The sequence below is a fragment of the Chenopodium album genome, chromosome 14 (genome assembly GCF_948465745.1).
Source record: "Chenopodium album chromosome 14, dcCheAlbu1.1, whole genome shotgun sequence".
Classification (NCBI taxonomy): domain Eukaryota; kingdom Viridiplantae; phylum Streptophyta; class Magnoliopsida; order Caryophyllales; family Amaranthaceae; genus Chenopodium; species Chenopodium album.
In genome coordinates this window covers 51,140,107-51,284,285 of record NC_137847.1, presented here as the reverse complement: position 1 = coordinate 51,284,285, position 144,179 = coordinate 51,140,107, and the positions used below count along the sequence as shown (strand labels likewise).

At 34.5% G+C, this 144,179-nt stretch overlaps 9 protein-coding genes, 2 long non-coding RNA genes and 1 pseudogene across 46 annotated transcripts; 4 read left to right on the top strand and 8 right to left on the bottom strand.

The window, feature by feature from the left end:
* Positions 1-8,192: 8,192 nt before the first annotated feature.
* On the bottom strand, positions 8,193-10,983 carry LOC145577476 (F-box protein CPR1-like). Of its 2 annotated transcripts, XM_081634945.1 has the most exons (4): positions 10,856-10,983; positions 9,009-10,138; positions 8,736-8,774; positions 8,193-8,569 (listed from the first exon to the last, which is right to left on the bottom strand). In XM_081634945.1, the coding sequence occupies exons 2-3, from the start codon at positions 10,097-10,099 to the stop codon at positions 8,762-8,764; spliced, it is 1,104 nt and encodes a 367-aa protein (XP_081491071.1). In that variant the 5' UTR covers positions 10,100-10,138; positions 10,856-10,983; the 3' UTR covers positions 8,193-8,569; positions 8,736-8,761. The 2 variants fall into 2 exon arrangements, with proteins under 2 accessions (XP_081491071.1, XP_081491070.1); XM_081634944.1 differs by lacking the exons at positions 8,193-8,569; positions 8,736-8,774 and having other exon boundaries at positions 8,788-10,138.
* A 2,021-nt stretch (positions 10,984-13,004) lies between these two features.
* Positions 13,005-18,243, bottom strand: LOC145578294 (uncharacterized). The gene is made up of 4 exons (XM_081635638.1): positions 17,105-18,243; positions 13,598-15,919; positions 13,413-13,478; positions 13,005-13,243 (listed from the first exon to the last, which is right to left on the bottom strand). Exons 1-3 carry the CDS (start codon positions 18,241-18,243, stop codon positions 13,430-13,432), a joined length of 3,510 nt encoding a protein of 1,169 aa, XP_081491764.1. The 3' UTR covers positions 13,005-13,243; positions 13,413-13,429.
* Positions 18,244-20,556: 2,313 nt separating this feature from the next.
* Positions 20,557-21,731, bottom strand: LOC145579503 (23 kDa jasmonate-induced protein-like; annotated as a pseudogene).
* Positions 21,732-54,244: 32,513 nt separating this feature from the next.
* On the top strand, positions 54,245-54,906 carry LOC145579502 (uncharacterized). Its single transcript, XR_014099158.1, has 3 exons — positions 54,245-54,363; positions 54,597-54,699; positions 54,783-54,906. It is a non-coding gene; the product is annotated as an uncharacterized LOC145579502 (long non-coding RNA).
* Positions 54,907-59,840: 4,934 nt separating this feature from the next.
* On the bottom strand, positions 59,841-61,265 carry LOC145578293 (23 kDa jasmonate-induced protein-like). Its single transcript, XM_081635637.1, has 2 exons — positions 60,810-61,265; positions 59,841-60,089 (listed from the first exon to the last, which is right to left on the bottom strand). Exons 1-2 carry the CDS (start codon positions 61,263-61,265, stop codon positions 59,841-59,843), a joined length of 705 nt encoding a protein of 234 aa, XP_081491763.1.
* A 4,025-nt stretch (positions 61,266-65,290) lies between these two features.
* On the bottom strand, positions 65,291-67,701 carry LOC145579501 (23 kDa jasmonate-induced protein-like). The gene is made up of 3 exons (XM_081636744.1): positions 67,559-67,701; positions 66,264-66,736; positions 65,291-65,716 (listed from the first exon to the last, which is right to left on the bottom strand). Exons 2-3 carry the CDS (start codon positions 66,717-66,719, stop codon positions 65,519-65,521), a joined length of 654 nt encoding a protein of 217 aa, XP_081492870.1. The 5' UTR covers positions 66,720-66,736; positions 67,559-67,701; the 3' UTR covers positions 65,291-65,518.
* Positions 67,702-68,732: 1,031 nt separating this feature from the next.
* LOC145578292 (F-box protein CPR1-like) lies at positions 68,733-69,869 on the bottom strand. Its single transcript, XM_081635636.1, has one exon. The coding sequence runs from the start codon at positions 69,867-69,869 to the stop codon at positions 68,733-68,735; it is 1,137 nt and encodes a 378-aa protein (XP_081491762.1).
* A 4,329-nt stretch (positions 69,870-74,198) lies between these two features.
* Positions 74,199-75,359, bottom strand: LOC145578290 (F-box protein CPR1-like). The gene has a single exon (XM_081635635.1). The coding sequence runs from the start codon at positions 75,357-75,359 to the stop codon at positions 74,199-74,201; it is 1,161 nt and encodes a 386-aa protein (XP_081491761.1).
* A 3,969-nt stretch (positions 75,360-79,328) lies between these two features.
* LOC145577475 (WD repeat-containing protein 55-like) lies at positions 79,329-87,372 on the top strand. Its single transcript, XM_081634943.1, has 16 exons — positions 79,329-79,479; positions 81,234-81,373; positions 81,461-81,493; positions 81,658-81,722; positions 81,823-81,910; positions 82,078-82,150; positions 83,005-83,111; positions 83,580-83,622; positions 83,730-83,786; positions 84,371-84,447; positions 84,681-84,729; positions 84,820-84,866; positions 84,996-85,069; positions 85,819-85,874; positions 86,300-86,435; positions 87,099-87,372. The coding sequence occupies exons 2-16, from the start codon at positions 81,279-81,281 to the stop codon at positions 87,176-87,178; spliced, it is 1,080 nt and encodes a 359-aa protein (XP_081491069.1). The 5' UTR covers positions 79,329-79,479; positions 81,234-81,278; the 3' UTR covers positions 87,179-87,372.
* Positions 87,373-88,568: 1,196 nt separating this feature from the next.
* On the bottom strand, positions 88,569-104,007 carry LOC145577473 (nuclear-pore anchor-like). Of its 2 annotated transcripts, XR_014098812.1 has the most exons (6): positions 103,496-104,007; positions 101,984-102,866; positions 93,483-95,959; positions 90,618-93,352; positions 89,001-89,074; positions 88,569-88,908 (listed from the first exon to the last, which is right to left on the bottom strand). XR_014098812.1 is itself a non-coding variant. In XM_081634942.1 (5 exons), the coding sequence occupies exons 1-4, from the start codon at positions 103,805-103,807 to the stop codon at positions 90,653-90,655; spliced, it is 6,372 nt and encodes a 2,123-aa protein (XP_081491068.1). In that variant the 5' UTR covers positions 103,808-104,007; the 3' UTR covers positions 88,997-89,074; positions 90,618-90,652. The 2 variants fall into 2 exon arrangements, 1 of the variants encoding a protein (XP_081491068.1); XM_081634942.1 differs by lacking the exon at positions 88,569-88,908 and having other exon boundaries at positions 88,997-89,074.
* A 4,531-nt stretch (positions 104,008-108,538) lies between these two features.
* Positions 108,539-117,732, top strand: LOC145577472 (uncharacterized). 5 transcript variants are annotated; one of them, XR_014098808.1, is made up of 4 exons: positions 108,539-112,374; positions 113,345-113,616; positions 114,449-114,715; positions 115,215-117,732. It is a non-coding gene; the product is annotated as an uncharacterized LOC145577472 (long non-coding RNA). The 5 variants fall into 5 exon arrangements; XR_014098810.1 differs by having other exon boundaries at positions 113,414-113,616; positions 114,449-117,732; XR_014098811.1 differs by lacking the exon at positions 114,449-114,715.
* A 2,335-nt stretch (positions 117,733-120,067) lies between these two features.
* LOC145577470 (uncharacterized) lies at positions 120,068-139,579 on the top strand. 30 transcript variants are annotated; one of them, XM_081634935.1, is made up of 8 exons: positions 120,289-120,858; positions 121,261-121,379; positions 123,061-123,162; positions 124,123-124,816; positions 125,484-125,587; positions 129,887-129,962; positions 130,072-130,167; positions 130,289-133,118. In XM_081634935.1, the coding sequence occupies exon 8, from the start codon at positions 131,174-131,176 to the stop codon at positions 132,809-132,811; it is 1,638 nt and encodes a 545-aa protein (XP_081491061.1). In that variant the 5' UTR covers positions 120,289-120,858; positions 121,261-121,379; positions 123,061-123,162; positions 124,123-124,816; positions 125,484-125,587; positions 129,887-129,962; positions 130,072-130,167; positions 130,289-131,173; the 3' UTR covers positions 132,812-133,118. The 30 variants fall into 30 exon arrangements, 27 of the variants coding, with proteins under 27 accessions (XP_081491054.1, XP_081491056.1, XP_081491046.1 ...); XM_081634924.1 differs by having other exon boundaries at positions 124,075-124,816; XM_081634933.1 differs by having other exon boundaries at positions 124,068-124,816.
* Positions 139,580-144,179: the final 4,600 nt, after the last annotated feature.

The following is a 144,179-nucleotide window of genomic DNA, read 5'->3' as shown; positions in this document are numbered from 1 at the left end:
ATTCTGTAATCACGATATGATTGTTATAATTATGAAATAAAGTCGCTCAGATATTATAGTATATGTGAGATTTTTGTAATCATGTTATGATTGTTAAAATTATGAAATAAAATCTCCGGATATTATAGTATATGCGAGATTTCTGTAATCACGTTATGATTGTTAAATTATGAAATAAAATCATCCAGATATTATAGTATATGTAAGATTTCTGTAATCACGTTATAATTGGTAATTATGAAATAAAATCATCCAAATATTATAGTATATGTGAGATTTTTGTAATCATGACATAATAGTTAAAATTTTAATATAAAATCATCCAGATATTATAGACTTAGGGCCTGTTCATATTTACTGAACTGAGCTGAACTGAACTGAACTGATTGGAGCTGAACTGAACTGAACTGATTGGAGCTGAACTGAACTGAACTGAACTAAGCTGAAATGAATATTTTATGAGAGAGGGAAATTAAGAGCTGAACTGAACTGAACTGAACTGATTGGAGCTGAAATGAACTGAACTGAACTGAACTGATTGGAGCTGAAATGAACTGAACTGAAAATAAGTAAATATGAACAGGCCCTTATAGTATATGTAAAAGAGAATCATGTATTTTCTCAAAAAAAAAAAAAAAAAAAAAAAAAAAAAAAAAAAAAAAAAAAAGAACCAAGTAAAAGAAAATTGAGAGTGAGGGATAGCTCAAGTGGTTAGAGCTCCCATCCCGATTTCAAGAGATCTTGGGATCGATTCTCATTCCCCGCCCTTGTGGCTCTCTAAACACCAATAAAAAATAAAAAATTGAAAACTAATCAAAAATTATTATTTTTAGTTTAAGATATTATGGAAGAGTTTCTATTTAGTTGGTTGTCCCTCATTCTCTTGATAAGAGCACCGACATCAAGGCCTTTTACAATCCTTTCCGTTGCTTTTTGGTGTCCTTTTCCAATCCTGATGGATGCTATTACTTGGGAAAGATAACTGTTAGGGAAAGGATATTGTAGTATCCTTTCTCTGGAAAGGAAATCTCGCCTCGGCCCAAGTGCCATGTTAATTCAACAATCACAAACAAAAGCATACAACGGCTATATTGGAAATCATCCAACGCTCAACTTGTTGACACTTGTCAACATCTTGTTTCTTTATTTTTTTTTGCTCCAAAACAGTATAACGGCTATAATTTGTAAACGGTAACTTATTTTTGAAATCCGAAAACACCAATAGTCATAAAATTTTTTCGTCTATAAAATGAGTATAAATTTGCTATATTTTCACAAAATTTCAGTTTCACTTGTACAATACTCTTAAACACAAAATTACTCTAATCTTCTTTTTTTCAAGTTTATTTTTCTCCATTTCACTTCCAATTTCTTAGAGTCTTCAATATGGATCGTAATAATTCTAATTACGGTCGTAACCCGAATTTTCCTAACAATTCAAACTTTCAATTTAACCAATCTAATCCTCCTGCTGACCCTAATCTGTTGAGTAATCCTCAAATTCAAGCTGCATTTTTTCAATAGTGTAGTAGTCAACCAAGACCAACAAATTTCAATAATATTCCACCAATACAACCAAATTTTCCTCATAATTCCCAATCCTATCAACAAGCTTTTGGTAATACCCTTTTTTTTCCCTATATCAGAACATTTTACTCAAAATATGAATCAATCTCCAGGTGGAGTTTGTAGTAGCAATGCTACTCCAATAGAGTTAAGTGGTGAACATGTTGAGGAATTAGCGGGAGCACAACATCTTGAAGAGATTGACAATGCTGAAGTCGAAATTGTTCCAGAAGTGCAACTCAATACATCTGCACAAAGGAAAAACCAAGCATGGAGTATCGCCGAAGACAAAGCTCTTGTATCAGCCTATATAAATGCAGGAGGCGATGTGGAGAGGGGAACCAAGACCAAGAGAAGCGGATTATGGGCAGAAATTCACAACCAGTACGAAAAGGCTAGAGCTGAAAATCATACTGTGAATATCATACACGTACATACATGATATGGTGCTTCCATGTAAAAATATATAATTTGTGGTTAACATTCTTTTTTAACTAATTAACATTCATCACCACAATTTTCCAAGACTGGTCTATTACATAAATTGGACATTCAAGATCAACTAATCCTTTGTACCGAATCTAAAGTCTAAAGGCATGTACCACCTTGAATCAAAGCCAAAGACGACATGTATTACTAAATAAGCATCATAATTTCTGGGCCACGTGTTTTTAAATCCATTTTAGTCTCTGACATCCCTCTCCTAAGCGTCTCATACTAAAGACAGGAGAGAGATGGTTCCATTTTTAAAGTAAAGGAATTGCTCTTACTATCATCAATTAGTTTTAATATGCAACCTCATTGGACCTTGTATCTGACTCGAATAATTCTCCTCCTCCTTTTTTAGATTGCTCAATTTAATACGGTAAACCAGCCATGGAACCTTTTTAGATACACTTTTGTTTATGGATCAATAAATAGTCATTCTTCATTAGGTGCGTGGATTAAATTAAATACCCCTCCTTTTTTTTCCAAAAATAAATAAATTAACTACAATTAATAAGACTGCTAATTATCCTTCACTGCTCTCCTTATTCAGACTGGTAAATGGCAGAGTTGTTCTAAACAGTTTAGTCCTATCCATTGCTAATTCAGCTTACTCGAAAGCCCATTGAACTTCTTCTTCTTCATCTTCTTCAGCTGTGAAATCATTCTTAATGTTGAAATCATTCTTAATGTTGAAATCAGCAACACATTGACAAGTTAAATCCAACAAACTCTTGATATCCATGTAATTTGCATCCTACATTCACACACATATATAATTAATATAGTTGTACGTGATAAATCAATCATGAATATGTGTTTAAAAAATAAAAAATAGGAACACATTCACTAAAATGTACATATATAGCAGTCTACAAAGCTCCACTGCGCCTTCTCTGTTAAGCCTAATATCGGGATCCCCTAATATCTTGTATAGCATACATGCCTATGTTTAAGCCCTAATATCTACTCTTAGATTGTATAAATACATTGTGCATAACGTAATACAACACACAGAAAATCATTCACTCTATAGTGAAATCTTAATAACTTTGTGGGATTAATAGAGTACCTGATTTAGAGAAATTCGGCCACACTCAAATGAAGAAGCAATTTAAAGTAATGAAGTAATTTCAGGTAATATACTGATTTGATGCATAATCGATACTAAGAGGAGTTAAGTGCACACTAAGGTACTCAACTTTAATAAAAGTTGCAATTAGAGTACCCTAGTTGCAAAAGTTGCAAAAAGGGTACTAAAAACTTACACCGTTAAAGTTCCGTCACTTTTCTTCATTTGGCCCAATATGTAAAACTTCCAAGTTTAGTCAGAAAGGTATTGAAACAATATATACACTTTAATGCCGCCTTTTGATTTTTACTTCCAACTCCCAAATTAATCTCTTCCCTGAGTCAATTTTCTTCAATTCACCTTTTTCATTGTTTTTTTATTCCAATTTTTCACTCTATTATCATGGTTGAAGAGAATAATCCATGGCTTGGACCACACTTGTCTCCCGCCAAAGGTATGCTACTGTAATAAATTTTTAATTTTTTTACTTCTTCTTTTTGTAATTTGTGTAATTTCATTTGTTTAATACTTGTTGTTGATAAAATATAGTTATAATTTTGTTTAGTATTGTGATTATGTTGCTATTAATTTTTTATTTTGGGGTTTAGGGTTTTGTTCTATTTTAATTTTCTTTGCAGTTTAATTTTTTTTAGTACGAATTTTTGTTTAAAGTATGAATTAATAATTCTAATTGAATTATATAATTCAACAGTGTATGTGCTTGAATTGTGATAAAATTTCAATCTTTTTAAATTTGAAGTTGATGTAGTGAATAAATTTTAATAAATGAAATGATTTTTTTTGTTTCTTATTATCACTCTTATTTGTTTTTTTATATGTTGTTACAGATTTTCAACTTAATCCATGTTTGATAGTGCACCATGGTGGATTTTGGTCAGTTGACAGTGGACTAGCCTGAACAATATGTGAGTGATTATTTCAGAAAGGGCACATACATGAAGGCTTATTCATACCTATTGGAGCCTTTGAATGGACCACAAGAGTGGCCAAATGCTGAGACATTGGTTACTACCCCCCCCCCCCCAATTGAAGAAGGTTCAACATAGGCCTCAGACAAAAAGGAAGTTACAAGTAGGTGAGGTAACAAAGTCTGGTAAACTGAAAAAGGTGGGCATTGTTATGACTTGTAGCACCTGTGGGATTCAAGGACACAACAAGAAAGGTTGCAAAAATGTCCCTAATGAAAACATAAACAACAACAATGGGCCATCTGACAACAATGAACAGATTAGTTCAAGGAGTATACCAATGCACAATAGGGGTGTGGGAGTATACACATATCCTAGTGGATATCAGAGGATAGCAACTGTAAGTGCCCACTACATTATTCATTAATTTTGCTTAACTTGTAACAAATCTGACTATTATTTAATGTTTATTTTGTGTAGCCTGCAAGACCAATACACACAGCCTGCATTCATTTTAAACCATCTTAGACCATCAGCAGTCTACTCAGACTTTGAAGGAGAGCAAAGTGTGTATTCATTTAGCCAAGAGTATCACTGGTCACAGACTGAAATGGGATCACAACACTCACAATTCATCACTACACAAGGCCTACAAGACTTAGCAATGGCTAAAAGAAATCAAAACAGGGGAAAGTAAAAGTAAGTTTACTCTCATGTAGAAAATTCTTTTTTTTTATTGCAATAGTTTAATGTAGAAACATATACGGCAATTAGTACCTTTTTTTTTTTTTTTTTGAGAAACCACGGCAATTAGTACCTTGTAGTACATATTTAATTAGTGTTTAATTATTCACATTGCTTAATTATATTAAAATGAAAAAAAAATTAAATCAAACTTTTATGAATTGAAAAATGGCAGTTAGTACCTGGGAGCAAAAGTTACAAAAATGTGCGGTGGAAGCTTTTGGAATGGAGCACTAGCAATCTTGATCTTCAAGAAGAAAGACCTTTTGATTTTATTTTATTTTATTTTTTTAAAAATTGGACAAAGCTGCCTTTTTTCTTTTTTGTTTGAAGAATGCTACCCAGTTGGACCGAGTTGGTGTTGATTTGACGGTTGGGAATTAATAAAAATTTGGTTTTGCAATTATGGCAGCTAATTTATTAATTATTTATTTATTTATTTATTTATTGGTTTTGTTAACAGCATACTTAACATAATGTGTTTAGAGTACCCTAACTGCAACTTTTGCAACTAGGGTACCTAAACTGCAACAATCATGAAAGTTTAGTACTCATGACTGCACTTAACTCATACTAAGAGCATCAAATACAAGGTTTTTCCTTCTTTCTCTTCTTCATCCATTGTTCTCACCTCACCTCACTTTACTCAAACATTTGGTAGCAAAAACCCTTAAATAAATATTACTACGTACTACGTATTATGTGATACATGGTATAGAAAAACAAAAAAAAAAAACTTGTATATATAGCTAAGTAAACTTGTGAGGTGGACGTAATCACGTCTATCACGATATTCTTAATTGTTACATTTGTGATATGGAATCATCATGATATTATAGTATGTGTGAACCAAATCATAAATTTGTGTAAAAATTATTTCCTTCCATATAATTTCAAGATTTTTATTTGCTCACATATATCCTAGTCATATCACATATCAAATCTTATGATGACATCTCAACATATTCTTTTTTTTTTAATTTTTTTTTTTTATTTCTTTTTTATTTTTATTTGACATCATATTCTTATATATAGAGGTGGCAAATTTGTGTAAAAATTTGGGCTTGGATCGGGCTGGATCCATTATCCGAGTTGGATCTAATTAAGGTTAGGGTTATTTCGTTTGTGTAACTTTGTTATTTTTTCCCCCTTTTCAAATTAGCTAGCTTAGGGTCTGTTTACATTTAATGAACTGAACTGAACTGAACTAAAGTGATTGGAGTTGAGCTGAACTGAACTGAATTGAGCTGAAATGAATATTTTATGAGATAGGGAAATTAGGAGCTGAACTGAACTGAATTGCTTGGAGCTGAACTGAACTGAACTGATTAGAGCTGAACTAAACTGAACTGAACTAAAATTAAGTAAATGTGAACAGACCCTTACTATGGGATTGACCTGGATCAATTTTAGCTGGCTACGATAGATCAATAGGTGAATTTGGTTAAGGATTAAGAGTTTCGTGGCCCTTTGCCTTGGGATTAGTCAGTTCAATTTCTCGTTGTGTATTATCAACTATTTCTTCATAAGGCGGCAAGATGATGTATGTCTTAAACTTTTACATGTATTTATTTCCTCTTTCATTAAAAAAGTAACTCAAAATGTAACTACCACGGCTGTAATATAATTGTCACTATCCTTGACCAATTTGAAAGATCATTTGATGTAATTGAAATAACAGAATTTTTGGTTCGGCGAAAGCCTGACAGAGCAATGTTGCGTGGAGGAATACGAAAATAAAGAGAGAAACAAAGAATTATTACTACTATGGAATTTTGTATACTCACTTTTAGGGGCCGTTTGGTTGGGGGTATTCAGGAAAGGGAATGGGAATCAATCACCCCGATTTCCTTTGTTGTTGTTTGTTAAGCACTTTCTTTCATTCCCTTTACCCCCTTCATTCCCCCAAATCCCTCTAACTCCATTCCCCACCCCCTAGGTATTTCCATTCCATTCCCTACCCACCTTCACACCACCACATCACCACCTTCACACCTACCAACACCACCGGAAACCAGCCCACCTTACCACCGCCGACACTACCCCGACCACCGCCCCCCTCCCCCGACCACCGTTGCCCCTCCCCCGACCCTTGCCGCCCTCCCCTACCCCACAAAATATCCCACAGCCCCCGCAAAACCCCTCCCTATCCCCGTAAAACCGCCACCCAGCCCTTCCACCACCATCGCCGACCCTTCCCTGAGCCTCGCCGCCTATCCCCTTCCCCGCAAAAGCATTCCTCCGCCACTTCCTAAACCCCTCGTCAATCTAGGGTTTTTTCGATTAGGGTTTTTTCGGGGCCGTGGAAGGTTTTGCGAGGGGCGGGGATGGTCGGAGAAGGGAGGCGAAGGGTGAGGGAGGTGCGGCGACTGGTTTGGTGGTGGTTCGGTGGTTGGAACGTTAGAGAATGAATGTTAGTGGTGGTTGTGTGGTGGTGGGATAGGTGGGTCTCATTCCCTTTGTTTTTAAAACAAACAACACCCCAAATTTTAGGTATTTTCATTCCATTCCTTCTCTTTTCCTTTGTTCATTCCATTCCGATTACCCCGTGCGAACCAAACGACCCCTTAATTTAGTATTTGTTTCCCTCCTTTTCCTGCTAGGATTGGAAATATTTCGAATCATGTTAGTTTTTTCTGGTCTTCGCAATATCAAATTTTCGGTTACAGATATTTTGGGATTTAACCAAGGATTTTGTAATCATTGAGTAATTTGAGTTTTCGATCATAAATTTAAAAATAAAAAGAATCCAGCTTATATGTCAAATTCTTTTTTATGAGCTGTTGTATTACTTTCATATACTAGATTAACTCCGTGCGATGTACGGTTTCAAAATAAGAATTGAATTACAGACTTTTAACGGAAAGAAAATAACTTTATCATTTTTCCTAACTAATTTCTAATTAAATATGAATATACAATTCCCAAAAGTGCATAATTTTTACATAAATAGACAACAAGAAAAGTTTAAGAGTATCAAGATAATTTAATTACATTCAATCACTAATAATTGATTTTTAGTCATTTAAAATGTGATTCTTTACTAATAAAGCGTAGATAATTTTATTTGTAATGAGTTACTTTTATGCATATTTGGATAACTTTTATTCATTTCAAGGTAATTTTTGATCACTTTAGACTATCTTTATAATGGATGTACTCATGTACAATAATTATTGTACATCCGATATTTTTAAAAGTTTGTGTAATTCCAAAGCCAAAATTCAGCTAGTTAGATAATTGACTTGACCTAAATCAACCTAATTCATTATGAACTTACTACTAATTAATGAGCTTCATATTTACAGCATGTTATAATCAAAGTCTAATTTTAATTTACTCTTAAGTCTTAACTCAACCCAAACCTAGAACAAAGCAGTCTAATCTTGTACACAACTCATCAGATTTCATGAGCAAATTTTTTAGTAAAAATCAAGAAATTCAATCAACGAGAAAAACATGAGCATTGGACTTAATAACCTAATTGGTTCTTAAGAATCAATAAAAAGCAAGTGTTTAGCTAGCCATCAAATATTCAAGCAAAAAAAAAAAAAAAAAGATGACATAGCACATAAGCATCACATACGAAAAGTTCAAATGTTCAATGCAGCCTAGTTTGGAAGTCTACTTATTTTAACAAAGTTCTTGATCAAAACCCAAAATGAAAAAAGATTGGAGTAGTTTTTTTTTAAGAGAGCATATCATTCATTCAATAATTCGTACTATTTCTTCAGAAAGCTTTCTTGAATATACCGTCATTTGAGCAGCAATCCTGCAGAACAGCAGAAAGCAGAATCATACATGAGGCGCAATTATAACAGAAGCAAGATTGGCAAAAGATATATTTACACCTATTCCAGTTCAGCACAGTAATTTGACACGATGGAGAGCAAAGTAAAACTTGTTTTCTTTAGAAGAAACCGAAATAAAACTCTAACCTTGGTATCTCTCTCTTTTCAAAGCTTCAACTTGAATCCCTTAGATAAAGAACCATCCATAAAATAGGTGTAAGCTAACAAAAAACATTAAAAGGCACCTTGATAAAAACAAATTATACATATATTGGACTAGCCTACAAAAAAACATAAATTCAACAGAAGAGCATATATGTGCTTACAGTCCCACACCCATATACACACAAACACTCAATAGAAACAGGATTCTAAGCAACATACATGCAAGCAAAAGAAAAAGGAGAGTAATATTTATACCGCTTTTTCTTGTGCGTCTTGCGACTACCAAGTACAAGGCTTTCCACCAACATTGTTGTTTCAGGATGTGATGGCATACCAGGGATTTTCACACTCGCAGCACTTTGTTTGTCCACATCATACCAAATAAGCTTTTGAAGGTCTTGTTCAAGGAGCACTTTAGAACCGTCCTTTGAGTAAGCAATAGGCCTTACATATTGAAAAGGTCCAATACTATCTGGCTGTGAAACTGTGAACAACTTAGACCAAGATTCCACTACACCATACTCTTTCAAGACCCACACTTCACTCCGAATGGAAGGATAATTGACTAGGAGACATAAGCACTGACCCAAGACTTCGACAGTCAAATGAACTTCACCAGCTGAAATCTTAGGAAGTAACACATCCTCACAAACTTCCGAACTTAAATCATATGCAACAATCAATTTGGACCCCTTTGAGTCAGGCTTCAAGGTTACCATCCAATGTAAACAGCCACTGACATAAACCCCCCATCCCCTTTTGTAAGAAAGGTAATATTCCCGAGGAAAGTCCTGAATCCTTCTCCAAGAGGTTGCCTTCAAACTAAAAACCTTGACTTCACTATCATAAAAGTCAGGATGCTCCGTAGAATACTGAATAACCCTAACCACCTTATAATCATCATTAACAAGGTCATAACCAAAGCCATAAATCACGTACTCATATCCATAGGGGATTTTAATCTTCGAAGCAGGCACTTCCCGGGACTTTCTGGTTACCGGATTATAGATAATTGTGCCATTTCTACCATGACTTTCCCCATTTGACAAACACAGCAGCCCATTGCAAGAACCCAAAACCTCAGTTCCAATAGATTCACATTTCAAAGGATGGTCTATCACAGTAGCCTCATTGAGTCCAGGGAAGTGTGCCGAATAAAGATAACAGTCTCTTATGATCAAGGCAAGATTAGAGGTATTTTCCAAGGAGTACTGCAGATGGAGCTTGATGAAATAAGGGTCGTCGATTAAATACTTCCATGATTTAGATACACAACGATAGCATAAAAGAGACTTGACTGGAAGTCTAGACAGTATATCCATGATCAATATCAATGGAAGATCCATAATTTTCAGTTAACTTCACCCACCAAAGCAAGAGCTTAACTGAAAAATAAGCAAATACAGCCTAAGATAATATAATGTTAAATTTCTAAACAATCAGATGGCAACTAAAACCCGAAAATGCAGAGCTTCACCCAGCAAAGCAAAAGCTTAACTGGAAGAATAAGCATATACATCAAATTGTAAAATTTCCAATCAATCTGATAACATCATACATAACCAAACATCTCAAAAACCCGAAAATGCGGAAATCCAAAAACTCGAAAACCCTAGTCAATATTGCATTGAGTAATAACATAGTAAATGCACCAAACATCTCTAAAACCCTAACACTCGAATTTCAATTCATCCCACCATTCATTCTTTCAAAACATTCAAAATTTAAACGAAAACAAAACAGTCAATAAGAATCCATAATTCTGCAAGAAAAGAGGAAATGCATAGCAATTATCTAGCAATTCAACTAAATAAACAATAAGTTTAAGCACAATTATATCTGATCATATCAAAGAAAAACAAATTATTTCTAATAATAGATTAAGTAAAGATCAAATCTTTAAGGGGGGGAAATCTTGATTAAATGGGTTGATACATCAGAAGATAAGATCTTTAATTAGTAATAAATATGGTCTAATTACTCACCACATTTCTGCTAATTAAAGGAAACAATAAAACAAAATCAAGAATTAGGTTTTTTTTTAAAAAAATCAAGATTATGGAAATAAATAATCAAAAGGGGAGAGATTATTAGATTAATACCAGATATAGTACGGAGTGGTTAATTGGTAACTTGATGAGTGAGGAAGACGGTGCAAATGTGGGCGATTCTAGCTAGGGTAAATGTGCAAATGTGACTTGACTGAGCCTTCATTTCTCATTTTAACTTCTCATAAATGGTTTGGAATGGTTGGGTTAAAGTTTGGTTCTATTTTTGTGAGTCAAGCTCGACACTCGAGTTTAATATTAGGGTCTGTTCTCATTGACTGAACTCAGCTGAACTGAACTGAACTGAATTAAGCTGAACTGAACTGAATTGAAATGAAAATTTTAAAAGAGAAGGAAATTAGGAGCTGAACTGAACTGAACTGAACTCAACTAACTGAACTGAGCTGAGTTGAACTGAACTGAAATGAACTGAACTGAATTGAATTTCAACGTAAGAGAACAGGCCCTTATACGGAGTATTACGTAGTAGTTCAAATAATATTATACTCACGTAATTTTTAAATTGTAAATTTTAGAAAATTATACGGAGTACTCTTTAGTCTTTACATATTTCCTAAATGCCTAAAATTATCAATTGAATGACGAATATAAGAGTTCCGAAGTATTCATTATCAAGTCGAGAGCTTGATTTGGGGTTATATGAAGAACTTACGAATCTGATCTTAGAATTGTAATATTTAAGTTCAAGAATGAGATTTGTGAACATCTAACCAATAAGAGCAATGTTAGAATTGAGTTCAATGCAAATGTTGGACAAAGTTTACAACTCGGTTTTAAGTCATTCTAGAGTTACCATCATTTAATTAGTACAAAGTATTAGTCATTACAATTTCTATTTTGAAGTTGGTGGAGAACTCACCTTGTGACTTTGAGGTTACACCAAGGCACCAACTACAAAATGCTTGAGAGTAGGAAAATTCCCTTACCTAGTTACCTCTCGCCTTTATTCTCAAGCGATGACTTGCGGAGCTGGGCTGACTAAATCATTTCATCTTAATTGTGCGATAATAGAACAGAAGGAAAAAAAAAAGACTATTTTAAGAAAACTAAAGTAAATCATGATCCAATTAAACCCATATATAGTTAGTCATCCAAAAAGGATCTATAAAATTATCCAATCATAACATCATATGATTTGAGACGAGAGTATTTGAGATACTTAGTTTAGAATAAAACCCAATCTAACATGCAATTGACTCAACTCACTTACAGTAATTACAAAACCAAAATTCAACTAATGAGGTAATTGAGTTGACCTAAATCAACCAAATTCATTATGGACTTGATAATACTCCCTCCGTCCCTTTATTTTTGCTCCATTGCCATTTTTTGGTGACCATAATTTGTCATTAATCTATAAAAGGTAATATAGTCATGAGTGGTCTTGTTAGATTCGTCTCATTGTATATTATATTAATTTCACATTTTTATAAATTTTACGTGCATGGAAATAAAGATATAAATGTTTTAATACATGTCTTGGAGACCGTGCATAGTCAAATGGAGCAATAAAATAGGGACAGAGGGAGCAATAAACGAATTTCATATTTACACAGTGTTACGACATAATCAATTAGAAGATGTAGTCAATTATGACATAAATCAAATTTTGATCCACTCTTAAGTCTTAACTCAACCCAAACCAAGAACGGCTCAATCTGAACTTGTCTACAATTCATCAGATACCATACAGAACTTCACCCAACTAACTCATCACAATATTTATATTATTTTTTTTTTTTAATTTTTTAATTTTTTATTTTTTACATACATACAAACCAACTCATCCGATCCCGATACCCTTTAACTTTTATAAGCTTTTTTTTATTTATGGAAAATGTTATACATAGCCTTTAGGGCTACATATAAACATTAAATTTACACTTAAAAATCGTAAAAAGTTTAGAAATCATCAAAATATAAACACTAATAACACTGATTTACGCGTGTTTTTGTCATGAATTCCTAATTTTATACAATTTTCAAGAGTATATTTAATGCTTATATATAGCCCTTAGTTCTACATATAGACATTTGTGCCTTTCATTCAAACAAACAGGTGCAGCAATTTAGCAAGGCAGCAAGAAACGATGCGAATTTGTTTAAAATCAGAAAATTAATCAACCAAAGAACGAGAAGTCACATGAGCATAAGACATAATAACCTAAATTACTCTTAAGAATCAATAAAAAGCAAGTGTTTAACTAGCCATCAAATATTCAAGCAAAACAAAAGATGACATAGCACATACACATCACAGATGAAAAGTTCAATGCAGCCTAGTTTGGAAGTCTACTTATTTAACAAAGTTCTTGTTCTAAACCTAAAAAGTAAAAAGATTGGATTAGTTTTAATTTTCAGAGAACATATTGTTCATTCCTTCCAATTCTTCAGAAAACTTTCTTGAATTGAGCAGCAATCCTGCAGAACAACAGAAAGCAGAATCATGGACAAGGGGCGATTAACTGGACATCAAGGAATGTAATATAAAAGACATAACAGAAGCAAGATTGGATAACAGTAATTTGAGACGATGAAGAGCAAAGTAAAACTTATTTTCTTTAATAGAGGACCGAAATAAAATTCTAACCTTAGTATCCCCTTTTTTCAAAGCTTCAACTTGAATCCCTTGGATAAAAATCCATCCACATTTTTCCTGAAATAAACCAACATAATCATATTTCAATGAAAAGGGATACAGGAGCATTTACATTTGATTATAAGATGGACGCATAAGTTCAGAGTTTCTAAAGCAGGGAGATGATAGAATTGTACCTCACTTTATCCTTGCCATTCTGAGATTTGCTCAGTGCTTGCTCATGCTTCTCATGGAAAATTCTAGGAGGGTTGCCAATCTGAACAAGACTTCCAGAGCACATCACTGTCTCAAAAGACTTTGGTAGACCTCGGACATTGAGGTATCTGACTTTCTTTTTCACCAAGTTGAACCAGAGAAGCTTTTCATTATCTTGTTCCAACAGAATTTCAGCCCCGTTGTTTGAATATCCCAACGGCTTCAGGTACTTAAAGTGTTTGATTATTTTTGGCTGTGAGATGGTGAAAAGTTTTGTCCATGACTCTGTTCCATATTCAGTCATTACCCAGATGTCTACACTTTGTCGAGGGTAATGACATAGCAAGCTAAGACACCCTTTTAATGATCCCAAACTCATGTGAAAATCTGTATCAACATAACTTGGCTGTGTCACCACCCTGGATTTCTCAGACCCAATATCAAAAGCTATAAGCAATTTTGAGCTGCTGAACAATTCAGGATTTTCATGTGCCACCCAGTGCAACGCGCCACTAGCAAGAACACCTGAGCATGGATGACAAATGATGTATGGAAACTGTTTAATCTTTCCCCAACACTTGGTTCTCAGGCTATAAGCTTGAATTTCAGAGTGAACACTACCACCACTCAAACTATTGTGCAGCTGCAAAATACAGACTACTTTGTAGTCATCGCTACTGGGATCATAGCCAAATCCATGAATCAACCAACACTGTGAGGTGCTAGAAGCATGGAACTGAAAGTTAGAAGAAGGTAAGCTCTCATATTTTCCAGTCCATGGATTCACTAAACCAATATCTCCATCCTTATATAAGCAGATCAATCCATTCGAAGAGCCAACAACATCAGTTGATTTCCCAACACTTGGGTGATTAATCTCAACAGCTTTATCAAACAGTTGATAATCTAAAGAAAGAAGCTTTTCCCCACTAAGAATGAGCAACGAGCTACTGTTGGAATTGCTAGACACTTCAAGCTGCATCTTAATAAACTCTGGGTCATTAATGATCTTGTACCATGTTTTGCTGACATATTGAGCCTGCAGAAGGGTCTTAACAGGGAGGTAGCAAAGGATATGAGAAACCAACTTCTTAGAAAAGGTTGCAAAGGAACAGCTGGATTGACCTAATTGTTTTGATTGCCTTGGAATCAGGTTGTTAGGATCAATAAGACTTGTAATAAAAACCTCTGAATCAAATGACTCCGGCAGGCCACTGATATTGACATGCCTGATTGTCTTTTTTTTCATGTTATACCAAACAAGCTTTTTATAGTCAAGATCTAGTAGAACTTCAGTACAATTCTTTGAATACGCCAATGGCTTGATATACTCAAAGGACTTTATAGGTTTTGGCTGAGTAATGGAAATAAGCTTGCTCCAGGTATTCATCTCATAATCCTTCATCACCCATATATCAACACCACGTCTAGGGTATTGGCAGATGATGCAAAGAGAGCTTCCTAATACCCATAAAGTCCTTTTGAAATATATGTCATCATAATTAGGTTGTGGCACTACTCTGCATTCTTCTAAACCAAGATCAAAGGACAGAATACTTTCATAAACACTATCCGTATCCTGATTTTTATTTGCAACCCAATGTAATGCTCCATTTGCAAGGACCCCTGAACAAGGATAACATAGGCTCAAAGGGAAAGATTTGATACTTTTCCAGCATTTGGCTTTCAAACTGTAAACTTGGACTTCAGAGGCAGGACAAGTATCAGCTTCAGAATCAGAAATATAATCGTCAAAATAGTCATGAAACTCATGATGCCGATTATTGTATGAGTAAAACTCCAAGATCCTAACAACCTTGTAATCATCATTAATAGAATCATAGCCAAATCCGTGGATGAAAGTGGTGAAGACATTGGAACCCTTTGTAGACTGGTGCTTCGTAATGGGTATTTTGTGACACCTTCCAGTTAATGGATTCCAGATAGCAAGCCCTTCATCTTCATTATATAAACAGAGCAAACCATTACATGACCCTAAGACATCAGTCCATCCTTTAGCGCACACTACAGGATGATTTATCTGTACTGCTCTATTTAGCAGGTGAAAATTAATCAGATATAGCTTCTCCCTTCTAAGAATGAAGTACAAGTTGTCATTTCTTTTTCCAGAATCTTTAAGATGCATTTTAGCAAACTCGGGGTCATTAATAAGATTATTCCATTCCTTGCAAACATATGTAAGCTGCAAAAGAGTCTCCGCAGGAAGACGAGAGAATATATCAAGTAGCAAAGTTAATGGTAGTGATGATAACTGACTATTGGCCTGCCCCGATTGCTCATTTCTGCAACACATCAACATAGTAATAGACATAGGTCACAAATCAATTAAATAATTGATAAAACCAAAGCTTCAGCATCATTACTGAGGTATATATAGCTAAGAAAATAAACTGAAATAAGAAAAAGAAGAAGAAAAAAAAAAGATGATGTTGAATATTTTTTTTTAACACAAGTCGATTAATCACTTTTATTTCTCCAATAAACTAGAAACAGGATTGTTCATTTGACATTAAAATGAACATGTGGTCAGGATGAGCTTCCAAAGAATAGCACTACCAAACAGAAAATAGTAGTTTTCCAAAAAAAAAAACAAAACAAAACAAAAACTAAAAAAAAACGGAAAGAAGACACTTTTCTTTTGTCTACTGAATCTATAAATGCTTAAGGAATTTAATTAACTTCCCGTCAAACATCAAGAAAACAACTTGTATAGCAAGCATGGCCTCTAATATATCAACAATGGATATGTCTACACCAATTAGCTAAGAATGATAGAAAGTATGTCCCTTGACTCATATTTCCTGTTTATTATTATGTCCCTTAACTAATATTTCCTGTTTTTTTTATTAATATCCTTAACCGATAATACACTACCATAGTGCAGCCTAATGTATCTGAAAACATTCATTCATGAAAAACAAAAACCTTTTATCAGCAATGTGTTGGCAAACTTTAAATGACGCCTAAAATAAAATAGAAAGCTGGATATAGCCCAGAGTAGACAGCTGTGAAGGGCTAACTTCAAGAAGATGAACACTTAATATGCAAAGCCACATATAATTCCCTACTTCCAACTATCCTACTATACCAACCTTTGTATCAGAGTCAGCATAAATTTTATGGGTCTGCTGTAGATTAATCAATAATAACATAATAACTTTTCAATATAAACTCCTACGACCTAAGTTATTACACAAATAGAAAGAATTCGGAACAATTGAAATTGTGGAAATTCATCTAATCTCTTACTTAATATTGCTAAATTTGAAACCAATCTCAATGACAATTAGTTATCAACAATACACCATGACTAAGTCAGTTAGTCAGCTGACAATTAAACATTTAAACATAAATATAAAATTATAAACTGCATTAAACATAAAAAGCAATTAATAAATCTCAAGCAACATATATTATTCAAACTAAACATAAAAGGCTACACAAAACATCAATGTGGCTACATATACCTCTTCAGAGGAACAAGGCTTTCCACTATCAATTGCGCCTCGATTGAATCTGGCATATCAATAACATTCACTCTCTTGGCTCTTTTAGTCCTCAAATTGTACCAAAACAAGCTAGTCATGTCTTTATCAAGCAACACACTTGAACCATCCTTCGAGCAAGCTATAGGCCTCACATACTCAAACGAACCTAAAACACTCCCTTGTTGATCAATCCAAAACAACTTTGTCCAAGAACTCTGCACTCCATACTGCTCCATAATCCAAAAATCACTCCTAATAGGAAAATGATTGCACAACAAACCCAAGCACCCACGGAAAACTTCCACATTAATATGACACTCTAACTCACCACACAATGCCTTAGGCTTCGGCACAAACCTAACCTTCTCCGAACCCAAATCGAACGCCACGATGAATTTAGAGCCATTCGATTCGGGGTTCTTGGTCACCACCCAATGTAAACACCCATTAACATAAACCCCCCATACCCTTTTGTATGAAAGATAATATTCCTTAGGAAAATCCTTAATCCTTCTCCAAGAATTATCCTTTAAGCTATAAACCTTCATTTCACTATCAAAAAAATCTGGGTTTCCACAATAGAATTGAATAACCCTAACCAATTTATAATCATCATGAACATGATCATACCCTAATCCATAAACTAAACGATCAACAAAAGGAAGGATATCATCGGGTAATTCGATAGGCGAAACGGGCAATTGCCGGTGTTCCTTTGTTGCCGGGTTGTATATAATTGTACCATCTAAACCATCTTCTTCACCATTCGACAAACAAAGCAATCCATTGCAAGAACCCACAATTTCAGTACCATAATGATCACATTTCAATGGGTGGTTGATAACAATGGCTCGATTAAGCGCAGGAAATTCAACAGAATAGAGATAACAACGTCGGAAGATGATTGAATGATTGGTGGTGTTTTTCTGGGAATTTTGGAGATGGATTTTGATGAAATATGTACTGTCGATTAGGGTTTTCCATGATTTTGATACGCAACGGAAGCGTAGAAGGGATTTGACTGGTAATCTTGAGAGAATTTTGGATATCAATGGCGTCGGAAAATCCGACATTTTTGCAATTTTGTGGATAAACCCTAAGCTCTGATTTTTTTTCATTTAAAAAGTTGAACTCTATCACTCTATGGAAATTTGCCAAATTTGGTCAAATGATCCTTTTTCCGGTTTATATAATTAGGCCGTGACAAAATCAGAAATGATAGGTCCCAATTTTTCTTTTTTTTTTTTTTTTTTTTTTTTTTTTTTTTTTTTTAAAATAAGAACATCTTTCAATATAGCTAGATGTTACAAATGGTATATTCTTCCTACCTTCTTTCATATCAATATTACAAATCGTATATTCTTCCTACCTTCTTTCATATCAGTATGATTTACCGCCGTTTTCGACAAGGAGTCCATCGAATGATTAATCTTTTTTTCGATCCCGCACAAATATTAACCCATAAAACAAATAATTGTACTATAATACACTTAAAAAAAAAAAAAAAACTAAAACTAAAAAAATGGTCGAAAATAATAGATTTTAAGAAATTGGGGGCAGGATTTATACGCTGGCATAGACACCTAGAAATATGTTTTATACTATATCACCTTTCACATAGATGTCACAAAAAAAAAAAAAAAAGATAAATTTCTATAGAATCAGACTTCTAAGGGATGGTCTATTGCAAGTTTGCAACAGCCTCATCAAGTGCAAGAAACTAAAGAACCCATATCATAAAATTAATTTATTGAGAGTGAGGGATAGCTCAAGTGGTTAGAGCTTCTCTCCCGATTTCAAGAGATTTTGGGATTGATTCTCACCTCTGCCCTTGTGGCTCTCTAAACACCAAAAATTTTTAATAAATAAATAAATAAAATTAATTTATTAACACACTCATTAACTATGATATTTATTTTTTTCCTAAAAAAAAAATAAAAAAAAATGATGTCCTCCAGCAACTTTCTCATGATGTGTTACATGAATATTACATATGTTGGAGTAAGCTAAGTTTTTTTTTTTTTTTTTTTTTTGACAGTGAGAACTAAGAAAGGAAACCACAAACAACAACTTAAAAAGACCAAAAAAGACACTCGCGAGCACGAGTCTTTCCAGCCAACCAATGCGCGGGGGACACCCATTCCCTTGGAACCTTTAGAATCTTGCAAGCCTCCATAGTAGACAGAAGAGCTCGGATATCCCGAAGTAACCAACATAAAGAAACCTCATCCCGCTGTTTTTGGGCCAAGATCAAACACAAAGATTCACAGTCGGAGTAAATAAGGATGCTACGAAAACCTCTGGAATAAGCATTGCGTAATCCCCAGAAACAAGCCTGTAACTCAGAATGTAATGCTGAAGACGAGAGAGAAGCACGGGCCCCTCCCCCACGGACTGAAGGAGAATCACAATCGCGAAAAATCCAACCAGCACCGGCCAGCCGAGTTGTCCGAAGAAGACCAAGAACCATCACAAATCATACAAATTTCAAAAGTAGAAATAGGACCCCCACAAAGAGTGGCAGCGAAACCCGAACCAGTCGGTTTAGGACCAAGACCCAAAGAAGAAGAGTGAATGCAAAAACCTAAGCTTGTCGCCCCCGCACATCCCACTGAGATGCCAGAAGCAAAATATCATCTGGAGAGACAGTCTGATGCTGAAACCGAACATTAGTACGTGATAGCCAAATAGCCCATAAAAGGGAAAAAAAACCTCACCAGGCTCGACCAGTCCTTTGCAGCCCCTAACAAAGAGACCATAGTGGAAAACCATTGGAGAAAAGGAAGGTGAAGAAGACCTTGCCTATTAAAACGTAAAGAGCAATGGACCCAAAAAGGAGCAACGAAGTCACAGTCTCGAAACAAATGGTCCACCGTCTCCTGCTCCCGTCGACAGAAGCAACAAAGTGAATCAACCGAAATGCCTCGAACAGCTAGAACCGAGGCAACCGAGAGTCCAGACTGAATAATTTTCCAGCCAAAGATCTTCCATTTAGGAAGGAGGGGGAGCGCCCAAAATTTCCCCCACCAAGAAGCAGGAATGAACCCCACGGACAAATGTCTGACAGTCTGTTCAAATAAGCTAAGTTATGTGCATAATAGTGCAATTACCAATTATTTCTCATGATGTGTTACATGAATATTACATATGTTGGGGGTTACACTTACACAGATGGAAATAATGTAGTGCTAGCTATATTTCAATGCTTTGGAGCGTCTCCAAGGTTGAAATGTGTGCAAATTAAACTTTTATCTCGAAGAATATAGTATACTGATAATAATACGTAGTGGTTTTTACATCAAAAGAAGTCATTTAATTAAATGACCAAATTAAAAGGCCTAATTTGACCCCAAAACTTCAAGTATGTATTGTAGCATAAGTAGTCATTACTTAGGTTATAATGTGATATGCCATAGTGCAACAAACACAATTTACTTAGGTTTAGGCAGAGTCATAATCGCCTCGAATACGGGTTTTGAAGTGTTGCCAATGGAGCCACTTATGTATCCCCCTTGTTCGCAGGCCTTATTCACCAATCTCCCATTACTCAGCTTGTTGTCAAGAGCTTGCCATATTCCTACCCTCTCTGCCTGATCATAGTGCCCTGCTTCGCGTATTTCAGTATACACCTATAACAAAATCTTCAACGTTACAAGAGGATTTTATTTCCATTGTAAAATCACTACCCAAATTAGTCATCAATTGGTGTAAACTATACATAATCCATTATGCAAGCCAAAAAGCAAGAAAAATAAGGCTAAAGATTTTAAGATTATGCTCTGAGTACCCGTACTTATATTTTACAAATTAACTTGTATTTGGTACGTTTTAGCTGAGCATGTGAATTGTTATTCATTAATATTACACTTGTGCCTTTTTCACAGTAAAAATAATTTCAGTTTAATAAAAATAATTTTAGGTTTGTAAACTTTTAAAAAAAAATAATAATAATTTAAGTTCAGCAAAAATAATTTAAGGTGTAGTAAATGGGCCTTAGACAAATTATGTCAATAATATGAAGTAAATACTACTACTTCCGGTCCAAATTACTCGCAACTTTGGAATATTTTATATCTCACAAATAATACCCAAAGTTGTGAGTAATTTGGACCGGAGGTAGTATATATGAATGTAACAAATATATACCTGATTGGTGGGGCCGGAAAAAGTGTTAGAAAATCCCATGAACCAGTGTTTCTCCTTGCCTTGATTGTTGTAGGCAGAGTATACAATGCCGGCTCTTGAACTCTTTTCCTGGTTATAGTATTGACCGTGCAAGAACGCACCCCATTTCCCGTTTGCAATGATCACCGGGTACGCAGACTCGCAAACACGCCCCTTCCAGTCACGAGCAACCACGAATATAATAGTGTCACCAGTCGCATTGTAAATTAAACACATACATTGTGCTCACAACATCGTCCCCAAATCGACATTGTAGCTTCTCCACGTAATTTCGAGCATCCACGGCCTTGCCCTCGGCGTTCGCCTTCTCTAGTGCAACCTTGGCTCGATCTTGCTGTGTGATCGAGTTCTTGCCTTGATATTCAGGCATCGCTCTTAGGGTTGCCACGGTAACTGGAGTTCCAAACACGTTTGAGCCCATCTTGGTTAATTTTCTACCTACAAGATGTGTTGCATGTTACAACAATATATTGAGTACATACATAAATAATAATCCTTTTTTAATGGCTCAATAGCTCTTGAGATATAAATGTAAATTGTGATATGATATTATTCTATCAATATTAGATATTATTAAAAATACTAGTATTAAGAGAATAAGAGATAGTATAAAACAAAAAGATATTATTTTGATATTATAGTGATAAAATTCTAGAGAATATCTTGTGCAAGATATTCGAAGTATGTGATAATTCAAGGATATTAAGATATTTAGGAATATTAGGGCTTGACATTCATATTCTCTATAACATAAACATTTGAAAATAGCGTAAAGAAAAATGTAATTTTTACACTTGACCAGCTAAATTGATCATTACGTCATCAACCAACTAGAATTCTATGTTAGTCAAAGACTCAAAGTGTAACACTTAGAAGAAATATTGGGGAGGGAAGACTATAGTTTTCTCATTGGATTGAGTGGTATATGACACTTACAAAACTATATTGTGGAGGAAAGGTATATGACAAATGTTTTGTCATAGATCTAGTGGGATGTGGTTTTATTAGAAAGGAACACATGGAAATTAAAAAATACTTAATCTACACTCTTTAAAAAGAGAGAAGATATGCGGAACTATTCATTAGGAACAGTAGGACAGTGTGACACCGGATATACCCTTGCTTTGTTTAGTTATTTATGGTCTTGCCATTGTATGCTGACTTTTATTGCTGTCCACTTCATCTTTGTCCTTTTTTCCTTTTCTTTTTCCCTGAAATCACTTGCCATCACTCATTTTTCCCATCTTCTTTTCTCTTTCCTTTTTTTTCCCTGTTTGATCTCCATCGAAAGTCTTTCCAAGCTTCATCTGGTGAGTTTTGATTGTAGATGAGTTAACTTGGGTTGAGCTAATATATAATAATTGGTGTAGATTTTGATTAATTTTTTGGGTTGAGCTAATATATACTTCGTTTCGTACTATTTAGATGTAGAGAAGGGTTGGAATTGTCGTGAATTTTTGGGTTTTAGCTTTTAATTAAAATTTTATTTCTGGATTTCGAGTTTTTGGGTGTTGGTTCTTACGTTGGGTTGAGATACTTCGATCTTTGAGCTATTTTGATTGTTCTATTTTGATAATTGTGTTCTTTGTTGCATGCAGCTGAATGCTTTGTCTTTGATGAAGGTGTTAGTGAGTTGAGTGTATCTATTGTGAAGGTACTTATTTTTTCACTAAATATTGGTATTGTTTACCTTTGATTGTTGGAATCGAATTGGTATTTTGTTTAGGTTTGGTTCGATCTTAGTGGTGATAGCTTATTACATTACATGAACATACAATTATGTTATGAATCTAAATTATGTTGGTCCACCGATTAGCAGTTTTGTATTTTTGATGTTAGTTTATTTGGTTGTTTTTGATTTTTTTTTCTTTTTTCTGAAATGGGTAAGTATTTTCACTATAATAAAAGTCATGATGAATTATTTTTTCAGAAACTTTTAATAATTGATGGAGATTTTTCTTTAGAGATCATACATCATGTAATTATATACATATGCCCTGTTTATATCTTCTGTAAACGTTTAATGTTATAGTTACATGTACTTTATGCCACCTTCCTGATGACACTTAATAATAAATGACTTTTGTTATTTCTTGTTTTGATTTGTACTGTATTTTCTTGAAGTAGTACTATGGATTCTAACTTCCTAATTATAGATAAACTTCATTATCAAGGAGTACAACAAGGTTTAGTCTTGTTACAAAAATGGTGATTCAAAGTTTGAAAACTAGGGCTGAGTTATTTACTTATTTGTGTCAAATGAAATGTTAATGAAATTAATGGGTATGTATGTGTTTCGGGTATTTATGACATTTTAGAGGCGAAAGTTGGTAGTATAGTATGGATGTTTGTGATTACTAATAAGCTGCCTACACTAATTTATGTTTGATTGTTCCTCGGTTTGGAGGTTTGGTTTGACATTGTGAGCTGGATTTTGTAACCTTGTGGGGTCCTTTGGGTCGTTCTTGTAGCTAACTAATGAACATGAGTTGAAGATCATTCAATGGATTTACCGCGCTTCATAATAATAGTCTTGTCCCTTTGCCATTCATAGAGACATTGAATGAGGTTTGAAAACACTAATTGCTCTGTTATCTGGTCTCCTTGTCTCTTCTTAGCTAGCTTTGTGTTATTCATACTCCCTTATATTCCAATACGGGTTGGGAGCAATGATATATCTATCTCTGAGATGCGACGAAAAGGTCCACATAGGTGACATTACATTTTTTATATATATCCCGTGTATTAATTATTGATATTTATATTGATGTTTTTCGGGTTTTCTTGAGTGATTAGGGGGCGCTTTTGTAATAGAAAATTACGAGATTGGATTAATTTCAATTCAATCACCAATATAGAGCTCTTTTGTCTGGGATGTTAATATAAAAATAAAGTTTTAGACTTGTATAATCGTAGTGAAATTAAATTTGGGGTCGAAGCAATATTTTCCTTGTCTCTGCTTAGCTAGCTTTGTGTTATTCATATTCCCTTATATTCCAATACGGGTTGGGAGCAATGATATATCTATCTCTTAGATGTGACGAAAAGGTTCACATAGGTGACATTACATTTTTTATATATATCCCGTGTATTAATTATTGATATTTATATTGATGTTTTTCGGGTTTTCTTGAGTGATTAGGGGGCGCTTTTGTAATAGAAAATTACGAGATTGGATTAATTTCAATTCAATCACCAATATAGAACTCTTTTGTCTAGGATGTTAATATAAAAATAAAGTTTTATACTTGTATAATTGTAGTGGAATTAAATTTGGGGTCGAAGCAATATTTTCCGACTTCTATTACTGTCTAACTGATTCTGTCACCAGTGGTTTTTTGCCTATGGAGTAGTTGATATTGTTAAGCTTTTCTGCTTATATGGACTACTTTTGTTATTGTCATAATGGAAACACAAGTCTCACTCTGAACACTGGAAAGTTGGATGCTAATCTCATTTGAGTTACTAAATTTACATTGATATACCAAGGCAATATATGGAAAGTGCCCTGCTTTGATGCGATCTTTCTGTCACTCATTTGTGTGTGTGTGTTTGGGGGTGGGGGTGGGGAAGGGATGAATCCGGGTGATGGGGCAAATTGCTTTTCTAGCTTTGAAGTAAAAACGCAGCACAACCAACTTGATTACATACTGTGAAATTTTTTATGTTCCATAAAGGAGTGCCTTTAATGAGATGTTGTGATGTCTCTTTTTAATAATCTTATTTTAGATGATTTAGCAAGTAGCAATTTTGAGCTAATTATTTTAGATGTTGTGATTTTTGTGAATTTTTTTGCGGTTAAATTGCTGAATGTTAGATGGCAAAGTTTGATTCTTTATGTTTGATATTGATGAGCAGGAGTAGAGAAATTTCTGTTTCTTTTCACTTTAGCTCTTTATTCAGTTTATTTATTTCTGTTGTGAGTTTTGTAACACATAAAAGCAGTCGAATATGGTCTCACATAGTACTGATGATCAACAATTCAACAACATCTGGGTGTCTTGCCTTTTATCCTATTTGTAAAATAGATAACTAAATAGATTGATAACCAGCAAGTCTTTCTTTTTTTTGTCCTGTCATTGAAGCTTTTTCTGAGCTTCATCTGGTAAGTTTTGGTTGTATATTTTTTGGGTTGAGCTTCGTATTGTTATTTTTATTTAAGTGTGAATCTTCTGGAGTTTGGAATTCTCTTGGATTTCTTTGGTTTGAACTTTTAATTTGATTTTTGAATTTTGTTTTTCTGGGTGTTGGTTGTTAAGTTGGGTTTAGCTACTTCGATCTTTTAGATATTTTGATTGCTCACTAATCTTTTTGCAGTATTTGTGTCTGATTTGTAGCTATACTATGCTATATCTCTATGCATGTACACTCTTTTGTGCTTTTTGAGTAATTTTTTTTCCCTAAATTGCATTTGTGTTTAATTTTTGCCTTTTGATTTAGACTAATACCAAACAATATTAACTGACTTTGTTTTGTTTATTAGTCAAGTTGGTAATTCTTGGTGAATGGTGGTAGTTAATTTGTATTGTTTTGTATTAGTATAATGGATGCATCTATAATGATACTATTGGTATGTTTAGGTATGAATAGACTAAACCTTAGATATTGCTTGTTGAAAATTAAGAAACTTGTAGGATTAGATAGTTTGAATAGAAGAATCTATGAAATTAGGGAATTTCATTATTCTCTTGAGCAATTAAGCATTAGTCCTACGAGTATGAATTAGAATTATTTTTTTTGGGTATGTTTATCTGAGCATACCCATTGAATTTTTGCTGTTTTTATCGTCGGTTACTTGGTTTGGTGGGTGTTTCATATGTTTTTGGGGAATCCAACTTGTCCTCCCTTTTTTTTTTTTTTAAGGAAGAAGTAAGAAGTCCTTCTTATGTTCCTGCCTTTATGTTGTTTTGTCCAATTCTAATAATTTGTGTTGTGAAATTCCTATGTTGTTGGTTTTAATTGTTATACCTTTGATCATTATTGCAGGTATGTGTTGAAAAAGATCCATCTAGCTTGCCGAACAGAAAGAACTAAAAGATCCGGTCATCAGGAGGTTTGTATAAATATCTTATTTTGATCTCTTGGATTGCTCATTTACAGCTTAGTTTTATCAAATCTCAAATTAGGACCGCTCATTTACAGCTTAGTTTTATTAAATCTCAAATTAGGACCTTGCTTCTGCAATTGTGATCTGAACCGTGTTGAAAATGTTGTTAGTTTGTGGTCTTTGGATTTCTGATTTTTTTTCCTCTTTTGCTTCTATAAAATAGTCAAAATATATATGGGGCTTTGTTTGTGATTTTGTAATTATACTTGTAGTTGGAAGCTTTGATTATGTCATTGCACTCTTTATTTCTCTAAGCCTTATCTATTACGGAGTATAATTCTTCAAGACTTTGATAATGAGTTATGTAGCTTGAAGGCAAAGGTATTACTTTAAGTAGGGTGTTCCTACCATTACTGACTTTTTGGCATCTATGCTTTGGTTTGATGTCCCATTGTTCAGCAATAAGTGAGCTATGTGATTACAAGGGCTGGAGTAATGTATGGTTGCTGTTTTTTAGGCCACTTCTCTATATGATTTATTCAAGCAAGTCCTTTGAGATCTCAATAGCATATATACTTGTAGATTTCATCATTGGCTCACAATTACTTTAAAATTTGTTTGAACAGTGAACTCCAGGTAGCATTGTCATTTTAAACTCTGCCATAGGTTATAGTCATCAAGGGGGCACTGATATAGGTGTTCATATTGTGTAGTTTCTAGCGTGGATAAGTTGTTAGCTTTAGGCTTATAGTAGATCAACAGAAGTAGGATGGTAGCTTGAGTTCCCTATGCTTTGCCTTTCTTATCCATGTGATGTGTTATCAATACTTCATCAATTTCTTTTTTAGTTGCATCACTTCTCTCTTAACAAAAAATAATTAGTGATATGCTGAATCTATCCAAAATCTGTTTATGGTTATATTTGTAAGGTACAAAATTGGGGGAGGTGCGCACAAAGCTTTGAAAGGGTTTTTTTTTTTTTTTTTTTTTTTTTTTTGTGGGAATTTTATATTAGTTACAAAAATTCTAACTAATCTGTAATAAGAAACTTTGGATTTGGAAAATTATTACCTTTCCCTTACTTCATATTTACAAAAAGATACCTTTAGTGTCTCCCTTAATATTGCTTGCTATTTGAAGCTGATGTGGTATTGGTAATGCTGCACATGGAAATCATATAAAAATGAAGTACTACTAGAAGAGTTGTTCGGTGAGAGAACAACAAGAACATTTGATCTGTATATCAATTGGAAACCAATCCATATTCAAATTGAATGACAGAATTACTAGCAAATAGATTAAATTGTTAATTGACTAATCAATTAGGACTATTTTATTGGTGACCAATGACCTCAACTATATTTGCCATATTTAATGCTAGACTAGAAGATAACTTATTGCACATTACGATTTAAATATGTAATTTGTTGGATAAATTCGGAAAAGAGAGTACATTATGATGTGTATGCTTAGTTTTATATTCCTGGTAAAAACTGTAACAGTTCAGTAGCTTTTTCTTTGCAGAAATATTTTGCGCGTATATTCAACTTTGCAACTTAGACCATTTTGTCAAGACTAAGAGTTGAGCACAGTGTCTCAGATGGAGCTATACTTGAGTTAAAAGTTGAGCACATTGTCTTATGTGAAGCTGTAATTGAGTTAGGTGTACCTGTTTTCAAGGTACTTCACTGATTGACTATTGCTATAATCTTCCTTTTAGTGCTGGATTTTTGTTGCTATTTTGTGTTGTTTCTGGTTATTTGAAGTGTTGTTGATTGTAAATGGGTGGTTTTAGACAGTATATGTTATAGGTGAGTAGAGGGTTTGAAAGTTGTGTTTAGCCATAGGAATGCGTGTTTCTTTTGTTGGGTAAAAAGCTCTGTATTTAAAAATGGAGGTCAGGGTTATGCTAGGTGTTTAAAAGGAAAGATCAAGGGTTTAGTTAGGTTTACCATAACAAGCCTAAAACATGTGGAAAGATGCTACAATAGCAATATCTCAAAATGACACACATTTCCTTTTATTATGTTACTATAAGAATGTATATTCTCTTGATATAGGCGGTTAGGTTTAAAAAAATTTTGACTTATTTGTTTTCATTGTATTATAGGATTCGTTGCGTGCGTAGTTCATTATATATAGGGATGGAAAATGCAAAGGAAATTGAAATTGCAATTGCGCATTATAAAAGTTTTTGTAGAGTTCATAAGCGTATCATGGAGGTTCTAAAACTGGGAGTTTTGGGGATGGAACAAGATATTTATCACAGGAAGGCTGCCGTTGATTTAGTGTTGAAAAATGCAGCAAATGGAGTGCAAAGTGCAATTGATCAGGCACCTATTGTGGTAGAAAGACCTTGTTAGATACCTAAATTGGGTGGAGCAGGTTACTAATGAAGGTAGATCGCAGTTTAAAAGATTAGAAGAAGATAAGAAAAAAGAAAAGGAGACACTTAATTCAGTTCTAATGAAGTATAACAAGAGGGCAATTTATAGGAGTCAATGAATTATTTTGGATATGTGGTTTGTTGTGGTAGTAGATAGCGTAGTAAATGTTCCAATTATAGTTTCTTAAAAGAAGTAATGTATTTTGTATTTTGAATGTTGTATATAGGAAGTTAGGAGTTAGTTATTTTGAAGGTGGTTGCTATTTAGATATTGGTAGGAGGTTAAATAGATTGCAACTTGTGTAAACTCCCGAATTTTGTTGTGTTTTTTGAATGATAATTATGATATCAATGAAATTGTTATGGTTTCTGAGATTTGTAGTTGGATTGAAGTTAATCTTTTGATTGGTTTGTTAATAGAAGATACAAATTCCTTTTCTCTCTTTTCTTTATTCTGTAAAGAGTGCTAAATTAGATACCGTTTAATAGATTACATTTTGTTTCGAGCTTTTAAGTTATGATACATTTGTTAGTAAAGGTAGTTAATCTTGTTTAATAGGAAGATTCTTAAAGCTGAAATGGACTGATAAGTACATCATTTCCTAAATACAGGTTAGGGACTCTTAATCAATGAGGATAACTATTAGATTTCAGTCTTTGATAGAACGGATCACTAATCATCTCCATCTTCAAAATCCGGTGTATGGTTATATAGATGGAACCAAGAATAGTGCATCTTTATCGATTAAGTCATATGACAGTTCTAAGGAATTTTTCTACATTGGCGATGAAGCTGATACAATAGAAGAGTCACGTGAAGTTGCAGCTAAAAAGAGTGTACTAGAATTGATGACATATTATAAATTTACAGTTGATGATGTTAGTTATGGAAAAGTTAAGATGCATCGCACATGTGAAAAGTTATACAGACGTAAACTTGTTGAGATGGGTTGCGCTGTTCCTTTTAAGGAAGAACTTGACGACAAACAAGTTATGGATGTAGGACTTCTTGGGAATAGCAAATCCATAACGATAGATTTTATTGAGCTACTTCAAACTATTATTCTCAAGACAGGTGCTATTGTAAGTCCTATAGAGAGTGTTTGGGACAGAGAACTAGGTTATATATCTTGGGTTGTTGTAGAATGTCGTCATCATGGTGGTAAAATAGAATGTGTTTTTGAGCAACCTTCTCCTCAATTAGATGAGGTTGAACAAAAATTAGCAAGGAGAACGATCAATTTCCTATTGTTACAATATGGTTTTGAAATTATAGATGTTATTTATGATGCAGCATTGGCTAGCAATAAGAGTTGTTCTTTGGTTCGTGATAATTTTATGCTATTAAGGAAGTGTCGAACTAAACAATCTCAACATCTGCACACTGATGTAGTAGATACAGAAAAAATTAACAGTAGCAAATATGAGATTGACAACATTGAGAAATTGGACCGCACATCTAATACTGTTTTATTTAAGCGAAGATCGGGGGTAGTGGAGATAGTTCAAGTTCTGGTGTTCCTAAAACTGGTACACGCTTGATAAGTGGTTTACAAGAGCTCGAAACTGTTGTCAAAAGACAAAAATTCAGCTGATGTAATTATTGCTGTAATCTGGGTTCAGTAGACATAGAACTCGTTTTGTTTATATAATTAGATTAAAATTAATATTAAGACTTTTATTAGGTAATGGTGTTTTTTGTACTATGTATGTAACAGATTATAGGCATGAATTGTTCTATTGTAAGAATATAATATTATTCGTCTATATGAAAACAAAAACACTTTTCAAGTGAATTTAATCCACCATGTATATTTGTTCATTTTAAATATTGATTTGCTATGCTATGATATTGTATATTTTAAACTTAGTTGTTTTTTTGTTTAAAAGAGTTTGGAATTATTATTGTTAGTTTACGCTTGACAGTGTCGCAACAAAATTTAAAATATATTTTTATTGTTAAAAGGGATCTTGACGATATATATGGAATGAAGCGTCGTTTAGAAACACCTTTGAACACTCAGATCGAGGATTGCACAAATTGGAAACAAATACTCGATAGTTCTTCACAAGTATCTACACAAGAACGTGATGCACTGTAAGTCTCTATGTTAAGCTAACTTGTGTTAAAGATTATTTCTTTCTTATATATGTAATTTATTATACACAAAAACAGTTCCAGTAAGCGCAGAAAGAGGGAGAATCGCTGGCAGAATTCTCAAGTATACAGCAAAGAGAATACTATGGGTAAGTACTTTCATTTGAATATGATAGTATTGAAAAAAATGTATACCAAGGAGCTATTACACATAACCAAAGAAAGTGTGATGATTAGGGTTGAGTGTGTGTTTCTAACTATTTTTCTATGACTGATTCTTTTAACAATATGTTTGGTATAATGTGTGCTTGTGTGGTGGAAATGGAGTAATTTTTTTCCCACACGCAGTTTAGTTTATATGCTTAAGTTGCTATGGGTAGCTAACTAGCCATTACTCATGGCTTTTTGTTATGCTTTTTTATCTATGGATAACTAATTATCATCCTTCTCAGCCCAATTTTGATACAAGGGTTATAGCAAAGTGTCAGCTTATCTTGCACTTTAATTAAAAATTGAAAATGAACTGTTGAATTGTAAGTGATTAGGAAGCATTGACATATTAAGATAGATTTATGGTGAGATATAAATACAAATCTAGAAGTCTGGGTTTGTTTAAATGTATAATATTAAGTTATTTGAAATATCGTGATAAATGATTTAAAATTTTTAAAGAGGAAAAAAATTATGTAGATCTACTTTATTTTGGAATCTTGGACATTAATTATGGTGCTGGACATTGTCAGAATTGCATGCTAATAAATCACCTAATGATAAAAGTGCTCGGATTATAAAAAATTTAAAAGCATAGGTGAATGATAAAAGAGCTCAGATTTTCATAGATCTTAAGACATAATTCAGTGTATGGTTAAAGTAATTATATATTAGCTCAACCCAAAAAAGTAACATTGACAATGAAATGAAAAGTAACTGTGGCATAACAATTTCAGAATTAAATTATGTAGTAACTGTGAAAAGTAACTGTGAAAAGTAACAAAAAAGTAACTGTGACATAACAAAAAAGTAACTGTGACAATGCAATAAAGTAAGTGTGACATAACAGAAAAGTACTTGTCACAATGCAATGAAAAGTAACATTCAACTTACCTTTTTTTAAAGTAGTCAGATATATGTTTTATACGATAGCTAATTTTTTGGCAAGGTCATTTTATTGGATATTTATAACATATACACTAACATTGTTTAGGTGCTAAATCATGGTTTTTCAATACTAATCAATTACATTGTTTAGGTTTGTAGACTTTTTCTATTCATTACTTGATTTATATCCATATTTAATATAATTTGAGTGATATTGTCGATTATATTACTCCTTGTCTCATATTTTTTAAATTTGATATAATAAAAGAACTATATATTTAATAAATTTTGTGTATGGATTACTATGAATTATAGAAATACAAACATGTTATTATTCATATTTCTTAATCTAACGCATTATACATATCTCAAATTTTAAATAGAATTCTAATATAAATTATAATTTGTATAGCGTTAATTAAACTCAAATTTCCGAAGATATTGACATTTGTTTATAGAATAATCGAAAAATAATTAAAAAAAAAGAACATGCAAAGATCTGAAATGAAATTAACCACAAACTATAGCCATGTGAGCTGTAACATAAAAAAAAGCTCTTTAACATTTTGTCCAGATTCTCTGATGAGAAAAGAAAAGCTTATAAGATATATGAATTAAATAATGCATAAGGAACATGAAATAAGGTGCATATATAACAGATACTTATGAAAAAACGCACCCATATATATTTAAAAACTGACTCAAATTCCTTTAACAAGAAGTACATCTATGAGAAGATAATAAATCTTGGAATAATTAACCCATCTAAAGCGATTTTTTATCAATTTATTCATTAGTTTGCAGAAATAATAAATGATAGAACTGTTTTCCCATATAAAAAAAAGGCAAAAAATAGTTTACGAGATGAATAGATAAATGAAATAAAAATACAATATCTTGAGCACACAATTGTTTGAGTTCAATGTATTATAGTCTAATTGTTTTGAGTTTGATAAGTATAGATGCTTCTACAGATTACAAATTCAGTTCACAACCTTCTACCCAAGGAAAAACGGAAAAAAAAGGTGCAACATTAAATAACAATGCTCTAATCTCAAACAATAAAGTAAAATCATTACAAAAGGTACAACATTGTATAGTATCAAAGATACATTTGTAGAAGAACAATCTTCTGCCGCTTTAGCTACTACATTAATTGAAAAATATAAAGTAATTATTAGTCTTACTCGAACAAAATTAGTAACTCTAAAACTTCATTCCATGATCCCTGTCTCTCGCAAAATCTGAAAAATCCACGGAATTTTATTTCGAACGCTTCAAGTTCTATATCCAAATTATAGAACATTTGCCATGCAATCCTTACACTTATTGGATAAATGAAAGGAAAAATAATGATAAAAAATTGAAACTTTAATTACAGCATCATAAACAGAGATGTTAAAAAAAAAAAAAAAACAATATTAGAATACATTCCTAGACAAAGTAAAGCCATTGATGTAGGAAGCATATAGTGGATTCTACATCAATTTATTAGTTTATTTGTTTGACATAACATAAGATAGAATTGACATAATTTTAATAACTTATAGAATTGAGACAAGTTTGATACACATAAAATTGTAATTCTTATTTTGTTATAAGAATTTGATTTATACTTAATTTAACTTAGAAATTTAATACATAGATAATTTCGAACTTGTAATTTCAAAATGTGATTAACCATTATAAATTGCGAAGACCTATTTTTGGAAGAAAAAAAAACACCCTAGCTGACGTGACATCTTCAACAACAATAATTATATTATGGTTGTTAAAAAAGAGATCACATCACACAATAATCTATGAGCTATGTTTGTAAATCGCTTTGAAAATTGTAATTTTAAAACGATTTACTTAAGTAAATACTTTTTTGTACAATAAAATATTATTTTAAAAAGTATTCACTTAAACCGCCACATGTCATACTACTGGCCAAGCTCTTATAATAGAGTGGCAGTATAGGAAATTTGGCGGAGGCTAGCGTCAACTTCACAGTCGACTTTAGCCACTAGCATCAACTTCACCGTCGAGTTTTGATTAAGAATAGTGATAAAGAAATATCTATTAGTATCTTTAACACTCTATTTAATTGGAATGTAAAATTATTGAATCTGGATTCATTTATTTGTTTTTGGCAATTAAAATAGGTTAAAAACAGAAAACTTTGATGTAATATACACAAAATACCCATGAAACGGATATTAAATGTGTAGAATGATTACTTAAAATTTATAAGAAATGGAAATTTATTAGAAGCTATAAATTGTATGAAACTCGATAGGAAAAACTCAAATAATTTTAAGTGGATAGTAAAGAGGTAATTGAAATAATGAAAACCATGCACCATTATTTCCTTTTATAAATGATTGAAACATACAACAAATATATTTTCTGTAGCAAAGAATCTTATACAGTAAATAGTATACTGCACTTGTGAAGATGTCATGTTTAAAAATCAATTCTGATTAAAGCATTTGAATGGGGTGAAATGTCAGAACATATACCATTTTATGATTAAAGCATCCCTATTCAAATGGCATAAGTATAGCTTATGATTAAAGCATTCCTATTCAAATGGCAGAAGTACCACCTTATGATTAAAGCACCCTTATTCAAATGGCAGAAGCACAGCTTATGATTAAAGTTTTCCTTTAAAAAGTTGTAATGTATATAATTCAGGTTATAATTCAGGCATGGCAAGCTATAAAGACCAATAAAAATCAAAACCAATCCATTAATTGACATTTTAAGTTTTTGTAATCTTACTTTGAGGCTGGATATCTTTTATTTTCTTAATCCATTTTTATAAAGTTACTCCTACCCGTAGCATTCATTAGTTCAATTAGTCATCAATTTGATCAATAGGGGATAGTTTCCAACCTAGAGCAACAGATAAATTGGAGTCATTCCAGATCCTCCCCGTAACTTTTAGAGAGCTGATGGGTAATTTACGTAAGAATGACCTTGGCACCTGGAAGGCAGAAGTTCTGCTGGTCTAATTCCTGATCTGTTGACGATTATATTATAGATTACTTCTTTTCAATTGGCTATTGTGGTATATTACAAGTTATAGGTAGAGGGATTTTGTTTCTCTTTCATCAAACTGCTGGAAATGGTTGTAATGAATTTAGCTTTTAAGTATTGAACATATAGGTACCTTGAATCAATGTAAGATTTCGATATACAATTTGATCTCTATAAAATGAAAGGAAACTTTAAACAATGTGAACTAACCCATTATTTCAGAAAGTAAATAAGCATTTCAATTCCTATGGCATGGGAAGATATAAGCTTTTTAAAATAAAATAATAAACCAGATTATGAGGTGATTATAAAAGAGTACTAAAGGAAAAACGAAAAAAAGAGCTAACTAATAAAGCATACACAGATTCAATATAGACCTTACATTGATAAATCAACTTTTCCAAACCACACACCGAGCACAATCTACAAAAATCTATACAAAATCCAATAAATCAGAAAAATGAAGCTTTACTCCACCATTCAATGTAATCTACAGTACTCAAAAGTGAAAAAATATTTAAAAATCTGTACCATTATTATGTATACACATTAAAATATATAAATAAAAACTAATTAAACACTTGAGATATTTTGCCTATAAATAACAGCTTCATATCCCACCCAATGTACACACCATCAACCATTATTTCAGCTTATATCATATACTTCTAATTACCTAACTTACAAAATGTCTGAAAACTCAAATCATAATACCAAAAGCTCCCACCTTCCTCTTATCAACCAAAGAACAATATCTGCTTATCTTAAAATACCATTACAAATTACACATACCTATACACTTAGCATCAAAGTTATTGCTAAAAAGGGAAATTAGCATCAAAGTTTTTGCTAATGTATCCCTATAGTAATTACTTTAATACAAATATGTAGCTTGCGGTTGAATTCACTGCATAAGAAACATATTTGTATTAGAGTTTTTTAATAATAATTTAGGTGTTTTGTCAATATAAAGTATCATATGAATATTGACAATCAAACACCTAAATAACACCCAAGTTTGGAATTAAAGCAAATGGAGTCGGTGTTTACATCAAAGAGATGCAATTAATATCTTACAAAAGATGCCGACTCCTATTGAACAACTTGGGAAAAGTATTCCAACGTGAACAAGTTGGGATTTTGAAGGATTTACATGTTGGTTGAAAATTAAATACAATTTTGTTTTAAAGTTTACCATAAGAAAAAACATCGAATTTAATGTACAAAAATCAAATTGTTATGAATATGTGAAATGAAATATGTGTTTTGATTAGAAAAATCAATGATCAATGTAGATTATACATGACCATAATGTAATTACTATTTACAATACATCAAAGACAAGAACTATCTCATGTTATTCCATTTTTGTTTTTGCTGTATTTTGATATTTAACTTTATTTACAAGAAAATTGATAGAAAACTGCTTATTATGTTTCCAATAAAATAATACTTTTGATTGAATTTCTGTAGATTTTTGATGTACACTACTGAATATCCTACATCTTTCATAAATATTTTATATACCAGATTGCAAAATGCTTGCAAAATCCTCAAAGTGTACAAAAGGTCACAGTGTGACACAAAAATAAGGTAGAAATACTGTCAAACGAGTACATGATATATCTGCTACATAGGATTTACATCAAAATTATGTTAGGAAAAAAAAAACTTTTATCACAGAGCCATCATGCAGTAAAAAAAATGAAGTAGTGAAAACCAAATGATATAATTAAGTTTAATTATGCAACATATAAAAATAACTCAAATTTTACTGTCCCCAAGGCTGGACATTACTCTCTTGCGTTTTGGAATCTCAACTTCTACCAGCTTCCAGTTGATTAAACTTGGAAGAACCCCATCCACCATCATTTTCGTCATCGTTCTTTTCCCAGCATGGCTCGACTGTCCCTGTGTCACAACTAGACCTTTTATGACTTTTACCTCAGATTTCCCTTGTCTCGCACAATATCGTTCATTTGCACTATCATTAGTCCATTTGCCCAAACTTATTTGATCAGTCTTCTTTGAAGGATTGCCAACAATTTATCCCATGTAGACTTCTTAACACCAACATTACTAGCAATATTCGAAAGCTGTTCATTGCCTTTTTCTACTCGATAATCCAGGCCATTAGAATCCTCTTTCTTCTCTCCCTTAACAACCAGTCATTACTTCTTTCGAGCTCGGCATCCTTTCTTCCAATAGAATTCTAGCCTTTAGAACTTGTACACTGATACTATTCTGAATTTGATTTGTTTTCCTTGAGCAATTCATCAGTCCAACCACTTATTCCTAACAAATTTCCAAAATCTCCTTCACGATCATTTTTCTTCCAATCAACACCATCAGTTTATTTTGTTGGTTTACCCAAGTTTACAGCAATCTTTAAAATTAAAATTACTCAAGACTTTGATGCGTCCAGTCATTTGCCTTTGATGAACTTTCAGGTTGCGGAAGATCCTTCTTTGGTCCCCAAGTTAACCAACCACCAACTTCTCCAGAGCTAGATCAAGATCTTTTTTGGAATCACTTTCCTTTCACCCTACATTTTTACCAGTTTCTTTAACTACTATACAGATGAAGGTTGTTTAGTTCTTGGCGAATCTTCTTGCTTGGATAAATCTTTCTTTCACTCATCATCTTTTGCTGATACGTAGCTCTTAAAATGCTAATTATTATACAAGTAAATCTATATAAAATCTATTTCAAAAAAAACTTTTTCATATTCTTATCTCAGCCTTAATCTTATCAATCTTGTATACACTAAGTAACATTAAACTGACCTCATTAACAAATAAATCCAAGTCCAATCTAAGCATTATACCCAAACTCACAATCCAATTTTCTGATTCGCTCTTCCTTGACCATACAAAAGCTACTAACACATAGACCTTCAAATTTTCTTTGCCTGCTCTTAAAATATCCAAATATAAGTAAATTGTATTATTAATCATCTTGCTTAAAACACCATATGTCAAACATCCTTAACAAAATTCAAGTAATGATCACAGTTTGAATCATGACATTATAATAATATTCTAGCAGATAGGAACTATGAATCTCCATGACTAAATGGTAATTGTAAATGAAAACATTACATAAAGATTAAAATCACAAAATTAATTATACAAACGTCAACTTATAAAATTATAAACTTATAATTGGTTCATCAAAGTCTTAATTTTTTTTCCTTCATCTTTTACAAAACACACATAATTGAAAATCACACATGACTTCTTTAAGCTCAAGCACACATATAAACTAAAATAAAAATAAAAATAAAAATAAAAAAAAGAGGAAGGGAAAAAGATCTTCTGCTTTAACACCTTAATCCCATGAGGGGAAAAGATATTAAAAGATAATTCTTTACACATGAGATGCTAAAAGTGTTTTCTTGGTACTACTTAGACAATTAATATTTTTAATTGGTTACATCTTCTTCTTTCCCTTCTTCCTTTTCTGTACATTGTCTACATCACCCATAGGTGCGTGCAACTCATTACCTTTTACAAAACATTCCAATCAAATATTTTAGTAAATTCTTGGCATCTATACGAAGAAACTTCAGTTGACCAACTTCTCAAACATTTTCAATCACAAACACATTAATCTATTGATAAATCATGCCATGAATGAAGGGCAATGGGAAACAAGATCAATTTGTTTGCGCCTGGTCTCTTATGTTCTCAAGACATAGAATAGGTAAATAGCTAACTATGGTGTTAATGTTAAGCAGATAACAATTTCTGGCCTCCATTGACAGATGTGCTATGTGCTATTTTGGAAATCATTGCACCATATTTAACGGCTAAACCAATAATCAAGGGGAAACATATTTAACGGCTAAACCAAAAACTCAAATCATATTGTACCATTAATAAACAGGGGAACTTCCAAACTCTCGAACTTATTAATCTATACAGAAATAAAGCAATGCATAACTAGTTAAAACCCTAATAAAGGGTTCTATGTTCTCTAAATACTAAATAAATGGATAACAAAAAAATATTAGTTACTGATTTTGTTTAGGTTAAAGCTATATAGATGATTTTGTTTCTTGGAATTTTAGATGAAACACAATATCAAACCTATGCTAAGTGTGAAACTTTGATATGATTGAGTTCAAATGTCATGTGTTTATCTCCTTTATACCGATCTGGTTTTTTCAGTTTAGAACCAACCTAGCCCAAATTGAGTATATGTAAAGCTAATCGCCCAAACGCTATCTGTTACAATTGTAACTAAAGCCATTTTAAAAATAATTTAACCTACATGATAATAAGATCCTACCATAAAGGAAAAAATGCATATAATATAACATGAATTAATGCACAAAAAAACTGGTCTTTAACATACAGTGACATAACTTCTATTTACATACAATTATCAAATGATGAATTTCCTAATTATAGATATAGCTTAAACATTTATAAGTATCAAGTATTTTATAATTTTAATAACAGAAAAATATGTGTACTACATACTTAAAATAGCCTTTTCCCCTTTTCCATTGTCTGTGCTATGAAATGGAGTGGGAACTTATTCACATCAACGTCATAACTAAACTTTTTTTTATCGTGAGATCACTTTAAAAAATTAGATCAACATACCTTTTCTTTTATGAAATCATTATATTGGTACATGATATCTTACCTTTTAACCATCATTAGCTATCTTTTCTCTTATACAGCTACATCAAAATTACTTATGAGATCAGTATATTGTTATTAATATTAACTATTAGAAATTGTCAGGTGAAATCGGAGGTTCTTCGCGTACATGTCAGCGACGTTCAACAAAGCGTAAACGTTTTTTTGAAGGTTCTTCAGCCATGAATACACAAAGGTATTCACTAGGTTAATGAGATTATGTAATGTCTTAAAGATACAACATGTTTACTTTAACTAATTATCATTTCTCGTGTAAGGTTAATCGAGAACGACGTAAAAAACCCCGTCGAGAAGGTAGATATATAATTATCGTAAATTATGATTTTAAAAATCAGTAAATTCAACATTTTTTTTCCAACAAATGAAACTTATTATATGCAAATGTTATTGTTAAATATATATTGTTTTCTCTTTACAATCCGCAGTGTTACTAGCTGCTATCATTGGGCAACCTTTACCAGAAGGTCCTCTCAAACTTGGGAATGTACACTACTGTTTGCATTGTAATGCAAAAAAGTTCAAGTATGAAACTTTACACTTTTGTTGTTGCAATGGAGAGGTTAAGATTGCAACAAATGAATTTCCTGATGAGTTATGCCGCTTATTTACGTCACAAGAAAAAGATGCTAGGCATTTCAAACAATATAGCCGGATGTACAACAACCTCTTTGCTTATAGTTCAATAGGCGGCAAGACTGAATCATCAACATATAAAGGAATATATGTGTTCAAAATGCACGGGCAAATATATCACTCTGTTCCAGATCTACTTCCTAATGATAATCAGCCTAAATTCCTTCAGCTTTATTTTTATGACGGACAACACGAGGTTGAAAATCGAGTTAAATGTTTTCCACAAGTACGAGAAGATATTGTTCGTATATTGATGAAAGTTAGTGAGAAGAATCCTTATGCAAGATTTTTTAGATCATTGAGAGAACTAAAGATAAATGAAAATACACAAATTATCTTAAACCAATCAACGGTTCTAGATCAGCGTGTCTATAATGCACCGTTGTCAGATGAAGTTGCTGTGGTGTGGCCAAATAATATCTCTTCTAACCAGATCACCACTCCACATGTTCTTGTGTATGGAAAGTCTGCAGAACCTCATCGTATATGTCATTATTATGGGTGTTATGACCCACTACAATATCCGCTGTTATTCCCCCATGGTGAATGTGGTTGGACACAAAATCTTAAGAAACAAGTTACCGTTGGGACCCGTTAACCACGTCAGGTTGCAGATCCTATAAATTCTTGTGCAGTTCATACCATACAAGATTTTTTGGATGAAGAAGCTTCACGTAAGTTCATGCTATACACATTTGTAAAGCTTTAAACCAAAAAAAAAAAGTGTGATGTGCATCTTGATTAATTGGTATTTCTTTTTCAATATGTAGGTGCTATTCAACGTAGAACAAGAGCCGATAAGTATATCTCTCCACGAGAATATTATGCTTACAAATTGCAAATTCGACCACACAATATGCTTCTAAGAGCAGGTAGATGTTTCCAACAGTTTATCGTGGACATGTATGTAAAAATAGAAAACACACGGCTCGATTTCCTTAGAAACAATCAGGATACAATAAGAGCTGATCTCTATCAAGGTATTCTTGATAGTGTAACAAGTGGACAAACAGATGCTTCGAAGATTGGACATCTTGTTATTTTGCCTCCATCGTTCATCGGTTGTCCTAGAGATCTTAGACGCCGATATTTGAATGCTATGGCATTAGTTCAGAGATATGGAAAACCAGATCTTTTCATTACCATGACATGCAATGCAAATTGGCCAGAAATAAAGGTTGAACTACAACCTGGAGAAAAAGCGCAGGATAGACCAGATATAGTAGCTCGGATATTCCGTGCTAAACTATTAGCGCTTAAGAAGCAAATTATGAAGAAAAACGTGTTGGGTGAGGTGGCAGCAATGATCTACGTTGTTGAATTTCAAAAAAGGGGTCTGCCACATGCACATTTCTTGATTATACTGAAATCTAAATTCAAGATAAGAGGGCCAACAGACTATGACAAATTTTTTTCGGCTGAAATACCCTCATTTGATAATCCTTTGCTTCGTAAGGTTGTCTTGACTCATATGATGCATGGACCATGTGGCAAGCTGAATCCGAAATGCCCTTGCATGCAAATGAATGGGAAAAAACTTGCATGCAAGAATGGGTACCCAAAAGAATATGTGGTAGAGACATCAAACAACAAAGATGGATATCCTATATATAGGAGAAGAGAAACAGGTGAAAAAGTGAAAATTAGAACTGCACAGCTAGACAATCGATGGGTGGTACCTTACAATCCGTATTTACTACTCATGTTTGACTGTCACCTAAATGTTGAGGTATGCTCAACTATCAAAGCAGTGAAGTATCTGTACAAGTACGTTTATAAGGGGAATGATCGAATCTCATACAAGATATCTGCCACAACTGATAACAAAGTTGATGAAATTGAACAATTTCAATCTGGCAGGTCAGTAATAACTATTCAATTTACATAATTTTGTTTTATCTTTGTAATTTCAAATATATCAATGAAATTGAAATATAACAATTTTGCAGGTGGGTATCCCCATGTGAAGCAGCATGGCGAATTTTTGGGTTCGATTTGTACGAAATCTATCCTCCTGTCATGCCATTGCCCGTACACTTACCGAATATGCAGTCCATTGCTGTAAGACCACATGAAAATCTTAATTCAGTTGTGAGAGATCTAAAACGTTCACGGACTCCGTTAACAGAATATTTCTCAATGAATGCAAAAACATACGGTGGCACTGGACTTTTATACAGTGAATTCCCAGAGCACTACAGATGGGATGCACGTACAAAAACATGGATTCAGAGGCAAAACAAGCTCACTGTTATTGGACGGATGGCATTTATCCTACCTGCTGAAGGTGAACGTTTTTTCCTCCGACTTTTGCTGCTCAATGTTAGAAATGCAGGGTCTTTTTTAGACCTACGGACAGTTGAAAATTATGTCTGTGCTACATTCCAAGAAACTGCTCAACGACTTGGTCTTTTAGAGGATGATGATGCTGCATCTGTATGCTTAGCCGAAGCTTCTGAAGTGCAATTACCAGATGCTTTCCGAAGGCTTTTTGCAACAGTCTTGATCTTCTGTCAACCAAGTGATCCATCTGCTTTATGGAACAAATTTTACACAGCACTGTCAGAAGATTTCAGTCACAAATATAAGGATGATACTAATAAAATCAAGCAACTAACTGTTAGTGTGCTTGAACAACATCTTGAATCAATGGGTAAATCACTCAAAACTTTTGGCCTAGATCATCTAAGCTACATTGTTGCTGATGATTTCAGAAAAACAAGAGATATAGCAGATGCTCTAGATACAACTATTCCTGAGGAATTCATAAATTCAAAAGAACGTTTGAACACAGCTCAATTTGAAGCATTCCAGTGTATAATGAAACACATACATGAAGGAAAAGGAGGTGCTATTTTTATTGATGGACCGGGTGGAACTGGGAAGACCTTTTTATACAACTGCTTATATGCAGAAGTCAGAATGATGAATAAAATTGTACTACCAACTGCAACATCCGGAATAGCAACATCAAATCTTCCTTCAGGGAGAACAGCTCACTCAAGATTCAAAATACCGGTTGACCATGAGAACTCTTTGACATGTGATGTGCCTAAACAAGGTAATTTGGCATATTTGATAAAAGAGACAGCTTTGATTATATGGGATGAGGCTTCTATGGCCAACAAGGCAAATTTACATGCTCTGGATTTTCTACTCCAAGATTTATGTGAAAATACCTTGCTATTTGGTGGCAAGCTCGTTATTCTTGGCGGAGACTTTAGACAAGTTCTACCAGTGGTGCCTCACAAGTCACAGAGACAAGCTGTTGAAGCAAGCATACTGACTTTGTACATATGGCCAGCTCTGACAAGATTTAAACTAACAGAAAATCAGAGAGCTCATGAAGACCCATCATTTAGTTCATTCTTGCTGTCTCTTGGAAATGGTGAATTACAAAAAAGTGAGAGTGACTATGTCAGACTACCCGATGGAATGATTCAACACTTGTTGATGGAAGAAGATCCCGTTTTGAAGATTATAAATGTAACATATCCAGAAGTTGAGAAGGGAACAATAACATCTGAAATCTTTGCAGATAGGGCAATTTTAACACCTATGAATGATGATGTTGATTTGGTGAATACAATCTTAATAGACCAATTTCCGGGAGAATCAGTGACTTACAAAAGTTTTGATGTAATGCTCAATGATACATGCAACATCTATACGACAGAGTTTATAAATAAACTTTGTCCAGGAGGAATGAGTCCCCATGAGCTTGTCCTTAAGAAGAATTGTCCGGTAATTTTGTTACGAAACATATTGCCTTCTCAAGGACTCTGTAATGGTACGAGATTAATCTGTAAGAATTTTCTACCCAACGTCATTGTCTGTGAGATTTCTGTTGGACAATACAAGGGTAAACCTATTTTTGTGCATCGAGCAAATTTGCGACCTCCGGCAAATAGCAGCTATCCTTTTGCTTTTGAAAGAAAGCAATTTCCAATTAAACTATGTTTTGCCATGACAATTAATAAGTCACAAGGGCAAACATTGAATCGAGTTGTATGTGGCACTATCTCGAGCTAAGAAGGCTAAAAATGTTGTGGTATATTCGACAAAACCACCTGAAGGGTATCATATAAACTCGGTTAAAAATATAGTATCTTATGATATTCTAAAGTACTCGGGGATAATTTAGCACATAACATTTAATATTTTGTTCTATGTTTTGGGTACAATATTAGCTTTTGAACTTCGTTATATAAATGGTCAGTATTAATGAAAATAAGCTACAATAAATATCATATTATTACATATTTTTTGATAATCACATTAAGCTGTTATTCATATATAGACATCATTGCCTCCAATTTTGTAAGTATCATCTTAAGTCTTTTAAAGTTATCTTTTTTCAGATTAAAATTTGACGTCTAAAATTTAAACATATGAACTTTATAATATAAGTTGTATTGATTAAAAGGTTTATGCATTTCTTTCTACAGGTTTTCCAATTCAGTAGATAAAAAATAAAGCAAAGGGTAAAGTCTCAGTTTAATAGGTACTATCTCCACTACATTTATTACTTTTTACAATAAGTATAATTAAATTCATTGTTTCACATCAATTATAAATTATTAGTCATGCTATAGTAAACAGTAAGTAATTTGGATTTCATTTTTTATATATTCGGTTTGCAAATTTAACATTTACGTGTAAAATAAGGTTAGTAACAATGTAGTTCAATAATTAATTATTATTAATATGTATATTATCATTTAATTCCTTCAAAAAAGAAATTCATTTTTACGTGTGAATAAAAAAAAATTGTTACAATCTTTTCAAAGAAAAAAAAGAAAAATGTCATTTATCTTTTATTTTTTTATTTAGTGAACCAACAATAATTACTGTGTACCTTTTTTTTAAAAAAAAAGTAAATAGAAAAAATGGCTCCTACTGAATTCTACGAAGTAAAACATTGCAACAAAATTAAAATATTAAAAAAAACAAAAACAAAAAAAACAAGAAGAGTCAATTCTCTTCAGTCACTATTGTACATAATAAAAAAAATATTACTTTATTTTTAAAAGCGAAAAAGAATAAAAAAATGAAAAGAGATAAAATTACTATTTTTTTTTTCAAGAAAAATTACTTAATGATATCTAAATTTAGACTACAACTCACGGTAAGACATCTGCAATAACCTTACATATTATTATTAAGGACTCAATAAGTAAACTTTAAAATATTACAATAGTCTTAATAACGATAAATTAAAAACCCCTCTTCAACAACAATGGTTCTGCAATGGTTGAGATGATTCAATGGTAAATATGCAATTAATATATAGGTTAAGAATTATATGGCTATCAATGGTTCTGCAATATATGGTTGAGATGATTCAATGGTAAATATGCAATTAATATATAGGTTAAGAATTATAATATTCTCAAGGATCAATGATGTCATGTCTTATCAAATCTTATATTGAAATATTCAAATCTTATACTGAAATATTCAACTGTTGATATATATGGGCTACCAAATAATATTATATACTTCCCTCAAAAAAAAGAATATTATATATATATATATATATATATATATATATATATATATATATATATATATATATATATATATATATATATTTTAAAAAAAAGGTTAGTTGTTTTATATCATCTGATGAACAAATGACCCTACTTGATTTAGATCCCCATGTTTTATTGATCCTTCTAATTAATTATTAGAAGGATAGTTTACACATTGGACAAATGTAGCATGATCAATAATTAGTAAATTGATTTGATTTGTTAGACTATTGATTGCTTTGTTTCAATTCTAAATGCATGGCGCAATTTAACCTGTTAATTAGAACTAACAAAATTAATGCCATCAAGTTACCAAATTAACGACACATGCAAACACATCTATTTCTGATTGTTTTTCTTTAGTTAAAATACATAAAAATAAATTTACACTTTAGAAATGTAATCTAATTGTAGAAGTATGTAGAGTAAAGAAAGTTGAGTAGGTAATGTACTGCCAAAAAAAACAAAAAGAAACAGTCAACAACATTAGTGGAAATACATCATACTTTGCTTGTCAAACTAGGAAAACTTAAAGTAGAGAAAGTATGGCCTCTTGTACTATTATGGAAATATTAGTGGTTAACATACTACTCTGAAATTCCATATCATTATTATCTCTTCTCAACACAAAAATAATTATCAGAATAACAAGCTAAAAAGAAACAATTATATATACGATCAATTTAATTCTGGCAAATCATCAATTTATGCAAAAATATAGATAAGTTAATAATAATGTACTTAATCCAATCTTTATATTATCCTTTTTATTTTTTAAAAAATGTAGCCACATATTATATTTTATTTGATTTTTTTTTTTAACTAGCTATAACAACAATTCTATCCAACGCCGATATTTGATCAAAATATTGTCCAATCTTTACTATTATTAAAATAAAATAAGATAAAATCTAATAAAGATATAATTCTATTAGTTTTATAAACGTTCTTTTCAAAACATTCTTTACCACAAAATAATTTGATTCTATAATTTCATACTCAATTCAATCTTTACCATTTAATAATTATTAAAATAATTTATTACTATTCATCAAGTTAAGACTTCCTTTTTTCATAGACCTATTTTGTACAATATATAAGGAAATCAGATCTTTTATCACTTACTTACACTCTTTTACTGAACAAAACCCTACTATAACAACAAGTACTCATTCAAAAATTTTCAAACAAGTCTAAGCAAAGTCTCATTGTGTTGATAAAAAATCTCAAGGTAAGAAATTTAAATACTCTTTATTTGTTCTTGTTAAATTAATTCAGATAAATAGCTATTTTCTTTATAAAATACATATACATCTAAAAAAATGTAAATATGGTTATTGTAATTTCTGTTGAAAAACAATAAAGAGAACAAAAAAACAATCTTATTTCAAGGAAATAAAAGAAAACTTAGCTTCTTTGTTTTAACAGATTTTAATATTGTTGTTGATCACAAATACAAGTTATATTGTCTAATCATAATTTTTTTTCTTGTTCAGAATGAAAACAGAACGCATGTATCTTGATGAGCTTAATCCTAGCTCCATGAATTTCACCGTCAAAGTTAAAGTCGTTGAAAAAGCAAGACAAAAGATATCTTCCAATGCTAGAGCAACAGTCTTTCAAACCTTATATCTACTTGATGAAAAGTTATTTTTTGTCTTCTTGGATTGTATTAATATACTATATGTTAGCTTTTTTGAATGCATTTAATTAAAATTTTTTTTTCTTTCTTTATGTATACCGGGTGCATTTATTTCGCTGGATCTGCTTTTACTTAAAAAAAAAAAAATTATTGCATGGATTTTATGGTTTACCGTAATATCTAATAGCCTAAAAACAAAAAACTAGGGTTTCATAGAAAAATTTACATGCAATTCTTAGTATATTAAATTTACCCGTCAACATTATTTAGATTCTACCTTGATGTTAATTACTACTGAGAAAATTCTATACTAAAAGTGCTATTTATTAAAATTTAATTAGTAATACCATTGCTCAGTAGAGATCTATCAATATTATGCTTAAAATTTGTAATATGATATGTAATTGTTATTCCTCTTCTCATGATCCTCCTGCAAATGCATTCTTTTGCTAAGATATGTGAATTATTTTATAGATGTATAGGTCCGAAACTCACAATTGTTTTCATGACCTAATTAAAGAATTACTTCTAAATGCATCATACATGTCTTCTAATTTTTTCTTACAATTTGAACATGCGCTCTTAGATTGGTTCTCTGAATATTTTGCATGAATACCTCTCTTTAATACTTGGTAGTTTAAGACAATTAATTTTGTTCTCAAATAGTTTTGTTGGAAAAGCAGTTTTCATGGCTTTATTATTGAGCAATCGTCAAGTTCATTATGGATTTGTTATTGAGAAGTTGTCAAAATCATTCTTATAGCTTTGTTATTCAAAAGTCTTTAAGTTCAATCACACTGCCCTGTACTGTTTCAAACCTATCGAAATGTAAGGAGTTTACCACTTCTTTTATAGCTTAATAGTAATAACTTAAGCAACCAAGGGAATCTCATTATTCCCCTACTTCACTCCCAGCCTTAGCTGATTGCATAACTGAAAGAGAACTCAACAACCATTGATTTACTTACTCTTTAAAATCCTGATGTTATCTTGACTATATAATCGTTGGATTGCACTATCAACCATTGCTAAGACACCAACTAAATAGAATAAGTAGATAAGAGAAAAAACAAACATAGTTACTTTTCATAGAACTTATTTTAAAAACAATAAGCCAATCCTACTTTTCATCACAAATTCCTGATTAACATTACTTCAGTAATGCATTTTAGATGAGCTGCTATGGTATAATAGACTAATATAGAATCAAAGGGAGTAGATGTTAGAAGATACCAAAATATGGGGTATGAACCATCTCATTTTAGCTCCACTACAACAAAGAGAAAGCAAAAAAAAAAAAAAAAAAAAAAAAAAAAAAAAAAAAAAGAGACAGAGAGAGAAAAAAGAATAACACATACCTCATATTCAACTTTCTAGAGATCAGAACACTTCTTTTCTGGCCTTTCTTTGAATATGAAACCTGTCCGTCAGAGCTTATACCTTTGGGAATTACAGATTATAACTAAAATGTTAAATACCCCAACCTACGCAAAGATTAAATTAAGGGAAATTCTACATGGTGGCCTCCTACTTCTCATTTTTCCACGTGGGAGACGATGTTTTTTTGGAATCTCTAAAGTGACATCTAAATTTCTTTAATTTACAATTAGTGGCCTAATTGTCATTAAATCGGCTAACCATCTCCTAAATGGCTCATTTTTTAACTAAATTACACAAAATTACTAACCTACCCCTGATTTAATGTATCCCCTCCCTTTTTTCATTAATGCCAACTACACTTCACTGTTCCTCGACATTCATCCAACAAAAATCCCAAAACCTTTCTTCTTCATTCAACATACATCAAATCACAACTGAAACTTAGTGTGTTTTAATTAGGGTGAAACAAACACAACTGATTGACGCTTTATTTTTCGAAATTATTGAGCAATTGGTAGCGATTAAGGGTTTGGTGAAGATCGAAATTTGGCAAATTTGGGGGAGCGAAATTTAGGGTTTTTGGATCGATTTGAAGCAGATTTATGACAATCGTGGACATCCTAGGAGTTGTTAAGTGCTATACAGACCTTAAGCAAGGTATGTCTTTAAATATTACGGTTTTTTTATGTTCTTTTAGACTTGCAGAAGATAGGTGCTCTGTTTTTTGTTGTGTGTGTATATGTTGATTAAAGATGATAACTTTATGCTTGTATGTGGGTGTTTGATGTTTAAATTTATGCGTCTGGTTGTTATGTTGCAGAATGGATCAAGTTATGATTAAATTTGCTCATATGGGTAATGTAATTGATGTTTTTGTTGAAGATGTGGACAAGGTCATGTGGATTGATTTAATCATATATTGAGTGTGAGGAAGGGTTTAGGAAAAACAACTATGACTTCCCTAAATTCCCTAAGTTTCACTACTGTTATAAAATGAAAGATGTTAACATTACTTCTGACAGTGATCTAATGAGTATGTTGGATATATTGAAGGATAGGGAAGAGATTACTATTTGGATTGGGTTTGGGGATAAAGCTAGTGACTGTGTTATTGCTGCTAGAAAGCTTGCTGAACACTGAAGAAAAACAACCCTGCTAGCCCACCTAAAAACTTGAATAGTCCAGAAAAGGAACAGTCTCAGATAAATGAGGGGTTAAATGATCTTGAACAAAGTTGGATTGTAGGAAATCTTGAAAGTGATGATTACATCAATGATATTAGGATAGAAGTTGAGTTAAATTACAATGCACCAACTGAAGAGGAAGATGAATATGAAGAGCAGAATCAACAAAAAGGTAAAAGAAAGATTGCATCTAAATCTAAGAAAAGTAAGAAACTACCTGTGAAGAGAAAGCTAAAAGTAGGCACTACTTCAGAAACCATAACCCCACAAGAAACTTTCTCAAATGCCCCTATTGTTCCTCAAACACAAAGTGTTGTCTTTCCAAAACCCTTTCCTAATGTCTTACACAAAATTCCAAAGACTACATCTGCTAGGAAGAAGGGTTCTCAGAACAATAACACTGTTGTTGAGGCAATGGTGGTGAGTGAGAGTGAATACAATGAAGCATTAAATAATAGGAAGGAGAGGGAAGATGAAGTGGTAGATAACAGTAATAGGGTGGAAAATCAGGTGGTAGATGACAGTAATATGGTGGAAAATCAGGTGGATGATGACAGTAATAGGGTGGAAAATCAGGTGGTAGATGATAGTAATAGGGTGGAAAATCAGGTGGATGATGATAGTAATATGGTGGAAAATCTGGTTGTAGATGATAGTAATAGGGTGGAAGTTGATGAAGATGCTGAGCTTCAAGTTGATGAAGATGCTGAGCTTCAAGATGACAGGAATGGTGATGGTGAAGATGATGAAGAAATTGGGGACATTCATGACTCATATGACCCATACATATCAGAGGAATGGCAAAGGGAACTAGGTGCAGATGAGACATATTTTAGTAGGATGTATAAAAATGGAGAATTTGTCTCTGATGTTGAGTTTGGCAGTATAGTGTTGAAGCCTTGGATGATATTTACTGATAAAGACCACTTCATGTCTGTCTTCAGCGATTATTGTATACAGTGTGGCTTCGCAGTGGTGGTTGATAGGAGCAGTCCAAGGAGGTTCACTGCTTCATGTCTTGATTTGCATTGTAGTTGGAGACTCCATTCAAGCAGGCTACCAGATGGAGTGACTTGGTCAATAAAGAGCATAACTGACTCTGAGCATACATGTAGAGGATTAGATGAAAGAAATCCCCTGGTGACTGTGAAATGGGCTGCAGAAAAGCTAATGGAAGACATAAGGGCTAATAATGACATCTCTGGAAAGACATTAAATGAGATCTTATTTAGTAGATATGGTGTGGTAATGGCAACAAGTACTCTGTATAAGATGAGAGGGGTGGCTTTGAGGCAGATCAATGGTGGGCATGATACTTCTTTTGGGCATTTGCCAAAATACTGTGAAATGGTTAAATCAACCAACCTAGGATCTGAGGCACACTGTGTTTGGAAGCAACTGAATCCACCTGATCCAGCCCTCACCTTTTCAACAATATTCATTTCATTCAAGGCTGCCATAGATGGTGTAATTGCAAGATGTAGGAGTTTGGTGGGAGTTGATGGAGCCCACTTGAAAGGCCATTTTGGTGGGGTTCTTCTGTCTGCTATGGCATTAGATGGAAACAATGAACTGTTTCCATTTGCTTGGGCTGTAGTTCCCAAGGAAAATGCTGACACATGGAAGTTTTTCTTTTGGCACTTGAAAAAGATCCTGTCAAACTCTGGGAGGGGTAATGACTGGTGTATCATTGCAGACAGACAAAAAGTAAGCTTTATCTGATATTTGATCCAACCAGATGTTAATTTAATGCAACTAATAGCTAATCTAATTATTGTGTACTTGTATACAGGGAATAGATCCAGCACTGACTGAGATATGGCCTGAGGTGGACAGGAGGTATTGCTGCAAACACTTAGCAGCAAATTGGAAAGGAGCATTTCCTGGCCCTTTGATGCATTCACTCTTCTGGTTGGCATGCAGTGCCACATCACCTTTCACATTTAAAAAGGCCATGGATAGGATTAAGGCAGTAAATCCTAAGGCTTGTGAATGGTTGGCTGATTTGGGGAACCAATCAAGGTGGATAAGGCACAAATTTGATCCCAAGATATGCAATGAAGAAAAAAAAACCAACTTTGTAGAGAGTTTCAATTCAACATTGGGTGTGGATAGATGCAAGCCTATTTTAACACTATTAGAAGGTATAACTTTTGTTTTGTAACTTGCTTTAATGTTGCTTTACATTGTGTATAATGTTGCTAACATAGCATACCATGCTTGAATAGGTATAAGAAGGATGTGTATGGTGAGGATATCAACTAGAAGACAAAAGTGAAACAGTTGGAATGAAGATGAACCTTGCCCAAAAATAGTAAAGAGAATAAGGGTGTTAACCTTTGAATCAAGAACTTGCAAAGCTTATCAATCAAGGGAGGGTGAATATGAAGTGAGGGATGGGAAGTCTATGCTTCCTGTATCACTTAACAAAAAACTTGTATTTGTGGTTTATGGCAAATTTCAGGTTTGCCTTGCAAACATGCAGTTAGAGCAATATTGGCTGCTGGATTGAACCCTTACAACTTCTGCAGCACATGGTTCTTAGTCCAAACATATAAGCAAGCTTATGCCAACTCTATTCACTCTGTACCTGATTTTGAGCACTGGCCAGAGATTGACATGCCCACAATCCTCCCACCACAAATGACAAGAGCCATTGGTAGGCCATCTAGACAGAGGAAAAGGGCAGCTGATGAACCAGACAAAGGGAAAAGGTCAACAACAGTGCAATGTTCTAAGTGCCAGTCCTATGGTCACAACAAGCAGACCTGTAAGGGTGGACTTACTGCAGCTGAGCAAAGTGCAAAGGTTGGCAAGAAGATTGCAAAGGCTAAACAAAGTGCAGCAAGGAAAGCTACTAAACAAAGTGCAGAACAGAGCACTTCCACATCACAGCCAGTTGGAAAGACAAGATTCACAAGAAGCTCACTTAAGTTTGCTTCTCAACCTGAGCCCTCCATTAATAAAACTCAGGCTTCCCAGAAAGCTTATGAGGGTCCCAGCAGCCAACCTATGACTAGGTCAAAGACAAATGCCAAAGGAAAGAACAAAGTCTAAGCTGTCCTGTGACATGTAGCTTACTGAACTAAGTCTAAGCTTAAGTATTGTGGTTTGTTTTTTGGAGCCTAAGATACATATATGATCTGTATTTTGACTAAATACTTTAATGTCCTGTATTTTGACATTGCAACATGCTTTTGATATCATATTTATGCAAAATATCATTTCATATTAGTTGCTATCATATGAGATTATTGCAACAGGATTTTGATATCATATTTAAGTCATATACTCCATAAAATTGTTGGCTAAATTAACATAACATAAATTCATACTCAGAAGAATAAACATCCATTAAATGTAGGAGACAATAAAACCCCATAAAATACCAATTTTTATTTATACTCAGAAGAATTACATAAATTCATTCATTAAACCCGTACAATTTAGGATTCCCAATTTAAGATTTCATGTAAACAAGAACACAATTGCATCAATCTCTAAATTTGGTGACGCGTCATAATAACGAACAACTGCTTCAGATGCGCCGCTCTTCCTCGAAGACATTCCTCGATAATTCATCCTTACCCAAATGCAATTGCAGAGCTTTTTTTTTCGCAATTGAAATTGCAGATGAAACCCTAGAAAATTAATTGGAAAAGGGGGATTGATGTTAGGCGGGAAACTGATATGAAAAAAGGGAGGGGATACATTAAATTAGGGGTAGGTTAGTAATTTTGTGTAATTTAGTTAAAAATGAGCCATTTAGGAGATGGTTAGCCGATTTAATGACAATTAGGTCACTAATTGTAAATTAAAGAAATTTGGATGTCGCTTTAGAGATTCCAAAAAAACATCGTCTCCCATGTGGAAAACTGAAAAGTAGGAGGCCACCATGTAGAATTTCCCTTAAATTAATCATTATTTTTTAGTGATAACTAACTCCAAAAAATCATTTGAAAATATGCAAAACTAATATAAACATTACATATCCCTGCCTTATTTCCAAAACAACCGATGTTCATTCATAAGTTTACAGTAGATTTCACTCGTTATTTCTTCTAATCATACTCGAATTTATTTCAGAATAACAAGATGTGTGTTACTCTATTTGGAGATCAAATTAAGGCATATGACGAAGCTATTGCATACAATGGAGAGTATGAAATTTCTAATTCAACTGTGAAGCCACTTGATGATCAATACCGTACTGTCCATGATCAATTATCATTCCAGCTACATTTCAGTCACAGGACAATAGTTCAGCCAGTTTGCCCTGATACAAGCTATGTGATACCAAAATATCAGTCAATAGCTTCAATTCCAAGATTGCAAGTTGCTGATGAAAGATATGGTAATATCGTATTTTTACACTATTACATATATCTAACTACATATGTACGTATCAGTCATTAAAGATTTGTTAATACCACATATTTTCAGCCAATTGATACAATTTTCTATGAATTTGACGAAGCTGGTGAATATGGTATACACAATATACTACTATGTACACTTTCTATGCACCTAGCTTATTTCTAATTATTTTATAGTTTATTGATCTCAAAATTTATTCACATTATACAGATGTATTGGGAGTGGTGCTATTTGTAGAAGAAGAAGCACGACAAGTTAACTCCAAACATAACAACCAAAGTTATGTCAGAGAGATTGTCATCACAGATCAAACGTAAAAATAAAAGCTTATCTAATTCTTAACATAATTCTATTACCTGAACATCTACTTAACTAACTGTTTTTTTTTTCCTGCAGCCATAATCAGACTTTGACCATCTCCGCCTGGAATGACCTTTCAGGAACTGCCACTGATGCTCTTAATTTCTGGGCCGAAAGATTTGACGTAGTTGGCTTCACAGCTCTTAAACACAACCCTCGCAGAGGTTAAATCACGAAATATAACTAAGTTATGAGAAATCTTACATATTACACAAATGAAAAGGCTAACATGTTATCTGTTGTGCAGCATTTGCTTTATCAACTAGCATGTCTACAAGGATTATTCATAACCCAAAAGGAGATAGGGAAAATGTCTTACGTGAATGGTAATAAAACTCATTACAACTACTAATTGATAGCAAATTATAACTCTAGCAAATTATAACTCTAGTTGCACGAAAGTAGCTAGAGTTTTACAAATTCGAGATCCTACACAAGAACAATCTATGAAAACAATTGAAGAACTAAATGACAAAAAGGTATAACAATTATAGTTAATATCTTTGTTAATAAATACGATAATACAATATTAATCTTATTTTCATACAATCATGCAGGCTGCAAATGCGCTTATGGAAGAACGTCATTGGATTCAGGCTATCATTCCAAATGCTACTTTGGATGATGTATTTGTTTACATAGGTTGTTCTGGTTGTGGAAAAAGATGTACTGTTCCTGAAGGAAGGCAATTCACATGCATTGTCTGTGATAATAAAGACTGCATCTCAACTCCAAGGTTTATCTAAATTCAATTTTCACCACAAGTTTATACTTTACTATAGGTTGTAAAATAGTGAACCACTGGAAAGTTTTCATGGATTTTCCGTTGACTAATAGCTTTACGTAGTAAATTATTGTTTATTCAAATCATATCTACCGTACCATATGCTATTTACTTATTTAGATTTCATAAGTAGTTGAATTCTAGATTCTAGAGTAGTTGAAATATGATACTTAATTTCCAAATTGGAATCATTCTAAAGTTTTGCCTTTTGTTGTGATCTCTCTAAGATAATTCTGATTATGATCTTAGGAGTGCACTATACATAAAAACGCCTTGTTTGGTTTTTCTAAGTTACTAATACTAAGTGGGACTTATAGCTACTTTTATCTTCAACTGCTGATGTGATTAAATATACGCTTGCACCATGATTTCATTTCAGCTGGATAGAGAGATTCTAAACTCCAAATTTATATATCTTGTGCTTCTCTGAACCTTATTACTCAGTAGTTTTTGTTAAACTTTATTCATTTAAAATCTTACTTTATTAATCTATAAAGTGAAAAATGCAATTACCATACCATTAATTATATTTTTTTCTCATATTTTTTTTCTACATGGTTGCTTTTAAATTTGAGGCAGCTGATGTGACGGGTTCAATAACACTGACATCATTCAACAATGACACCGAAAAATTGTTTGGCAAGACCGCAACTGAAATCAAAACTATGAAAGATCTTGTATGACTCCTTTGCATAATAATTCGTTAAATAAACACTTAACTTATAAGAAATTCCAAACATTATATTTATAACGAATATTTCTAATAATATATATATCCTTGTTAGTGTTCTATTTCCATTTAAATTTTTAATACATATATTAACTACAAATATATTGTGCAGGCTGATGTGGTTGCCTTCCAAACAATTGAAGAAAAACTCAGGAAAAAGACAACTTTCTTCAAACTTGGTCCATCTAATTCACTGGGTTCAAGTAGTGTTTTAGAATGGTCACTCAAAACAATTGAGACTGCTGAAGATGCATCTAAAAAGGATTTATCAAAGTCAACTGTAGCAAGAGACGATGAATTTGAATTCTCAGATTTAAATATGAATGTGGATTATACATCAAACAAATCTGGTGGAAGTGCTTCAGTTGATGTGGAACAAGATGTTGCAGCTATAGGTGAAGATACACCTGATTCAAAAGCCAAAGACAAAGGGAAAGGAAAGCTGTCAGACACAACTATCCTTAAATTCCCATTGTCCTACAAGGGTAAGAATCCTAACACATGTTTATAATAAACGAATCTTCTAAATTATGAATAGTGCATTCATAAACATTAATACACCTATATGCCAATTTACAGGAATTGTTATAGCTGATGAAGGCCATGTAAAAACCACTCAAAGTCCCAAGAATGCAACTCCCAAAGACTTCAGTTCTGCCGTTGACAGCAACTTGATAATCAAACCCTTGGAAAATTCAGCTGCTGAAACACCTGGTCCTGTGAAATCTCAAAAGATTTCACCTGATGAATGGGCCCAACTATGTCGCACACGCATGAGTGGAAGCAAACAATCTCCAGACACTCCAGCACATAATGAAGACAAGCGAACTGACTCAATTCGTGTCAAAACTGTTGCACGAAAGAAGCTCCGTTTCACAACATCACCTTCTGATGAAAATGCAGATCATGACTCCGCCAACAAAGAACCAACTTCTTTAGAAACATCTACTACTGAAAACTTTGATACACCAGCCAATGAAGCAAACAAAGCTGCACCAAGGATGGATGACAGCTCAACTGACTCTCTCGCCAAAGGAAATTAGCAGTATGTCTTTCAAAAATGAACATAGTATACCTAAGTAAACCACTTATAAGGTGTGATATAGTCACCTCCTCTATTTTAAATCTTTTGCTTGCATGGTAATTACATCAGTGGCATCTATTAAGAATGGAGGTAAACACAAAGCTAAATATTTTGATGTATTGAACGAACGTGGTTCATACTACGTATTTCGTTCAAAACCCCTTTGTTTCTTTAGTATTGCTCCAGTATTGCGTTAAATAAGTTTAGATTAAAGTAGAAAATCTAATGTAAATAGGGTTGCAATGCAGTTGAGTTAAATCTTTTGAGGAGTTTTTTAGGAACATGTACAATAATAGTTCATGTTCCTGAAAAACACTATGAAAGTTAGTATTCTATGTTGTTCAAAAAAACTTGCACTGATGTAATGTTTATTTATAAATCATGATATATATAAGATCTATGAATTATGAGAAGTCAAAATTGCTATATTATAGAAATTGTTATCACTACAGAAATGTTCAAACTAAATTTTTGGAGCTAATCACTTCAGACTTATGAATTTGATAAGGAATTGATGACAAATGTTTTTTCATACATATTTTATTGCTTATAACTGTTTTTTGAGGGATAAAATATGCTACAATTACAGAAATTATATACTTCTTATTGTAACCAAGTCTTTTAATCCCACACTAAAAACATAAACATTACTTCTTTTAAACACGATAATTTAAATTACTTCTTTCCAATGAATAAATTTCTGTTACATCTTTCTCATGTAATAACTTTAACAACAATATTTCTCTCTTAAATTGGCCTAATGCTTAGAATTCATACAACATTCAAACACCACGCAAAAAACAAATCGTGTAACAAAATCACCGGATACATTACTTACCAATAATAATCATCACCATTGGGGGACCGCGCGCGAAGCGCGCGGTGCCACAACTAGTACTTATAAGAGTGTCATATTGCTATGTGTAACTTTTCTTTATGTTATTTGGACACGTCAAATTTCAAACTTAGCTTGGCACATAATCAAATTGTAATATTGTTTAGCCTTCTTGAAAAATTCTTTGTTAGTCTAAATTATTCCTTGTATTAATGTTTAGTTATATTGAAAGACTCTTCATCATATGTATACCCACATTATTATATAAATTTTTCTTAATCTTTAGTAATTGCACAATAATAGTATAATTTGTAAAAAAATAATCATGACTCCATTTTTTTGTGCATCGATTTATAGGTTGTAGTTGAGAGTAATATTTAGTAGTATACTTTTTTTTTTTTAGTAGTATATATTGAGAACAAAATTATATAGATTTGATTTATCATTTATCTTATATACGGAGTATATATACTAATGCAAAAATCTAATATATATATATATATATTTATAAAGGGGAGTTTTTTCCCGAGTTTTTAGAGAGCCATGTAGGATTTAATTTTCTTAGAGCAATACGTAGGTTTATAAATTTTTGTTGTAGCCAATCAAATAAGAAATTATTAAATTCTTTTATAATTAAATAATTCAAATGCCACGTAAACAAAATTGGCGAATGAAATTTTTAAGTTTAAACTAATTAAATATTAAATATTATTTTTGGATATTAAGAATTTTATCCAAATATATAACAAATTTTAGCACATTAATACAAAAAAAAATAAAATAAAAAAATCAAACAAACCGTGCATCGCACGGGCTTCATCTAGTTATTCTTATAGTCAAACTAGTTCACACAAACAATTAACTACTTAAGTTCTCATTTTTAAACAAAAATAAATAAAAGCTAGCTTCTCTCCCGATTCTAGGAGATCTTAAGATCAATTCTCACCTCTGCCCTTGTGCCTCTCTAAACACAAAAAAAATGACCTTCTTTAATATTAAATTTGATCAATCGGAACCAAATTCAGTCAAACCCAAATCACACTGAATCAAACTTAATCGAACAAATAAAATTATCCAAATCAGAATCAACTCAGCCCAAAGTCATCCAAACCAAAATTAACTAGATCAAACTCGTTTTTAAACCCAATACAAAATATCCGGAACCGAATATAACCCGATTTGAAGTTGACCCGACCTTGACTTGACATATCTTGATCCAAAATTGGCGGAACCTAAACTCAAGTATGTTAAATGGGTAACCTTGACCCAAACAGACCTAACCTAGACTCAAGTATCTTGTAGATCAACCCAACCAGACCCAACCCATCGTGGTTAATCCAAACTTCATCTGGTTACCTATATTGACAACCTTAGTTATATTTAAATTTACATGCAAATTGCACTACTACATTTTGGGGCCTATTGTAACAAATTTTTTCTTTTTTTTTTCATGGAAACAAATTTCTAAATTCTAACTGGACTTAATTAACAGAAAATAAACTTTTAATTTTATTGATAATGAATAGAAAACAAATTTGCAGTACATAGCTGGGAGTTCAACGGTTGAACAAACATAAATAAATAAAATAGAAGGGGCCTTATTTCATCCCAAACAGTTTAACCGAGAACTTACAAAGAAATTGGGCACAAAGCTTATCACATCACACACTCAACTCTTGCAAATCCAGAGTCAAATTAGTAGGCCTTGAATGCTCAATCAAGGATTCAGGCAGTGTTAAAATGGCTTCGAATACGGGTTTTGCAGTATTACCAATGGAGCTACTAATGAATCCTCCTTGCTCGTTGGCCTTGTGCACCAATTTCCCATCACTCAAAAAGTTGTTGACAGCATACCAAACTCCACTGTTCTTCAAATCATAGTGCCCTGCCTCCCGAATTTCTACATACACCTGCAATGGAAAACAATCAAAGATATCAATGGTCTTCTTTACAGTATAGTATACTCCTTCCGTCCCAGAATTACTAACACGTTAAATTTTTTTTCAGTATTCATAAGAAAATTTGTCGGAAAGGGACATAATATCTCCGTTACACATTATTTACAACGACTTAACATAAAATAGAGAGGAAAAATGTCTAATCGTTGTAAATAATGTGTAACAGAGGTAGTATATGTTCACTATTTTGTTTGGAAGGAGCTCATATGTTTAAAGCGGTAAAAGGACCTTATAAGTTTATTTTGTTGTTTAAGGGGACCTTGAGATCGAAATCCGGTAATAACTGACTTTTTTTTTTTTCTGACGTTGACCTCTCACATTGTTTTTTTTTTTTTTTTTGAGGTAAGGGGAATTCCCTTGCAAGTTGGGGGGAAATAAGGGATCCAACTTGCTTGGGGTGAGAATCGAAACCCTCTCACAGGGATGGAAGGAGGGCCTCTATCCACTTGGCCAGCCTTAATTCTCACGTTGACCTCTCATATGACCTTAAGAAATGACCCTCTTTTCTTTTTTTTTTTCCCTATAGTTATAATATTTTACCAAAAAAATTGGCAATAGATGTACAATATAGTGATATGGAATGGAAGATTGTTAGAGTGTCATCTCAACCAAAAGCTTAAACTAATGGTTGAGGCCCAGGAATATGTTTTATACTCTATCAAAGATATATACCTTGTTATAGGAACCCAAGGTACTATCAAAACCCAGGAACCAATGTCGTTCTTCCCCTTGATTGTTAAGAGCAGAGTAAACAATTCCAGCTCTAGATTCTCTATCATCGTTACCATAGTATTGTCCATGGAGGAATGCACCCCATTGTCCATTCGCAATGATCACTGGGTATGCAGATTCGCAAAGACGTCCATGCCAGTCAAGAGTGACAACGTAAGTCATAGTATCACCAGTTGCATTGTACATCAGACACATTGTGCTCACGTAATCAGCCCGAAATCGAGACTGCAGCTTCTCCACAAAGTTACGAGCAGCCTCGGCCTTGCCTTCCGCGTTCACCTTCTCGAGTGCAACCTTTGCCAAGTCTTTCTGGCCGATTGAGTTAATGCTTTTGTATTCAGGCATCTCCCTCAACATTGCCATTGTCACTGCACTTCCAAATACGGCAGACCCCATTTTATTCGTTACTTTTTGAACCTGCAAATATTATTACATGGGAAAGTTAAATTTGCACAAATACTGTTGCAAATTGGAGAGAATTTTGGTAAAAAAAAATTAATACTCGTATTAATGAATGTTGGAAAAAAAAAATGGAGCTATCATTTTGGAATAAAATTTAGCCAAAAGGGACTATAAATAAGAGACGGATGGAGTAAAAGTTCGATATTAATAATGTATTCACCAAAACGAATCAAATTAGATTCCATATGACTATATTTGTTCTTATAGATTAAGAGAAATTTAGAAGATTCTCTCTTATTTTGTAAAAGTCAAAATTTTCAAACGAGAACATAAACGGAGGAAGTAACTAATTGAGATAACAGTGCACCCAATACTTTGAGAGATGATAAAAATTAAAAAGCTAAAAGTACTTTGAGACAATATATACATGTAAGAAGGGCCACAAAGGATAAATAACTTAGACGATAATCTTACTAAATATATAAGGTAAGATTCTTACCTGAAAAGTGACTAGCTAAGAGAAGTTGATGAAGAAAATATGAGAAAGAAAGAATGATTTGATTAAGCTAATTGAGAACGAGCTTATATGATGAGTGCATTGAGGGTGTGACTTTCAGTCCCTATTTATAGATGAATTTGGAACTCAACCTCTCTTTCTTGTGAACATTATATTAATGTCAAATTGTCAACTGACTTTCCTTAAATGGAAAGTTGTTAAGAAAGTAGAAAGAAATGGAAACTTTAATATTCTAATAGCGTGACTAATCATCCAAGTTAGGTGGGTACTAATTACTAAACTATGAAAGAAGTTGCAAATAAGGTACTCACCTTTCACAACTTGCGCAAAGAGTACTCAACTATGGCAGAGTACCAGCCGGAGGGAATATTCCGATTTGTTTACATGTAATAACCGGTTTTGCTTTAAAAAAACAAAAAATATTTTCGAATATTAGAGCAATGATGGCATGCCTAGGTTAAAGAACGCCTCTTACGAGATTGCCAAAAAATAGTGAAAACCCATCAAAAGAATCTCTACTACTACCGTTGTTTCTCTCTGAATTTACAACTTCTCACATTATTTGATAAGCACTGTTATTTTAAAGTCATTTATCAAATAAGCCCTTAGTATCAGACTTCAAGGCACAAAAGAAAAAAAAATATACTATTAAATGCTCTCTTTTACCGGCTACAAGTTAAAAAGATAGATTATAAAGTTTAGTACTCTATCTGCAATAATTGAAAGGTGAACACATACCTTATTTGCAACTTCTTTGATAGTTTAGTACCTAGTGTTGTATTTCACCCCAAGTCAGGTTCTTTCCCTTTCTATTACTCTACTCCCTCCGTCACTTATTGAGTTATTGATAGTCTCTTATGGCCAATTTTAAGTCTTAAAATGACATTTCATTTACTTTTTTTAAATATCATTAATATCAATTTTTTACCAAAATTCCCTCCAATTTGATACAATATTTGTCAATGTATCCATGTTATATTCTGTCAAGGTGAAAGGTTCACATTAATGCTTTTCATGACAAACAACTAACGCATTCACATTTAGATTGAAGCCCTTTTTTTTAAGAGGTCAACTTAAAATTACTTAGGCCCCATGAACTAGGCTAAAAACAATACCAAATTACCAATACATAAGTTGTCAAAAGGCACCAGCAATTGCTAGGTGTTTTTGGACAGCAGGTTCAAAATCTTCAAGAAGCTATTTCGTGTTCATGCAAACAGCAACCCTGCAAAAACACACAAAAAATAGGAGAGCTTATAGGAAATAATGAACATGCTATTTGGCAACTTTAGCCCTATGAACAGGCCCGTCCCTAAGTCAGGGCAATAGGTGCCATCGTCCGGGGCCCAACTGAAGGAGGCCCAAATTTACATTAAAGCCAGATTTAAAAAAAAAAAAAAAAAAAAAAAAAAAAAGAAAAAATCTTAATTAATGATACTACCTACGCATGCTTTTCTCCAGTTTTCCATATCATGTTCATCAGTTCATATTCCCAAATCCCAAATCTCAAGTTCTCAACTTCCAATTCCTATATTCATTCCTAATTAGGGGGCGTTTGGTTCACGAAATATAGGTATGAGGTATGGGTTTAGAATGACTAAAACCCATACCATATGTTTGGTTGACAAAAATATGAATTTCAAACCCATACCTCAAACCCATGAGGTATGGGGTTTAGAAACCTTGGGGGGAGGTGGGTTTGGCTCATTCCATTCCCTTAGGTATCAAATAAAAGGAGAGAATAGTGAGATATTCCATTCCAGAATTAAACCAAACACATGGTATTAAGTATCAAGTTCCAACCCGATACCACCTTAACCCCATTCCTGATTCCAACCCCATACCACTTTGTGAACTAAACGCCCCCTAAAGTTTCCCAAAAATATTTTAATTGCGATTTTCCAACTCCCCTTCCTAAATAATCTCTTTTCAGCCAAATTCAATTGATCTTCTTCCCGTTTTTTTTTTTTTTTTTTTTTTTGTAATTTTCAACCACATTAATCTCCAAAAACAACTCTAATTCAATAATCAAACGGTCTTCTTCCTTGATTTTCAATGGAATTCGCCTCACATTATTCACCTATAAATAATCCCCCATCCAATTATTCTACATCTCAATTCAATTTTCTGATTTATTTTCTTACTCTTTGTTTTGATTTAAACACTTGTAATGGGTATTACGGTGGACGAATATCGGAAATTTGGAGATCGATTTTGCTATGCTTGAAAAATCTGAGTCCTTTAGATAATGTCAATTTTTTGTTTTTAATTTTTGAATTTAAGATTTTGTACACTAATTTATAATTGCAAAATTTTTTTTTGGTCTTGGGTAAAATTTAAATCAATTCTTTTGTGTGAATTATTTAAATATGTTAGAGCATATTGATGTCGACACTATTATTGGTGATTTTGCATCTAGAAATGCTCGTAGACAATGTTTTGTATGATGATTAATAAATTTTAAGTTTACTGTTTTTTTTTTCCTTGCAAATTTTTTTTTTTTTAATCATTTAAAAAACAAAATTTATTTTTCATTTTTTTACTTCACTCGATAATAAGGGCCCCAAATTTTCATTTCGCCCATAGGCCACCAAAAAGCTAGGAACGGGCCTGCCTATAAATCATCACTACACATGTATTAGCTTCGTGAAGTCAAGTGAGAGCAATTAGGTGTGTAATTAATGTCAATCAATCAAGCAAATAAACTTCTAATCTTATTGCCTCTGTCTTTCAGTAGCCTTTGTAGTGTCCTCAAACCTTAGTTTGAAACAATGTAATAAGAAACCATCTTAATCATCCCTAAGAATGATTTTAGGATCAGTCATTTTTATGCTTATCTAAGAGTATCATATCACCTATATAACAAAGAATAGTACTTTCCCTTTATTAAGAAACAAAAAATAAAAAGTTATTACACTTTCCTGGAGTTTAAACAATAATACAAGACATTGAATGATTTGTGTCCTAATATGGCAATACAAATGAAAAGGTTGATGCTAATTGAAGGTTGATGTCCTAATATGCGCACTGGAAAATGTTCCGTTAAAGGTTTTTGGGGCTATTTTGGCCCTTAAGGGCCCAAATTGAACTCAGATTTCACAAAAAAAAAATAATGTAAATGCCTTGTTATAAGTATTAAAACGTGAACACGTAAATCAAGACATTACTTAATAAGCAAAACGAGGCATTTAAGTTTTTTATTGCCAAATCTGAGCTCAATTTGGACTCTTAAGGGCCAAAATAGTCCCGAAGATCTTTAATGGAACATTTTTCCAACGAGCAAATCGATAAAAAAATATTAATAAATTAAGAGCGGGTCCCACTAATGGAATTTTTAACAGCGGGTTAACGGCAAGGTTACCGTATGGAAACAAAATGTATATTGGGGTTAAAGTGTGGAAAGTGATATATATTGGGACACAACGTAGAAAAGTGAAATTACCAGGTTACTATATAGAAAAACCCTACTTTTTTACATTAAAAGAAACCATCAATTCAATTGAAGGACCAAAAAGCCTTTAGCAGGGTTTGATTGTGGTAATACTTCCAATAGATGTCCGATTATTTTATACAGGGTTGTAATTGAATGACCAAAGCTTCAAGGATGCATTGTAAGCGAATCAATCAGCTGAGAGTTTACAAGAGCATTGGGTCAAAACTAGTTTCATACATGATAATATACCGAATTCTGTAGTCTGCCATATTGAAGCCTACACAAACACAATTTACGTTACTTAGCTTCAGGCAGAGTCATAATCGCCTCGAATATGGGTTTTGAAGTGTTGCCAATGGAGCCACTTAAGTATCCCCCTTCTTCATTAGCCTGGTTCACCAATTTCCCATTACTCAGCTTGTCGCCAAGAGCTTGCCATATTCCTACACTCTCTACCTGCTCATAGTGCCCTGCTTCGCGAATTTCAGTATACACCTATAACAAGTTCTTCAACATTACAAGAGAATTTCCATTGTACAATCACTAGCCAAATAAGTCAATTGGTCTATACATAATCCGTTATGCAAGCCAAAAAGCAAGGAAAAAAAAAAGGATGATTACTTATTAGTAGTTTAGCAAGAAAAATAAGGCCAAAGAGACTTAAGATTATGTTCCGTGTCCCCATACTTGTATACTACCTTTGTTAACTTTTAGTTGCAACTTTAGAATATTTTATATCTCATAAATAATGTCCTAAAGTTGCAACTAAAAGTCAACAAAGGTAGTATTTAACAAACTAGCTTGTATTCTGTACGTTCTAGCTGAGCACTTAGGACCTGTTCTCATCGACTGAACTGAGCTGAGCTGAACTGAAATGAATATTTTATGAGAGAAGGAAATTAGGAGCTGAAATGAACTGAATTTCAACGTATGAGAACAGACCCTTAGTTAGTACATGACAATGTGCTCGAGTTGTTTACTAGTGTACAAGCTCAATCACACTTGCACAAATTATGTATATAAGTTAAGTATACATATATACCTGGTTGGTGGGGCCCGAATCGGAGTTAAAAAATCCCATGAACCAGTGTTGTTCTTTGCCTTGATTGTTGAGAGCAGAGTAAACAATGCCAACTCTAGACATCTTCTCCTGGTTATAGTATTGACCGTGCAAGAACGCACCCCACTGCCCGTTCGCAATCATCACCGGATACGCAGACTCGCAAACACGTCCCTTCCAGTCACGAGCAATCACGTATGTCATTGTGTCACCAGTTGCATTGTAAATTAAACACATTGTGCTCACAACATCATCTCCAAATCGACCCTGGAGCTTCTCCACGGAGTTTCGAGCATCCACGGCCTTGCCCTCGGCGTTCACCTTCTCTAGTGCAACTTTAGCTCGGTCTTGCTGGGTGATCGAGTTCTTGCCTTGATATTCAGGCATTGCTCTCAGGGTTGCCGAGGTAATTGGTGTTCCAAACACGTTTGAGCCCATTTTCGTTAATTTTCAAGCTGCAAAGATGTGTTGTGTTAGTGTCAAAAAGGATGTGTTGTGTTAAAAATGTTTCATGTTACAACAACAAACGGAGTACATACATATATAGTATATACTGTACTCCGTAATACATAGCATTGTAGCTATTTGCATGTAGACAATAGACCGGTACCTAATGGTCAAGTTTGTATCTCACAACCTTTGGGATGGGGATTCCCTTAACTTCCCCCTCACTTCCAAAGTGTACGTCTAGCCGCTAACCCGGGTCGGGAGGACCTGTGAGAGGACCCAACATAGCCCTTCTCCTTACCAACAAAAAAAAAAAAATTGTAGACAATAGATCGTGTTAACTCACGAAGTTGGGCTGGCGAAACATGTGAAAGGTATTGGCTCAGTAGGGTGACTAGGGTCCTACAGTAGCTATTGTAAATTTGTAATCAAATAAACCAAAATTAGACAGCAGATATTATCCCAAAAAGTAAGCCAATTCATTCCATAGTCACGTTGGGTTTTAACTCTTATCCAAAACTAATGCAATATATATTGTAATGAACAACAAATCATCAATTTTAGTATCCCATTATAAATTTACAATATTAATTTCAAGAAAAAAAAAAAATATCAGAAAAGCAATATCTTAAAAAAAAAAAAATCAGAAACTCTAACTCTGTAATTTGATAAGTTAAATAACAAATCATCAATTTCAACCAACATTCACACTAAATTGATACATTAAATAACATAAACAAGTAATTTAAGCACAAAATCAACCCAACAATTCATGGAGAATAAGAAATTAGAAAGTTGAAAATCAATATTCAAGTATGAAATTGAATTACCTGACAACCTGAAATTGATGGTTTGAGACCTGGAGTGCAGTGGCCGGTAGGTGCGGCAGCAGAGGTGGCTGAGTGGCTAAGAGAAACAGGGAAAGAGGAGCGTTATTTTATACTACATGGGGTCTTTACAGATTTGATATGTGTTTTTGTTTATTTTTAGTTCCTTCTACCATATTAAATTTTTTCTTTAAAAGGTAAGTTGGGTCCACACAGCCTTTCCGGAATCTGTGGATGGGAGTGCCCGGGGTTTGATTAGATCCCGAGTCTATGGGATGTTCACATATACTGAAATGAAGTGGGATGAGCTGAACTGAATTAAACTAATTGCAGCTGAGCTGAATTGGAATGAATATTTTATGAGAGAGGGAAATTAAGAGCTGAACTGAATGATTGAAGTTGAACTGATTGGAGTTGAACCAAATTGAACTGAAATTAAGTAAATGTGAACAGGTTCTAAGCCACGGAAACGAGAAGTGGCTCCACTGCGCTTTCATTTTCATGCACAGTTTCTTCTATACTTGTATTTATTACAAAACTAACTTGTTTCCAATTTGGAACTTGCAAGTATAAGACTATAACTCTTTGGATCTAAGAGGACTAAATTGTGAATGTTTTAATCTTGTGAGATATTTCCTCTTTATTTTACGTGCTAGTTATGCTTTCCTTCTTTTTTGTCTTATTCTTTTAACTTTTTTTGTTCTTTTAAAGAAACACTCTAGGAGAGTTGGAGCATAGTTACCATAGACCCTTCTCTTTTACTACATCCGTTAAATATCAGTTGTAACTTTAGGTATTAATTATAAAATATAAAATATTTTAAAATTACAACTAATATTTAACATATGTAATACGGTAACCTCAGCTCCTAATGTTCTTAATGGAACTTATGACAAAGGTCCTTTTAAAACCTTGGTTGTATTTTTAACTAATGTCCCAATTTGTATTGTTACTCCATTACTCTTTGTAATGATTTGTATGTTTCCTTATTTATTCTACCTAATTCTTTATTGTTAATAAGTACTCAATTAAACTTATGAATGAACAATAACAATTATAACAATTTAAAATCATGAAAATGAACAAAATTTGGGTAATGCTACCATTAGTACCATACCACGGGCACAAACGATCATGCATCAAGACAATAATCATAAAACTGAATCATGAACAAATTTTAACTCACTAAACAACACGATTTAGTTAATGCTACCATACCACGAGGCACCCCAAGGGACTCAACGCATACCGCGACAACACAACCACGTTCAACACTAAATTTGCAAAGTGTATCATTTTTTATAATCAAATCACCCGTTTTCAATTCATACCAAAAGTGTTCAATTCCACCCCTCTCCAACAAAACTTTGCTCCGACATTTAGAATAACACAACGGCCGAATATCTCTACTGATATACCCCATGTAGGACTGATATGGAGGAAAAGAGAATAACTTAATCCATGACTCCATCACACCGTACTCTTTCATCACATATACCTCGAAATTTTTACAATAACGACTGAAGCATAAGTCTAAACCTAGAACCTCTAAGTTGAAATCCTTACCCTTTTGCATCTCATCTGGTAAGGGCATCAAACGAACTTTTTTCTTGTTAAGGTTAAATGCAATTGTTGTGAGTGTTTCTGATTTGTGTTCCGGAATTAATAGCCAATGCAAGGCACCATTTAAGTACTTACCACATCGATTTTGAAACCTACTAGTGTACTTAAATCTTGATTTAATGCTCTTCCAAGATCCACTTCTAATACTATACAACTTAACATCTGTATTTTCACTTAAACACAAATCATCAAGGGAATTTGTATAGGTTAACGATGACGACCCACAAATGACGACAGCTAATATCTTATAATCATCCCTTACACTATCATATCCGAACCCAACACAATACTGCTTATTACTTTCATTTTCCAACCTTCCAAGGAGAGATCGCGTCGACGGGTTATATATAGTGATGACACCAGAATTAAAATGTTGGACACAAATCATCCCATGGCAACTGCCAACAGTGTACATTGTGCTCTTATTATTGCTCGATTTATCGGTTACGAGTTTGATGAGATCGAAGCTTGGCTCGGTAATTCCAAGAGTATATAAGTTACAAGTTTGCATTGGCCCCATTAGAACGACAAGAGAATTGGATTGAAAATGGAGGGAATGTTTGAGGTAGTAATCAACAAAGAATGGACTGGAAAGGAGTGACAACCATGATTTCGAGACAACTTTGAATCGTAGAAGGGATTTAACAGGAAGACGGACTAGTATCTCCACTATCACATCCGTGGGAATCATTGTGTGATTTCTTTTGGCTTGCAACTTTTGGATATGGTTAGGGTAATAGGGTTTATATTGAGATATCAATGTATATTATAACTTTTAAAACATTAGTATAAACGATTTATTTAGGGTTCGTTTGGCATCACTTTGGTTTTCTGTTTTTTGGTTTTTTGTTTTTTAAAACCATATAATATATGTCACATAACGAGTAAAAAATTATTCAAACTTATTAAAATCATGGTAATTTTAAAAACTGACAACAGAAAAATGGAAACACTTTTTTCTTGTTTCCTGTTTTTGGTTTTTAGTTTTCAAAAAAACAGAAAATTGAAAACAAAAAACGATGTCAAACAAGCCCTTATTTATTTATTTATTTTAACTGGTTTGAGGTATCTGATAGGGTATAAAACATATTTCTTATGATATGAATATATAATATTTCATTGAAAAGATATAATATCTCATAATATCATATATATTTTTATTCCTTATGGTGTGTCCTTAGTATTTTTTTTTTTAAAAAATAAAGTTTTTAAAAATTGATAAAAAAAAATATACGCAAACTATATATTTTTCAACTTAACATAGTTGGTGAATGAAAAATTATCATATTTGGAAAAAAAAAAATGCCATCAAGGTTCAAAATAGAAGAAAACAATATAATATGTATTCACAAAAGATAAAAAATATATATATACTTCCTCCGTTTTTTTATTATTGCACCATAAGGGTTGGGTGTAAATATTTTGGTAGTGGAAAAAAGTAAGAGAGAGAAAGGTAAAAATACAAAATTACCCATGTGACATATTGATAAACTAAAAAGTACCCGTCAAAAAAAAAAAAAAAAAAAAAAAAAAAAAAAAAAAAAAACTAAAAAGTAAGTGTGAAAAAGCAAGGGTATGTTGGGTCTTTGTAGTGTGAACACAAATAATTTTTTTCCTAAAGAGGAAATGGTGCAATATTTGTGAAACTTACTAAAAAGGCAAGTAGTGCAATAAAAAAAGAACGGAGGAAATATATATTTTTTAAGTAGCTTGATTTGAGATAAAATAAAAAATTAAAAAAAAAATTAAATTGATACTCCGTGACAAAGGTTAAAAAACCGATTTAACCTAGTTAATTCCATAGCAATACCAAACCCAAGTATCTAGCCCTCATAATTAATTAAAACCATTAAATTCTTTTGTGTTTAAATCAAATTCGTAATAAACAATCAAAATCTCTACCTTTTCTTCATACCATTATTCAAACAAATTTTTGCATAAAAAAAAAAAATTATTCAAACAAATTTAATTTCAATGGGAAATAAATTTGCTGATAGGCTTGGAAATCTTCCGGAACATCTAATTCATCATATCTATTCGTTTTTCGAACAAGGCGAGATCAGTAAGATGATGATCACGTCAAAGAACCTAAACAAACTTTGCTTTTCTACTAATGTTTTAACGTTCGGGGCGTATCTTCATCATCCTTCTTCCTCAGCTCTCGATTTTCGTGAATTCCTCGAAAATTTGCTTACAAGTACCCATCAAGATACACCTTACACAATATTGAAATTAACTTGGCAAAGAGGTAAACAAGGAAGGGCCTTAAATTGTTACAAAGCGTTACCAAATTTATTTTTACCAAATATTCAAACTTTGGTGTTACGTTATATCGAGGTCGAATTACTCGACACTCATAAGCTAGGAGAGTGGATAAATTCGAGTTGTCCTAGTCTTATGAAGCTTGTGCTACACTTTGAACATTGCGCGTATAGTAATAATCAAGCAATAATCCTAGACAATCCGAGTCTCCAAGAAATCGAGATCATTGGGGCAGAAAACTCGAAATATGATGGAGTTTTTCGTTTAAAGATTACTTGTGCATCTCTTGAACGTCTGACCTTCAAGAATTTCCAATTCGAGGATGCTACTTGTGAGATCACTATCGTGTGTGAACAACTTCAAACACTAATTATCGATCGAGCCAAGTTCTTGTGCTGCTCTGCAATGATAGAAGAGCATTATTTCAGGATACACGCGCCTAAGCTACGGTATTTTTATTGGAAAGGAAGTCCAATGATGCAATTTTGTGGCTCAAAACGGAGCTTTAGATTATTAGAAAAGGCGGTGTTGGATGTATGGGGCACGCACAGTTTGAATTACCACAAGTTTCTCAACAAACTACTAATTAGTATGCAACATGCCATTCAATTGAAGGTGATCTTGAAGGACATTATTTGTCACCCGCGATACATTATGCATTGATAATAAAATTGCTCGTGCATCGTTGCAGTCCTTTTATGTTTTTAAGCTGATCATCCCTTATTTTTAATATGTAGTCTCATAGACAAGGTAGAATTGGTTATCTATTTCTTTAATAAAGGTGGGATATAATTAGAATTTTAGACTTATTGTACATTTTTATAGCTGTTTCGTCATATATACTTGTGTAATTCTCTGTTCTAAGCTTTTAATTATGACTTAACATTAGATTATTACAAAGTATGCAAAAGTGTTTTAAAAGTACATCGTCTATATGTTGCTGCAGGATCAATGTATTCCATTGCCAACACTAATTAACATCAGTTAGTTTGGTTGTTATTCATGGTGCGCGAATATTGAGCTGTAGTCCTGTCTAGCAGCTATTGAGTTATGATGGATTGCAGGGCATCTATAATATTGCGTTAAGTTTTTTCCCGTGTTTCGGGTACCCAAAAAAAAGAAAAAAAAAATAAAAATAGAAAAGCAATGTTGCTAGTTACATTATAGCTTATAAGCTGGACATTATATATAGGCAGAATAAGGTCGATAACAGGCTAAGACACAGCATTTTTCGTTCAATCAGAGAAGTAAATATATATTACTTGTAAGGATGTGGAGGAGAACCTCCTGACCTGCTATTATAGGATCTTAATTTGATCCAATATTAACTTTTGTATGACACAAATTGGACTCTGAACTTGTACTAAACTTGAAATGATATCTGGCTCGACTCTTTTGAGCATGCTACACAAAGTAATATTCTGTTGGCTATAATTAACTATTCCTGTTAACCTTGAACATCTGGTGTAATCCATCTACTTGATGTAATGCAATGTTGATGTAATGTTACATAGGTAGAAACTTTGTTACTTAGTACTTGATGTTTTCTAGTTGACACAGATTGATGTATACTTAGCATGATTTACCTCTGATGGACTTCAATTAAGAATTAGTTTGACTTGGAGTATGTAGTAGGCTACTTGCTGTGAAATTTCCTGAATCTTTGACAACTAATTATTTCCTTGATTGTTTCTTCTCTGCCTGCCAAACCAACAAGTCTTCTATAATTTCTAGCATCAGTAACTTGTTTATCTTGGACTTGTTAGGAGGTCACTCACTCACTCCCAATATCTATAACATTTTTCGAAATTCTACGTGGTGGCCTGGAAGAAATATCAGTGTTCTGTCACCTATGAAATGGCATACTCTGAGATGTACTATTGCATTCTGATTAATTTCAGTTGCCCTCTAAGATATTTTCACCAAGAATCATTTTACGTAGCAACTTGTGATTATGCTAGCAGAGTAGACCACACAATTTTTTCATCTTGTTTTATTCACAAGTTCGATTTTATTGTGCATCTGCTGGTAATGTTGCTTTAGATTGATCTGTCATGTATATACTGCCCCCTTATTCATCTATTCCAATTTTTTCATCTTATAGCCTGAATTTGCCCATCCAAACCAGACCTCGACTACTGACTTGAGCTTTGACTGGTCTATGTGACTTGGTAACTATTGTGGTTTGTATGCTTTTCTGGCTCTTATCACCTTATGTCTACTGATTGTTATATATTGTCCTAATTCTTCAATTGTCATTTGACCATACGGCCAGAGGCCTCAAAGCTATGACGACTATTTTCTCTGCAGTTTTAGTTAACAGACTAATTATACGCCCTAAATGCCTAAATGAGACAGGATGAACGTATGTACACCTTTAAACCTTGTGGTTGCTGCACGTATAAAGTTTGTGCAATTCTGATAATCTGTGGTAGCTATATGTAAGGAAGCTTTATTTTTTTCGAAATTCTTCATGGCCAAATCTATTGACATCAAGCTAGCCAGCCATTCTCAAATTTGATCAAGAGAATAGGATGAACTTGCATACTTGAAAATAATTTAAACAAAAGTAAAACAAAAGTTTGCTGTAATCTTAAACAAAGTATAATGCTTCAATCAAAAACATAACAATGTAACGCTATTGCTAGATTATAAATCAAGACCAGCTAACTGAATAAAAAGAAGAGACCTAAAAAACTCCTAACAAGTTGTTAGGAAGTTCACCCAACTACTCTCATATATAGTACAATCTCAGGCTCTAAAACTTCAGAAAATTTGGATCTATTAAACTCTCAAAGCATGACTCGGCTTTTATCTTGGCCGAGTACTCAAGAACCTCACTGACACGTTCTTTGGTGACTAAATCATACCAAACATATCTCAACACTTCCATATCGACAGGATGCAGCTCAAGCAAGACTTTGCGGCCTCCTTCCTTGAAACAAACTGCAGTCGCGTGGAATATAACATCATCAAATTGAACCTTGAACAATCGAACCCAAGAATCCTCCCAACCGCCATACTTTTCCATACGCCAAATGTCTATCTCTAGCATATTTGCAGGATATGCTCCCGACATTGTAACATACTTGGTGAATACCACATGTAAACGTCCTTTTAAAGGTACTAGCTTTGGTAATCCATAAAGCTCAGGAATCGGCGTTTCATACTGCTTGTTATCCGTGAGATCGAGGCTAAAGATACCTTTGATCCTACCCTGGCTGCCATAAAACCAATGCAAAGCATTGTCGGTAGCAACACCTTTTACTTGTATGCACTTATTCCTTTGCGGTTCCCTTAACGGAAAGGTGCAAGAATAGTCCCCAATCCTCTTCCACGCTTCGGATTTTAAACTATAAACATGTATTTCGCGGTCCACAATAAGTACAAACTTGTAATCCATGGTCTTAATATCACATGTAAAACCAAATCCTCTGCTATTTATATGAGCTTTAAGATTTTGGACTTGATTTGGCACGGGTAAAACACGAACACTCTTCCAAACACGAGTGGCCGGGTTTAACACAATAAGTTTGGTTTCCGAACCATGATGAATCTTATCAAACCCGAAACAAAGCAATCCGTTACATGAACCAAGGATGTTGAAATTTTGATCAAGGGTAACTTTGTAGGGTTTAGGTGTCCCATGGGACGGGATCAGCGCGTCAGCCTCGAACGTTTCGATGATTCTGGTGGTGGCATTGAAGAGTACTAGATTTAACCGGTTTTGTAAAACGGATTTTTGGAGATGAAGACGGAAAAAATATTGGGATTTGATGATATTCGACCATGATTTAGAAACATACTTGCAATTTTTGAGAGTGTTCAAAGGTAGATGTGACAAAATCTCGGTTTCAAAGATTGCATTTATCTCATCATACCTCAATTTCTTCATCAATATGTTTTTATCTTCATCCATGTTCGAATTGATCGAATTCTGCTATAAAATTAGATTGTGAAAACTCTCTTGATTAATACGTATTATATAGAGCTACAATATCAACACTGCAAAGATAAATATAGCTACTCTATGAAAAACAATTTTTTTTTGTGTTCCACCCGGTTCATCCTTAGGGCTAATCCGGATTTTGAGATTAGTTATGGGTGATTAGGACTCTATGAAACAAGTGAATATGAGAAGAGGTTTTAGATTTACTAGTTTTGTGTCCCGTGCAATGCTCGGGCTGTTTATGCACTTTTAAGATAAAATTATATTATGATTCAATTTAATTGAAATTATACAAAGTCTATCTATATATATCCAACATGGTACGACACTTGGTGAAAAATTAAAAAGCTAAATGATGTTGTCTTGTGGCCTAATATAAGTTTATTATTTGGTATTTTATCGAAAATAAAACTCTAAACTAATAATCTTTTTCTAAACTAACTTTTTTATCGTATGAAGTCTATCCAAATACATCCAAGGTGGTGCGACACTTGACGATTTTTATCTATGAAGTCTATTTAAATCTATCCAAGGTGGCGTGACACTTGGCGAAAAATTAAAATGCCGAGTGTCGCTATTTCATAACCTGGCTAAAAGTTTAGCTTTATATATTAGTTACTAGTTTTGTGCCCCGTGCGATGCCCGGGTTGTTTATTGAATTGTAAGATAAATTTTTAATCTATATATCAAATTTTAAAATATATCATTGATACAAATTAGTTAGGAATTGATGTGCTTTTGTGATGATTTTGCTATCTAATAGACATGTAATGACTAATAATAATGTTGGTGGAAATGTTCGATCTAATACACTAAAAAAAAATAGCAAAAAATAAATTAAATGAAATAAATGTTCAAAGCCCGTTGGGTTGTTCCGAACCTAAAACTTTGGGCAAGAGTTGAAAATTTCTTGACTCATAACCTGAAGTAACCCAATTCGAGATGACTCATAAACCGATCCTAATTGATGGTTTTACATAGTAATAAAATTCTATTAGATTATGAAGTACTCATAGTCTCATATTATTTTAGCCGATTTAATATATTATAAATAGATTTTTTACGTTTTGAACTATATTAGAATTATAATCTAATAATTTTTTTTGAATAAAATTATAATTCAATTTGTGAATATTGATATTTTATCGAAAATAAAACTCTAAGGGCTTGTTTGACATCATTTTTGGTTTTCAGTTTTCTGTTTTTTTTGAAAACTAAAAACCAAAAACAGGAAACAGGAAACAGGAAAAAGGTGTTTCCACTTTTGTGTTGGCAGTTTTCAAAATTATCACGATTTTAATAATTCTAAATAATTTTTGATTCATTATGTGACATATATTGTATACTTTTAAAAAACCAAAAAACAGAAAACCACAACGATGCCAAACGAACCCTAAACTAACAATTTTATCTTAAAATTCTATCCAAATAGAATTGTAAACTAACCTTTTTTTTATCTTGCAAAGTCTATTTAAGTCTATCATACGTGGCGCGACACTTGGCGAAAAGTTAAAACGCCAATTGTCGCTGCTTTGTGACCTGGCTAAAAGTTTAGCTTAATATATTAGTTTGGTGTCCCGTGCAATGCTCGGGTATTTATTGAATTTAAGATAATTTTTATTTACATTATGTAGTAGGTACATAATAAAAACTAATAATAATATTTTGAATAAAATTATAATTCAATTTAATATTGGTATTTTATCGAAAATAAAACTATAAACTAAAAATTTTATCCTAAAATTCTATCCAAATAGAATTCTAAACTAATTATTATTTTTTTTTTATCTTATAAAGTCTATTTTAATCTGTCCAACGTGGCGCGACACTTGGCAAAAAGTTAAAACGCTAAGTGTCGCTGTCTCGTGACCTGACTAAAAGTTTAGCTTTATATATTAGTTATATGATATGATAATTGAATAACATCTAGTTATAAACTAAACTGCAAAATATATCCATAATATATGGACAATTATTATCTTTCTATAATGTCTATCAAATATTATGAATAATACGGGTTTGACCCTCTTTTGCACAAAAAAAAAAAAAATAATGTCTATCAAATATATATAATTGCAAAATATAAAAAAGATATTTAAACATAAAAAATTACAAGTTGAAGAAATTAAAGCCTTGTTTTGTGAAAGACCAAAAATAAAATAAAATAAATAACCATAAGGTGACCGTGGCTAATGCGGATCTTGGCCGAAAATATTAGAGGGATCGGGATTTAAATAATTTACTTCTTGCTCCAAACTAATCACTATATCCCAATATTTTATGAGTAAATATAGATTATCTAAGTTTATTAAATAATTAATTACAATAATTGATGGGGGTCTGGCCTCAAATGGCCCCGGTGGAAAGTCCCCCTCTCACCGTGGCCATTCACATATAACTATTCGTAGTATAAATGTACTAATTGACTGCCGGTGTAGTGGTGATTGAGACTATACTTGGTAGGGAGGAGACGTCCGTGTTCGATCCCCCACAACAATAATTGAGAGGGGACTTAAACCTAACCACCCATAACTGATCGATACCCGAATCCGAATTAGCCTAAAGGATAAACCGGGTGGAACTCCAAAAAAACTAGTAGTATAAATGTAGCTTTCCAATTATAAAAATGGGACAAGTATTTAAAAATGGTCAGAAATAAAAGTGGAGCAAATATTTAAAAACGAAGGCTCCATATTACGTAGTTCCTCCATTTCTATTTAGTTGACACGTTTGATTTAGACACATATATTAAGGAGAGGAGAGAGAGTTAGAGAGAATGAAAAAGCAAGTGGAATACCTTATAAATGCAAGGTACTCCCTCCTTTATATATATATATATATATATATATATATATATATATATATATATATATATATATATATTAACTTTAAACCTCAATCAATTTAATTTATTATTTCTCTCTCATGGTTCCACTACTCTTTCTCACATACTTTCACTTCCATGGAGTAGTGATAGACCACTACCAGGTATGGACTCGCTTGGCCCATACCAGGGCAAAAATGTAATTTCACGTAAAATTTACTCATGTTGTAAAAATGCAGTCTCTCTCCTCTTAATAACAGTATATAAATTATGAATAACAGTATAAAAACCAATAATAACAGTATACAAACCAATAATACCAATAATAACAGTATACAAACCAATAATACCAATAATAACAGTATACAAACCAATAATACCAATAATAACAGTATACAAACCAATAATAACATTATAGAAATTAATAATAACTGAGCGCCGACAAAAAACTACCGGCGTCAATTTTGACCGAACTCAGCGATCTCCAGCATAGAACTCACCGTTTTAAATGGCTAGAGCCATAAGTTTGTGTCTCTTATTTTTGGGTTATGTTTTTTTGGGTGGTTTCCGGTGATTTTTAATTGAGGTAGTTGCATGTTTTTGGATTTCGACCAAGGTAGTAGCTGGTGGGGTGGGCTTCTTGTTGTCGGAGGTGAAGGTGCGGTGGGCAGAAGTTTGGCCGGCAATGGGAGCTATCCATGGAGGTGGGGAAAAGGGTTTAAGGAAGGAAGAAGATGAAGAGGAAAGGGAAAAAAAAGGAAAAAGAAAAAAAAAATTGTGGTATTGGGTAGTATAACCATACCATGGTAGTGGGTAATACTTATTCCACTTCCATGTCCCCAAATTACTTTTACCATAATCATTTATTCACCCACTCACAATATTATATTACTCTTCTAAAACTCCGTGCAATCTCAAGTGATGCAAATAAATAAAAAAAAACAAACGGAGTAAAAATTTTACCTAAAAAAACGTGTTAACTAAAAAAAAGGAAAAACATTTTTTTTTTTTTTTTTACGGGAACTACAAAAAAATCCTAAAAAAAAAACGTATCTACTAAAAAGAAACGGAGGTAATATTATATTCCGTGATGGACTCACCTTAGGTCACGGTGACCTTGAAAAACAAAAAAAATAAAATAAAAAACACTCCTCTTTTCTTTTACGCTGCACCCCTTTGCTCTCTCTCCCACATTTTAAGCGTACTATAAATTCTGCATTGAAGCAGCTTCTGAGCTTTCTTTCCTCCATTGATACATCTTCTAAGGTAAGGTTTTATCTTTAAATCATTGAATATTTCGTATCAATTTTCGTAATCTAGGGTTTACTTTCATACTGTTGTCAATTTAAGTATAGTCAATTTAGGGTTCATCTAAGGTGGACTATTGAACTTTTAGTTATATAATTACTCAAGTTATAAAACATTATAACTATTGATTTTGTACCTTGAATTTTTATATGTTCAATTTACTTTGATATTAGAGAATTTTATGCGATTAATTCGAGCCTAATTTTGATAATTGAGTCAAATATGGTACTATTGCGTTGCAGGCCTTTGTTTGGTTCCTGGTTCACTGATTTAATTAATTTGTTTGGTTCACTTAATTTTCAATTCAAAAATAATTCCCGTTTAACGGCTGAGTGTTTGAATTGATTCGATTACTAGAGGATAAATTATGACTGGAAAATGGGAATGATTTTGTTTTTGATTCATGGATTGGTTTACTGGGATTGGGTTCTTGTAATTGGAAGTCACCTGTTGGTGGGAAAAGCTCTAAAATACCGTGAGGCGTAAGCTCATGTTTCTACCAGTGAATATGAACTAAATACCATTAGATGTGTATTTATCTTTTTGGCAGAAATGAAAAGGTAGTAAGTAACAGTAAATGTCCAGTTTTTATAAGGCGTTAACCTCTTTGCGTAAAATGTTGCCAAAATTTGTAATGTTGAGCTTAGAGTGAGCTTGAAGCTATTCAATCTTGATGAAGCACAAGCATTTTGATATTGGGGCAAGTTCATACTTCATAGTTGAAACTTGAAAGTAGAAAAACTCAAATGTTGGCAAGATAATGAAAACCATTTGAAGAAATTCAAAAGTGGCTCCTTGCATAAAATGTTTTAGAATTACACTGCACTAGAGCTTGAAGCTAGCTAGATGTTATTCAATATTGATGACACATTAGCTCTTCAATTTTGGGGTAAGTTCGTAGTTTGGAGTAGAATAAATCAAACAGCTGCAAGATAACGGAAACCATGAGATGGAAGTCAAAAGTGGCCGGAGTAACTAAAATTTCAGATTCTTCATTAGTGCAGAGTATAGATTTTTCTGCTAGTTCGTTCACCTCTGGCTGAATAAGAATGTTTATTCATGTTATTGTCCTTTTAGACCCCTCTCCCGCCCAGGAAAAGGTAGCATAATCATCTTACATGCAACCTTCTAAAAGTCATGTGGTGTGTCATTCTTTATGAACTTTTTCTTACCATTAGAGAACTAATGGGATGCTCTACTAATTTCCTCTTGGAGTCCTGGATACATTATTCTGTTAACATGAGTCCTTAATTTCTTTACTTTCTTTTCAATTATCAAATATCAATTTCACAATTCACTGCTATTCGCTTTACTTAATTTTCAGTATACTCAATTAGGGTTCTTCTTAGGTCAATTATTGCAATATTCTTTATAATTGATCAAGTTATGAAAGACTATTACGAGTGCTAGAATCTTGCAATTCATGTTCTTTTAGCGAGAAAAATTTAACATTATTTTTCATGCTTACTTTGATGGATTGAATTGAATTTGCAAAATTTTGTTTTTTTTTTTTTTTTATAATTTTGTTTGTAATTGATTAATATTCTTGTTATTTATGTTTCTGGTTTTTTTTATTTAGTTTGAATTAGTTTGAAGATTGCAAGGATTCGATATGATGCTGTTCTGTTAGCATAATTTAAGATTTTGAGCTACTAGACTAGGAAAGGTCCTTAACTCTTAAGGGTTTTTTTGACAAATTATTATTTGTATAGGAAACTGATACATAGCATAATTGTCAATTCATTGAGAAGGAAGGTATGGAGATAAAATTAGGGGACCACCCTTTTGACGTAGACTTTCATCCGTCGGATTCTCTTGTTGCAACTGGATTAATCAATGGTTACCTCCTATTGTAAGTAATTTTCCCTAGGCTCCATTTCTTTGCTGGTATTTGTGATCAGTGTTTTGTCCACTCACTTGGTGGTTCCATTTTGTGTAGGTATCGTTATGCTGCTGAAGCAGAACCACAACGGTAGAATTTCGTGAATTTCTTGAGTGTGATATGTTGTTTTGAGTGTTGTAATTCTAGCCTAGTATGAAAAAAAGAAGAGGTGGGGGGGGGGGGTTATCGTTGTTATTTTTTTTCCTTAAGAAAAGGTAAATGTTGTAGTATGATATTGATTGCTACTCTTGCAGTTTGCTGAATGTTCGTGCCCACAAGAAGTCTTGTAGAACTACCCGGTTTATCAATGAGGGACGCGGTAATTAAATCCTTCGCCCCTCACCCCTTCCTCCCCCCCCCCCCTCTTCCTCCCCGCATCACAATGAATGGCCTTTAAATTGGTTGTATTGATGGTGCAGCAATTGTGACGGGATCCGCAGATTGCTCAATTCTTGCCACTGATGTTGAAACTGGAGCAAAGATTGCTCACCTTAAAAATGCTCACACGTGAGTCATCTACTTAAAGTTATTGGACTTTTTTGCATGTTTTTATATCCCAAACTAAAGCACTACTTTCCAAATTCCAAAATTTAAAATGGTACTGATTTTGATGTGTACTCTTAAGAGAAAGGATATTGCTACGGTTCTTATTTTTGAAATCAAACATAATGCAGAGATGCAGTCAATAGTATAATCAATTTGACTGAAGCAACCATTGCCTCGGGGGATGATTCAGGATGTGTCAAGGTTCAAATTCACTTTCCCTTATTATCTTATATAGTATGTTGTATCCTCATATGACAGGATATTTTTGTTTCATGATGCATGTTCGATTGAAGTTGATAAATTAACCCAAAGTTAAAGAATCGTTGACTTGTTGTTGTGACTAGAAGCCCAGTACACATAAGATGTTGAAGCAAATGTTCATCTGCTTTACAGCAGCAATCAATTGTTCTTTTTTTATTTATAGTCATCTTGAGTCTTGGTGCACATCTTTTAGGCTTTGTTTGGCTCATTATTAGTAAAGGAAAAGAAGAGAAAGGAAGGGAAAGGAAGGGAAGGGAAGGGAAGGGAAGAGAAGGAATAGGAAGAGAAGGGAAAGGAAGGTGATTTTATTTTCCAATATTTACAATGGTCTTCCGAATGAGCTGTAGGGTTCTAATTGGTCGAAATCTAAGAAATCTAATATATCCTGCTAATCCATCATTCTTTAGTGATATTTAAAAGACCAAGTTTATATGTTTAAATTGGTAAGTTAATCTCTTGATATAAAAGACTGCTTAGGGGACAAATGTTATTATCAAAGGAAAATAGTTTTTTGCTTTGTGTTACACTCACTTAGTACATATTGGACACTCTGTCATGCTATTCCAACCCAGGACCTGTCTGTGTGTGTCTTAAGACTCATAAGTGTCGTTTCTGTTGGAAAGTGCTTCCGGAGGAACCAAAATGTGCTAACTGATCCAGCACACTTTTTTGTTGCTTCCTAGATATACATATTTATTATCCCTACCAATTTATCGACAAGTACGTTGCTTTATTGATGTTTTCGTCGGCTTCATCCTTATCACATTTCTTTTCATCATCTTTTCTGTACATAGTTATGGGATACCAGGCAACAATCTTGCTGTCACACTTTTCAAGTTCATGAGGAATACATATCAGATATGACTTTTGCATCAGATTCGATGAGACTTTTGGCTACAAGGTAGTAAACTTCTCCATCTACTTTGACATAGTTGGGAAGTGTGACATTTTGTTGTTTGATGTTCTGCTACTTGTATCATTATGCACGTTTTTCCATGCATTGCTTTGACCCTAAAAATCTTTAGTTCTATATTTGTATAAATTATAATAATTGATACTACAATAAAGGGGTTCCCTAGCCCCTGCATCTAGGGTTATACGTAGCTTGCGGGTTGGGTCGGAGTATAATTGATGTTTATAGGAATTAGCTACTCTAGCTGCTCAATTTAATCAATACTATGATATGAAACTTATGAGCATATCTTGCATTAGAAAATACTTGGCTAGAAAATTGGTGTGTTGGGGATGTAAAGGCTGAAAGGAACAGTAACCAAGTGAATAGATCTTTTGCTCATAGGTGTAAAATTGTGTTGTATATCTTTATGTTGTGTATCTCTATTTTCTGACATGGTTTCTTTTGGTTTTCTAGCGGAGATGGTACTCTGTCTGTATGCAGTATCCGGAGTAATAAGGTACTTGTGTCTTGTTCAAGTGCTGATGCTCAGTTTATACTTCTAACGTGCTGTTTGATTTTGCTTGAGTTTGATTCTTGTGCTCTATGTTTGTTGATGAATGGAAGGTCCAAGCACAGTCCGAATTTTGCGAGGATGAACCACTGTCTGTAGTCATAATGAAGGTATTTGTTATGTTCCTTTATTTTTATTGATTTATGTATGCTTGATCGTGTTCATGCTTCTGTAGTATTGTGGAGGTTGCATCTAGTAACTTGTCTTAAGATTACATATGATCTGAAATTGTAGAAGAGTTTCTATTGACAAACCATTATCAACATGCTAACAACTCCAAGTACGGTGGTCTCAAACCTTGACATAAGCTTTATGTGTCTTACACTCTAGCTGGCTAGGGGAAAGACAGTGGAAGGTAAAAGAATAACTAAAGAAGAAGTGGGGATTGAGAAATCATGGTGGTAATTACAAGCAGCAGATATTGTGTTTTACTTAAGTGGGTTCAAACACCTTCATAAGACCTCTAAGCACTTAATTGTAAGCCATTTCAAGGCATATACACATGTAGTTCTTCCACCTGTGTGCATGACCTACATGTAAAGCGAGTCTTCATAGGGCAATTGTCACTGCTTAGGAACCCGAACCTGGGCAATCTATCCATGACCAGGATGAAGCTTGGGTGAAATGGGGATGTGCATGATTTATTACCTGATTTTCTATGTTACTACTCTAAATTGTGAGCCTATTTTCTCAGAATGGCAGGAAAGTTATATGTGGGACACAAAGTGGGACTTTGTTGCTATATTCATGGGGATTCTTCAAAGATTGCAGGTATGCTTTCTCATGCTTGATGGTTCAGGTTTTATTGTAGATGTTATAAACTATTTTAAGACTATTAACATATAGGTTCATATTTATGGTACCTTCAAAAAAATAGACATGGATATGGATTCCCTCTCGTAGTGTCTCCTCTTCATGCTTTCCCATCTAAGCTCTAAGATAAAGGATGCTTTTTCAATCATGGTTTATTTCCTTATCTTAAACTTGTGTACGTGTGTGTACAGTGATCGATTTGTTGATCTGAGCCCTAACTCAGTAGATGCTCTCTTGAAGGTGAATAAGCATTGCAAATTTACCTTTCATTTCTGTTCTTCTACTTTGGCCTGTTTCACGCTAATTTTTTGTCCTTTTACCTGATGATAGTATGATGAAGACAGACTCATTACTGGATCATCTAATGGGCTCATCAGGTATATGATAGGTTTTTTGTTGGACTCACCTCTGCGAAAGTTATGGCATGGCATGACATGAAGATTTTTTCTTCTGCATTATACTGCAATAACTTTTCATTTTTACGTATTGACTTTGATTTATTACAGTTTGGTAGGCATATTGCCCAACAGAATCATTCAACCCATTGCTGAGCACTCAGAGTATCCAGTTGAGCGTCTAGGTATGCTACCTCTGTGATCATCAAGAAGCTAGATACCTCTTATAGTTACTTAAGTTAGAGCATATATATTTAAATATAATTGAACCAAAAAAAATTATCTGATATAATACCTTTTCATGAAAAAAAATTGTCATGTACTCATGTATATTCATAATTAATAGTTGCATTCTCCCATCAGCCCATAAGGATCTGCATTGGGTGCCACTAAGAATGCCCTTCTTGAAGTGGGGGTATTTTTGACATCTATACATCTTGTAGAAATGTAACATTTCTTTTTGGATATCCCAAACTAGTATATGTGATTATTGATTCTAGACAGAAAGAATAAAGGGGTGTTTGGTTTGCAAAGTAGTTTGGGATTGGAATCAAGAATAAAACCAGGGTGATACATGGTTAGAACTTGATTCTTAATACTATGTGTTTGGTTTTGTTTGGAGATTAACATATTTTGTTTTATTTCCTGAAGGTATGGTATGAGCCATACCCGCCTTTCCTTGGTTTTAACCCCATACCTTGTGGATTTGAAGTATGGTTTAGAAATTGCAATTTCCATAAACAAACACTAGGTATGGATTTCACCCATTCTAAAACCATACCTCAAACCAATATTATGCTAAACAAACACCGCCTAATTGATTACAAGGACTGAGTATGGTTTGCACATTAGTTTCAGATCTCTTGAAATTTGTTGTATCCAATTCTGAATAACTCTTATATGACTAACTTATGATTTGTTTTTGATTTTGTAGCTTTTTCACATGATAAGAAGCTTCTTGGAAGTATATCTCATGATAACACATTAAAGGTTTGAACTCTTCCCTTGTCAACATCTTGTGTCACCTGCATGCATGTGGTAGCTATGCGTTTTATTCTTCCTTTATATGGTATAAGTTGTTGGTCTTAAGTTATTGGTCTCAGGAGATGGAACTTGTGCATCACCATTGAAATGTCAGATTTTTAAAAAAGACAAAACAAAATGAGATTTGTTTAAACTTTTCCCCTTTACCCTCCCAAATAAAACAATATGAATTTTGCTCTCCTTGTGCATGACCTGCATGTCTGACAAATATCTTGTTAAATAAAACTTCAAGTGCATAGAATATAGCTTTGTTTCAAATTTAAATATTTATTTTATCATACTTAGAAGGTAAGAATCATAACACAGTTGATTTACAGTTTCTACCTTTAGTTTTTGTGTTTTCTGTCAAGTCATTTAGTTTTACATTGTAGCTGTGGGATATGGATGAGTTACTACAAGGTCCTAGCACGGTGACAAGAAATGATACAGCTGCAGACAGTAATAGTGATAGTGATAGTGATAGTGATGGCATGGATGTTGATTCTGATCTTGCAAATGCTTCCAGAGGTAAAGTATACTCGAACATATAACAAACTTTTTTTTTTCTGCACTTTTTTGTTAAATTTGTTGAAACTGCATAGCTGTATTATTTCATCTTGAGTATTACATGTATGGGATTACATCCTTAAACAAACTAGATTATAGTTTTTTCGCTCTTGGTACCACGTATCTGGGAATTGGTATATTGAGATCTGATATATTGATAGCTATGAACATAAGACACCCAAAGGCAGCTGCATGGTCGGGCAGTGTTTGATTTGCTGAAACGCGCATAACTTTAAAAACACACAAATAAATTCTACCTTGGTTTTCAGCCAGGCTGACGTGAACCTGCACTTGCCAACACAGATTGAGAAGTAATACATAAATACCTAAACTTTATTGTTTTATTGATTATTTGAACTTTGATAAAAGCTTCTAGCTGAAAATAACACGTACTACATGTTCATACGTCAATTTCTCTTTTTCTTTTTTAATATTGATTGTTTGATGTGTATTTATTGTAATCCACTGACTTGATTAACAAAATTGCTTTGTTTCTTGTGTAAACATTAAGTCAATATATCCATGTCTGTTCAATTTTACTGGTTATCGTTCTCCCACGTCCACATATGCAACATAGATTGGTGATTGTTGAAAGTGCATCCTTTCGCTTCCGTTTTCTTTCAGGTACTAAGAGGAAGAACACTGGTACTGGCAACGGGAAAGCTTCAAGCAGTTCTTTTGGAAGTTTTTTCGAAGGTTTGTAACATTTTGCAGAATATCTGCAATGTGGACATATCAATCAGTGAATGTGTTGATGCCCCGCACTTGTCCTTAGATGTTGCTTTTGATGTGCGCGTCATGCTTCATATGGCAATTTTGTTAAGATTCTAAACTTTTTATTATAATTATTTTTCTTAAAATACTGTAGACTTTAATGGTTATAATTTTTTATCCGTCCAACTTTTTATGTAGTAAATCTGCTATTTTTGTAGTATTTTGATCTTAAGTTCCCATTTAGGTTAATGTTATTTTCCTTTTCTTCACATCTGATAAAATCGAACTAGCTACATTTTCTCAAGTTCATTTCTCCAAATTAATAGATAGATATAATCATACGGTAAGCCTCTTACATTTAGCCAAGGAATTGTAAAGTTGCATTTCATATTGTGCTGACACTACCAAATAACTATTCATATAATTTACTTATATTATACTTCCGTTTAGTGTTGCATCTAAATTTTTGCTCTATTTGTTGTTTGTGTTTTTTTTTTATATATAGCAATAGATGCTAAATATTAGAATTATTAATGTACAAAGTTCAGAATTAACAAGTGTAATAGTCAAGATGTTAAAAGGCAAGAAAGATGGAAAATTTTCTCTCAAAAAAATGGAAAAGGTTCTCTTGAGAACTCATGTCATGAATTTGAGCTACTTAAGAGCCTAAGACCATGATCTGCAACTAGACTATATTTACATGGTTTTTGAAATTTTATGATCTAGTTATATGACATTTGATATTTCATCAATAAAATAATATTAAGCAAATTAGCTAAAAGCCAATGATTACATAATTTGGATCTGCTAGAATATGCTGCAACTTTTGTTATCCAAAGTATTGGCTGGCATTGATACCCCAGATATTGATCACTGAAGAAACTCACCCACTACTTAAATTGGCTTTAACTTGTATATGAAAAATAACCAGTTTTCAAAGCTTGCATATAAAATTTGCATCATAAACTTAATACATAAACCAAGCTTTAACTTATGCAACCTAATTACACATGAGGTGCTCGTCGTCTTAAAGTTTGCAGTTTTCCCCATGTCCATACTTGTCTTGGATCATGCTGCTTCACCAAGTTCGTTTACTTGGAAGTTGGAAGACTTCGTTAAAGTGTTTACTACATCCTAAAAGCTTTTTACAATTTTTCAAAAATACGGCATTGTTAAATTTTGAAGTTGTCCTTGGTTGACAGTATCGACACTAATAACTTGCACACATTCACAAGCTTTATAACTCCGAATTTTTAATTTAAAGCTAATCAATTTTTTTAAAATACCATGACTTCAACATAATAGCAGAAAATCTACCAAAATTATATTGATACTTACACAATTCTAGTCTATGGTGCCCTGAAACTAATCACCTAAGCATAAAGCCATAAATTATACCCTTCCCCATTTATCTTAAGAATAATCAGTACCATGCAACATAATATTTGGCTAGATATGTTACAGAGCAACAAAATGTGCAAATAAGTTCTATGAACTCTTTGTGCCAAGTTTGACTTGCCATTCAAAAAGCATTCTTAGAACCCGAAACAAAAGTCGAGCAAAGTAGAGAAAGACTAAGAAAAATGGTGCTTGATGTTCTTGTAAGTTGTAAGCTGCGACAAGTCCTTGTTGCCTACTCACTACATCTACACACAAGTAAATCCACGAATCTGTTCAAAAGCCATGGATCTTGCTTGAATATCTTTGTACATCTTTCTTCCTGTGGGTACAAAGAGAATAGTGTGAGCATATTACTGAGATACGGAACTTTCATCATATTAAAATAATCACCGTAGGAGGGATTAAAGCTACCTTCAAAGCAAATGAATCTCCTTTACAGCTCTCCTTCCCCTTTACTCTTTGATTGCATCAACTCAAACTTGCACCTGTCAACAGCAAACATTGGAAAAAAAGCATAAGATAATGTTAAAACCCAACATAGTCCCGTTTTACAAAGATCTCAAAAAAAAAAAAAAAAAAAAAAAAAAAAAAAAAAAACAGAGAGATGCAATATGTAATTAAATAAAATAAAGAATGATTTTTACACCTCCCATTCAAGAGCAGATTTGTTACTTTCACTGTTATCACAGAAACAATACATACACCCTTCACCAATGTTAATTTCCAAAAAAATCAACTTTTAGTGATTTCATCTACCCAACATATTTTGCAAGACATGTCAATATTTAAAAGGGATCAGATGCAAGCACAAGATGTGTTTCAGTTCCTAACTTTATACTAACAAACCTCACAAATATCATACATGACGATTTTTAGCCATCAAATAAAAAATAAATTAATAAAAAATTTAAAATAAAATTAAAATAAAAAAAAAAAAGAGAGAGAGAGTATCATTCTAGTCCTAAGATCAGAAAATACTAAGATAATGTTTTGTGAGTTGAAGTTGAACTTCTTCAATTCAAATCCAGGAATTGAAATGCTAAATTAAATTGCAAATCAAGTGTTCGGAAAACAATAACAATTTTTATTCGACCATAGTACTTTGTAGCATTTCACTCACAAATGAAATCAGCTAGGATTGCAGAGGATAATTGAATAACATAAGTAATAGTTTACAAACTAATTATACTGTCAGGGACTAAGAAACTGGAAAATTCTCTCCAAAACAAAATAAGTAGGAATTTTAGGCAGTAATTTACACCTTTTTAACATAAAATAATATCTTTGTTTCTACGGTTCTTAATTTGCATACAAAATTAAGCCAATTGAAGAGAGAATGTTGATGTGGTGGGTGGACTGTATCACAATGTCTGACTGCAAGCTACCACTGGTGGGTTAGATATGGAAATTTCTACCAACAACATACTCAAATCTGTATTTAATTCTTTTAAATACAAGAAAACTCCAAAAGATGAGTAGGGACACAGGCTTAGTCTTCACAAGGAAAGCTCGGATACAGGCTGTGTATCTGACACCCAATGAAAAGGAAGAATGCAACAAAATTAAATGCCCTTTAAGAACAAGAACTGGGACAAGACTAGCCTATTTGAATACTACAATGTACTTTCATCAGTTAAACATCATATAGAATTTGGGACTGTGTTAAACTCAAATTTGTTAAACCTTGAAACTATGATGCCATAATTTAATTGGAGCCAATTACTGTTACGTTACTACCAAACAAAACAAAGCAAGAATTACAATCACTAGAGAGAAAGGAATGTTTTTACTAAAATTAAATCCACTTCCTAATGAAACCAACAGCTCAAAAGTCAAATTACCCCCTTTAAACATTATTCTAGGCTTTTTCATTAGTCCTCCTTTGATGAAACATTAATTGTATGCTTAGGTGATAGCTGTTCACAAGACAAAGTAGCCAGTACCAACAATCCTAATTCCTAAATTAACATGCAATTGAACTTTGGAAGGAGTAGAAAAATTACAAGCAGCAAGGAGATGAAAACTTACAGTTGGGGTGGCAAGAAATAAGGTAGCTTATAGTTTTAGCTTTGATCACCAGAACTTGGCCTACGCCCACCACCACGGCTACCTCGGGCACCTCGACTTCGTGTCGTTGGCACTCGCCCTCTCCTCGCAGCAGGAGGAGTGGAATCTGGTGCAGGGGAACGTCCAAGCCTAGCTGCAGCCCGCTCCTTAGCTCTTTCAGATATCATTATAGTTGTTGAGCTTGCTCTCATATGTGAAGGCTGAGTTGCTTCCTGACTAGCCATCACATTGGGACTATCTTCTCTGGAAATAGAAGATTCTACAGAACTCGGATTACCTTCAGCAACACTTAAACTAGGTTCACTGGTAAGTTCAGCATCCCCAGCAATTTGATCGTTGCCTTCAGTAGATTTATTTGAATCGTCAGCAACATCTTCAGCTAGTTCCCCTTCTTCAGTCTGATCATTAGCATTTGAAATCTCAGGAGAATTTGTTTCATTGACTTCTGCATTGACAGCAGCTACAGGATCATCATCATTTGGAGCTGGAGATGGGATTGAAGCTGCAGTTAAATGATCAGGCTGAACTTCAGATGCATCTTGAATTTCCACAGTAGCTGTGTCATCTCCACCATCAAGGTCAGAACCTTCAGGGAGCATTTCTCCTTCTTCTCTGTCAGCAACATCAGCCATCTGCTGATTAAAATCCTGGTCAGCCTGCAAATTTGATGAATCATCTAACATTAGATCAGCCTCACTTGGCTTCTCAGCATGCTCTTCATCAACGATTTCACAATCATTCTGTGCATCTGCTAACTTTTCCTCATCTGGATGATTAGATTCTCCAGGCTCCTTTCCAAGTCCTTGAAATTGTTCAAAATCATCCTTACCAAAATCAGAAGCTTCCTCAATAGAATCTTGAGGCAAGAAAGCAGCTGCATCAAGTAATTCTTCAACTGTTGGAACAACTTCAACATTATCAAGAGCAGCAGAGGTTGCTTGAACATCCTCTTGAACAGGTTCTAAGCCCTTGGACTTTTTAAGAGCAGGCGCAGGCAAATCAGAACTAGAATCTCCAGGCAAAGATGATTGCTCTTCCAGCTCAGAAGGAGATGGAGAAGCAGGGCGTTTCCGAACAAGAGGTTCACTGGACAAAGAGACAGAGGGCTGTGCTACCAAGCTAGGCTTCCCCACATTCTTGCCATCCAACTCTGACATTTCAACATCACGCTGGGCATCTTCAGATTTAAGAAGTCGAGGTCTAACCAACTTCCTCCCAGTTTTACGTGTTTCAACCATGGTTTTCATAACTCTCTTCTCTCTTTCTTCAGTTACTTTTGTGGGTGGGCAAGTTGCAGAAACCATGGATGAAATCGTACTCGAACCTTCAGCAGGGACTGCCTGAGAGCTACCAGCTACAGATGGAACTGGATCTGTGGCTGAAGAGTTACTAACAACAGCCTGGTTCCGTATGTCATTGAGGACTGAATTGGCTTCCCTTTCAAAGTTTTCAACAGCCAACACATATGCAGAGGCCATATCATCCAAGGTAGTTCCAGATAAAAGCTGTACCACTGAAGTACCCTCGGGAAGGCTGTCCTTCGCATTTTTGAGCTTTTCAAGCTCATCTGAAATCTTCTTCAGTGCCTCCTGATGCTTGCCCCATTCATTTTCGAACTTCTCTTTTTCCTGTTTAACAATACCAGCTTTTGTAGTAATAACTTTCTCATAGTTCATACGCCTACCTTTTTCTTTCTTGGTATCTTCTCTCAGTCTACCCACAGTATTTTCCAAGATCTGTATCCTGGCATCCTTTTCTCTCGCTGCTGGGTCAGCAGGGGTGTCTCCTGTGGATTTCTTCTCCTGACGAAGATCCTCCAACTGTTTGGAGATAGCTTGCTTCTCTTTGCTAGCTTCATCCTTCTCCTTGTTCAGCATTTCCTTTTCTTTTGCCCATGATTCTCTTTCTTTTAAAAGTGCTTCCCTCTCAGTCAAAAGTGATTCCTTCTCTCTGGAAAGTGCTTCCTTCTCTTTGGAAAGTGTTTCCTTCTCTTTGGAAAGTGCCTCCTTCTCTTTGGAAAGTGCTTCCTTCTCCCTCAAAAGCATATCAATCCTTCGTTTATAAGGAAGAAAAGCCTTCTTCTTATGATCCGCATCTAATTTCAAATTAGCCTCTGCTAGAGAAAGGCGGTTCTCCTTTTCAGTTAGGTCCAGTTTGATTCGTGAAAGGTCTTGCTCTAATTTTGTTATTATTTCTTCTTTCTGAGATACAAGTTTTCTCGTTTCTTCTATCATAGCATCCTTTTCCCTCAGACTGGCCTGCAATTGCTCGACCTCACTTCTCAGTCGATTATAGTCCTCTAAATCAAAGCTTTTAGATTTTTCAAGCATATCAGAAATCCTGCTTTCCAAAAGCTCTTTCTCTTTCTTCTGCAATTCATTGTCTTGCTTGAGGGCTTCAGCTTCTAGTTCTTTCTCTCTAAGAAGGTTTTGTATATTATCAGCCTCAGCTTTAGTATTTTGCGCAACTTCCCGCAACTTCTGGCACTCCTCAAAGTTATACCTGTTCTCCTCTCTAAGTTGCATATTGCTCTCCCGCAGCAAATTCATTTCGCTCACCTGAAGTTTCAAGGCCTTGAACTCATCCTCTGAGAACATCAAATTTCTTGAACTTGACCGCTCAGCACTACGTGACGCTTCTGCTGCCTCAGCTGCCTTTAGAGCTCTTTCAAGTTGAGACTGCAGACGCATTTTCTCCTATTTCCAAAGATATCATAGTATGTTTAGCAAAATAGATGACTTTCCATCAAAGACACATAAAAGGCTAGAAAAAATGAAATCGATGAATAAACACGAAAAATCAAACATTTAGGGATAGCTGGCAAACCTGTTTTAACAATGAAATCTCAGTTTCTGCTATCTCCTTTGAACGCCGGAGATAGCTAACTACACTGTGCAAGCCATCATCACTTTGTGAATCGGCACCAACACCTGCAGAAGTTACTCCACCGGCGTCTTTCCCAGCTAATTTCATGTGCATTGCCTCAAGTTGACAGTGCAGGACTTTATTTTGATCATTAAGCTCATCATATTTCTTTGCAACTTCACTCCTTGACTTCTCCATCTCTGACTTCTCCAAATCCCACTTTGACTTGAGCTCGTCATTCTCAGATTTGTAAGCAGCAACAGTTTTTCGAAGTTCGGATGCTTCCTCCTGAAGTGAAGCCAAAGCTTGTGAGGTCTTTGTCAGCTCCTGTATAGTTTCAGATTGTAACATAACCTGTCTTTCATAATTAGCTTGAGCTGCAAGTGCTCGTTGATGCTCCCTCTCCAGATCATTTTTCAAACCAGTAACATGGACTTCCAGAGCCTCAAGCTGAGAAACTTTATTTAAAGTTTCTTCCTTCAAGCAGTTAATTTCTGCAAAAGCAGATGCAAGAGCTTCATCTTTCTGAGCAGCTACAGAGGCCACTTCTTCAGACTTCAAACTAGATTCATTTTCAAGTTCATGAACCCGATCTCTGAGTGACTGAATTTCTGCTTCAAGAGTCTTCTTCATTTGTTCAGTCTCAATTCTGAAGTTATCATGAGCACCTTCCATCTGTTTCAACGCAGCATCATTCACTTCTGCAATGCTCTTATACTGAAGCATGTGGTCTTTGCTGGCTTGAACTTCTGCTTTTAACCGTTCAATTTCTTCCCTGAACCCTACATCCCCTAAGCTCTCAGTTGCTGCAGATGACGAAGGTTTCAACCCACCGTCTTGCTCAGCAACCTTATATTCAGAGGATTTCAAATTTCTTTCAAGATCAGCACATCGTGCCTCAGCCACAGCAGCCCTGGCCTCAGCAGCTGTAACAGCTTGCAATGCTGCGGCTAATTCTTTACCCAAATTTTCAATTTGTCTCCTGCCATCTTTAATAGTGTGATCATGATCCAGTGAAAGAGTCTGGACTTTGATTTTTTCCTCCTGAAGCTCCTTCTTGGCCTCAGCCCATTCTCTTTCAATCTTTTTTATGTATTCTTCCTGCTTCCGCCTCTCTTCAACTCTGGCTTCCTCATGAGCTTGCTCTGTACTTTGTATGGTATCCAAAGTAGCTTGGAGTCTATACACCCTCTTAGACAAATCTTGAACTTCATCCTGAGCTCTTTTTTCAGAGTTCAAAAGCAGTTCCTTTTCATGCTTTAGAACAGAAAGTTCCATGTTCAATTTCCGCAAGAGCTCCTCAGCTGTGTTCACAGATTCAGCAGCTTCACGCAGCTTCTTTTGGTAGTCAACTATGAGCTGAGAGAACTCGACATTCCGTGATAAAACTCCATTCATTTCCTGCCTTTGATTATCAAATTCTTTCATGAACCTCTCAAGTTTCTCTTGGGCAAAATTTTCTCCTAAGGCAAACTTATCTCTCTCAGAACGCAAGGTTATGATTTCAGCCTTCCGATTAGCTAATTCATCTTCAAGGCATCGCAGACGTTCACTGGCCTGCTCTTGAACCTTCTTTGTGGCTTCCTGGGAGCCTTCTAGAAGCAGCATGAAGTCCTTCCTGCCATCTGAAGGAGGTGGTTCAATAGATACAGGTTGGGAAGAAGAGCGGAGTCTATACTCCTCCTCATACAATCTCCTGTACATAGCCACAGACGAGTGAAGTGAGTCAATCATTTGTCTTTGCTCTTCAGCTCTTTCCAGAACTGCAGCAACTTTAGAAGCTGCTTCCTCCTTGTGCTTCTGAAGCTCCTCCTCATATTGTTCCTTTAGCTGCATTTCTTTATTCTCAATATCATCAGATAGACTTCGTACTAAGCTGCGAAGCTTGGCATTTTGTTCAACCAAGCCCTTAATATCCTTAATAGAGAGCAAGTGCTCAGAAATAACCTTCTGAGTGCCAGATTCATCGTCAATGTCAGACAAAGGACAGGCAATATCATCATTCAGGTACTCATGGCTATCAAGTCCACAACGCAGTTGAACATCACGGCATTCTTTTAAAAGGATGGTAACCTGAGTCTGAAGATCCCTAATCTCCTTCTGTGCATATTTATACTCACGCTCATGCTTTTTTACTTCTGCCTTCAATTCACGGATAACTTTATCCAAATTGGATTGCTCTGAAAGAGATTGTTGCAGCTTCTGATTCATCACAGCATAAGCTTCAGCCATCCTATCATGTTCTGCTCGTTCATCCAAGATGACAGAAGCCTTCTCCTCTATTTCAAGAAGAACCCGCTCCAAAATAGCTTGAGTTTGCTTTCTGCCTAACTGCTCATGTCGCAATGCATCTGCAGCTTCCTGATATTTAGTGTACATCTTAGCTAAACTCCAACCTTCCCGGAGTAGGGACGCTGCTAGAGCTGTTCCTGAGACACCTTTTAACCAAACATTATAATCAGTACACAAGAGACTCAGCAGCAATATGGAACATACCATGACAAAAAGAAATGATAATTATTCACCAAGAAATACACAATGTGCACATTCAAGTAAATTGGAGACCTGGTAGCAAAATTGAGCATACCTTGACAAACAGAAATGATCATTCTTCACCCAATAAATACACAATGAACAATAATTAAGTAAACTGCAAATGCACATTAAGAATACAATAAATTAAATTTGATATAACTTTCCTTTGAAATACTAGTTTCAGTGCCCACACTGTAATTCATTCAAACTTGCTCCATGCTAACAGAATATTAAAAGAAGTTTGGAGACATTAACCAAATAACCCAAATGGATGCAAATGAACTAACAAACCACACCCACTAATACTCATCGCATTAACTTGACGGTGCGTTGGTAACCGGTCATAAACAATGGTAATGACAATGAATTTGTATGTAAATTTGGAAAGTAAATCAATGTTCATTCCCATGATCATTCAGGATGAGTCCCATATTGTTTATTTTTTGTGATGGAATCACCTATCAAGGTCTATACACGAAGAAGGAAAGTCCACCAAGGTCAAGAAGGAGCAGCAGCAGGGAACACTCCTCTACCTCAAGATAATTCTAATTGAGTAGAGGACAAATCTAATTAAGAATGAAGGAAGGAAAGAAAGCAAAGCTAGTTTCTTTGTGCTTGTTTATGTTTTTCTAGTTTAGTCTAGTATCACATGTTAGGCTCTAAGGTCACTTTGACCATTCTAGTATATGTAGTATGTTTTGTATTATGGGAGGGCATCCAGAAATTTGAGAGTAAACACATGAGAGAGTGGTGGCCTAAAGCTACTTAGAGAGTCATAACCTCAAGTTATGTTTATCCCTTGTAATTCGAATTCTGTCAATTGAAAATCATCAAGCTTTCTGCCTTCTTATTACTTGTGAGTGTCATTTACAATCAATCGGGCTTAGTCCATAACATTTTTCTTCCTAAATCCCATTCCCACCTAATAACACCTTCAAGTGGTAACGGATGGTAATGGAAAAACATACAGAAAACATATGCTTGAGGATGAGATTGGGTTCCAATGGATAATAACAGGTTTTTTCCATATTATATTACACTTAAAATTCATTCCCATTACCGCAATTTATTTCCGGCTATCTAAGAGGCCATAATTGGAATATATATATATATATATATATATATATATAATGCCTCTTCTATACTCCTCACTTTTAAGTTTTAACAAAAAATAAAAAAGATAGTTGATGGTTGAATGATGCAACACTAGTACACTACGCTATGCATGTTGAGGCATATTTATGGTTAAGACAAGAGAGAGAGTCTGCAATGACAGATTCTCACAAGAGTCAAAATGAAACGTCGATGATAAGGTGAAGAATTGATTGAGGTGGCTAGGGCATAACTATACCAACATCAGGAGATGGGAATCATGGGATGTCAGCCCAAATAATAGTGTTGGGAGAATGGAAATATTAGTAGAAACCAAGGATGACCAAGATGGAAGGGCCAAGGGGAGCAAATGACATGAAATTATTGGTGTCCAAGATCACATCTCAGTAGACAGAAATGGAAGAGTCACATGAGGGACAAATGAAGATGCCATCAGGTCTATGTGAGCGACTCATGGTGATGATCTTTTGCAATTAAGACCAGTCATTCTTGTAGTATTCATGAAAACCAATAAGCCCCGTCGTGCTTGACTAACTTTGACTAATTCCAACTAAGTCATGTACAAAATAGTTCAGTATGTTAAATAAGTTTAGGCTATGTCTGAAACAATACCTGAAAAGAGACTTGAAACAAATAAGCTAAGTGAAAGTGATAAGATAGTTAATTACATCAGTTTTTATCGTAGCTTAAACTTTCTAAAGATATTTTTCCAATTTAAGAACATTTCAGCACCTATTTTTCCCTTTTTTTTTTTTTTTGAGATGGTACTCAAGGTAACATCTCAATTTAAGGGCGTGTTCGGCAAAATATAGCGGCAAAATATAGGGTGTAGGTAGTTGTTAGCTGTCAACGCTGTTAGCTGTGAAGATAAATAATTTAGATATAAGTGTTCGGTAAAGTAGCGGTTGACTAGTTGTTACATATAAAAATTAATATTTTATTTTTAAAACTATAGATTAAATTTTCAACAGCTATCTCTAATTTCAAAAGCTAATCATTATAACTTTTCATAAAAGCTACCTCCACCACTAAAAGCTACCCTAACCACTACCTTTGTCAAACACTCACATTTTTTGTTAAGTAGTGGTTTGAATTGGTCAACCACTAAAAGCTACTCAAAAGCTAATGCCGAACATGCCCCAAGTCCATTTTATCACCTTAATATTTACTCAAGGTGCTTGCCAAAAAAATTCTAATCATTTAAGATGCCTTAAGTTTTCATCACCTTATCATTTAAGGTGCCGAAAAATGTTGCCAAACATAGCCAAGATCAAACAAGATGAATATTGATGAAGTTCATATGCAAACAAAAAAGAGTCACATATAATGACTTAAGAAACTCCGCCAGTGGGTTTCCCGCTGCCAGTCCCAAGCCTGGATAAAGGAGGAGGGTTACGGTAGGCCAGTGACAGCCAGTATAAAACTTCGTCACATCCCATGACATGAGCCAAACAGATATTTTCGTGGGGGCGTTCCCTACTCAGCGACGCGCTGCACTTCCTAGACCCGGGTGTAGTGATAAGTATGCAAGGGTTGCTAGGTCGTCGCCCAGAAGCGACGCGCCACATTGCCCGAGTGTGGTGTCAAATGAGCAAGGGCGTGCCATTGGGGCGTTCCCTACTGAGCGACGCGCTGCACTTCCCAGACCCGGGTGCAGTGATAAGTATGTAAGGGTTGCTAGGTCGTCGCCCAGAAGCGACGCGCCATATTGCCCAATTGTGGTGTCAAATAATCAAGGACTTGGAGTTGGGATCAGGAGGGAGCGTGGGAGAAAAGAATTTAGTTTGCGGATTGGTTCTTGGAATGTGGGGTCTCTTACGGGAAAATCAGCAGAATTGGTAGAAGTAATGAAAAGACGACGCGTGAACATCATGTGCCTCCAAGAGACAAGATGGACAGGAGAAGGAGCTCGAGGCTTGGTTTTGGGGTATAAGGTATGGTATGTTGGGCAAGAAACGAGCCACAGAACAAGGAATGGTGGAGCTAGGAACGGAGTTGGTGTGGTTCTCGATGAGAGGTTGGCAAAAGAGGTGATCGAGGTCTATCGGAAGAACGATAGGTTGATAAGGCTGAAGTTGCTATGTGGCAAGGAGATTGTGAATGTTATCAGTGCTTATGCTCCCCAAGTGGGTTTAGATGCAGAAGAGAAACGACAATTTTGGGAGGACCTAGACGAGGTGGTGCAGGGTGTCCACCACTCAGAGAAGTTATATATTGGAGGGGATCTAAATGGGCACGTTGAGGCGAGCCGAGATGGCTATGAGAGTGTCCATGGAGGCTTTGGGTATGGGCAGAGGGACGCCGGTGGTGAAGCTATTATGGATTTTGCCCAATCATATGATTTAATTTTGGCTAATACTTGGTTTAAGAAGAGGGATTCACACTTGATAACTTTTCGGAATGGAGCAAATGCAACTCAAATAGACTTCCTGCTCACAAGGAGCATAGATAGACAAAGTTGCATAAACTGTAAGGTTATCCCAGGGGAGAGTGTGGTCACCCAACACCGGCTATTGGTAATGACTATTCGTCTGAAAGAGAAGGCGAAGAAAAAAGTTAGACAAGAAGAACCAAGGATAAGATGGTGGACCCTAAGGGATGCAAAAGCTAAGGTTTTTACAGAAAAGGTAATTGAAGAAGCGGATTGGGATGGAGAGGTGGATCCGGACATGACCTGGTTACGAATGAAGAACTGTTTCCTAAGAGTGGCCAAAGAGGTCTTAGGGGAAGTAAGGGGAAGAACTTCGGTACAGAGAGATACTTCGTGGTGGAATGAAGAGGTGAAAGCAGTAATTAAGCAAAAAAGGGAATGCTATCAAGCCTTAGGAAAATGTAGGAGTGATGAAACCTTTGCAGCGTATAAGGAGGCTAAGAGTAAGGCAAAGGCAGCTGTTCGCCAAGCAAAAGAAAAGGCATATCAGGAGGTTTATGAAAAGCTTGATTCCAAGGAGGGAGAAAGGATCATTTATAAGATGGCAAAGAGAAGACAAGAGGCAAGGAAGGATATTGGCATGGTGAAGTGTGTCAAAGATAAGAACCAAATGGTCCTAGTGCAAGAGGAGGGCATCAAGGACAGGTGGAAGGGGTACTTCGATGAATTATTTAATGGAAGTAATGGAGTTGTGATAGGAGATACCTCTATGAGTGATGAAGAAATCAACATGGAGTATGTGCGAAGGATTAGGAGAGTAGAGGTGGAGATTGCACTGAGGAAGATGAAACCTAAGAAGGCGGTTGGCCCTGATGGGGTACCGATAGAGGTGTGGAGGTGTTTGGGTAAGATTGGTATTGATTGGTTAACAAACCTTTTCAACAAGATATGGACGGCTACAAGGATCCCACAAGATTGGAGGAAGAGCACCTTGGTCCCGGTTTATAAAAACAAAGGAGACGCTCAAGATTGTTCTAACTATCGAGGAATTAAGTTTATGAGCCATACTATGAAGTTGTGGGAAAGGGTGATTGAACAAAGGTTGAGGGCATGCACAAGCATTTCAGATAACCAATTTGGTTTTATGCCTGGGAGATCTACTATGGAGGCAATCCATTTGATAAGACAAATGATGGAGTTTTATAGGGTAAAGAAGAAAGATCTTCATATGGTCTTTATTGATTTAGAGAAGGCATATGACAAGGTGCCAAGAGAGATACTTTGGTGGGCAATGTTGAAGAAAGGTATCCCACGAAGGTATGTAGACCTAGTTAAGGATATGTATCGGGATGTGTCAACAAATGTGAGGACATGCGGAGGGTTGACAAAAGATTTCCCTATTACAATCGGATTGCATCAAGGGTCTGCATTAAGCCCTTTTCTTTTTGCAACGGTTCTAGACGAATTAACTAGACCAATTCAAGATGAGGTTCCATGGTGTATGCTGTTCGCAGATGATATCGTTTTGGTGGATGAGACTAAGGATGGGGTTAATGTCAAGTTGGAGCAATGGAGGCAAAGGTTGGAATCTAGAGGGTTTAAGCTAAGTCGGAGTAAGACTGAATATTTGGTATGTCGTTTTGGCACTCAGAGGGGGACAAGCAATGAAGTGGTGAGTTTGGATGGAAAGGATTTGACCATGAGTGAATGTTTTAAGTACCTAGGGTCGATCATCCAGAAGAATGGTGACATTGATCAAGACGTGACCCACAGGATTAAGTCAGGGTGGCTTAAATGGAGAGCGGCCACGGGAGTGCTATGCGACCGCAGCATTCCCTTAAAGTTGAAGGGAAAATTCTACAGGACTGCCATAAGACCAGTGTTGCTCTATGGTACAAAATGTTGGGCTTCTAAGAAAGAGCATATTAAAAAGATGGAGGTTACGGAAATGCGCATGTTAAGGTGGATGTGTGGAAACACTTTAAGAGATAGAATCAGAAATGAGGTTATTCGCAAGAAAGTAGGTGTGGCGGGCATTGTAGATAAATTAAGGGAAAATCGTCTGCGTTGGTTTGGACATGTAAGACGGAGACCCGAGGGTGCACCGGTGCGAAGAGTGGAAGAGTGGGACCATGGAGGGATTAAACGAGGAAGAGGGAGACCAAAGATGACTTGGTTGGAAGGAGTGAGGAAGGATATGAAGTGCATGGATTTACGTGAGGATGAAGTTTTGGATCGTAAGGGATGGAGGAGAAAGATTTATGTTGATGACTACACGGAATAATCAAATTTGGTTCATGTTAGCCGACCCCACTTTTGGGATTAAGGCTTTGATTGATTGATTGATTGATTGATATAATGACTTAAGACCAATTCAGCTGCTGATGGTACCAAATGGAAAAATTCATCTCAATATAGAATAAACAACATGATTGAGTGATACCTGCAGGGACATGAGGTACAATTGCTAGATTATCTCCAGTAAAATCATTTGTGTTGGAAGGATATGTCAACCGTTCGGTGGTAAAGCTACTCAAAGGGAGAATATCCAGCTCGTTCTCTCTTCTACTTGATTCAAGTTCGGCTTCACATTTTTCAAGTTTCTCCTTCAACTCTGCAGACACCTTTTCCACCTCCTTCCTAGCAGCAGTTTCCTTCTCAAGCTTGTCTTTGTAATCACTTTCAACTTGACTTAAATGTGTTTCCAAAGCCTTTATCACACCCTCCAACTCTCCAGCCTTTTTGGACCACTCCTCAGAACTTTCCTTGTACAGATCAGCAAGTTTGGAAACTGTTGAAATTTCTGCTGCATATTGTTGCTCGGAAGCAGAAGCATCATCTCGGGCTGAACATAATTCTCGATGCAAATTTTCTACCTTTGATTCAAGCTCTCTGACCATCTCCTTATGCCTACTCAAAGAACTAGAGCATTCGTTGTACTGCTTTTCCATATCAGCTAATTTCATCGAATAATCTGCCTCCATGTCTGCACATTTCCTACGCTGCTCCAGCAAACTATCAACTTTTGCTGTCAATTCCTCATTAAGCCAAGTGTTGTGCTTTTCAATAAGCTCCTTCTCTCGCGATAGTTTGTCACAGTTAGCCTTACAGCGCATCAACTCTGCCTCAAGCTCACTCAACTTAGCTTCCCTCTGGGAAGAACGTTCTGTCAAGCTTGTGATCTTGTCATGATAACTCTTGATAGTAGCCTTTTTCTCACTGATCTCTTCATCCCTCACTCCTACTAATTCCACTACTTGCCTCTTTGAATTTTGCAGCTCCTTCACCTCTATTGATAGCCTTTCAATCTCTCCATCTTTTTCGATCTAAGACAAGAAACAATCAAGCGAAATCAGAAATGTCCTAAATCAGCAGCAATGGCAACAGCACAATTTTTGCATTGCCATTTAACCAACTCTCCCATTACTTCATTTCAAATTACACTTAGCGAAATACAAAAAGTATATACTTACATATACCCATGTCAAAGGAGGAAATTGGAAATTGAGTTCTATGCAATCACATGATCAAGAAGAGCATAAACAATATACATAGTAGAACAAGTATAAACCATACGAAGTACTTGCAAAATTTAAGAAAATCGACTCACTTCCTACATCATCGATATACCGAGTTATCTAGAATGCTATCGAATCAAAATGAATCGCCTTCGAATTTCAGCTGCCTCTACTAACTAACCCTTATTTATGTCTACATTTTTACTAAACATGCTTGCTATTTTCCACGATTATCAATACTAAAATTACTAAAAAGAAATCCAACTTCAATTTCTCTCAGCTGTAACCATAATCCAAACCCTAATTAGCGAAAAAATCAACACAAAATCGCATAATAATAGCAATAAATTCAGAAACAACATTAAATCCAAATATCACAACATAAATTACAACTAATTACAACAACAAGAACAAAAAAAAAGGTGTGTTTAACTTACGAATTTAAGATGAAGCTGATGTTTATCAGACTGAACTTGAGCAAGCTCCGAAACTCGTTGCAGCAAATTAGAATCAAGCTCCGAATAGCGAGTTTCGAGTGCAGAGAACTCGGACGACAGTGAAAGGTATTTGTGCTCAAGGAGCGAGCAAGTCTGCTCGGCAGTAATGGAGGCGGCATCGGCTTCGGCTTTGACGGTCTCGAGGTTGGCGTAGAGGTCGCGAATGTAGGAATCCGCCTTCTCCGCCACCGCAGAAGCGTCGCCGGAGGCTTTGAATCGCTCGAATTCGTCGTCGGAGAGGAATGACGGCATGATTGATGCTTGCAAAATCGGAAATTATTGGAAATTAGGGTTTTAGAATGATGGAATTTGGGGGTGAGATTTGGTTGAGAGTTTTCTGGGATCGAACATTTGGGAGGAGGAAAGAATGGAGGAGGAGAGAGAGAGCGGGAGAAGAAGTGTAAGGGTTTTGCGAAGAAGAGATTTTTGAAAGATGAATTTTGTATTGGAATATCAAGTTCTTTGATTTAGGTGTTGCTAGTTTGCTACACTTGCTAATGGTCATTTGGTCATGTTGAGTTGGGAGCGGGTTTATCGATTACTACATCAAGTATGTTCATATTAATTGACCTCAATTCTTACGGTTTTTTTTCTCCGGTATTTGCGGGGTGAGAGTGAGGGGGAAGGGTAAAGGATTCTCACTCTCAAAGTGTCACTAGTCCTCAACCTCAAGGTTAGAAGGTGACAATCTTATCACTAGACCAAGGTTAGCTTGGTATTTGGTTATGCTTGTTAGGACTATATAGTGTATATGATGTCTTTAAAAAAAATATAGCATATATGATAACATTATTTTTCTTTTGAAATTGTTGTTTAATGTTAACGTGATTCATATTTGATATTTAACATTGGTACTAATTGAGTGAGTTGATCGAGGGTCAAAAGTGCTCGACTCATAAACTTTAAAATCGTGCTTGATTATGTCTTGACTCATTCTTGTAAAAGTTTCAACTCAAGTAGAATAGCTCACAAGTTCGCGAAAGCTTTGGTCATTTTAGAGTTTTAGGCCTTAATTTTTGTAATACCAACTGACTCTGGCGATTAATTTTATGAATACTTGACATGCTTAAGTCGTATAACCTAATCAAAAGTAATTCCTAAATCCTCTAACTAATGCAGATAAGGAAGCAGGGTCGAATCCACAGGGAAATTGTTCTTTCTATTCCTGATTAATTAAAGCAATCTAAATTATTAAGTAACAAATTATTATTATCGAAGGGAAACTAAACTATGAAGATTAAGGGTAAAGAAAAATCAATGAATACAGGACCTAGGGCATAGGTTCACCAAAAAATAATATTCTAGGGTAAAACATGAAAATCGATCATCAATGCATCAATAAACCAGATCATAAAGGGCTTTCGCCACGTATTACAATCACATAATTAATCTACCGATATTAAATCTCATCTCTCGAATCTCGACTTAATCATTTATAAATTAACATGCCTATTGAAACTAAGCCTAAACATCAATTCTCATCTCTCGAATCTCGAATTAATATTGCTAAACTCATACATAAAAAAATCAGCGCAAATCTAGTTGCATAGCATTAAATCAATCAATAGGAAATTAATCAAGCATTGATAATCAACAACAATAAAATACCCCTTCATATTATTTATGGATCCCCACAAACCCTAGAAAGAGAACTACTCGCACATAATTAAATCTAAAGTAAACATAGCAATTAAAGAAAACATGATGAATAAAAGAAACAGAATTGTTGAAATTAATAAAGAAGAAATCGTTACCGAAATTAACGTAAATAATGAGTTGAATCAAGAACAAAGTATAGAGTTATAGAGAGAGAAAATAAAACTAAGTGGAGAGAGAAAGTCTAAGAGAAAAGAATAATCGTATCAAAACGACTTAAAATGTATTTATACTAAGCTCATAAAATCCTAATTAGATACTAAGTAAAAATTGTTGTAAACAAGCTCTCCAAAACACGCGCCCGATCGGCCCGCCTTTTTTCCATCAGGTGCATCTCTCGCGCCCGGCCGGGCACGAGATCGGGCGAAGATTTCTGCAATATATTCCACCCCGCTCGGCCGGGCGCGCCTTCGGGCGGAGTCCCTTTGCACCGGGCGATGACCTTGGGCTATCTTGGACTTCTCGATCGGGCTCCGATTCTTCGGCCCAATCCGGATTTCCTCTTCGGGTCTTGAACACTTGGTCCAAATGCCCCAGTATCACATATGTCGAGCCTTTGATCACCGGTTTGATGACTCTAACCGGCCTTGGGCTATGAAAGATGGTCGTGCCCCTCCAATGATCATAGTCGCTCTAATAAATTCCGGAAAAATGCTCCAAAAGTGCAATTCCCTATAAAACTCAACCAAAACTACGAAAATTCTAGAAAACACAAATTAGTAATAAAAGTAGCTCTAAAGAGCCAAAAACACTACCAAATATTACCAAGGGACAGGGGTAAAATACTATATAAAATAGACATATCAATACTTATAAAATATATGAAATAATTAAATAAATGAAATGAATAGAATATAAAAGAGCGAAGATAATACAAAACTAGAAATTCCAAAGCCTAGTTGAGTTTTAAAGTGCTCATCTGTCCAACTATAGGCTTGATATTTGTGGTGTAAAAATTTGTCAGTGAAAACTAGTGTAACACCTCTGATTTTTGAACTAATAATAAATAAGTTTTAACTACAACATAAAATTACATTGTAAAAGTGCACGTCCGTATTTTTGATTTTTTTTCATAAATTCTAAATACCCTTAAGCTATAATTTATACACGGGAGACAAAAAATACACAGAGTATTGTGAAACCCTAAACACAAAGTCATTTCCAAAGAGATCTAAAGAGTTCTTGAAGTAATTCCAACCTTCCAATCGGGGTATGGAATTGGAAGGTAGATGTGTTACCCTTGGGAAGCAATCGTCACTCAGAGCCTCATACCAGTGGCGGTGAAATACGCTTCTAGGGCAGCAATAAAACGCATCACATCTATTTTTATATGAGATCTACAATTGAGTATTCTATTTTTGCCCTAATTCCTCAATTATTTTCATGGTTACAACATCATTTTTTCCAACAGTATGTTGTCCCTTTGAGTTTTAATAATATTAATATAAATGTGTAGTTTTATAATATCATATATAAATCGTAAGATTACTTTCAATTATAAATTTTTAATGAGGGAGGGAGACCTCTTGGTGTAATGACCTAGGGGAGGTCGTCTCACATCCCTCAAGATACGAGGTTCGATCCTCATTAGCAACAAATCTCACCCATACCCCCTCTATGGCATTGCCAGCTAGGTTTCAATCTTGTGACTCGAGCCTTTGATCGGGGCCTGGTTGACCTTACAATGTTAAAAATAATAATAATAAATAAATAAATCTAGTTTTTAAACTTGGATGATACCCCGAGTTATCGTATAATTCCATGTTTGAAATCCTTATTATGACATGCAATATGATCATAGCTTAGTTGCTAACACTTTAATTTTTAAACATAAGGTTGTGGGTGATTCATACCTTGTACAATCCATATTTTTAATCACGTGAATGAAAAGACTCGGTTAATTGAGGAGAGTCCCACGTGTCTTATGCTTATTTAGGAACGCCTTTTAATATATACTATAGATAGATAGATTAAGATTAAAGATATTGATAACAAAAAAGATAAGTCTTAACTACAACATAAAATTATAATCTATCCCTACCTTATAAAAAGTAGAAAGTTGTTCTTATGAATAGTGCACGGACTTTTATACCCTTCAAAATGTTATTTTACCTTTGTACCCCTATTTACCCTTCAAAATGTATTTTACCTTTGTACCCTTATTTGTAATTTTGTACTCCAACAGTCCAATTTCAAATTGTTCTTACCCGTCTATATTTCCTTACACATTTGAGCTTTCTCTCCTCCTCTCCATGGCTCCATCTCTTTAAAGCTTTTAACTTCTTCTCTCCACACTATCATTGCCATTTCCAAGTACTAAATTCCACATCTTTGTTCACCACCTTCCCAAAATTCCCAAATCAAATTGTGGCAAAAAAAAAAAATGACAATACCAATATATAGCAGTTGTTTAATATTGTTAGCCTCTGTGGTGGATTAGGAATTGGTCTTTTCGGTTTCATCATTGATGATTCTTTCTCTATTTCGTATTGTACCACCACAATTAAGTAATGCTAATATCAACACTGCGAAAATAAACAAACAACAATTCTAACATTTGTTCCTTTTCTGCATTATCATTGAAAAACCTAAGAATTCTATTCTACAGTGACTCTACATAGTATTTCAATTAACAGAATCACCATATACAAATAGTAAAATAAAGATTTTTTTCAATATACGAGATATTTCACACATAACATTCAACTCAGCACGATTACAAACAAACAATGCCTGAGCAATAGAAATACTACCTCCGGTTCAATGTACTCGCAACAAAGGGGTATTATTTGTGAGACATAAAATATTCTTTTGTTGCGAGTAAATTGAACCAAAGGTAGTATATTCCTTTGCCGGTCTTTTATTCCTCCATGTGAAGTGCAAACACAAGACAAGTAAAATTAAGTTGCAAAGGCTAGCCATTCCGCGTTGGCTGCCCTAGTAAAATTAAAAGCGGTAACATTTTTCTTTTTTTGGTGTGGCTAGCCACATTATACGGTAAGTTGACACACACCAAAGCACCGGCCGAGTATCCTTGACCGAACAAATAGCTCTGACCACACAACCATAACTAAGTTACACAGGCGACATCGTGTGGTCACTAAGATTTGAAAATGTGTTCCGTATTAAATCATTAGGGTCTATTCTGATTGATTGAATTGAGCTGAACTCAACTGAAAATAATCTTAAAAGAACAGACCCTTACTTCATAATTCGTAATGCCATAATTTCCATTATGTAAAAAAAAAAAAAAATAATAAGTAAAATTATAATAGATCTGATGTCATCCCAATAGCGGTTGTTCACATTTAATATTCGGCGTTGTGATTCTAATCTACTAGCCCAACAACCATCCCAACTAAGAAATCCACTACTCAATAAAAATCAAGCACAAATCAAAGCCAATCAAATCCCCTCTGATTTTTCCAGCAAAGTTCAAGGTCAACAATCTTTAGTATTCTGCAAATCAAGCTTCTTAGGTATGTTTTGATTTGATATCATTCAAGATTCAATTGATTTGATATCAGTTCTGATTTTGTAGTTTAATTTCAAGGGCTATTTATATGAATCTCTTCTTGTTGTTTGGGACACTCAAAATCACTCAAATGCAAGAAATTCATGAGAGAGAGATGAAATTAGGTGTTGGTGGCTTCAGAAAGTCTTACCCAGTTGACTAATATCATTTTTGCGTGCAGTGATCCCAATAATTCTCTCTTTGTCTTTAATTTTTTTGGAATTCCTTCAATTTTTTTTTTCTTCAAAGTTTGATGATTAATTTTTATCAAATTTTAAGGAATGATTATTTTTTGAAAATTGGGTTTTAATCGGGTTTTATGGTAGTATTAATTGGGTTTTTGTTGGTGGGTTTATCGTTTAATGTAGATGGTACACTTGAGGCGGTTTTTTCTGGCTTATTTGTAGAATTGTAGCTACCCATTTGTCTGATTTGCTTGATTGGAGCTATCTAAATGAGAAAAAAAAGTATTGGGTGTGAGCTACGTACACGCGTTTGTATAATAGAAATTGTGGAATTTTTTGGGTTTAAGTGTCTCGAATGTGTTAATGGGTAGCAATTAATTATAGCCTTTTGTGAATAAGAATCTGTTAAGAAATGAAAATCGAGTAAGGAAATGCAATGGATTGAAATTTGTTATAAAAAGGTGTTATTTTTAGGTTGGGGTTTAAGTAGACCTGAATGAAATTAGTTGAGATTTGTTATATCCTGTCATGATAAAGAATTATAAGATTTAATACATAAGGATTTTAAACCATTGCATTCAATTACGCGTAAATCTGTTAGATTGTTAGGTTTTTGTTTCAAGGAGACAAAGAGAGTGAATTGATCACTGACGCAAAGATGATGTGAGTCGTGGGTAAGTGTTGTGAGCCATGTATATTCAGCACTAAGCTCTAAGGAATTGTGAGAAAAGCCCTTCCATGTTACATGTTAGTATAACTTGGTTGGCCAATACAAGGTACATAGCTTTCCAGCTTTTATAATGAAGGTCTTCCTTTGCATCATTCATTAAATGAATAGGCACGGTGCATCTTTTATGGTAATTGTAATTTTGGTTCGATCTATCAGTTCTGGAAAGATTTAATAATCCATTTAATATAATAATGTGCTGACATGTGCCTTTCACCCTATCATAGCTTTCCTTGTACTGAATAAGGTATTAAGGTTACATTATGTATGTTTGCTTAATTCATGTGCACACTTAGTTTTTTATTTGTCGCTTAGACTGATTGCTAGATTTTCAAGTGAAAGTGGACTTGTGGAAAGTAGGCTCCTTTTTTAAATTAGGCTTAAATCCTTCAGCAACTAAAGCATTTTTGAGCTGCAGAAATCCCTATGAAGAAAAATCGTCACTGAAGGAGGGCAAGATACTGTATAAGATCCGATGTCTATGAATGATTATGAATTTTATATTCTGGCTCTGGTTTATTTACTTGCATTGAATGCAATTATTTTCATTATTGTATGCCATTGTAAATTTTTTTCCTTTTTTTTTTTTTATATTTGGTTTTTAAATTAGCCATTTTCATAGCTAAGATACTAGGAAAATGATCAATTGTAACAATTCTTCAATTGAGTTCCTGATAAATCATGGACTTGTTGCTAATATATCATGGTTCCATTACATTCTTACTAAACAATTCTATACACAATCTTGTTGTTCATCCTGCTCATATCTGCTATGGATTTTTTAGAATATCTATATATCGGCAAGGGAAAGCCTTACTTAGTGGCGGCTTTCAACATACGAACAGCATAAGATTTACAGCACTGTGTAGCTTGTTTGATGATTTCCTTGTGTAGTAAATCTAAGTATTATGCTGAAATTATTATTTTTACTTTGTGCAGCTTGTTTGATGATTTCCTTGTGTAGTAAATCTAAGTATTATGCTGAAATTATTATTTTTACTTTGTGCAGCTTGTTAATCTACTGTATAGTCTGTACTTAATGTTAAATAATAGTGTAAAAGGCTTGCTGACAATTGATGGCAAACAAAGAGAGACACCCCCCAAATAAGGGCTGGGCGCCTGGGCTCTTGACTGTATATTTGCCTTTTTGTAGAGATCTCGATGAAAGAATTTGAGCAAAGTCACCTTCTATCTGACTATTTGTTTACAACTTCAACTGTTATGTGGAGTAGCTGGGGAGCTATGAATGTTGTTTTGTGTTCTAAGTTGTTTATGGTTGTCTGATGGGCTATAATTTGAATGTTATGTTGGATCATCTTCTCTGTATCATTGTCAAGTGGGTTCGGTCAAAACTTGATTGCTTAGTATTGCTACATTTTGAGGGCAATGAATTAAATTTTGTGTTGACATCATTCTTCTTACTGTTGATTTTGTTCGTTATTACCGGTGTGTGTATACTCTTCCTATTTTAAAAATGATGTATTAACTATCTTGTGAGTTAAATTTTGCATTGATTGGGACAATTGGTTTTGTTCTAACAATTGATTGTATAATTTACGGAATACTATTTTTGCTTAACATAAATGTTCTGTTTAGATTGTATGGAGGATTCTGGAATAAAAACAACTGTACTAAAGTCTCTACATGATGTCAGACTTGTTTGAATGGATGTTAGACGTAAAGAAATCAGAGCTTTGTATTCTGTGGCATTGATTTATCCTCTGGTAGTCTGGTATGGCTGCATTTATATTTAAAAATGTTATATTAGTCCGTGGATGTATCTTTTTTATTATTTAGTTCATTTATGTCATTTTGTTCCATATTAGAGTGTATACGATTCTCCTATTTTCTTGCATTACAGTATGTTGATAATAATGTTTCATCGAAAAGTGCATGTTATTAAATATTAAATCTAGAAGGATAATGTGGCTATTCAGGTGACTAAATTTTCCGAGGAGTATTAATTTATTGGCATCATGCATAGCTGAAGTTGTGCTGGTGCTTGATATATTTTCAATCAGAAATGTGGGGGCTATTTGTTTGTTGTACATGTTCATTGTCAACTTGTAGCCCAGGTTAGTCACTCTAGCTTAAAGTTTAGTGGCATTAAGGAGATTTATTTTATTGGTAATGAGTTCTAGGCCTGATAGGCGGTCTCCCTTTAATTTGAGCACATTATTATGTTAATGGATGGGTATAGGCTTAGAGTTCATCTTTTTGGAGCAACAGATGGTAAATTCTTCTTAGATATGTTCTGAATTATGTGGCCATCCTTATTGAACAGCTTAAAGTGAGGAATATACCTAGCTGCTAGCTTCAATGAGGGCCTATTCTTCAATCGTAATGTTTCTCGGTTAAGGTTTTATTTCTTGCTATGCTGACAGAGTAGCTAAATGATGGAAATTTAAAACACATTCAACCCACAATGTCACTGAATTATTAATATTGAGGTCTCTCATGATGGCTTGAGGGTTAAAAGTTCTGCCTTCTTTTGTCCGATATTATGTTTATTCAAACCTATACACATTTGACTTTTAGAGGTTTCAGCTTACCTAGGATATTTAATGACTATCATTTGTGGACTTGATGGCGTACCCTACCTCCAACAACAACAACAACAACCACCACAACTACAATAAGGAAGCCTTAGTCCCAAATGATTTTGGGTTGGCTAACATGCATTCTCAGAGCATAGCAAGACAATTGATTTGGTGTACTCTGGCTCCATGACTTGATTGTAAGTCCTGTATTTTTCTGGTAACATTCTAAATTATGAGCACCTTGGTTATGAAGGTATAGCTTCTGTTACCCCAAGTCCTTAACTAGGGTATGACAAGTGTCTATATATGATTTTAGCCCAAACTAAAGTGTTCAAATGTCCATACCCTTGCCGGAGTCCCAAAATAAAGTGTTCAAATGTCCATACCCTTGCCGGAGTCCCAAAATAAAGTGTTCAAATGTCCATACCCTTGCCGGAGTGTTGAAAATCTAACAAAGATACTTGAGTTGAAATGAAGAGTCCAAGTAACATTTCTTTTTTAAATGGTAAGGAGGACCCTGTCCAACCCTCACGGTTTTTTTGGTCTAGTATTTGCAGGCTTGGGAGTAGAGGGGAGGGTAAGGGAATCCCTACCCCAAGTACCCTCCTTAGTAGGATTTGAACAGCAGAATTTGAGTTAGTGAGCCAACACTTTGTTGGTAGAGTCCAAGTAACATAGGGTATAAGTATAGCTGCCATAAAGTTTCAAATTATTAACTTTTGTATAAATTTGTTCATTGTTGCATAGGTTACATTCCATCTCATTTAAATGTTTCCCTGCAACTCTAGTGGTTTCTAATGTGTATCATGATCATTATTATACTTTATTTTATTGTCTATGTGGAAGAAGTCATCCTTGAATCTGTTTAAAGTAGTTTAGAGTGTCTCTACTTCATAGTTACTACTTTAGAGTAGCCTACTACAAAATTTGTTAGCTTTCTATCCAAGGAAGAGGTTATCTTTTAGGTGATTCTCCTATTTGCATTCACTTCTTTGTTTTCATGATTATGATTTATCTAAATGTACATGCTGACAAGTGATATCTTCACTCAAAGTGCATGCTAGTATGTTTTAACTTACTCAATTAATCACTCAATAATAAGATAGTTTGAATTGCCTATTTGGGCGACTAATTTTATGCAATTCTATTTATCATGACTGCCTGCAGATGCTGTTTATCATGTGTAGGAGTTGATATGTTTTCTATTCTTTCATTTTAATGCGTGGGGGAAAGCAGATGTTCAAGTGCATTTCAACGTCATGGCATGTCCAAGCTATTCAATTCTGAGCACATTATTATGTCATGGAATGGGATTTAGGTTCAATGCTCATCTTGACATGGTACAAATACACTTGGATGAGAAATGATCTTGCAAATTTTAATTCAATTAACACTGTCTCTTCCTCACTTCACATATGAACGTTTCCTCAAATGTCCAGGTAATATTTATACCTTTTCTCTCTCTGTTTTTTTCCTATCTCGCAAATACATGAAAAAAAAATCTATGAAGAGACTGAGAAGTGAAGATAGAGGGAGATATGGTATCTAATTGATGTTATTACTTCCTGATCTCATTTATTTTTGGCTACCGAAAACAATTCTAGTACTTGTTTATTTCATGTTCGTTGTCGTAAAAAAAGAAGGAAATAAATTTTCTTGTCTACAAATCTTGATATCAAGTATTGAAGTCTTTGATATTCACTATTGCTTGTTCAAATATCAATTTGTTGAAGAAAAGGTAATGACATTGGTTAGTTCTAAAGTAGTAAAGTTGCTTGGATTAGGTTCTATAATTTTTTTACCTTAATGCGGAAATAGCTTACTGATGGATATTTGGATACTTTGAGCCCAATTGCTACCAGTACCAGTTTTGAATGCTTTGAGAGTTGAAAATTATAGTTCTGTCCTTATTCTACTTTCTTGTTCATTTCTTTACATCTTCTTGTTAAATGAGGGTTTCAGCTTTAACTAGGCAATATAATCTTCTGGTTGCTTATGGACTTGATAGTGTAACAGTGCCCATAAAAGAAATATATTGAAGGCATAGTGTTCAAGTTATTATCCCCATATCTTCACCTCATTGTGCAGGATTTTTATTTTTTTATTTTTTATTTTTTATTTTTTTTATAAATACATTATTTATTACTTAATCTAGTAGTATAAGTGGCTATCAGTTAAGTGGCTATCAGTTATCTAGCTCGATGACAAAATTTTCTTTATATTTGTTTAGCATGAAACCATGACTGTTATAGAAGCTCTTTATCATTGCAGAAGTGGTGATGGGGTGGATCTCTGTTAAATTGAGCCCATGATGGAGTTTAGGTTCAGTGTTCATCTATTTGGTGCAACAAATGGGGAGTACAGTACTACAGTATTGCTCAGATATCTTTTATAATGTGGCCACCTTAAGGTGAGAAAGGATATCTTCTGAAGAGTCAACTATTTGGCATGGTACTACTGCTACACTTGATTCAGAAAGGAGTTCGTGAATTGAAATCGCTGGACTCAACCACGTGTTGCCCTGTATAACAACACTAGGTTATCTTACATTTAATTTCTCTTGTTTATTATTTTTTAGAAGATATTAGATAACAAATCTACCTTCATTATGACCCTATAGAGAAGACTGAACAGAAAAAATGGAAGGAAAAAAGGGAATTAAGTTATCTCATTTACTTACAGGCTTACAGCTGCTGTTATCTGATGGCGGTTTCATGTTTGTTGTCATATCACTAGACCAGGAGTCAAAGTATTATCATCTACAAGTATATTATTTGTCATAAAGTTACTATCACATTCTTTTGAAGTCTTATACCCACCCTTTTGAAGTCTTTTACCTTTTGTTCTTGTTTATAAGTTCAATTATTTGGATAAAAGAAAGTGGTAATGGCAATTGCTAAATGTTGCTTGTGATAAGTTTTATATCCTGCCATAGTGTTGAGTTGCTAACTGATGGGTTCGGCAGTTACGTCACCATATGATCAGCATTGAGATCTTTCTTTAGAGTTGAATTTACAGTTTTGTCTTTTGTCTGCAGATGCTGTTTATCATGCATAGGAAGAGTTGAGATGTTTGCTATGTTGTCAGTAAAAAATGTGGGGGCAAGCTGATGTTCATTTGTACTTCAACCGTTCAACATCATGCCATGTAATCCAAGCTCTTCAATCTGAGTACATCATTATGTCTCTGCATGGCGCTTAAGGTTCAGTGTTCATCTTTACTTGGTACAGATACATTTGGTACTATCTCTTCCTCACTGTGAACATATCTTGAAAGCAAGTGATCTTAAATTGTTTCCTGCACTTTTCTTTTATTCATTCTTGCTTAGATAACAGCCGTACTTTTTATGTTTTGTTATTTTATTTTTATTGTTCTCCATCTTGTGAACACCTATGATGAAAGTGTGAGAAAGGAAGATAGAGGATAGTAGGGTATCCTTTTTAAAATTTATTTTTAAGAGAGGATAATAAGGTATCTTATCTCCCGATCTCATTTATTTTTAGCTACTGTGTCCAATTCTATTTTAGTAGTTTTGTGTCCATCGTTGTAAAAAACGAGAAGCCTAAATTTTCTTGTTTGACATATTTGTCAATTAAAGTCTTGGAATTGCATTTTCAATATATCAATTTTTTTTAAGAAAAGGAAATGACAATTGTTAGCTCAAACGTTGGCTTGATTAGGTTTAGCTTGTTGCCTTAATGTGGAAGTAGCTTACTGATGGGTATTGGTTATAGCTTGAGCCTGATGTGCTTACTAGGATTGAGGTCTCACTATCTAGGGTCACCATCTAGAATTAATTACTCGTGTATGCCTTATGAGTTATGATAAAAACATGACATAGCTTCGCCTGATGAAGCGCAGGTTCTAGTTTAGACTTTAGAGTGTTTTAAGTCTACCTTATCCATTTTGATGTCATAGCACCGGCACATAGTGAACTCATGTCTTCAAATACGGAAATCTCTAATTTCATGATCTAGGATAATGTTTGGAATAATTACACGTGTACGTGTGTATGCCTTTAATAAGAACATTACAAAGTTTCCCATCATGAAGCTTCAGGTTGAGAGTGTGTTTTGTGTTGAGTTCTTAATTCCTTATTCTTCTAGTCTTCCTTAGACGTCTGGATGTCGTAGCACCAGCACGCACATAGTGAACTCATGTCATCGAATACTGAAATCCCTAATTTTCTTTCTGAGACCTATAAATTGCTGACCAAACACTACTTAGTTTCTTCTGTTAATCAAAATACATGTGCCCATCAAAATCACAATCAAGTAATAAGGCCTTTTTAGGGTAGCATACTTAAGCTTAAGAATGCTTTTTGCATAATTACTTTCTGAAGACGAGTTGCTCTCAGTTTTCTTAGTGTGAATAAAGTTTCAAATTCATTGAATCATACTTTTAAGGTAGGTAATATCATTGTTCACAGCTCAAAGTTTTAAAGCAAATATGTAATAAATGGTAACAAATCAATTCTCTCATTTACACTTATTACTTTATTAGTACATTTTTATTACTGTATTATCAAAGGGTAAAATATATTGTTTTTCTCCATCTTGATTTTTTTTTTTTTTTTTTTTTTTTTTTTTTTTTTTTTTGTAAATCCATCTCAAAGTGACGTGGGTTATTCTATGCTTGTTAAAAAAAACATCCATCTCAAAATGAGCTGGTGATTCTATCCTTGTAATAAAAAATCCATCTCAAAAGATGGGGTGATCCTATCCTTGTGAGCTGTATTCTAAACCCTAGTCCATCAACCTAGTCAAAGTTTTCTATATAAATGGTTTACTTGCTCTCATTTTTTATCTCACAACTCTTTCTCAAATTCTATTTGTTACCCTCCTCTCTCTTTATTTTTCTTGGTAATTAATCTACAGAGTAGTAGGTTTTCATGGAGATCCACAAGGATCGGATAGCTTTTATGCTGTCTGCCATGAAATGTCCAAGGAAGAAGAAAAGGAGGAGTTTTATGCTCTTATCATATATCATATTGCATCTGCAATTCACCAAAGCGGCCTATGTTGAAGAGAAGGATTGGATTTGTTGATGCCATCAGCATCATGCCATTAGTACCAGATGTTGTAATCGTTATAACAACACAAACTGGGAATATGATGCCTAGGCTTGTTTTCTTATTCTCATTGATTTTACACTGCATGAAGATTTCAACTTGAGTGTTTGAAATTTTGGGATGCAGTTGGTGCAGGCTCAGGTCATTGGCGGTGGGATGATATGGAGGTCATTGGCGGTGGGATGATATGGCTGGGCTTTGGACTGACCAATTCGGAAGGCTTGGGGGATCTGTCCTCATGTTTTGGGTGGCATCAAGCTCCCTTCGCTATCTATACAATTCTTGGTAGCAGGCCTGATCTTTTTAACTTGGCCATGTCAGGCATTTGTTGAAGAAATCATCATCTTGAATGCCCTACGATTTTACCTTGTATCTCAAGTAGTCGAGGATGTGTTGGTTTAATATCACTCTTAAATGGATTGCAAATGAAATTTGTATCAAATATTGTCAATTTAAGTTATCTATGAAAGGTTGTGAGGTTAAATCTGTATTCTCTTTTGATGGAGTATCTAAAAGAGCAGTGGTGTAACAATGTTCCATTCAAAAGTTGGCTGAATGGAAATTTAAAGTTGTAACTTGTATATTGTTTTTTTTTTTTAATGTAGAGAGAGCAACATAGACAATGATGTAGATGAGATTTGATCTCAAGTTTTGAATAACACCTCTTGTCAATTCGTCATCATGGCCGTGCCTCCTTATGAATAAAGTTTGAAGATTTGTAGTATCACAATTTCTAATGAACCGTCATGTTTACTTTTTAACTTTTTTTTAATTATAATAATATCATAAATTCTACCTTAATAAGCTTAACCTTTTTAGTTGAAATTAATAAAATAGTGCGTCAATTATGTCAAAGTCTTATCAACCATATATATACTTGTATTAAAAAATTAAAAAAAAAAAAGACAAAACAAGTCGTCTCACATCATTAACAACACAAACAACTCCCAATAGTATTATGTGAATAGAAAGTTACCATTATTTGATATGTTTGGATTGAGAGTAATGTATTACAATGCTGGTTAAAGTCAAATTTAAAAATGAGAATAATGTATTACAAGCCTAGTAAAAGTCAAACTAAAAATGAGAATAATGTATAAGTAAAGATAAAAAGGAAGAGATACTGATGGTGGGATTATAAGGAAGTTTATGTAATATTGGTGTAGTGATACTGATGGTGTGATTCACAAACTATTGGGTCAGTCAAGCTTGACCAAATAGTTTGTGCGGTGGAGGAGATGACGAGGACGATAAAGACAACGATGACGATGATGACAACAATGGTGGATCTCCTTCTCTCCCTGTAGGCGACGGGGACGATGACGACATAAATGGCGAAGGAGAAAAAGCAAGGTTATTCATGGCGAAAGAGAGAGAAAGTTTAATTCTCGGATTTTTCGAAAAATGCCCAAAAAATCGAATTGGGGCTTTCTTAAGTGATGTATAATTGTTAAAATTGTTTGTCCCATATGATTGTATGTTGAATTGTGAGCATTTTGATGACAAATGCATGTATTTTGGTTGAGAAATGAACAAGTTATGTTATACCTATTACCTTTAGTATGAGCTCTTCAATGGACGTTCAGCCATTGTTATACATATCATCAAACAAATTATACATATCCTGTATGATATCCTCTGTTGACTGGATGATATCCTCGATTGACTATATGATATTATGGTTGGATGATATCCTCTGTTGGCGGTGTGATATCATTTATGATTGTGTCTATGATATCCTTTATTGACTACGAAGTATATGATATCATTTATCATCCAGCCATGATATCATATATCCAATAGAGGATATCATCCAGTCAATAGAGAATATCATCTAGCCAGTAGAAATATCATCCAACCAATAAAGGATATCACATAGCCAATAAAGGATATCTTATAGCCAATAGAGAATATCACCCAGCCAATAGAGAATATCATCCAGCCAGTAGAAATATCATCAAACTAATAAAGGATATCACATACTCTGCAACCAATAAAGGATATCATATAGACAGTAGAGTATATCATCCAACCAACAAAGGATATAAAAAATCCGCATTTCATCAGTACAGACCGACTAAACATTTCGTCAGTCTGGACTTAACCCTTATATTCTTGAGCTTAAATAGGTAATAGTTACCGTGGATTCATGAGGGTGACATTCCTCCATGTATCATTTTAACTCATGTTACAATTCACAAATACCTAAGTCATTTCATTAAACACCTTATTAGCTTATCTTCCTCAAAGACTAGGGCTGAGCAAAACTACCCGAAAAACCGAAAACCCGAAAAATCGATCCGTAACCGTTCCGATAATTTGTTATCGAGTATGGTTATTGGGTATCATTTTAAAATTAACGTTTACCGATCCGATTCGATAAACATTTTTTTTGCTTTTTTTCCTTACTTAAATCCATTGTTTTAAAATCTAAACTCTTACTTTTACTTTTTATTTTTTGGAAACCAACTCTTACTTTTACTTTATAATTACCTTATAATATCAATAATTAGTAATATTATTAATAATTTGGTCAAAATCATATGATATTATTGTAAATTAGTGGTAAATTATATCATTATAACTACATAATTAAGTTTAATTATTATTATTGCATATCTTATTGGATACCCGATAACCGATCCGAAAATCAGGGTACCCGAATTCTGAGTACCCAAACTTATCGATTCGAGTTATGAATATTACTTTTAAAAATTTTGGTTATCGGGTACCCGAACCGTTAGTACTAACGGCACATATACCCATAAATTTCAGATTTTTTTATTTGGGTGGATGGGGATTAATATTTTAAGAGGGTAGTATATTCCCCTAAAAATGGGGGTAGTAATTTATTTCCCCTGACAACTACTCCTCTCTCTTCCACATCTCTCCTCTTTCTCTTCCATGTCCTACCACCACTCCACCAGCCCATCCTCAACCATCCGCCGGCACCCACTGCCAAGGCTTATCACCGTCGTTTCTTTTCGCCATCATCTTCACTGTACTCCATTTTTGTTTGAGCAAGGTAAGCTAAATTTAATTCATTTGAGCTCGAAATTGACCAATAATTTCAGATCGACAACCTTCACACTCAAATTTTACCATAAAAGAGTTGAATTATACCTTCATTAAGTATTTTTGATGAATTATTTCTTTGTTTCGCCTCTCCTTTTTTAGATCTGTTGTATTATTTTTGATAAGTAGGGCATTAATAGTAGTTTGCAAAAGGAATTGAATTTATAAGGTGGTTGATGTGGTGGTCCGTCCAATGTTGTAGCTCTATTTTATGAAGCGAATGAAAGTTTTGCTTTTACCCAGTAAAGATGCCAAACTCTTGAAAAAGTAATATCACCCCCTAACAAATCCCTCTGTACTTTTTGCTCCATTGTTTTTTACTACCTTAATTACTTCATGGAATCCAGGCGGGCCTCTCTAATCACTTGTGTTTTTCAATTCGACTTATTTACCCCTTTAATTTATTACCAACAAGTGTAATTTCTAGCGGTCGTGGGTCTAATGAAACTGAGAAATTAACTTGATTGAGTGTTAATTTCAATTTCTGCATCCCAATTTGAAGAAACTTTCTTTCTAGATTACCATTATAGCTCTGGTAAGTTCCAATTTTTTATTTATTTATTTATTTTTTCAAATTTGATTTTAGTCGTATTGTTGAGCTGATGAATTCATATTTATGAATTAATTATTGTTGGGAAATTCTTAAGAATTCTTAATTGGGTTGGTCTTTGAATTCTTGGGTTTGCATGGGTTGGGGTATTGGCTGCACTGGCTGATCGTTTTTGAATTTGACTACTGAAAGAAAGTTTACTAATTGTTGTTTTAATTGTATATAAAGTATTTGTTGTTAATTTGGGGGAGAGAATGTTAAATTGTAATGAGGATATTAATACTTTTGTTAGTTACGTAGTATTAATATTGATTGGCATTATACTTAGATTATTGCATATGTTCAGTTGATGGCTTATTCAATTTTATGAAAAAATTGTCATTTTAGGTATATGTCTCAAGTTGACCACTGATGTGAAATTGATATGAGCTGTGGGTTTTCGACATTGCTTTCGTTTTCTCGGTTGATGCCTGTCAGTATGACTCAGTTTGGTTGGCCAAGATGAGGTCTGTTGTATGCTTAGTATTGCTATTGCCTTTCTCAGGGTCTGTTCAATTTCAGTTCAGTTCAGCTCCAATCAGTTCAGTTTAGTTCAGCTCCTAATTTCCTTTTCTCATAAAATATTCATTTAAGCTCTATTTAGTTCAGTTCAGGTTAGTTCATTAAATGTGAACAAGCCCTTAGCCTATTCATTTCAATGCATCTTAAAAGGGGTTTGATATTTTGCGAAAATATGTTGGTTATGCTTGTTCGTCCTTTATCATTTGGAGAAATTTTGTTTAATGGCACACATTTATAGTAATGTATGTTTGCTATGCTTGCGATGTAAATCATTAGTGACTTTGTTTATTCAAGATTGACATTGAATACAAAAATATTGTGTAAAAAAAATGATCTTTCCATATAAGTTCAAGAATACAAGGGTTAAGTGTATGTTCTAGATTATAATGCCTTGCACGTTGGATTTCTTTGGTGCTAAGCAAACCTCACATCTTGAATTATTAATGACAGTATGGCTTTGTATTGAAAATGGCATATGTGATTTGAAGTTGCCATATATTTTTATAAAGCTTCTTACTTTAGGACATATAGGATTATTGTGCCCTTCATTGTGCTTTGAGCACTAAAACATCTTTTGGTTAATCTATCTTGCTGTGTGTAGTTGGTACGGGACAAGGAGAGAAATATAGAAGACTTGTTTGATACATATATTCTGATACGGAGTATAAGGACATGACTCATGAGTACATGACATTTGCTAATAGTGAGCAAAGAAGTGTTTTGTTCGTTTATATCAAATTAGCTGTCAAGGCCGTGCCGTTGTGGCTGGTATGTAGTTGTGATGCTGATTCCATTAGTAACTAAAGAAAACCAAAACCTAGAAGAGAGCAGATTTGTAGTATAGGGTTCAGTATAAATTTGTTAAGGATTTTTTCCAACTGCAGTTACAAATCTTGGAGAATCATATCAACCATAATTTGATATGCAATTTTCAGTTTAAGTTTATTTAAAAATAAGTGCTTTTAGGAATTCAAGACCCTAATGTTGTTCATAATAATCAATTTTGACTTGAATGTTCAAGTGTGATTCAAACATCCATATTTGTTAATTGTTATACATCCAACACACCCTTACTCAGAGTTAAAATTTGTGCTGATTGGGTTCTGTTCTTACAGATGCGTATACTTCAGTTAATAATACATATCTTTTGACAAAATAATCTGTTTTATTATTCTTGCTAAACAAAAAATTTCTGCTTAGATTATTTGGGTAATTCTCATATAATTGATGTAATAATTACTGCACTTGAAAGTTGAAACTTAATGCAGAGGCAGATCAGTTTAAATTGGTCATAAGTGTTGCCAATGAGGAAATCAATTGTAGGATGATTTATCACTTAGATTCATTGGCTGAAGGTAGATCGTCTCTCTCTCTCTCTCTCTCTAGTTGACCACGTCAGTTTTTCCACATAAACTCTCTTATTTGCATGTACTTTGTGGTTTTTTTTTTTCTATTGTATTGTACTTAAACAAGCATGTTAACAAGTGTCATATCTTCACCTCGCTGTGCATGTTAGCATGTTATCATATTATTGGAATCACTCAATCTAGTTGTTTAAGTGGTTATCTAGCTAGGAGACCAAATTCTCTGTAAATCTTATTAACATGAAATCATATTTGGTTATAGTTGTTGTTCAACATTGCATAGCTATAAGTTGTGGCGGCGCACATTATGATGTTACTAGATGGGACTTCAGGGTCGGAGTTCATGTATTTTGTGCAACAAATGGTAAGTATCTTGACATAAAATTGCTCATTGTATGTTACAGTTTATTAAAAGGGGTTAGTGAATTGAAATCACTTAGCTTAGCCATAACCGCTTTTGTCACTATCTTTTTCTCACTTCACTTATTAATGTATGTCAAACTAGATGACCTTAACTCCTTAAGCTATCTTCTACAGTTCTACTCATATCTTTATTCATTCTTGCTTTTCAATCATAAGTAGTATAATAAAAGAATAAAAGACGAAGCTGGGAGAATGAAAAATGAGGTAATAAGATATTTCATTTATTCACAGCTTTCGTACCATGTTGGCTGTCATTGCAAGAACAGGAGTCAATATTTTATCATCTAATTTTTTTATCGGGAAGTTGCTTTCATATTCTATTGAAGTGTCTCCTACTCCCTTTGTCCCATAATATAGTTCATGTTTTCCTATTTTGGAGTTCCAAAATGTTGTTCTTGTTTCTATTTTTGGATATTACGTAAAGACCATTATACCCTCACTTTTTTTTTTTTTTTTTTTAACTTTATTCATTGTACTTCCTAATTTACCCTTGAATTTTGCACATGCCTTGTACTTTTTCCCACTTTCTCTCTCTAACTTTTGTCTATGATTGTACTCTTCACTTTTATTAATGTACTTCATCCAGTTTCTCCTCCTATTTCTTAAATACCATGAAAAAACACAAACATGAACTATATTACGGGACGGAGGGAGTATCTCTTTTGCTCTTGTTGACAAGTTCAATTTATTGGATAAAGGAAATGGAAATGACAATTGCTAAATCTTGGGATAAGATTTAATTTTAACTAATGGGCTTGGTCACCGTGTAGTCAGTATTGAGCTCTTTTATAAAAGTTTATCACAGTTTTGTCCTTCGACTTCCTGTACATTATTTATCTTTTTGAGGTTTCAGCTATTGCTAAGCAATTAATGACTTGTTCGCTCACGGACTGGGTTGAAGGTTCCATGGAAGATTTTTAGGCAGATGAGCACTCAATATACAAAAATTATGATCACTTCTGTTATCAAGGTCAAGGTACTTTTTTTTATTTTTTTATTTATTCAAGAACTATATCTTATACTTCAGTTTATGGCCAAACATAAAGTTTCGCGTACATTGTTTGGGGATTTTTCTGTGAGTGAATGTAAATTTATTGCCAGTGATGAAATCAATGCTAGCATAATCTTTCGCATTGATCATGTCTTTGATTACTTCTGCTGATTGGCTGAAGGTAGATGATTGTTCTTTCTCTGTTTTATTTTTGGGTGATCATTTATCCATATGAGGCTTTTGTTTCTCCTGTTTGCAGGCACTTTGTTGTTTTAATGATTATATAATACCTAAACATGCATGCTGACAAGTGACATATCTTCATGTCAGAGACTCAGAGTGCATCATTAGCATATGTAATGATGACAAAATTTTCTATTCATCTGTTTAGTGTGAAACCATGACGAATATATATGTTGTTTTACACACAGCAGAAGTTGTGATGGTGCATCTCCATTGGATCTGAGTACATGATTATGTTACTAGATGGAGCTTTAGGTTTAGTGTTCTTCTATGTGGTGCAACAAAGGATCTATTTCGAAGAGGCTACTACTCCGTGAAGCTATGTATCTTGATACTGTACTACCACACTTAATTCATAAAGGTTTTTTATTTTGAAATCACTTGACTTAACCACACATGGCACTATCTTTTTCTCGCTTCATTTGTTAACGTATTTTAAACTAGGTGGTTTTAAGTTTTCTTCTAGTCATATTTACATCGGCATTCTCTTTTGTTTTTTTGTTGCTATAAAGAAATTGGATAACGATTCTACATTTTTCCTTCATATAATTTTATCATCTTTTTCCACCCCATAAGGTGTTTGTAAGATGAAAAAAATGGAAAAATAGAAGTAAATAAGTTATTTCATTCATTTACAACAGCTGTAGTTTCTCATATTCTCATGGCAGTTTCATGTTTGTTGCCATCACAAGAATCAGAGTCAAAGTTTTATTGTTTATTTTATTTGTCTTAAAGTTGCTATCATTCTTTAAGTCTTTTACCTATTGTTTTTCTTGTTGACGTGTTTAAAATTTTTGGATTAAAGAAAATGGAAGTGACGATTGGAAAAGTATTATTTTTCATTTTAATGTTGAAGTAGGTAGCTGATGAGTTTTATCACCATATGATCAATATTGAGATCTTTCTTAAGAGTTGAAATCTAATTCAATTTCTTAATCTTCTCCTTTTTCTTTTCTTTTTTTTTTTTTTTTTTTAAAGTGACTTTAAGCAATCTGGCTTTAGCTAAGCAATCTAGTTCTATTGATTAGATCGCTCATGGAGTTGATAGTTGATCGTATGTTCAATGGAAGATTCATATGGTAGATGAGCACTGAATATATGTACAAATATTTTGGTCGCTATGGTTATCAAGGTATGAAAATCTTTTTCTTCTTCTTTTTTTTTTTTTTTTAAGTTCTGAATTATTAACTTTAGAGTGCATTTGTTTAAAAATGTTAAAATATTTATTTAGGTGATGTGAAATCTATGCAATCTTAATTGTCTCTAATGTGAATTATTGCTCTTATTTTTTATTTTTTATATTTTTATATACTTTGTATGTCATTTATGTGGAAGCAGTCACCCAAAAATTTGTTGTTATTAGGTTTTGGACTCCATTTGTAGACCCTAGACAATGTATGAGTTTCTGCATCTCATTATCTGGCTTAGTTTGTACTTGCCTCTACATATTAGCCTATGAATAACACTGCTAAGTTCTGGTTTGAGGGGTGTAGCTGGTTTAGAGGTCTCAATACCTACCATTCAAGAGTTCCTTGGACAATCATATCACATCACATTACATGTATGTAGTGGACTCAAAGCTCAAATACTGATTATTCTTTTAAATTCCTTAGGTTGCTGACTAGGCGCTTTTAATTGTGAAAAGAAACGTGATAATTACCTTTTGAAGATGAACTATGTACCTCTTTTGATTGTCTTGAATCAGCTATTATTGTAGGGAGATATCATTGATCACACCTATAAGGTAAGCTATATATGAACAAATGGAAAGATATCAATGCTTTAATTTTTATTTATTTAGGCATTTATAATACAATCAATGGGATGCTTAGAATAATTTTATGATTTTTACCTATCAAATGTGATACCAATCCATCTCAGAATGATGTGGAGACTCTATCTTTAAGCTCTAGTTGATTATCCCTTTTCCAAGAGCCCTATATAAATGATACACTAGGTCTCATTATTATCCATCTCTTTATGTTTGCTTCTTTTAAAATTCTCCTCACTCCTATGCTTTTTTTTTTCATTGTTCTATAAAGTAGCAAGTTAGGATGGAATCCCAAAAGTATTTATGTCTTTGTTAACATGAAATGTCCTAGGAAGGAGAAGAAAAAGAAGAGATCTAAGTGGTGATACGTATCATATTGCATTTGCAATTCACCAAAATAGCCTACAAATTCATTGCCATTGAAAACCTAAGGAATCTTGTCCCAAATATATGGTTCACCTTGAACCATCCTTAAAATGGGTAAGATTATATTTACCTGGTGTAAACTCTTCAAGTGAATTTGTTCACCCAACCTAACAAAGTAAATCAACTCCACTCTCGTATCTAGTGGTACTTCGTAAGGATGGGTTTTTATTTTTTATTTGTCACCTTATGGCATGCCTATCTTATGGTATGCCTATCTTGTAAGGTGCTATTCTCATCAAATTTGTTTGCGCCATATTATCCGAAAGTTTAATTTCTACCATTTGTTAAAGATGTACCACAAGATGGAAATAAGGGTCACAGTTCTAGTCAACATGATGGGTTTAAGTCCAATTTAGTTTTATAATTGAGTTGTGCTAAAAGCCTCTCAGAAATTTTGTAAAACTTTTTATAATTAAATTATAAAATAAGATTCATGGGCCCATCTGGTTAAGTTTGGGCTGTTAATGTTTGGTTCAGATCAAGTTTGAGTTTTTCTAAGTAATTTCACTATTTCAGATTGGGTTATCGGATTGTTAAGGGATTGCAAGCTATGAATGGAATTGATCTCTTTCCTTGGTTTTCTTGTCATGTTTGCAAATTGAAATTCTACTTTGGCCATACGATTGGAATCGATATTTTTCCTTGGTATTGTCATGTTTGCAAATTGAAATTCTACTTTGGCCATGGCACTCATTTGTTAAAGATTGTAGCTTATTTACTAGCACGAGAGGATGTGTTGGTTCATTGGTATACGAAGTCATAAATATTATTTGGTTCTTATTCTTTTGAAGTTGCTTTTAGAGTGAAGATTAGGTTTTGAAGTTTTACAATATTGACCTTTATGACTATACAAATAAATTATGTACTCTCTCGTTATTTGTTACATTTCAAGGTATATATATGATGCTCAGATTAGAAAACATGGATGCAAATTTCGTTATTACATTATTGATTTTTTTTTTCTTTTCTTATTGAAATATTTATAATAGTTGAATAACGAAAATTGTTTTGATTGTTTGAAAACCGCTATTAAAGTCTGGATCAAAATTTTAAAAGGGTTATACATAAGCTTAAAATATAATGTACTCCGCAGGATTTTTCTGGACTGAATAATTGAGACTTGAGAGAAGAGGAAGAGAGAGATAGAAAAAGTGAGAGAGTTCAGGAAGAGTAAATATGTGAAAGATGATTTTGAAGAGATTTTTTTTTAGATAACTATTTGAGCTGAGGTAGCAGCAAGTCTCAAGTTGGGTTGGATTCGGGCATGTTGTTTATTTATCAAAGCAACGTCTAAGTGGTTAATCCCTTGATGGGCCAACTTATATTATGTTAGGAATTAGGACTATCTATGCTTTTGAAAGTTGACAATATAACTAAACATGAACCATTTGGGTTTAATTGTTAAAGGTTAAAAGAACCACATTGATTCACATGTATATAATATGCAATTATGCATTCACTAATGAAATTATATATTCCAAGGTCAGGATTTTCATTTTCAAAGCTATTCTAAACATCCATTGAATCGTTTCATCTTTCAGAAACTTGATTAGGTACTTGGTTTGGGCCGTTCAAGTTGTTAATGGGTGTTTTGATCTACTATAAGTATTATAGAGCCACTTCATTGGTTAGTGTTTTTTTTCAAGTGCAGCACCTTCATAATAGGCCTTATGTGCAATGATCCTAACAATGAAAATCATGAAAACTTGTGCTTGCTTGATTCCTTAATTCATGCATGCACGTAGTTTGTTTGTGTTGTGATTGATGAATCATTAACAGTTAGGATTGATTTTCTTGGCACATATGGATTTCATATTGAACTTACTATGTATAATTATCTACATGGATGGGTATTCCAATTTGGAAAGGATTTCCTTGTGTTGAATGAGGTTACGTCATGTTTGATTGTTTGCTTAGTTAATGAGTGCACTTAGTCATTATTAGCTGTGATAATATTCGGATCGATGTCGGTATGACTAGATTTTAGGTTGTTTGCTAGATTTCCTTAATTGAATATATTATTGCTTTACATGGATGGACTATCAGTCGGCGCATAGTGAGTTGGATAATTCTAGCTTCTGTTTTGAGGCATTTCTAGTTTTCCTAAGTTGCCATGTTGGACTTTGGAAGGCTTAAGGAGAGGTAAATTCTCCAGTATGTGTCTGTCTTGTTATTTTGTGGCTGTGTGACTAAAAACATAGAAGTGATTAAATCATTCAACGTAACTCTCATCGTGCATCTTTATAGGATAGAGATGTTTTCCTGCTTTCTTGAAAGCATTTCTAAATTTTGCAATATTGTAGGACACTTTTTGCATGAACATCATTCTCTGTGGCTTAAATTCCTTTCTTAGTGCCTCATTTATGATATAGGAAGTAGTTATTGGATAAATTAACTGATGGACTGTGGACCAGTAAACTGTAAACTAAGATGATGACTCTTGGGAATTATTTAGGCAAGAGTCTTTTTGAGGATGACTACTTAGGAATTATTTAGGCAAGAGTCTTTATGAGGATGACTACTTAAGAATTATTTCTTCCAAGATTTAACCTCAATCTATAATTAATTTTTTTGTGAAGAGGTGATTTTACTCTTTGTTCTGTTTTTTGTATGTGTATTGATGAGCACAGCGTTAGAACTTTGTTATTAGTGTTAGAGGCTTAGAGCTGTTATAAGAAGTTTCTTATGAATAATGAAAGTTATGTTTGCTTGAATTGGCTGCTCGAGTCTAGATTCTCTAGATCACCCTTCTCCACTGAGATTTTTTAAAATGAGAAGCTAATTGGTTTAAGAGATAAATAAAATGGAAAATTGGAACCATGTTGCAAGTGCTGTGCTGCAGAAGTTCTCTTCATGAAAGTTGGTTTTTGAGATGAAGGCAAGGTATCAGAAATGTTGCCACTATGTCTATTGAAGGTTATGAACCATAGTCTTGGCTGTAAGACGTATACTTGCTTTGAATTGAATGCTTATCATTCTCATATGCCATTGCAATCATTATTTCTTTTTTCTTTTTCTTTTTTTTTGAAAACATTTCTTTTTTCTTTTTTTTATATATCTTTCTGGTAGTAAGATTCAATATAAAGGGTTTACAAAAGTTGCCATATAGGATTAATTCTTCAACGAAGTTTATGAATAGTAATGGAAGTGTTGCTCAAATTTATAATGGCTTGGAAATTTTCTAAACAAATACTCTGTATGATCTTGTTGATACATTTGCTTGGGATTTTACAGAATAAGTCTTTTTAAAGTCAAAGATGTGCAAACTATATGAAAGTGGCTAGTGTTTCTCAAGTTCCAACTGGCAACGGTATTGTAATTGCAGCACTAAGCAGTTTGTTTAATTATATCCTTGAAGTAATTCTAAATATTATGCTGGATTCTACTCCAAAGCACTGAATTATAAATTTACTGTGCAGCCTATAGATGTTAGCGTTGTGGTGAAAGTCACCTGACCACTCTTGGTTGTTGTGCCTACTGCAGACTGCCCATTAATGGTATCAAACAATAAATCGGTGAGATCTGTGCTCTCCATACACTCATGTTATATATATTTCTTAAATACAATTATATTACTTCCGAGAAATGATCTTAGTGATGTACTGATGTGTTTAAGATATTTTCTTGCATATTCAGGTTGTCTCAAAGTGTATATCATCTTCTGCATGTTTGTGGTGTATCTGTGTGTGCAGATGTTTGCAGTTTCTCTATGTATGATCATTTATGGTATGTGGCGTGATTGTTAAGGTTCATTTACAACACATTAGATTGTCAATAGAAGGAACGAAAGAACCAAACTTGTCTATCTATCCTATCAAAAAAATCTTGCAATCAGATATGCTTCTGAAATCTTCTACCTTCACCATTGTGTTCAAAAATTCGATTTCTAGGAGAAATGAAAATGACAATTGCTAGCTCAAATGTTCCTGCAACGAATGCCGTGGGTAGCAAGCACAACAAGGATTGGATCACTTACGAGCGCAGAAGGAAGAAGGGGCAGCAGCAGCAAGGCCCAGCAGGGGAGCCACCAAATCAAGCTAATGATTGCTGGCAGAGCCCTCTCTAAGAATGACAGCTGCAACTAATTTTGTCATCTTGCTTTTTTGGCAGATTGTGTACATATAAGTAAAGGGGGAGTGGGAGTGTGCTAGGTAGCTGGTAATTAGTAATCTTTAGAGAATAGAGCATTGTGCCCTAAAGGTACTATAGGAGAGTCGTGGCCTCAAGCCACCTTGTTTGCAAGATTCAAGCTTTAATCAATGAAATAGCTGCCAACTACCCTAAAAATATCATCTTTATTGCTTATTAGTTTCAATATTACAGTAGAGTACAAGTAAAGCGTTACAAGTGGTATCACAGCAGGCGGTCTGCGACCTCCGGCTCCGGCAACCACCTTCTTCCCGTATTAAAAAAAAAAAAAAAAAAAAATCAAAAATGGTTACTTCTGCGACTCAGAGATGCGAGGCTTTGGAAGACCAAATGGCGGAGGTTTGAACCCAGCTAGAGACAATAGAGATAGCAATGAAGACTCAAGAAGAGACCCTCAAGAAGTCGATGGAGGAGGCGGTTCAACGGCTCGATAATCGATTCGAGTTGTTCCGACAACAGCAAGAAGCTCAGATGACGGTGAATACCACCACTCAAGCTCAGTTCTTCGAGGAGCTGCGAACCTTGGTGAGTCAAAGAAATCATGAACAAGGGCAAGGTACAAACTTTACGGTGCGCAACTGGGGTGAGGTGCACGGCGGCGGCGACAATCGGTGGAAGCCACGGAAATTAGACATGCCGCTCTTTGAAGGCGTCGACCCTGACGGATGGATACTTAAGGGCGAGAAATATTACCAACACTACACCCTCACGGAGGAGCAGAAGTTACAAGCCGCCGTCTCCGCCTTAGAGGGTGATGCCCTGAGGTGGTTCCAATGGGAAAATCGCAGGCGACCTATTCCGAACTGGGATAGCCTGAAGGCGAGGGTTTTGCGGCAGTTCCGTCCGACTCACGCCGGAAGCCTCCATGAACAGTGGTTGGCTGCAAGCCAAGAAACCACCGTGTTCGATTATCGTAAGCGGTTTATTGAACTCTCTACTCCGTTGGAAGATATACCTGAGACTATAATGATGGGCCATTTTATAAATGGGCTCAAGGATGATATTAAGGTCGATGTTAGACTAATGAACCCTTTCAACCTAGAACAGGCCATGGAGATTGCGGGTCGGGTTGAAGAAAGGAATCGGGTCGGCGGGCAAAGGAAGGCACCCAATTATTTCGGTTCGGGTAAAGCAATAGCAAGTGGATCTGGATCATCTGGATCCAAAATCGCATCTGGGTCGGGTCTCATTAGCACATATGGCACCTCAATTCAGCAGGCTTCGTCATTCAAGGGATGGCCCAGGGCCCCCTCTAAATCCCAAGCCTCAGTAAACTTCCCGAAGACCTCCAGCACCGTCTCAGGCCGATCTAACGAACCGCGGCGGTTGACTGACGCGGAACACCAGGAAAGGAAGGCGAAAGGTCTGTGCTTTCGTTGCGATGAGCGCTGGAGTGTCGGACACCGGTGTAAGAATAGGGAGATGAGTGTTTTGTTGCTCGGGGGAGGAGGCGACGAAGGCGCCGGACCTTCTAAACCGCCGGAAACCGACTCCAGCAACGATGAACTGGCGCCAGGGGCGTCTCTGTGTTCTGTGGTAGGGCTCTCTACGCCGCGAACCATGAAACTCGAAGGCAGGGTGGGGCCAACTCCGGTGATAATATTGGTGGATCCGGGGGCCACCCATAACTTTATTTCCGATGACTTGGTGGCGGAAGCAGGAGTGCCGGTGGAGGGCGACAGGGAGTTTAGTGTGTCTCTGGGAAACGGAGACATTATTGTGGGAAAGGGGAGATGTAAGGGAGTGAGGGTTGTTCTCAAAGAGGGGTTCGTGGTGGTGGATAACTTCCTTCCGCTCCGATTAGGCAACGCCGACTTGATCTTAGGGATCGAGTGGTTGGAGAAACTAGGACCGGTGGTTCATAATTGGAAGACCCACCTTATGAGTTTTCTGATGGGAGAAGAGAAGGTCACTTTGAGGGGCAACCCAGCCTGGAACGCACCAAGATCACTCTCAAGGCGATGCTCCACACCTTGTGCCACGAGGGTGGAGGGCTGTGGTTGGAAATAAACCGAGTGGAGACGGTGGAAAAGGGAGCAGGGGGAGAAACCACCGTGCCTGAGTGGTTAACTAGCATCCTAGAGCAGTTTCATGGGGTCTTTTCACCTCCCAAAGGACTTCCACCAAAAAAGGGGCACGAACATGCTATTATATTAAGGGAGGGGAGCAACCCAGTGAGCGTAAGGCCATACCGTTACCCACAGTTCCCAGAAGGATGAAATTGAGAGATTGATTAAGGAGATGCTTGAGGCGGGTATCATTAAGCCGTCGGTCAGCCCATTTTCTAGCCCGGTTTTGTTGGTCAAGAAGAAGGACGGGTCTTGGAGGTTCTGTGTGGACTATCGGGCTTTAAATCGGGAAACAATCCCCGATAAATATCCCATTCCAATCATCGACAAATTACTCGACGAACTCCATGGGGCAGCAATTTTCTCTAAACTCGACCTCAAGTCGGGGTATCATCAGATTTTGGTACGAGAAGAGGACACGCACAAAACGGCCTTTCGTACCCACGAAGGCCATTACGAATTTTTGGTCATGCCATTTGGCCTCACGAATGCACCGGCCACCTTCCAAGCCCTCATGAATGAGGTGTTCCGACCGTTTTTGAGAAAGTTTGTGCTCGTGTTTTTCGATGACATCCTCATCTATAGCCCCGATAGAGAGAGCCACTTGGAACACATGAGAGTAGTGCTGTCCAAATTGCAAGAGCATTGCTTGGTGGCTAATTTCAAGAAATGCGAATTCGGTCAGTCAAGGGTGGCATACTTGGGGCATGTGGTGTCGCAAGAGGGGGTGGCAATTGATTCGGAGAAGGTGAAGGCCATGGTTGACTGGCCAATTCCGCAAAACTTGAAGGAGTTGCGCGGTTTTTGGGATTGACCGGCTATTACCGGAAGTTTATTAAGGGATACGCCCAAATCGCAAGGCCATTAACAGAGCAGCTACGAAAGGACAATTTTGGGTGGACATCGGAGGCTACGGCAGCCTTTGAGCGGCTGAAGGGAGCCATGACTTCAGCCCCTGTTCTGGCGATGCCAAATTTCAGCAAAAAATTTGTAATTGAAGCAGACGCTTCGGGCTTTTTGCTGGGGGCTGTCTTGATGCAAGAATCGAGGCCTATAGCTTTCTTTAGCAAATTACTAGGCCCAAGGTCACAAGCAAAGGCCATATATGAGAAGGAATTAATGGCAATTTGCTTGGCCGTGGTTAAGTGGCGACATTATTTACTAGGGCGTCACTTCGTGGTAAGAACAGACCAACAGAGTTTAAAGTATGTGATGGAGCAAAGGGAAGTGAATGGAGAGTACCAAAAATGGGTCCGGAAGTTATTGGGCTTCGATTTCGAGATCCAATTCAAGCCCGGTGCAAGCAATAGAGTGGCGGATGCTCTGTCCCGTAGAGGTGGGAGTGCTGGAGAGTTGGCAGCTATGGTTTCAGTTTCAAGGATTGATTGGGATGGGCTAGAGAAGGAGGTGAGAGCTGATAAAGACCTCGGCAAAATTATGGCAGACTTGGCAGCAGGGCAGGGGGTTCGTGAGGGATTCACACTCGAGGACAGCAAGCTACTCTTTAAGGGAAGAGTAGTAATCCCAAGGGAGTCACCATTAGTTTCCAAGCTTTTGTTCGAATACCATGATAGTCCGGTGGGGGGACACCAAGGTGAAACAAAAACTTACCTAAGGTTGGCTGCCGAATGGTATTGGTTTGGGATGCGTAAAGCTGTGGGATCGCATGTCAAGCAATGTGCTACTTGCCAACAAGCCAAACACTCTCAATTGCAACCGGCGGGGTTATTACAACCCTTACCTATTCCCGAGAGTATTTGGGAGGACATCTCAATGGACTTTGTCGAAGGGCTGCCCAATTCTAAGGGGGTAGACTCGGTGTTAGTAGTAGTTGATAGGCTGTCCAAATATGCGCACTTCATTGGGTTGAAACACCCCTATAGTGCCTTAACCATTGCGGAGGTGTTCACTAAGGAAGTTGTAAGGCTACATGGGATGCCAAACTCAATTGTGTCGGATAGGGATCGAATCTTTATGAGTGTGTTTTGGAAAGAGTTATTTAGGTTGCAAGGAACGGACCTCAAGAGAAGCACCGCATACCACCCTCAAACCGACGGCCAAACCGAGGTTGTCAACAAGACCTTGGAAACATACCTCCGTTGCTTTGTTAATGGTAAGCCTAAATCTTGGAGTAAGTGGCTGCATTGGGCGGAATATGCCTACAACACAGCTTATCATGCCTCTACTGGATTTACACCATTTCGGGTAGTGTATGGGAAGGATCCACCTAGATTAATCAAGGTTGGAAAGGGACAAACGCCTGTGGATAGGTTGGAAGAGTGGCTGCAGGAAAGAGATTGGGTTTTGGATGACTTGCACATGAATTTGGTTCGGGCACAACAAAGGATGAAAAACAATGCAGATTTGCGGAGGAGGGAGGAGGAATTTCAAGTAGGGGACTTTGTCTACCTGAAATTGCAACCTTATCGGCAAAAATCCTTAGCAAGGAGACCAAATGAAAAGTTAGCCCCTCGTTTCTATGGTCCCTTCAAGGTGCTCCAACGCATTGGTCAAGTGGCTTACAAGCTGGAGCTGCCAGCAACTTGCAAGATCCACCCCGTGTTCCATATTTCTCAGCTCAAACGCGCAGTAGGAGCTCAACCTGTAAACCCCACCATACCCACCCAACTGACTGAAGAGCTGGAACTCAGGGCAGAACCTGAGAGTGTGCTGGATCTAAGGGCTGCTGAGAACAACCCAGATGCCTTGGAAGTCTTAATTAAGTGGCAAGGACTGCCCCTAATTGAGGCAACTTGGGAAGTGGCTGCCATCATACAAGAGCGATTTCCATCTTTTCACCTTGAGGACAAGGTGACTCTTGTAGGGGGGGGGGGGGGGGGGGGAGATGCAACGAATGCCGTGGGTAGCAAGCACAACAAGGATTGGATCACTTATGAGCGCAGAAGGAAGAAGGGGCAGCAGCAGCAAGGCCCAGCAGGGGAGCCACCAAATCAAGCTAATGATTGCTGGCAGAGCCCTCTCTAAGAATGACAGCTGCAACTAATTTTGTCATCTTGCTTTTTTGGCAGATTGTGTACATATAAGTAAAGGGGGAGTGGGAGTGTGCTAGGTAGCTGGTAATTAGTAATCTTTAGAGAATAGAGCATTGTGCCCTAAAGGTACTATAGGAGAGTCGTGGCCTCAAGCCACCTTGTTTGCAAGATTCAAGCTTTAATCAATGAAATAGCTGCCAACTACCCTAAAAATATCATCTTTATTGCTTATTAGTTTCAATATTACAGTAGAGTACAAGTAAAGCGTTACAGTTCCTCGGGGGGTTTATTTTTCTGCCTTATTGTTGAAGTAGCTAACTGATGGATATTTAGAATAACACTACTCTTATCAGTGATGAGGTCTCATTAGGGTTAAAAATTTTATTTGTTTGGTTATCCCCTTCATGGTGGTTCTTTCACAGCTCTTGCTTCATGATTTTTTATTTTTTATTTTATATAAATTTAGCGATGTATTCTGATTGCCTATGGTTTTGCTGCTGTAGTATCACTGACTCCATGGAAAACTATCCGGTGAATGCACTGCAAGTTAAAGTCTTCATCTGTTTTGCTGTGAATATTCATAAACTACTAGCACCTGGGCTATCAAGGTATATCTAATTACAAAGTTACGAAAATTTGAGATTAAACGCATTTGTTAATATAATATTTCATCTCATTTTAGCTATTTGTCATTTAGCCACACAACTATATATATATATATTTTTTTTCCAAATTACTGTACTGATTTACTCTCAGGAAATAGTAATGCATGAATTTGTTTAAAATAGTGTGTGCAATTCATAATTTTTAAAAAGCCTGCAACAAAACGTCTGAAAATTTTTCTAAGGCAGACTTTAATAAGGTTAAATTTCTTCAACATGTGGAGTAATTATGTACACATATAGTTGCCTATAATTTGAACTTGACGCTGCTGTATTTTTGAACCTTTAGGCTCCATTAGACATCATTGCAACATCATATAGTGAGCTCAAGTCCTGAAACACAGAGAAGCCTATTTCAAGTCTTATAATATTGTCTGAACAGTAACTACAATGTTATGATATAGCGAGCCAACAATATAATAGTTCATTCTGTTCAACCGCATATATAGGCCCTGTTTGACAATTCTTTTATCTGTTAGCTGCTTTGAGTTAGCTGTTTGCATTAACAATTTTGACTAATTGATTGTAATTAGCAGATTAGCTACATGTGTCAAAGTGTTTGGTAACCAGCTGTTAATTTTTGACTGTAAAACTAAAAGCTCTTTCAAAAAGCTCCTTATATCAGCTATTTGAAAAAGAAATTTTTGGACCCAAAAAGCTATTTCAAACTGCTTCTAACCAAACACCCCAAAGAGCTTTTTGAAATGGTCAAACAACACTTTTTGCACCAAAAAGCTCCTAACCAAACACCCCCATAATCTCCATTATAATCCTATGTAAAATTACTGAATAAACAAAATCCCCTAGTACATTTTAATGCTAGAGAACATGTGGCAATTATCTTCAGAAGATGAATATCTCTTTTGATTTTCAAGATATGAATTAAAAGATGAATATCTCTTTTGATTTTGAAGATATGAATTAAGGATCAATTTCATTGAATCAAGCATTTTTGGTAGGTAATATTATTGTTTCACATTGGCATTATCTGTAACCCTATCATTCACACCTCAAATGCTTAAAGCAAATTTGTCATAGATGGTAACATATCAATGGTTTGACCAACCTTTTTATTAATATTATTGTATATGTTATTTGTATTATTTTAATTTCTTAATAAGGCACCTAAAAATTATTTCTCTTCAAATTGAAGTATAATTAAAAATGCCACCTCAAGCTGAAGTGGCAATGCTATCTTTTAGTATTGCATTTTGACGTCCTAATCCTCCAAACCCTAGTGTTAACACCCCTATATAAATGACATACTTGGTCTCATAACTCTCATTCTCATCACACAATTCTTGGTTATTATTTATCATAAATAACCTCTCTCAATTTCTCCATTTTTCTCTACAAAGTAGCAAGTTAGCATGGAGATCCAAAAGGATCAAATAGCTTTGACACTTGCTACCATGAAATTTCCAAGGAAGAAGAAAAAGAGGAAATCTATGCACCAACATATATTATATTGCGTCTGCAATTCACCAAAATATTAATTTATTGAGCTGGAGGTATACCATCCAAATTCTCAAGTATCTTCAATATAAATTTATTACTTTTTGTGTATTTTGACGTGTGTTCATGCTTTTTTTACTTGATACGGAGTAATATATATGAATGCCTGCATTTATTGTTCGTCAAAAAAAAAAAAAAAATTGCATGTATTTATTGTGTCTTTGTTTGGTGTTTGGTTATCTTCTTATAGAAGAGTTTTTCTTGTGATTTTCAGCCATAACTATTTAACCTAGAATAAGATCGATATAATTTATCTGCAATTCTGTAATTTGCGTGTGTGTGTGATTTGCAGTATGCCCATGTAATGGGATGCCCACAAAAGCTATGACTTGCACTGATGAGATGGAGAACTACTATTTGATGTGCGGGGACCTGATCACAGCCGCAGGAAGGGTAAGCATCTCCTAGGCCAGCAGGAAAGCAGTCAGTGAAGCAGATTCTGTGGCCAGGTGAGCCAAGTTGGTTCCACCTCAAACTGATTCTGTGGCCAAGTGAGCCTTGTTGGCTCTACCTCAAACTGATTTTGTGGCCAGGTAGGTCAGCCATGTTGGTTCCACCTCAAACTGATTCCGTGGCCAGGTGAGCCAAGTTGGTTCCACCTTAAACTGATTCTGTGGCCTAGTGAGCCATGTTGGCTCCACCTCAAACTGATTCTGTGACCAGGTCAGCCATGTTGGTTCCTTCTTAAACTGATTCTATGGCCTAGTGAGCCAAGTTGGCTCCACCTCAAACTGATTCTGTGGCCAGGTCAGCCATGTTGGTTCCACCTTAAACTGGTTCTGTGGCCAGGTTGGTCAGCCATATTGGTTCCACCTCAAACTGATTCTGTATCCCGGTGAGCCCACCTTAAACTGATTTTGTGGCCAGGTCAGTCATGTAGGTTCCACCTCAAACTACTTGCTCATTAAGAAGTCGGGTCTCTATCCTGGAGCATTTTATAATTATGGTACATCCACATGGCTAATGTGGGTGGTGGGCTGGTGGCATAATTGGCATATAATCACATAAGTTACCACTGCTGCTTAAAAAGCTCTCTTTACAGTGGAGGCGGCTCCGTTTATTTTTGTGGAAGACATTTTCCGTACATGTCTCCATTTTCATAGGATAATATTCCGTAGAAAAATAATCATATGATAGCATACTCAACATAAGTTATCACTGCTACTTAAAAAAAATTCTCTTAACGGTGGAAACGACTCCATTTGTAATTTTCCTAAAAAAATATTCTCCTACAGATCTCCCATAGCATCAGCTTCTGAACAGCAGCAAAACTGATGCTATGGCGCTTCTGTGTTACCTGCAATTCAACATATCATTGTGTGAAAATATGTTAAGGCGAGATCATATACTTGTAAATTTGTAGTGGACGTGATATTTACCCTTTTGATTTGAATGTGTACACAGCAGATTGTCCTCGGCGCATTTGCTTCTGAAGAGCTAGCCTGAGAAAGCAAATTTGTTGCATAGATAGATACAATTAATAGACCAATTGTCTCAATAATTCACTGTTATAATATATTCTTCAGCATTTATTTTTTATTTTGTTGTTTATAGCCAAAAGAATCACCGTCCACAACAGATTGGCAATTGCACTTCTGATTTGCATTCTAAAATGTACATACACACCTCGATCAGATTATGCAAGGAAAGACCAGCGATTCGAAAATTTTGAGCAGACTCCTCACTTCAATTTGACCATCTGCTCATCCAAGTTACTGTTTCATTGCATTTTGTCTACATGAGTTAGAGATGAGCAATGGGCCATGTGGACTAATACTCTTTAAGGCCTAAAGGCCCAATTCAGGTTTCAAAAGACGTTCGTACCCCTAATTTGGTCCAACTTGTGCAAAATTTCTCAGCCCAAAATTATTAGGGCCTAGGCCATGAGAATTGGTGGGTTAGACTGAATTCCAACCCAATAAATGGGCCTTAATAAGGTCTGGATATGGGAATTAGGTGAAGGACGAAATCAAAAGTGTGAGCAAACTCAGCTTTTTTACAGGGTTCTACACTTATACTCACTCTTCAATCTCACAAGTAACAATATGTGATACTTCCTCCGTCCCTTAACTACGTGTCTATTTCTCTTTATTATGTGAGTAATAAATATTAGAAATATGCACGTAATTAAGGGACGAAGGGAATACTATTATGTTTTTCCTTTATTATTTGATGCAAAAGGTACAAATAATAATGAAACAACTAATTGTGGCATGGTCGCTCCTATGATATCCTTAATGCCAATGCATTATGAAGTAAATCATGTTTTTTATCTAGTAAAATTGTGTTAGATCCTACAATGTAACAATTTTTATTTTTATTTTATTTTTATTTTTCATTCTATAGGTAACAACTCATAAATATGTTACATCAAAATAGTATACGAGTAGGTTTTTATACCTTAATCTAATGTCTTTATTGCTATTCTTTCACCAAATACACAAGTTTTGTTTTTCTTCTTTATTGGTTGACTTCTTGAAACATTAAATAATTCTATCTTTCTTGGCTTGATTCAACATATCAACTCTAAAAATTAAGAAATTTAATTTGTCATTTTATGAAGGTATGAGATCATGCTACAATGGAACTACAAGGTTAGGTAGTATAAATATCTCAAGTTATGTTGAGAAAACTTTACATTTGTGTAGATAAATAATTCAATGGCCATGAAATGATGGAATTTATTAATTAATTTCTAGCTAATTAATTAAAGGCCTACAAAATTATACAAGTATATTTTATATATATGAAAATATAGAATATGATAACGGATCAATCTTACATCTACAATTTTACAAAGAAAAAAAGCAGGCTAAAGGCATAATTATTATCTTTGGATTACAAAGTAAGCAAACAAATCTCAATTGTCCTTATCTCTATGTTTTTTTGGCCTCGCTTCCAAATTAGCAATTAAACATGATTTTTCATATATTTAGGGATGTGCCAAGGATATGTCATTGCAGGTAGAAGACTCTAGGAGCAATACCCTACCCATTGTTCAATACTTATCTATTTATTGTAATTCTAGTCGTAAAAACATTATAGTATTCACAAATTTTTGTATGTGGCTGGCCACCCTACATAACGGGCCCAAAGTTTCGAAGCCCAAAATATAACGGACTTTTATGTAAAAAATAACGGACCCATTTGGTACCCCGTTATTTTTTTTAAAACCGTTTTATTTGAAATTGTGTTTTTGTATCTCTTTTCCCAAAACCGCCATTATTATAGAGTTGTCTCTTCATTCAACCGCCATTATCACAGTTTTTTTTTTCTATTTTCTCTCTCATCTTGCAATTTTCTCTCTCATTTCTCTCTCTAAATTATTTACTCTCTTTATTGCTTTGCCTTCGTTCTGAATTTAACTTGTTTTTTGTGTCATCTAAGTTTAATTTTCTGATTCAAAATGGTTAAATTCAAGATTATCAATCGCAAAGGAAAGAAAGGATCGTCTTCTTGTACAAATGTTGTTGAAACAGGTATTTTTAAAATTTTAATTTGTATTTCTTTGATAATTTTGCACATTGTTGTTGTTTTTCGAGTGTTTAGATCAAAGATTATTTGTATTTTGTTTTGATTTTGTGTTATTGTTGTTTTTTATTGTTATTCGACTTAGATTTAAAGTATTTTACCTATATTTTGTTGTTTAATTCATTTAATTTTGTTTTTGTTTTTAAATTTTTGTGTGTTTTTTTGTTAGGGTTACGTGTTTGATGTTAGGTTTTTTACTTTTAATTTTGCGATTATTCTGTTTTCAATCTATTTTATTGTTTTAAATGCTTAATTTGTATTTCTTGAATTGTATTATATCTTGATTTTAGTTGTAGGATATGCTTAACTTTGTTGAGTTTTTTTAATTTTTTTTTTAGGGTTACTGTTATTTTTATTAGTCATTATTTCTATGGTTACTTGCATTGCTATCTTATATTGTGTTACTTTAATTGTTTTTTTGTATTTAAATTTTGTGTTTTGTATTTGGTTAGTTGTATAGGATTAGTTGTATTTTTTGTAAACTAGTGTTACTTGTATTAGTAATTCCTTATTGAAGGATGTAAATGTTATGGTTACTTCTATTGAGTTACTTGTATTTAGTTATTTGTATTGAGTTACTTGTTTTGATGAATTTTACACTGAGTATTATACTCTTACTTGATTACTTGTATTGAGTTACATGTATTGAGTTACTTGTATTTAGTTACTTGTATTGAGTTGCTCGTTTTGAATTACTTGTATTGGGTTACTTGTATTTATTTTAAAACTATGGTTACTTGTATTTGTTGTAATCTATTGTTACTTGTATTATTAATGGTTACTTGTATTTGTTATACATAGAGTTACTTGTATTGATTGTACTTGTAATTAATATATAATGTCTTAGTTTGACTTATTATAGTGTGTATCACTAACTCAAACAAGTATTCTAATTTATTTTGAATTTGTTTATTGAACAGAAAAACATAATGCTATAGGTGATATTGAACAAGAGAAGGAATTGAATGCTGAGGATGTTAATGCCAATTCTGACAATTTAAATGTTGAGGATGTTAACTTAGAAAAAGATAATGCAAATGCTGGTGTGAATGCAGAGCATAGTGTGAATGTTGAGGATGATGTAAATGCAGAGGGTTTGAAATCTGATAAAGTGAATACAAAGGATATGAAAGCTGATGAAGTTGATAATACTCCAGTAGAGGATGTTAAACCTGATCTTAAACCTGCCATTGCTAAAAGAGGACGCAAAGGTCGAAGAGCTGCTGCAACTGCTACTCAAGATAGTCAAGTGGTCGAAGTTGTAAAACTTGAAGAGGGATATGAAACATTATCCTGATTAATACATTTATTCTGTTTTATAGCTTTTATATGTTGTTTCTGTAATATGGTTTAGTTTTGGTTACTTGTTTTATTATTATGGGTTACTTGTTTATTGATTATTGGTTACTTGTTTGTTGATTATAGTTTACTTTTATGGATTGTTTGGAAGTGAAATAGAGTTACTGGTTATTTGTAGTGTATAACTACAATTTGAAATTGATTTTTTATTTTGTTCTGTTTTAGGGAGGATGTAATTGTTTTGAGATGTAGACCGTCCGGTGTTTTAGACATATATAAGAAGTTATCTGAAGATCAAAAGCAAGCAGTTGAATCTATTGGGTTTGGGAATGTATCATTGATCAAGTTAAGTACCTTTCCAACAGAAATGATTTGTTGGCTTTGTAGTTGTTTTGATCCTGCAACTTGTATCTTTAATTTACCTTCTGGAAGAAACTTTCAGCTTACAGCAGCTGATGTTTATGACGTCTTTATGATTCCAATGGGAACAACACCTGTTCCTATTTCTCTTAAAAAGCAGAATTCTGATTTGAAGACTGGTTGGAGGAACTTGTATGGGAGTAAAAACCTTGATATTTCAGTCCCCCTTTTGTGGAATAAAATGATAAGTGATGATGGGATGAAAAAAGGAAATGATGATTTTAAAAGATGCTTTGTCATGTATATTATGGTTACTCTGCTTGCTCCTACATCAAATCGATCTGCTGACTTTAAGCTAGTTTTAGCTTTAGAGGATGTTAACAAAATCAGTACATACAACTGGTGTCAGTATGTATTAGATGACTTATGTGAGAAATTGTCAAGTTGTTCTCTTACACAGAAGTATTTGCCTGGTTGTCTTTTATTACTGCAGATAGTTTATTTTCATAGAATTAAGGTGGAAGGAAGTACAGTTGATAGTTCATTGCCTTTAATTAAGCATTGGACTGAAGAAAATTTTAAAGAAAGGTTGGGCAATGAAAGTGGGAAGTATGGTCATGGTATGTTAGATGAAGATACGTATCCTGTATCTAAAATTGGTGATACAGTTGATACCAAGAAGCAGAAAAGTAAGGAAACAAAGTCTGTTGTTTCTAAAAATAAAGGTGAGAAAGTAGAAAAGAAAAAAGAAGAAAAGAAGAAAGAAGTAAAAAAGAAAGATGTTGTTGAGGCTGAAAGAAAAGTTGTAGGAAAGGACAAAAAGAAAGAAAATTTGAGTTCAAAAAAGAAAGTTGAAGAAAAAAAAAGAAGAGAAGGAAAAGGAAGTCCAAAAACAAAGTTTGAAAAGGAAAGAGCAGGCTGAAGAAAATGATCAGCCTAAGGAAAAATA

Bases quoted from the DNA above. Each gene is read 5' to 3' on its own strand.
- LOC145577476 (XM_081634944.1), bottom strand. From the start codon at position 10,099: ATGGATCTTCCATTGATATTGATCATGGATATACTGTCTAGACTTCCA.
- LOC145578294 (XM_081635638.1), bottom strand. From the start codon at position 18,243: ATGAAAAAAAATCAGAGCTTAGGGTTTATCCACAAAATTGCAAAAATG. The intron at 15,920-17,104 runs GTATATGTAGCC...GATGTGTTGCAG, and splicing joins AGCCTTGTTCCTCTGAAGAG to AAATGAGCAATCGGGGCAGG. The intron at 13,479-13,597 runs GTACAATTCTAT...GGTTTATTTCAG, and splicing joins AATGGCAAGGATAAAGTGAG to GAAAAATGTGGATGGATTTT.
- LOC145578293 (XM_081635637.1), bottom strand. From the start codon at position 61,265: ATGGGGTCTGCCGTATTTGGAAGTGCAGTGACAATGGCAATGTTGAGG. The intron at 60,090-60,809 runs GTATATATCTTT...TTTCCATTGCAG, and splicing joins CCTTGGGTTCCTATAACAAG to GTGTATGTAGAAATTCGGGA.
- LOC145579501 (XM_081636744.1), bottom strand. From the start codon at position 66,719: ATGGGCTCAAACGTGTTTGGAACACCAATTACCTCGGCAACCCTGAGA. The intron at 65,717-66,263 runs GTATATATGTAT...AACTTGTTATAG, and splicing joins ATTCGGGCCCCACCAACCAG to GTGTATACTGAAATTCGCGA.
- LOC145578292 (XM_081635636.1), bottom strand. From the start codon at position 69,869: ATGATTCCCACGGATGTGATAGTGGAGATACTAGTCCGTCTTCCTGTT.
- LOC145578290 (XM_081635635.1), bottom strand. From the start codon at position 75,359: ATGGATGAAGATAAAAACATATTGATGAAGAAATTGAGGTATGATGAG.
- LOC145577475 (XM_081634943.1), top strand. From the start codon at position 81,279: ATGGAGATAAAATTAGGGGACCACCCTTTTGACGTAGACTTTCATCCG. The intron at 83,112-83,579 runs GTAGTAAACTTC...TTGGTTTTCTAG, and splicing joins ATGAGACTTTTGGCTACAAG to CGGAGATGGTACTCTGTCTG. The intron at 86,436-87,098 runs GTAAAGTATACT...GTTTTCTTTCAG, and splicing joins TCTTGCAAATGCTTCCAGAG to GTACTAAGAGGAAGAACACT.
- LOC145577473 (XM_081634942.1), bottom strand. From the start codon at position 103,807: ATGCCGTCATTCCTCTCCGACGACGAATTCGAGCGATTCAAAGCCTCC. The intron at 95,960-101,983 runs GTATCACTCAAT...TTTGGTTAAAAG, and splicing joins TGTACCTCATGTCCCTGCAG to GTGTCTCAGGAACAGCTCTA. The intron at 93,353-93,482 runs GTTTGCCAGCTA...CTTTGGAAATAG, and splicing joins AGATTTCATTGTTAAAACAG to GAGAAAATGCGTCTGCAGTC.
- LOC145577470 (XM_081634928.1), top strand. From the start codon at position 131,174: ATGAAGACTCAAGAAGAGACCCTCAAGAAGTCGATGGAGGAGGCGGTT.